Genomic DNA, 144,179 nt, shown 5'->3' on the forward strand with positions numbered 1-144,179 from the left:
TTTTATATTCTCCCATCTATCTCAAGAAGAATGATGGTCTTCATAAGTAAGATTATTGCAGTTCATTCTGTGAAATTCCACAGTTATCATATCCTCATGTGAATTTAATAAAGCTTAGCCCTAACTGCTCTTGAACAGCAGCCAAGCATTTGATTTGTTCTATTTCATTTTATTCTTCTTTATGCATCTTGCTACCATCTGGAATCATAAAAACAAACAGTTCAAGCAGTTAATGTGTTAAAAGGGGGCAATGACATAATGAAATATTTCCCTCTAATTCCCCCCAACCCCCATTAACATTTTCATATCCATTTCAGAACTTATGTTGTCATTTGCTAATTCCAAAAGGACTTTCTGTAAGAGGATTGTCAGGACAGATGTTGGAACCCTTATACAACTGAGCACGTGCTGTCTTATCCATGTTTATTGTTTCAAAGCCAGAATACAGCAACTAATAAATAATTCTTGGTAGCTGAAAGAGTATATATAAATGTGCCATCGTGTGTCTTGTACACAGAACGTATCAATAGAACATTTTCCGCTCCAATTAAGCCTTCCTTTACCAATTGGTTTTCAGATTGACAGCACTACTCTATCATTTCTATCTGCTTTTAATATCTAAGCGTCATAAGTTTCTGAAAAGGTTTGATTAATTACTTTGTGAGTAAAGCATTCATGACTATGTCCACTTATCAATGTTTTCACTAGTAGAACTAGATGGAATCTAGTTCTAGATGCTATGTTCCTTTGGGATAAATTTATGCCAGCCTGAGGTTCAAGATAGGCAAAGCTCCAAAAAAGTCAAAGAATGTTCAAGTCTCCCATGCTAAATATTTTTCTCCTGGAGGAATTAGGTTCCCAGAAATAGGGTGAATAGGAAAAAGTACTTTCTTGAAAGTAATGATTTGACAAGGAGCCAAATTCCCAATATACTCGGTTTTCAGCACTGATTTAAATTTTTATGTGTGAATACTATCTTTGCTACTATCTTTGATTTAACATGAAGTTTGAAGGAATCCTCAGTCCTAATATATTTGGAATTAGCAGGTTTGACAATTGCCCCACAATAACACCAATCTGCTCATCCCTGCTTTTGAATTACTGACATAATTTTGCTAGATTAAAATAATAAAAAAAAAAAAGTACTTCAGGCCATTCAAAAATGCATTCAGACAGGCTAGTAAACAGCAAGAAATATCTTGGAATACCTTCTGATAGAGAAATCAGGCATGTGAAAGTATTAGAAAATATCTCTTTTTGTGCGTATGTCTGCACCCTAGCTTCTACAGCCCTATAATGAGTAAAGTAAGAGTTAAACAGTAAATACTTAGCATGAAGAATAAAGATCCACATACAATTATCTTACTTCAATGTGTCTTATCAGACGTACCTCTGAGAAGTATTAGATATTTGTATTTGGTAGAGTAGCTTAGTGTATTTTGAGGGAGGAGAACAGGATTTTCTTGTAGGATTCTGGTATAACCACTGTTCCCACTGAATTCTAAAAAGATCTAGATGACTCTGCATGAACTGTAAGACAGTGAATACAACAATGCTGATTACCGCTGGTAATAACAGTATCAGAGTATCAGACATACCTTTACAAATGGCAGCAACTCTCAGCTGCAGCTCTCACTGAGTCCTGAGTTTAAAATGAATTGGAGGAGACATTTTTGTATAAATTGCAGCAGTTCTGGATGCTAACTTTGAAATCAACAGCAACCAAAATCTCAGCAGGCTGCAGAAGTCACTGCCTCCTTTCTGCTAAGATTGAGAACACAAACCAATGTTTTGCTCCCCTCTTGGGAGGAATACAATAACTGGTGAAGAGTACCTTTTTAATTTCAAACCTATTTAAAGAAATAAAATGTGACAAAGATAGAAGACATTTTATTGTTATATATTAACTATCATTTTAATACACTTACCTCAGGTAAGTTTAAAAATGGCAAAAAGGTAAATCATGCAGCAAAGTTTTTGTAATATCCTTATTAAGTAGTTTCATCCAGTTAAAATAGCAAAGAAAACTGTACCATACACTTTTAAAGTCTAAGTTGCATTTGTTTTTCACCTTCAGTTCAACATATATTAACTTCCCAAGGTAGGGAAACAAAATTTCTAACAGTCAATAAAAATCAGTCAAATAATATAATTTAGACATCTTACCTTAAAATCACCAGGCAAGCCTGATACCAAACTTTAAAATCATGTGTGAACACACATCCATGCGTTCGCATACATTATTAGGTAGAAGGCAACATTCTGCTTCTTTTATTTATAATAATAATTACACATTAAGCCAATTAAGAAAGTATGTCTGAATCGCAGAATGCGACTCAAAGCTACATCTGCAAAGTTCTCCAATGCAGAACTTCAGATACTGATAGAGCTATCTTACCACAAGAAAAAATATACACTAGCAGGATCTTTTATTTATTGATTTTTTTTTTCCCTTTCTATTCTAACACTGCCTAGGTCCTGAACGTGATCATGACCTTGTCCATGGAAGACCCTGCCAACTTTGGTTGACAGACAGTCTTGAAAGATATATAGCATTAAATAGCTGAGGCAAAAGTATTCTTCATTTAGCTGGGTGCAAGAATTAATATTAATATTGTAGTCTGTTAGTTTCTTTCAAATATTTCACAATGCTTTCACGTTTCTTAGCATAAAGATGGTACAAAGCAACTTATCAACAAATTGAGCTGAAAATTCAGAACAATTTGTGTTCACTCCCCCCAAAAATAAAACCAACGTATCACATGTATGTAAGCGAAAGGAAGGAAGGATCAGCCCATCGATAGTTTAGATAAGGATCTAGAAAAAAATATTTTTGTAAGGGAGGGTCTGTTAGTGGAGTCTTTCAGATCCATATTAGTGTCAAGGGGCCTATATGCCTACGATTTATTTGCAATTTATGTACAGGATGAAAGGGAAGTTTTTGAACTGCCAGACAATGAAAAGGAGGAAATTCTTTTGAGGAAAGGTCTTAGATTCAAATTTCATGTCAAACTCTGCTGATCAGATCACAAAGAAAGACAAATAACATCACAGCCCAGCAGTAAACAGAGAACATAAGAAGAACTCAGTTCATCCATCTAATTGCCATGGATATCTCCTAGGAGAAAAAGGATGAAAAATATACTGAGAAAAAGGACTGGAATTCAGCTGATAATTGTTAGCTGCTATTCAGTAGTGGGAAGTCAAACCTCAAATATTTGATATCACCATTTAGTTTTTATTGTAAATAAGCTGTTTGAGCTTTTATGAACACCTTCCCTAAAAAGGAAAAATATACTAAATACAAATGAAAAAAGGTTGTTTAAAAGACTGCAGAAGTCAGTTATACCCCTGAAAAACTCCTGATAACATAATTATTTAATATCCATCTATATGAACTTAAATAACTGGATTCGATTTACATATGTTTATTTATGAAATCTGCAGGGGCTCACAATTTGGAGGAGATAGAGAAACATCATTTTCATGACATTTTCAGTGGTGAGATTTAAGAGAGTACCTATACAACAAGAAAAAAATATATATTTTAGAATAGGGAGGGACGTATTTTCCAGCCGTCAGTACTGGAATGTACCATCAGAACTGAAAAGTGAAATATTCGGAGAACAGAAATTTAAACTGTATTTATCATATTGTATCCTAACCTCCAACTTATCAAGAGTCACTTTCGAATACAGAACACAGAACGTTCCCAAAAGAGAAGACCAACCTCAAAGGAATGTGTAAAGCTTGGCTATCTTTCACAGCAAAAGACATATATTGGGTATTGAGATACACATATAGCTACAGTTCTATTCTATGTAAAATATGCTGCCTGTAACCTGTGCTAATTGAATATGAGATATATGTGTGTGTACATACACCTTCATGCTCTTTTTATATACACATGCACAGAAAATACACACATACACAGATATATATATGTAGACTATATATATCTATACAAAATATATAAACACACACATACATGTAAACATTGCTAGAGGATGTGCGACTCTTGGAAAGTCCTGCTTAGACCACATTCTTTGAAGAAAATGACAATAAAAAGTACGTGCTGCTAAGGAATATGCTTACTAGTAATCCCTGTGTGGTAAATTTAATTTAATAATTATAGACTCCAATCACTGTAAGAAATATTGGCATATGTATAGATTTGACAGTGTGCATGCACTGAGCAAAGAGACCAAAGGTGTATTTAAAAACAGTGCTTCTCCAAAACATATATAAATATAATCTTTAAACAGAATTTATTTTAGAAACAGATAAATAAGACATAAAAGGAACAGTGCTTGGTAGTTCAATATGAAAGCAAAAATATATACTCAAAAAGATTTGTTAAAAAGATTTTACAAATAATACTTAACACCAGGCTATGCCATAAATATTTGTAGTATGGTAGAATAGGAAATCATTGAAAGTGTGTAATAACAACAACAAAAACAACATTACAGTTTATGTTAAAAAAAAAAAGTTATTTACACCATAAATGTGCTTTGCTTTTGACAGCACCCTATTGCCCTTTAGCAGTGCTCTATTCAAAGAAATTCAGAAGGATATAGAGATAACCTCCTGTGGTGGTTTAGTCCAATAAAAAACCACCAATAAAAAGTCCAATATATTTTCTGATACGATAGGCAGCTTTCAAGCAACCTGCAGATTGTGTGCCATAGCTTTTCCTTGGAGTGACTCACTTGACATCAGGGTGTGTTTGAGATAGAGTGGCACTGAGCTTTGGTAGACACGCATCCATATGAAATCCAGGCATTGACAATATGACACAGGATGCACGACAGCAAATCTGAGCCATCTTTGGCTGCTGGCATTGCAATGCAATGCAAGTAATTTACAGTGTAAAACTGGCAACAAATAAAGAGCTATTCTTGTTGCTGAGCCACACATAGCACTGTAGCTAACCAAAACAAACTCTAGGACTATCTATAGACAAAGATCTTTCTGCACTGGTGACAAGGGTGGCAATGTGCACAGAACAAAAGGATAAATCTCTCAAGAATTTTACTGAGATGATGGTGAATCATAGTAATAACAGTCTAAACCACAATAAAATAACACAGAAGGTGTGTTTGATATTCCAAAGAAAATATATAGTTTTCAGTTTTAAATGTGGTCAACTCAGTAACTCTTGTTCTTAATTTACTCTGACTTCCATGCAGCCAGATAGACTATTTCTGTAGGTGAAAACACTTGAGAAAAAAATATTTTTAACACTGACATATGCCTACCTTTGACTCAGGTTGCTAATATTCATTAAAAAAAAATAAAAACCTAACTATAGAATCTTTTTGACTGGCCTCCATTTATCCTTTACCTCCTTGAAAAGTGTATAAATTAATATTCAGCACACATACGCATTTGCTAAGTACACATTAGGCTTTCATGAGACTATCATGAATGCATTTAATCATCAGAAGGAAATGAGCTCTCTGAACTAGTCTTACTCCAGTCTTGTAAAAGAATCACTTTTTAGAAAGTGATATTTAGATGTAAGAAACCAGAAATGGAAACAGAGAAACACATGAAACTGAACCACTTAGGAGGTTGCTGGTTTTTTCCCTTAGTGCATTTGAAGGGTTATTGTATTTGGCTGCGCTGACTCATGAGAGAACTAGAAGAGAGATTACTGATTTGGACCAATAATCCAACCACCTGATGACCCTTTATTCCATCCATGTATCTTTTCTAAAGTTTAAAATCATCCTAGATTATTCTAGAACTATTTATTTATAGAATATAATGATCTGACCAGTGAAATACCAGGAAAAAAGATAGATCTTCAGCTAGTTTAAAAACAAAAGAAATAAAGAGTCCCATGAGGTATTTTTCTCATGAACAATTAACATTCATCTCAAGAAATGGCAAGCACAACTTATCAAAGGTTCTCTTCATACTTAGTGTAAGAAAGTAGGCACTTATAGAGGGCGTGCAGTCCTCTAGCATGCAGGTGAACCCTGTCCAGTATCTCAGATCAGTATTCCTCAAATCAAAACAAACCAAACCTCAAAAGTCTCAAAAAAAGGCTCAAAAGAAGCATTCAAATAATTTGGTGCTTTTCTTAATCAAACATGGATTTTACATACATGAGTTTTCTCATCAAGGAAATCAAACCTATTATCAAGGATATCAAACCTATCTACTACAAGGACGAAAATCTAAAGATTCAATAAAGAAAGAAAAAGCAGAAAAAGAAGTCCAGGAAATCCTACTGTCTTCCTAATGAAGAACTCTACCAGGCCAAAGGTTAATTACTCTTAACAAATAGCTTTACATGCTTCCCATCACCCAACTAAGAGGCATCTAAGCAAACAACCGTAATAGCAATAGGCAGTACCCATCTTTAGTTACACTCAATAATACGTCTTGAATAAACTCTTTACTATATCCGGAATGATGTTTCAAACCACAAGAACTGGCTGAGTTGTGGTATTGTGTCAATAAATATCATTACTGTATGTCTAACCACTGAATGTGTTGTTTAATTTCAAGCGTAAATGATGCAAGGATATGGTAACTAGAAACAGCAAAACTGTCTTACAGATACATAAACATCTTCTCAAGAAAATGATCTCATTATAGGAATTAATTTTTTTCTTTAACAGTCATAGCTATAATTATGCAATACAATATGCTAAATTACAATACATACTTCAGTATTAATAGAATTTATTTTACAGATCAAATAGCCAAATACACATTTTTGAAGGAGCCAGATAGCAAATGTGGAGGATACTATAGGCAACAGTCATGGTAGACATTCTGCAGTCTAAGAACTGAGGCAACGTGAATATTAAGTACAAGCCTATAAATATCTTTACATCAAACATACAGTAAGGTGTAATTTCATGTTGTAGTCTAATTGATCAATCATTAATAATTTTGCCTTTAAAAGAAAGTTATACATACTGTATACATCCCAGTTAAAAGTGTCATTCATTTTATTCTAGCAAACTAATATTACATGTCTTCATATAAGTGCAGAAAACAGGGTTCTTTATACTCCTTTGCTTCCTAAGAGATTTCGCATTGCGTATGAAATGCAAATATTATAGATGATACATATTAAGCATTATTTTCTAAAATGTGAAGCAATATACAAAAATTTGCAACCAGGCTGCAAACCAAGCAATGATACTCAAATTATATTTGTTAAATGAGCCATACTAAATAACAAAACAAATTTAAATTAAAAAAAAAAAAAAGGTTAACTATATAGAGAAATAATTTGGAGAGAAAAAAAAAAGCCATTTTTTTCCCCACGTGCTGGCTAACAGTGCAAGAAGTTCTAGGTTCCAACAAATGTATACTATTTCCTATTTTATCACACTAAAAAGTAAGCCACTGGATTTATGACTTTTTCTAAAATAAAAGTATTTGAAACGATTAGCTGTATAGCACCTGTTATGCATTATCTAGATTCCAGCAAGCAAAATGCAAATTAGATTTTATTTTAGGAAGTTAAGTGTATACTTTTGAGTTATTTAAAAGGTGATCATTTTTTACAAAAAATGGTGGTCAAGAAAGCAGAAAGTACTTTTTCACTACTACTATTGTGCCTATAAAATGAGAAAGCAGTGATTTGATCAGTTCTATTTATGATCCATAGCAGCAATATTATCATTAAAAATATTATGGAATAGATATAAATACCACTTAATTCTTAATATGTGTAATGGTGCTATATATGACAACAATTCATTTGCTTTTCTTTTTAATGCAGGGAGTATAAAGAACTTTACATTCTCTTTTTAAAGCATGAATAAAATTTATTGCTCCCTTTAATATACTTATATAATTAAAACTTCTAATTGTTTCAACTAAAATAAATAAGGAAAAAATCTGGGACAAGAAGATGATTACAAGCAAAATTAGAAAACAATAGATTTACCATAATTGCCAACTGTGAGGAATGATGGGTCACATTACTTTTTTCTTAGCAAAACTACGTTATAGAACACTATAGCACAATGTACTAAATTTTTTTGTCTTTTCCTTTTAAAAAATTCTTGCCCTTGATACCTTTCAGTAGGGCAGCTTGAACAGTTCATCGTCACTTCCAAACCCCTCTGGAGATCAGACGATAAATTTCTTCGGCAATCAGAGACAGGACAAGGGCTTTCTCGTGCTATTTCCTTGTTTTCATGTTTGCTGGCTTAACATCATTGTGTACACGTACGACTTCAGTATATAACATCAGATGCGATGACGTTCAGAGCTGGCAAACAGAGAAACAGCATGAGAAAAGCCCTTTCCTGCATATTTTTCCCCATATATCGTAAAGTTTCCTTCCAAATTTCTACCATGTCAATCACTATGGTTTGAGAAGTACCTAACTATTTTGTTTCAAAGTAACCAACCACTCTGGGGTGTGCGTGTGTGTGTGTGTTTACAGGTTTTCATACACACACAAAGATCTGCACACTTCTATATGCACACAACAAAAATGCTAAAACTGGAGTCACAGAAACGGCTTCTACATACGTTACCCTAGGTTTCTTTCTACTTTTTAGTTTATCAGCTTGAAACCCCGAGTGCTGTATCAAGCGTACAGATACATCAGAAGACTACCACAGTACCTAAAATAGGTTCTATAGAGTTTTGGCAGATTTCATTTAAGAGCATATTCCCTAAGAACTAAAAAGAGCATAAAATATTTTGATTTGAAGAGTTATTTTGCATCTTTAATCCATGTTTATCATCAACAGAGTTAAAGTCCACAGAATTCACTGAAATGAAGCCATTCAGATCAATTATCTCTCAGGAAAGAAAACACTACCAATAACACAGTCAACAAGACACTAGTCACTCACTGGTCAGGAAATTGCTATCAAGTGCAGATCATTGAATGCAACACCTTCTGGGAGAAAATAGGAAAAGAAAGGAGTGTGAAAATTAAACTGAAGTTAAATCAGACTTCATTGTTGACAATGGTTGGTAGATATAGGCCATTAAAATAAATAAATGAATAAATAAAATAAAAGCTTGGGTCACTAAGAGTAAAAGAGAAAACGCTTCAGCTCAGCCTTGGAAACATGAAGGTGAAATGTGCTTAATGTTCAGGAAAAATCATACATATTTATACTGCTAGTAGTCCAAGGCAAGCTGTTATTGGAGAGGGAGTGGAGCATCATTCTAGCTTGCCAAACAATCACCCAGTTGGTAACGCTGGAACTTTGTCTAACAACTTCCGTATAAAGTCAGTCAAACAGCTTCTACTGGGGAAAAAAAAAAGCCTTTGTTTTTTTCCAAGTTATTTTCTACTTAAGTGTCATATTCAAATTCTTTCACTTTCTCCTCAAAGAGAACATTAATTTCTTTTTTGTTTTCTTTCCATTTTTGCTCAATTTTTATTTTCTATTAAGAGGCAATGGAGACCATTTTCAGATATCCCTTCCCTTGTGTTTTCAGTGAAAAACATAGATTAAAAAAAAAAAAAATTCCAAATTGTTCCACAGAAGAAAAACATTTTCTTGACCAATTTTGCTTCAGTAATACTGCACATTTAAGTCACTGCTCACTAACTTAAGAGACAGCAAATTTCACTTATCCTTCAGTGAAATCTTTTTTCTTCAGATGTGAATTCCATTTCTTTCTGAAATATATATATATCACAGCATATCAGAATTACCAGCAAAATTAGCAGCCAGAAAGTTAAGAGAAAATAACAATAGTCAGAATCATAGTGATCACTTTTGAAGCAGCTTCTGGGAAGGGCTTATACCAACAAACTTATCTGATGTTTAGAAGAAAATGTTCCTGGAGCGTAACTTACTCCGCATCTGTCAGTGCAAAACACTGGTGTTACCTATACACTTTTCAAGTATCAGACACATCAGTACTGCCTACTGATGATTACAGGATAGTAGATTAAACTCACTTATTATCCAAAACAACAAATATTTCATCTAAGGATTTATATATCAGGTGAGTTTTCAGAGCTGTTTGTTTTGGGAAAAGCGCAATATTCTTTTAACTCACATTCTGAGCACACTGCTCTCATAGCAAGTGGAAAACTGTAATGACATTTCACCACATTTCAAATCAGAACCAGAAGACCAAATATACCATAACTATTAGCATGTCTAAGCAGTTGCTAGTGAGACAGTAGGCCCCCAAAAGGCAAGGTATTTTAAATGAGGTCTACTTTCCATATGGAGTTTTAAAAGAAATAGAATTTCTATCTCCAGTAAGTTTCCAACAAACAAGTTCAGCAGAAATCACTGTGCCATTTGAAATTTCCATTCATACATATGGGTACGGTCACACATGGCAGAATCCTAGCAAATAAAATCAATTAATGAAGATTTACGGCAGTAAACATGAGAAAAATCAATCTGCATGCCTGTTCATTCTCTTAACAACCTCCCAAAGATGGTATAGCATGCTAGCAGTGGAGATGTTAACATACAGACTGCGGTCCACTGCAAAGCAGGCAGGAGCACCAAGCACAAAATCATAGATTCGGAGCGTGATGATATATTACAGCTCTACCAGTTGGAGAGGTGGACTGAAACCGAACCAAGTTGTGCCACTGCTGCCTTCGTGACCAGTCACGCTTCTTCATTAACAGAAGGTCAAATAAAACTTTTCCTGGAGTCAAAGTTTAAGGTGACAATAAAACAGGCCACAGAACCCTTCTTCAGTGAGCAGGTGATTACTTTATGAGATTTTTTCTGTTCCTATAAAATGCATTATACTATTTTCAAATGAATGAATGTTGGAAATCACATTAATTAAAAGAAGGAGACATGAAGGAGGAGGATGCATGGGAAATTTTAATGAACCTTTGTGGCCATAGTTTTGTAGAGCCCAGCTGCCAGAGCTAACACTGTATAGCGTAATTAAGCAAGCTTCGATTAGACAGGTTGTTGCCTACCTAGACAGGCATTTGAATTGTCTGAATGTTGAAAGTACCTGAGCGAAACTTTCAGATTAAAAAATAGTTTCATACTGCAGGAAAACTAGACTGAAAAAAACTGTCCTTTCTTTTCATCATTCCAATGCAAATAAAAAAAAAAGATTTGTGACAGTATGGAATAGTTCATAGAGTCTGCTCTCACTAAGGTAAATGTCAAAAGCAATTAAGCTTTTACAAAGCTTGCAGACAGATAAACTGTACATGTGCTGTATGTTTTTCTACCAAAGAAATACATTCTGCTAAGAGGCTGATGACTACTGAAACAATGAAAACCTGATGACACTGAAAGTTAGCTGGATTTTACAAGCTATATATCCTACTTTGAAAAAACATATAATGGACAAGAAGCCCCTTCACAATGTATCACATGGCAAAATTTCTTTAATACAATTACATCTACATACAGCATCCCACAAGAAAGCATGCTATTCTGAAGGTTCCAATTCACTGTCACTAGTATTCACTAATTCCTACTGTGTGACTAAAATAATATTAACATCTCTTTCCATTGCCCTTCCTCACACACAACTACACAGAGAAGCTTTTTCTCTCTTCTTCCTCGTATCACCATTAGCGCCACACATTTTTCTCTTGAGCTTCCTGTAGTCGATGATCCAATGTGTCCTCAGCTGCTTCAGGAGTCTCTGATTCCTTCCCCATAAAACTTTCAGCAGTTGCTATTCCCATGTTTATTTGCCCACATGGCCAGTGAAGAGATATTTTATTTTTTCAGTATATAAACCTTTTCATCTTCTCTTGCATGTTTTTTGAGTACAATTGTTATGATTTTCTGTCATTTCAGAGATCACTTCAACAAATTTAACAGTACAGCAAAGAAATAATTGCCTTTTTTTTAGTGACCTGAATCAATACCATTCAGACATTCACAGAATTTAGAGCTTATAAAACAAAACGAAACAAAACCACATAAATTTTTATCTTTAACTCAGTTTTTCAAATATCTGAGTAGAAATTTAGGCTTGCATTGCATGGACAAAGCTAAGAACAGTTGAGATGTGAAGCCTGTTAATATCAACATCCATTAGAAAATGAAAACAAATATCTTCACAGTGAGTGTAATCTTCTTTAGTCTCCTCCTTCAGAGAGCTTCTAGCTTGTAAAAGGGATGCATCACAGTAATTGTTAAAGTAAAATATTTTTTCTCACATTAAACATATTTCTGATTTTCATTTCTCAATCTAGCACATTTGTCTTTTTAACTGAACTTATATTCTATTCTCCTGGCTGTCCTACATTTTTCTGAAAATTCAGAGAGTGCATAACATAAATGCATCATTAACCACAAACATCCTGGTAATCTCCAAGGATGGAGGATGTAGGGCAGCATGACATCTGAAGTATTGTGGTAGAAGATTACTTTTGTTTGTTTAATTTCTTTACTAGCTGACAGCAACAACGCTTAAGTTAGTCTGTCCTGAGTCACCTTCTATAGCTCCACAGCAGATAAAACTACACAGACCTCAATATACAGAAACAGGTTAGGAGTAAGAGTGACTTTTAAAAAATCCCACTGAGGTTAAAGAAATATACTTGTTCTCACTTACCATGAAATACAATTCTGTTATTGTGATCAAAGTCCAACACAAAGGGTTTAACTCAAATGGCCTCTCTTGCCTAATTTATGTAAATAAATGCATTATTTGCATTATATTTAAATAAGTAATACAAATACCAATTTATGGTTGAATGGTGAATGTTGTTTTCTAGCTAGCATAAAGGGCCATTGCCAAAGAGTAGTTATAATTTCTCCAGCAATGTGGTCACTTTCATATTGAAAATTAAACCTAAAAGAAGGATAACTGTAGATTTAACAAAATCACTATGGTATATTCTGAGCATCATACCTATATATTCTATTATATATAATACACATATATATTTTCAGGTACAGCTATATAAAGATAAGCTACTGTCAGGTAACGAGCATTGCAAAGCAAACAGTTCTATCCTGCTCTCCCCGACAGGAAACGCCTGTCATTGACCTTTAAGGTACAGATAAAAGAAAACACTTTTTTCCAACCAGCTTCTGCAGAAGAGAATTGCTTTCCATTCTACTTTAAAAGTGCCTGAAAATGGAAGAACTAGGTTAGTAAAAACCTAGAGTGTCATGAGTTTACCTTCTTTGTTAGCAGAATTACGGCATTACAAAGTGTTTTTGAGCAGACAATGGAAGAACCTTTTTGGCTCAGAGGAGCTATACTGGAGTCCCTGTTCTCAATTGAAAAATCACTTGGATCAGGCCTCCAGAGATGCTGAAAACAGCACCACCCTCCTCGGAGTTATGAGAGTTCAGCAAGATGAATAAATTAGGAAAAGGCTTTTCTAACACGCAACTGAAATTAACACATTCAAATACCTTTAATACAAAATACTCAATCTCAAAAGCTACACATTTTCCACTGCTGTCTTAGAAGTAAGAAATTCTAGTGTGTTTTCCTCAATTTATCAGTTAATGCAGCTAAGCAAAAGATGAATGTTTTAGAGCATATAGCAATATGAACTACCATACAAAACTGTGTTGTTAAGGGGAATAAAGTAAAATAACCAACCTGTTCTGTAATTTTTAGTAATATGATGCGTAGTGTGCATAAAGAGTTTTTTTAAGAACATTTCGATATCACTGTAGTGGTAATGAAAGAAAGCCCACAGGAGAAAATTCAAAACCTCAACTGGAGCAAAAAGTCTAGCAGACTTCGTCATGCTGAGGATATGTTCCCAAACAATAATATTAAAATATATTATCAATGATATAACAAACTCTTTAGAAATATTGTTTCTTTAATGATTGATTCCTTCACCAATTAAAACTTGACTACAAAACTATTTTCATTGAATACTCTGTGATATTCACAAAGAAAAAGCAGCAAACAAACAGCAAAGTTTTATTATTAATGATTTTTTTTTTCAGAACATGGATGGAAATTAGATTCAATTTCCAGTGACTTACAGCCTTCTACAGTGTCTTGTAGGTCCTCATTTTAATTTAATTTTAAATTAAGGAGTCTTTAGACATTTCCTATGCTGTACTTAATTTCTGAGAAGCTAGTATCTGGTTTATCAAGCATAGCAGCTAAAAAGCGAGAGGAATTATACTGATGCTTCCAATTTTCCCCTAGCTTTGCCTGTTGACTGCGTCATTCTACCAGATTTAAGTAGTCCAGTACTTTTCTAGTCTGAAAATGGCACTGAAGCTCTCAGAGGAAAATCCTTGCCTGCTTTTGAGGGACCTTGAAGTAAAGCTGTGCCCAAATGAAGGCTGCAATTCCAGACTCCATTAATATTAAGAACCACTTATCAGATCCTGTAAAGCTTTACTGCTTTCCACCTGGCCTAGATTACTTCAATTCTTGAGCATACAATACTACAGAGGACAGTATCGTAACCCCTCTGTCTCACAGAGCTGCACAACGTACTGTAGTAATGCAGGAAGTGCCATACTGCCATCTGCAGTCAGGAATACCCACCAGTGAAATAATTCACTGCTCCATTTCCTTACAGCCAGTAATCACTTTAATTATTTCCCGTTAACACTGATGGATCTCAAATTGTTTACATTTCAGTGCCCGGATCAAACACAACCTTTCAAACTTATAATCCTTGCAGAGAAAGTTATTACGCAGTGCTTAGAGGTAGAGCTATATGAATGGAAAAGCACGAAGTGAAGGAGAAAGAGAGAACCTTAAAATTTCCATTACCTGTCTGGTGTGAATGGGGCCTGGGGTCTTGAAGCCTCCTTGACAGCTGCATTCGGAAACACTGTAAGGGTCCGAGCTGCTTGATGAGCACTTGGAGAGTGAGTCACAGCCCACCACAAAGGTGTTATCTAGAGGCAGTTCCTGAATGACATGGTGCTTCTTGGGGGGTACAGGAGTCTCAGGTTTAATTTGAAAGGTAGGCTGTGGAGAAGCAGACTTGTAGTGCTTTGCCAAATCTGGGCTATCAGGTTTAAATGTGGTTGGTGTGGTGGCCCAGTTATATTTTCCCATAGTCTGTTCTTCTAGCTCTACAGGAATGTCTAAAGTGCCATTTATGTGCTCATGGCCAGGATCATCAGGCTTAGATTCTTCAATAGTCACAAAGTTGAGGAGGAGACTTTTTGGAGAGCGCTTCTTCTTCTTCTTCTTCTTCTTGATCTGCCTATTCTCTTGGTTTGGGGAAACCCATTCACCACTCTGCTTGTTTTTTTGGACAACTTTGTGCCTGGGCGTCTGGCGGCACCGTACTAAAGCAGTAACAAAAATTACCAGAATAACTGTCATTGTTCCTGCAATAATCGCTATTATGATCTTGACATAATCATTGGTTTGTGGGGTTATCTCACCATCCCCAATGTTCTGGCCAACTGGAGTTTCCATATTCCTGCGCACTAGCTCTTGTACATAGGAACTATTGGTGACTGTCTCATTCACAAACAAATGCACAAGAGCTATAGTATAAAGAGACTCCGGCTGTCCTAGGTCATTGACTTTTATCACCAGTCTGTGCAAGCCATGATCTGATGTAATTACCTTCTCTTTCAAAGTAATATTGCCTGTTAATTGGTCAATTGTAAACAAGCCCCTTGAGTTCCCACCTATGATGCTGTAACGGAGCTCTGCATTCATGCCTGTGTCATTGTCAACTGCAAAGACTTTAGTAACTACAGACCCTGGACTGGATGATGTTGGAACCAACTCATATGAATAATTAGATGAAGGAATAACAAAAACAGGCCTGTTGTCATTTACATCAACAACATTGATGGTCACTTTGGCAGTTGAGGAACGCTGCTGTCTTCCTCCATCCACAGCTTTCACCTGAAAAGTGTATGACCCCTGCTGTTCCCTATCAAAGGTAATGTTAGGCCTTATTACACCAGTAAGGGGATCTATAATGAAATTATCTCTACCATTTAATATAGAGAGAGTGACCGCAGCATTTTCTCCAGCGTCAGCATCTGTTACTGTGATAAGCCCTACTGTGCCATACATGGGTAAGTTTTCTGGCACATAGAAATTATATTCATTATGTGTGAAAGCAGGGCTGTTATCATTCTGGTCCAGGACTGACACTGTCACAGTAGCATTGGTCTGCAAGGGTGGCATCCCATTATCCTTAGCCAGTACAGTGAAGGAGTATCTGTCTTGCTTTTCTCTGTCCAACTTCCTGACTGCTGTCAGAATGCCTGTACGGCGGTCAAGGTTGAAAATGGGGGGTGCATCAGAACCCAGAATATAGCTGATCTCAGCATTGCGCCCACTGTCGGCATCTGTAGCACTTATCTTGGTTAGCTGAGTACCTGGAGCATTGTTTTCAGGGATGGAAAGACCTATAATAGGCTGTGTAAAAACTGGGGCATTGTCATTTTCATCTTTAATTTTGATCAGGAGCATTGCAGACTGGTTTAAGGGAGGTTTCCCTGAATCTGAAGCCACTATTTTAATAGCATATTCCCGTGTTGCTTCATAATCTAGAAATGTGGCTGTTTCCAGGAGAAACTGATTATCAAACACTGGCTTCAGCCTAAAAGGGACATCATGATCTGTAAAACAAGTAACCTTTCCATTCAGATCAGCATCCTTGTCCATTACTGTTATCAATGCAATTTTTGTATTAAGTGGAGCTTTCTCAGACAAAAGCACCGTCCCATTCACTGGATTGATGATGTATCTTGTGTCTATTGATGGGACATTGTCATTAATATCTGTGACATTAACAGTCACTGTTGCTCTTGATGGAGTTGAACTGCCATCACTTGCCAAAACAGTTAATTTGTGTACAGGAGATTCCTCTCTGTCTAGCGGTTCTCTTATGGTGATAAGACCAGTGGCATTATCAATGGCAAACAGCCTTTTGGCCAAACTGGAGATCTGATTGCTGAAATAGAAGTGGATTTGTGCATTTGAGCCCAGGTCTGCATCAGTGGCATGGAGCTGAGAAACAGAGGTGCCTACTGGAGCATTTTCTGGAATACTAACTTCAATGTCATTTTCTTTGAAGACTGGGCGATTATCATTCACATCAGTCACTGTGACTTGCAGGATGGCGGTGCTAGATCTTGGAGGGCTTCCACCATCTTCAACTTTAATTTTCATCACATAGGTATCCTTCTGCTCCCTATCCAGGATCTGCTGGACAATCAGTTGAGGCCACTTATCTCCCTCAGGTGTCTCAATTATATCAAGACCAAACACATTTTGACCCTACAAGACACAGAAAGAATATACTTTAGCACAGCAGTATAATTAAGCAGAGAATAATCTCATTAATGTTTTGAAATCATCATGAAACATATATATGGGGGGTGGAGGTATACAGGAATACACAGTTGTGTATTTACTGCTAGTTTGCAATATCCAATTATGCTTTAAGACCAGGAGCCTTAAGAAAGCTTCAGAGCAAACACATGAAGAAACCAATAATTTGGAATAACAGGGGTTTTGTGTTTGATTGTTTTGGGGGCAGGGGCACACAATATATTGCTTTTTGTTGTTGTCTTTCTTTCTTTTTTAAACCAATTGCTCTCTTTCTACAGAAAAAAATAAAATAAAATAAATTAGGATTCTTGGACAGATGTAATTTGCTTTCTGTACCGTACCAGTGAGTGTTAAGAAGAGGAATGTAGCCAAAGTTCAACCATGTCCAAAGGCAAAGTAGTATGCATACACTGGATGATCTAATCCAATCCTCAATTTCAAGGAAAACAACAAAGATAAACGGACTATTTCACAGTTCATGGAACAACTCTGGACATGATCTGAAATCCCTAGCATACAAAGCAAAAAAGCAAAAACCACCACCCACATCACCGAAGAGGGGCTCACTACACAATTCAGTCATTAGATTGTTCAGACAAAACTAAACCATAACAGCTCATTAGAAATACATAAATTCCTTAAAATTATTCCTTTCTTCATCATGATTTATTTTCTATTTGTAGTGAAAATTACAATCCAAGTGAGAAGAGAAGATATATTTTCATTTTAAAAAATATCACAGAACTATGACATTCACTTTGAAAATAATCACTTCTTTTCACGGGGATTGCTGAATACATAACACCCCTGGAATAGCAAATGCTATATATATTGCACAAACATGGCTTCCTTTAAAAACCCTTGTGTTGACAGAGTATGCTAATACAAAAATTGGAATCTAGAGCTAGATTCCTTCCTCTGCTGTGTCTTCAGATGAGCAGAGATTAAGAATATCGCAATTATCCTCTTTTCTATTCTCCCATCACTCAACCTTCAGAAGAAGAAAGGATGTAAAGGCAGTTTTGCAGCCATATTTTCCATAAGGGCAGAGCTAAAACACAGATCATTAAAGCTGAGTGTACGGGATAAACAGGAGAAGAAAGCATTGATAAAAATGCTGAGTAATTAGGATTTTCTTTGTATGTGTCATTCTTGCAAAAACTACTTCTAGCCTGGTTCCTTCTGCACTTATTGTGCTTGTCTCTCACCTTGTGCTAATTATGTGTGTTCTGAACTGATTTGAGACACTTCAGACCAAAGGGAAAGAAAATGTTCCCAATATGCAAGTTTCCTTATTTCTCATTGTTGTTAAAAGATTTGTATTCACTGCATCTTGTTACCCACCATTAAATGAATGCATTTGTAGGTCTAATTCTGTGTAAGGCTGTACTCTTTCATTGATGTGTTTTCTCCAAGCCAGAATTTGACCTTACATAAGGAATCATTTCTTTCATGGAAAAGAACAATTCATCCACATTTCAAACATTCCTGTGCCACTTGCACAGCATTTGTAACAACATTACATTGCAACTAGGGACAGTCTAAAGTGAACTGGAATACATTTTGAAACAATTAAAAAAATACAACTTTGGCTTCTTCAACAGAAGACATGAAAAGATTATTCTTACAAAAAGTGTAAGATTTACATTTTGAACCAATTAGGTTAATTTTTCGAATGGTAATTCTACACTGATCTCTTCAAGAAGGCGAAGTGTGGGTTTCCTCTTCATCTTCAATCTGGCTAGAAGTTAGTTGAAATAAATTGCAGAACTACTCAGAAATGATGAATTACATATTCTATAGTTTAACATAGATTTCCAGAAAAATATAACAGAAGCTGGAGAAAAGGAAAAAAAAAAGTCAGCTATCTTTTTCTTCTTTATTTGTACACAACTTGACAGATGGGCACTGATTATTCTGTCATTAGATCCCACAACTACAACAAACACTTCATATAGACCTTCAATACACGCAGCTATACATATGCATACACATTTCTGCTTTTCTTTTAACTATGAGAAAGATATTTTTAATTATAGCATATGACTTAATATAAAATATATAGCTTCAATTCTCCATTACCAGCACTGAGCTACTGGAGAAACAGAAAAGAATGCAAAGAGCTCTTCCAGGTCAATTATTACCACTTGATTAATTTTTCTATATGGAAAAAGATGGTATTCAAGATAATTTCTTACTATTCATTAGAGGATTATACATCTTTTTAAAGCACTGAAATAAAGAGAAAGTTACGAAAATTATGCCTTTTCCTAATTTAGGCAAATCTGCTTTATGTTGTTTAAGGGATAAGATTAGGTATGGTGTTATGCTGCATTTTAACAACTGCATTTTCTAAGAGAGAATTCTTCCACTCTAAACAGTCCTCAAAATGATGAAACATTCAGGAAACAAATTTTGAAGATTACAAATATCTAATTCTTTCCTGCATGAGCAAAAAATTGAGAGTTAAAAAGCCTGAGAGAAACGTGAAGGAAAACCTTCAGGATTAAGTTTTGATCTATCATCATCAAAACATCGGTGATGTCAATATTTCCTATAGGGATAGATTGTTATTTGGACTGAAGTATACCTCAGTCACCACATTATCCCAGTGATCTGAAGGTTTCATTCACACTAGGAAGGCTATGTGTCCTGAGAAGTAGTATAATAGGTAATTAAGATTTATATAGTACCCTTCACCATTAAATTAATTGATAAAAAAAAATCCGTCACTTTGTCTTCATAACTATAGCAAGATGGGAGTGAGAAATAAAAAAAACGTTAACTTTTTAAATCTAAAAAGACAGTTCAAGCAATGTAACCTAGCTATCTGAGGCAGAACAAAGCTATGCCCATCTCAGAGCCAAGACTAGCTTTAAGAGGCTCTGAGCCCTAATCACAAGATTCTTTATCAGAGCTATAACCAGTTCTGTTACCTTATTCAATTTTTGTAACAATCCTTTCAGAGTATTCATGCATAAAATAATCTCTAAAATAATGAAACTGGCATACTTGTTGAACTCTGCCTGCTGTATATTTACCTGGTCATTTGTAATGGATCCAAATGTCCTTTTCGGAGCTGTTTTGGGCTGCCAAGTAAATAAAAAATGAGAGAGTTTTTAAAAAAATGGAACATTTAAGTAGGTTAATAAATACATAAACAATGAAACATGGACACCTAACATAATAATCTATAGAGCTTGAAGTGTTACAGACAGGACTGCATGTAGCAAGGTGCACCTAAAGCCTACACATAAACTTGCCTTGTACACATTGAGGTATCACAGTCTCTTATCAATCACAGTCTCTTATCACAATATTTCACAAAATCCATGGGATGTTGACTACATTTGCATTGCAATGAATGTTCTTTCAGTCCAGAAATTGGAAAGTGGGCTTCATCTTCAAGAGAAATAGGAAAAAGAGCAGCTACAGTGGTATGGTCTGTTGTGTCCAAAACATCTCATACACTTACACATATAAGTTGATAGAACATAGTAATTTCTCAAACAAATAGGGAAAATGGGAGGAAGGGGAAGAATATTGTGCTATATAACCATGCAAAAACAGCTAACATAAAAGGTTTTAAAAAAAAGAAAACCAAAAAACAACCACAACCTCAGGTTCCCATTTCAATGAATTCCTGAATTACTTGAAAGCAATTACTTTAGAATAAAACCTTTGGCTGAAACACAGTCTTGCATCCAAAGGATGCTAAAATCTTTTAAGCAAGTCCAGAAATTAATGCAGTTGTTTGCCAACTGCTAATTATTTCATATGTAGCAAGACAGAAAACCTTTGCAGTTCTCCTGAAAAATTAAAAGATGGGTCTCAGCCTCTGCTTCCTTGTCTGCTTTTGTCAAGACATATGGAACTGGTATGCAACTACAGTGCTGCGTTATCAAAGAAAAGATTATAGTAGCAGAGTTTCAATTTCTAATTCATAAAACTAGACAACAGCTATACAATGGACAATATTTTTAAAAAAAGGTGAAAATTAAACTTGCATTTTCTTTCACAGCTGACACTTTGAATGTGAAAATGTGAATTCCCAAAGCCAAGCTAAAACCCTAAACACAAAATATTCTACATGATAGGCAATAACGGATACAAATTCCTGTAACTGGTGCCTATTACTACACTCAGAGCTATAATATCCTAAGTATTGAGGCTCTAATAAAGGTCCTTTGTCTGTGAATACTTCACAGTGTACAGTTAACGTGTTCATGCATTCTAGAATATTAAAGCCTGTCAGACAGCTGTTTTGTTTCAAGGGTGCTGAGTTAATACACCTATCAGCACACAGTTTACAGAAAGGTTACTTATGTGTGTGTAATTAATGCAGTTGGTTACCTTGTCAACTGAGTGACAGTACCTCAAAAGAGAAAATAAAATTGCAAAGATAAGAAAATTGTACAATGCACAAACTCTGCAGATGCAAAGTTGCTTGCACATTTGAAACACTAGCTCTTTGTCAGAACAACTACAGACTTTTAATTTGTGGGTCAAGATTCCTATGAGTTCTGTTCATGTTTTTCTATCATTATCACACTCTGTTTCAAATAAACGTAAATGACTGCTTTAGTCACGTAATTCTCTAACGCATCGCTGTGCTTTTGGTGGTAACAGGCAACAGTTCTGAACCGCTGTTCAGAACAGCTCCTAAATCACCACCTCATTTCACTCCGACAGCGAAGCAATGTATCTTAGGCTCCTAATCCCACATTTTAGAGCTCTCAGATGAATGCTGACTGGGTGTTGGAGCAGTGTGAATCCCCAATGCCCTCCTATTCACTACCTGCTCCATAACCGTGTCAGTACTCTCAGGCAGAAGGGGATTCAAAATGACAGCCACTTGTATAAAAGAAAATAGAAACAACTGAGATGTTTCTGAAAATTCCTTTACCCTCAAGCAGAGACTGTCCAGGATCCTCAGCTTCTGGTAATTTCAGTGGGAACTGAAGGTGATGGACGCATACACATTTGGCTCATGACAAATGGAGGAAAAAAAACCAAAAACAACAAAAAAAACCCTCTGATAGGTTGACTTGTTAAAAAGTACAAATGTTTTCAAACTAATGTTCATTAAATTATTTTGTTCCCTCTTATCCACCCTAAAAAATATTTCAGCTAAGAAAAACTATGATTTCTTTAAACAGATGGCATCTTCAAACCCATATCCTAACCTTTTACCGGGAAGTTACTTAGCAAGAGTATCTTACTTGATCTGAGGCCCATTTAAACTGAAGTTCAACTGCGAGTAAAACCACTGTATCTTCCTTTTATGTTAACACTTTTAGGACAAAATGTTGAGAGAAATTTTTGTCTGAATGGCATGAATATCTCACACACACACCTCTCTTCTGAAATCCAGAAACACTAAGAAAATAACTTAATAAAATAATATCTTCTCTGGATTTTCATCACGACGACATTCTTTCACATGCAGAGTCCATACTTTCATGTCTGTTATCACTGCGTTATGAACTTTGACATTAAAAAACACAATCTCAATGCAGAAAATTTACAATTAATGTGGGCAAAATGTAATAGAATGACAAATAACCTAATATAATAGAGATCTTTTCTTCCTTTTTGATTAGATTTCTCAACAGTTAGGTTCTCCCAACATTCACAAACAGTTTTTTACAGATTGTAAGCCTGGTGCAGACACTGCTAAAATGAACATGATAGTTAGCATATCTCAAGGCCTTCACCCTCTGCAGGGTTTTGTAAAACTCAGAAGAGAAAGTTTATGTGGGACATATAACTACCACAGCATCTGTTTTTTGCTTTTGAAATAAATGAAGATGTGCTTTTCCAAATCATGAAAGCTTATCCTTTTTGCACTACGAGAAAATAACAGTGGAACTACCATTTTAAACTAGCAAAGTGTGTAATATAACACAAATGCAAGACGCCCCTTCACTGCACACTGGAAGTTAATAAATAATACTGCAATTTCAGATTAATAAATCAGAAAGAGTTGCTCAGAAGATATACAGAGTGCCAGTAAGTACTAAAAATAGTTCCAGAGAGATTGAATTCTTCAATACTCCAGAAGTATCTTACGGTGTCTTCACCATACTGATCAGGAGATGCTGGGGATAAACCAAAAATGTATTTTCTGGTGTTGGATTTATCAGAAAGCCAACTCATCATCTTCCTTCTCCCATATTTCTGACTCCTATTTATGTGATTCAATAGAACAAAAGCAAAAGAAAAAAGGAAGATGCATTTTCTTACTGTACAGTAGTCATTGCACCTTGAAACCCAGTTCTGAAATCTTGTGATACCTGTGTATATTGAGGATTCCAGTATATAAACTGTCGTGACTTTCTGTTTAAGTTATATTCCTAAAAATGCCTCCCTCTTAGTTGTTTGGGATCCAAAATCTTACGACTGAAAGTGTATTTGATACACACTTTTAGAAGTAATCATATGCAATAATATATTTTTTCTTATAAAAATCAAATTCCGATTTCATTCTAATTCTTACTTCCAACGCGAATCATTACAACTATATAAGGAGAGGAGTAATTTAGTATTTTATTACAGTGATACATAGAGAGGAGTAGTTTTTAAGGTCTTCCAGGAAAGCTACACCTACAACTTATCTAATACATTTTAAACTTGTCCTCCACATACCTGTCATTAATTTGAATACACGTTATTTCTCAGACTTAAAATCAGTGACGAAGTTATTAACGCAGTAGTCTAAAGAACCAAATCCACTGCTGAATTACACATTGTAGATCTATCTACCTGCTGTCATGTTAAATTTTAGCTGATGTAATTGATTTGCAAGAAAGGTAATAATATTCAGACTGTTAAAATGGCATGTTTAAAAGGGAAACACCAAACACCTAACATGCCATTCCATTTTTGCTGCTCTGTTTTTGATCACTACTAACAGTTAAGTCTTGAATATACACTGAATGTACAACTTTTAAGCATGAAAATCAGAAGGGAACTATAATATCCACCTCCTGTTGCAAAGATCTAGATTAGTCCAACCAGGTAACATATATTCTCTAATAAATTGTAAACCATCGAAACTTCAGGGCTGAGACAAGCTCTCGCACAGTTCCTGGGTAAAGTTGCATGAAACAGTTCATCTTACAGCCTATCATTCACTTTGCTGGTGTCTCCGCAGGAAAAGTAACATGAGAATAAACCAAGCAGCTGAAGTGTTACTACTTCAATATGACAGCAATGTGACTGGCCTCAGACAGACTGTACTATTCCAGAAGAAGCAAATGAAGCGAAGATCGTTCAAGCTAATTCTGCCCAGCAACAACCTGTAATCCAAGTAAGAGAAAAGGCAAGCTTTCACTGGTCTGGGTCAGCTCAAAGTTCCTTCCTGAGCTCAATTCAGTGCCCTAAGACAGATGTTTCCAAACAACATTAGGCACACTGTTTGTGATACAGTAAAACCTTTTAACATGCACCCAGAAACTAGACCTGCTGCTCCTTCCTTAGTGGAAAATACCAGGTTTTTGGCAGCCAACACCATCGCAACCACCAGTGTGGCAGCGTGGCATTGCTAACAAGCCAGAACCGGGAGCCTTCCCTGCACTCCTCACACCTCCTCCCCTGCGATGGTAACTTCAACTTACAGAGCCATCACAGCACGAACAGGTGCTCTGAATTCTTCAAGAAGTTCAAGCTTCTATATTCTAAAAAGACGGTGGTGTAAACAACTGAATCTACCAAACCCAAACTACTAAAATAAAACAACCTAAAGTCAAGCAAAATTGTAAGTTAATGAAGTTAATCAAGTGTGCAGCTCTGACTAGACATAGACATGCACCATACTGTTCTACAGACTGACCACCAACATGGAAAAGGAAACACGCCTCAAACTCTCCTTAAACAATTTTGAGCTTTGACACAAGGACTTAGTTTAGACCTTGATTTTTACACTTGCTTAATTTCTACTTCTTTAAAATAAAGCGTTTAATGTATTGTTATGATTCTTGTACAAGCTATTAAGCTATGAAGAAGAGTTCAATTTCTCACGTTTATGTATCAGTGAGTTAAATGAACAGTCCACTGTAACTTTTGTTAGACATATTACTATTCGTAAAACACCTAGGAAATTCTACCAACTACTATGTGTCATCACGTAGACATCAAATTCAAAGATACTGAAACAAAACAAAACAAGGAAAAAAAATGGGATTGTATCAATTATTTCAATTATTGCACAGAAATCTACATGACCGCTCAGTACAACAAAACAGTTTTCAGTTGTTATATGGAATGACAGCTTAGAGCATCATAAGGTAGCACTATTTGTTACGCATCCTACCTACAGAGTTAAAATTCCACTTCTACCCTCAATTAACTTTACTGTTACTGTACAAGAGGCCTGCTGTGGGTATATGTGGATGAATCCATTGTAAAATGTAAAATTAAATGAAAACTGTTCTGAAATTCAGCATTATGGCTTCCAACAAAACAGCAAATCCTAGAGTAAATTACTGAAAGCGAGTATGATAGCTAGAAGGACAGAGCTTCCAGGAGGGCTAAGCTTTATTAAAGTTTTTCTTTATCGTGCTCTTAGGCATAACCTGATTTGTTCCAACAGCTGCCCAGAAGGAAAAGCCAACCGATCGCTCCAGAGGAATACGCGTATTTACATCTCTCTTTGCATTTAGTTTTTAGTCCATTCAGAGGCAGGCAGCACACAGCACTACAGCAAGAGCTTGTATTAAAGCTTGTAAGATTAAATGAATCTTACTTTACCCAGCAAGGCCATTCTCAGGTCAAGTGAATATCACTCATATCGCATAAGGAAACTGAGGCACGGAAAGCAGAAGTGACTCATTCAGAACTACTCTGCAAGCCGGTAACAAATCCACAATGAATCTCCCAGTTCAGTGACCCTCACAAATCAATCACATCAGAGCACAAAATATATGATTTATAGAAAATACCATGAAAGTACAAATACTGCTGTTTTAGATACCATTACAGAATGAGAACAGGATTTCAGTCTCTAAGAAAACTGCCTAGGCAACCTTAAAGAAGACACCACTATTTCTCATACAATCCTGCTCTAAATAACAAAACAAAACAAAACAAAAAACTTGATTTAAATTGCTTGTTTTATTCTCTCTGGTTAGTAAGAAAGACAGATGATAAAAATGATCATTTATGGAAGTCATGAACTTTGTAAATAAGCACTGTGCACCCATATATCACACTGCTAAAAGACAGGCCATTAGAATGGTTTGTGTCCTTTTCATTTTTCATTCAAACTCTTTCAATGTTTTTTTATTTGTTTCTTCTGTTTGTATGATTGAAGTGCACGCACCTTTGCCTTTTAGGACCCCATCCTCACAAGCAACCCTGAAAGCAAAGATCATCACGGAAACAGAAAAAAACTCTATTCCTGTCCATGCTGCCTACTGCAGTCTTATTTAGTACTTAACAAAACCAATTGTGCTGGTAGAGACAACTATTTGAGACTGAAAATGGAGAAAAGGAAAGACGAAACGAATAAAAATCCATCTAAGCTTCTGATGTGAAGGTGTACGGCAAAGGTCACAAAGCTGTAACAAGACACTTCGAAATCTGAGTAATAATACAAACAAAAGCCTCAGAAGCAGAGATCAAACATACACTAACAAGTTTATTTCTTTAACTTTGTTAAAGGCCCAGTTGGTCAGCCAACATGTTTGCCAAGAACTCTGGGTGATGCTGGAAGGTCCAGCCTTAAATTATTCAATTATTCAAATTATTATTTTTTAAGTGAGCACAAGACAACTACTGGGTTACTTCAGAGGTTAAAAATAACTAAGGATAATGTAAAATCCTACGTAAAATTAGCAATACTTCAAGGAACTGATTCATGTTCTGATATTTTACAAGCAAAGCAGGTACCTTGGATATTCAGCCTGGATGAATATCTCATTTATGTGAAACAATAAAAGGTGTGCAACACTGATAGAAAGAAGGGGAGTTCTATCACTCATTTACAGTCAATTTATATGACTGATTTTCAAATTACGGTATTCACACTTTATGTTGGCTTTCCATACGAAGGTCAATTCACCAGTGGTAAATACTAACGTAACTGGCAACATATTATTTTTGAAGTTACATGGGAGAGAGGATGGGGAATAAAATGGAAAGCACTACTTGGTTTATACCTTTAAATGTGCTACAACAAATAGGCTTGGAAAGTCCGTAATGGAAATAAGGATGAAAATTACGTGACTGGGTTTAAAATGAATAGAAGAAGTAATCTTAAAGTGAGAAACTCATATAATACTTCATCCTGAAAAGCACAGAGGAACAAGCTGACTCTTAAAAAAAAAAAAAAAAAGACAATTTTCTTGATAAGGCAAAGAAAAAAAATTACAATAATTTGACTTTGGAACATCAGCAATAACCGAAGCAATAATACACATCACATTAATAGAGCCAGTAATTATAGCACAATGTGAGAAAAATGTGTTTCAATACTGACAGCTGATGACTCAGAATTCTTTCCTTGTACCAATGTTTCTTTTTTGTTTCTTTGAAATTGTCTGAAATGCTCTTTGCTGCATGTCCCAGCTTCAAAAGCTCTACAGGACTTCAGTGTTCAGACCCATTATAGTTCTGGGCCAGGGAATATAAATTACTTTGTAATAAACCTTTCTTTCAGGAATAAAAATAACCATACTAATGCAGTCAAGTGCCACAATCCATGGCTGACAGTGGATTTAAACGTATTCTTTGACAGCTATAAGAATATAATTTTGGACCTATCTTTTTTCCTCACTGTACTTCCTCTTGAAAGGAAGAAAAACATTGCAGACTGTATATTCCAGTTAAAAATGGCAAGAATTATTTATATCTCTATCACTAACAATCCAATATTAGAGAAAGCTAAAAGTAAAATTTAAATCAATAACATCATTATTGGATAAGCTTCTTTAATATTATAATTTTATATTTCATGACAACTAAAACCAGAAAAAAATTGACAGTTTTGACTGAAAAAAATGTTTTCAAAACATACCTCAAAAAACAGAGGTGATGGGAAAGTGAGTTGGGGCAAAAGAAAAATCTAAAAGTTTGGTGAATATTATAATTCTCCTTTATTTTTTGGTTTCTTTGCTGAGCATTTTGAAAATAGTAGCAACTTTTTGGTCACCTCATACATATGTGTGGAGAAGACTAGTCATGAAATAACTTGGAATTTTTAATAATAGAATTGGAATCATATTAGGATTCATATGAAGCCTGTTGTCAATATAACCAAAGGTTTCTCACGACAGATACTGAAATATCAGTAAAATTTGTATTGCTGCATCCACAATGAGTAAAAGCAGCAGAAAGTAATCCTCACAAACTGATTGCAAAACTAGAATTACGATGGATTCTAAGAACTTCTACAACCCTTGAAGCAATACAGAGCATAATTAACTATTTCTCTCCTAAAACTTGCAATAACTACTTTTAATTTGATCAAAAAAGCAATGGTATTCAAACTAAATTGTTCATACTTGGATGGTGCTTACTTTAGTAATAAGGTTCTAATTTAGTACGAACATTTTAAGGAAGAAATCTAAAAAACAAAAAGTCTCATTGGATACAACTGTCACTCCTATCTATCTTTGCACTTTTCAACAATGCAAGGTATCAAAGAGCATCCTAATGCAAATGTTAGCAAAGCATACAGTGGCATCCTTCTTTTCACCTGAATTCCCTGGTGGCAAATTTGGAGTTTATTTCTATATAACATTTTCAAAATTGTTCTCATGTGAAAAACTTTTAAACCCATTCTGTTTTATGGGTTAAACAATCAACAGGAGCTGCTTTTATAACTGATAAAAGCACTTACTCTTCAAAAACTACTGATAAATTTACTTCCTTTATTTTATTCCATACTGTGAAAGTATCAATTTTTCAAAGCTGAATTTCAGCTGTTAGATTCTCATGAGGAAGGCTAATGATAGTAGGTAACAATTAATTTTTTTTTGACTTACGTGTTTAAATATAACCCACAGGAAGAACGTGAAATATGTTGAGACAGCATGCACATTTCTGCCGTCGTAACTCACATTAATTTTCCAAGTAGTGATATACTTGTAAGCAAGAAATCTACATGCAATTGTAACAACAGCATACTTTGTACTGATATCCGATTAAAACTGTCATTTTCCTGCTTACATCCAGTAGAAAAGAGGTCGAGTCAAACAAAAAGAACAGTTGCTTACCCTTGGTGACTGAAGAGTGGCAAGCATTTTAAAGCAAGCATGTCACAAACACAAATTAAAGACTCGGGGCAGCTTGTACTACAATCAAACGAAGTCTTGATCGCTAAGACTCAATCATGGCTTCATACTTAACTTTCAGAAAGATCTTCCTAGTGATTTTTATTGTCTGTCTGCGTATTTTATGAAACATTTAGCCACTATCTTTCACGATTAACTGTTGGAAAAACTTCTCTTCAATGACCCTTCAGCATTTTTACAAATATTTTGAGCTTTCCATATTCACATGCTTTAGAGACCCTCACAAGCCTTCAACTCTTTAACTCAAACTTATTTTGAGCTATTAACAATTTATTTCCTCAAAGTAGCTTGGAAGTTACAGCTATCTAAAACAAACAAGCACATTAAAAACACCATACACTGTTGCTTAAAACTTTCAAAGACCTTCAAAAAGTTCACTTAAAAAGCTAACTTTAAAACTTGTAACACAAATGACATTTGGAAAACACTATTTCTTCCATGTATTTTACACCTGTAGTTAATTCAGATATTTCTGATATTAGAAATTTTGGCAACCTGCAAAGATTTTAAATATTCCTAAAAAAAATAAAAAAAATAAAATAAATTAAGCCAAGTTTGGAAAAAATCAGTTGAACATGAAATATGAATTTACTGATTTTTTTTTTTATATATACATTTTCCTCAGAGGTGTGTTACTTTGCCATTGTATGTTAAACATGGCAAAATTCACTATTTGAAGGAGAACAGTTCAATATAACTGCTTAAGAGTAAGCAGCACTTCAGAAAATTTTCCTTGACACTCCTGTTTGCTATTCCAGTATCATACACATATGCAAACTTAACTATAGTTTTACTGAGATACCTGATTTTTCTTTGTTTTTGCTACTGCTTTACTGTGGATTAGTTGAGCGCATTATACATTTTTAATTGACTATTTCTGTCCATATAGATGAAACTGAAGTATTTACACATTTTTTTGGAAGAGTTTAACAGGGATGCAGTACTTATTTCTAAGTGTTCTTATACACTTGGTTTCAAGAGGACTATGTAAGCAAATCCCTAGTCTATTATGCTCAAAAAGCATCACCGTATCTGTGTTAACTAACATACTGATCTGCCTGGACATCAGCAAAAGATAATATTCATGTAAGACAGATGAACTGAAGATCTCCATTTGACAGATTTGTGCCTTCCAGCTTGAGTCTATCATCCTGCCCACACAGAGACGTGCTAAGTTATATATTATTGTTTCGTGACAGCTAGTGTGAAAATCAGAGCCTTGAATGCAAAAAGATACACCAACTTGTCCCTCACCCTAGCTCGCTGAACTTACTGTGCCTGGAAGCAAGACTTTCTCCTCCAGTCTTCAGTCAACCCCCCAAAGGGATGTCAGGACAATGAAGCCTGACAGTTTTACAGTAGTGATGCCATAAACCACCCTAAAGGAGCCTTGTATCAACCAACAAGAAGCAATTACCTTGACTCCTGACTCACTGGAATCAAACTACCACCAGTTGGTAGTACAGACTCACAGCTATAAGAATGCAAATCAGATTATTTTCCCCTTTAAAAATAAAATCCAGTGACTATTTCAAAACAATGTTCACAGGTGATCACTTAACTGTCCAGATCTCTCTAGACAAATTACTACTAGGCAATAATTTTTAATCTACTACAAAACCTTCCCATAAGGATTACACATTTTCATACTCATGTAATAATAAAAATGTGTAAATGGAGGGAGGGCTTTGTAGGAAGGTGGATGTTGAAAAACATAATAAAATAATGAAAATATTGTTTTGATGGAAAGATTAAAGATTGAAGTTAAAAGGCTTTGAGGTAAGGGAGCTAAATAAAGGGAAGAGTTTTTGGTTTTTTTTAAATAAAATTTCCTTACATACCTGAAGTTAAGTAACTGGAAAATGGTGAGAAGCAAATACATCCACTATATTTTCAAGGATAGCGACAGACTTAAGGGATAAGAATACTACTCTCAGATTCTTATAAATCAAATTCCTCCCACAGCCCACCTCCCAACTTTTCCTATGATTACCAATAAAAAATAAGATCAAAATGAAAGTCATTTGTCCCTCTATAAATTTGCAGGGGAGCATTTCAAGACACTAGGATGTCACATAGCACTCATAAGCGTCCTTCAAGTTTCTGCATCTCATTTTATAGCTTACATCAGCTCACGTCTTGTTATCCACCCACTCAAAAATTTTCACCTAAACTGAAAGCTGGATAAACTCTCTGTTCTATTCTACTCAAAATACGTCTCGTTATTTCAAAATAGGTTTTATATCTTAAGGAAACTGCTAACAGGAAAAGTCTGCACATTGTATTGTCTGCACTTGTATTACAGTGTAGCTTACAGTGGTAACTACCCATGTGAAAAAAAATGAAGCTGTGTTATAATATTAAACAAATACATTGATCCTTGGGCAGTGACAGGGAAAGAGTAAGATGTTTCAGCTCCAACGTATTCCCCATCAGCACTGTAGACTTAAAAAAAATTAATCGTCATAATTCACAGTCTGTCCTAGCAAATCTTTCTCTTCTAAAGGATAGCTAGAAGTTACCATAGAAAGACAACACATCCAACTCTCCGTATTTATTAAATTACAGGCACTAGAGGGTGACCTTAGAGCTTGGCTGGAGTGCACATCCAGGACAAAAAATTTCCTAAATCTATCTTAGAGCTAAATCTGTCTTTCTTAAGTCTATCACCCCTCTATGTGGACAGAAACTCATAACCTTAGCCTAAACTACATTTTGAAGGTGGAAGGAGGGAAAAAAAAAATCTTTTTAATCACACATATTGTTTTCATCTTGTATATAAGCACTTTCAAAACTAAGATGGAATTTTTAACAAAACCATTATTTCTCATTATTTTTCAGTTTTAAGTTCAAATACTTAAGTACTATTGGTACATGGGATATATGTATGTGTATAATTGATTTTTTTATTGTAAGCAAATCTTGAAATATTACTAACCATTTAGCTTTGACAGAAGAGAAAAAATTAAAAGTTATTGTAGTTGCTGTGTCAGGAAGTCAAGAAATTTCCTATCTAAATCAAACATTTTCTGAGTATAAAAAAGTCTGTGAAACGAAAATTCTTAGGATTTTGAACAGACATTTTTTATAATTTGGCCATAATTCCTTAGACAATGGCTAGAAAGTGTTGTTAATAAAAAAATTAATCAGAAAATGCAAAATACTTTGATACTAGTGGGTTCTACAAATTTACAAAGGATTTTTGATAACAGCAGAATAATGTAGTTGGAGCTTACCTCATCTTACTAGTCTCTAACAGCGATTTTCAGTAAGGCCTGACAATAGTAACAAAGGTCCATTTACATGGGGAAAAAGCTCCATCCCGGCAGTTTTTGCACAGAAGGCAGATGTTGATAGCAACCACCCCAGGCTTTTTGTGACCTATTTAAAGGGACAATATACCCCTCCATTGTCCTCTCATGCTGGTGAAGCCTACACAGAAGAATCATCTGCATTAATTTCAGCATGATTAGCCGTGGTGTGCTCCCTCGTTCAAACACGGTTTGAGAGCAAAGTAAGGGTTGCTGCTTCAGCTTCCATTTAAAGAGATGAAAGCATAAAAAAGGACAGAAGCCAGATGGTTTGAACAACTGATGCTTGGGTCAATGTAGAAGTTCTGGTGAGTGACCGCCTGTGTTAAGGTGTCCCAAAGCGGGGAGGTATCCACAGGTTCTGTTTGTGTCGCTGGGCACTGTGCTCGCAGGGACGTGAACTGTGATTCCCTCCCTTCTCTCCAAGGCACTCAACCGCTAGGTATTGGTATAACATTAAAAGGCAAACAGGCCACAGAGAAGTTTTGCTGCCCTCCTTCATTGTTAGTCTCTTTGTCTATCACATTTGTATCGCTGTTTACGGTATCATTTTTAACAGTGATTTCATAAATCCTACTTTCTGGTCTGAATTAAGTACAAATCTAGTCCCACTCTGTAATTTTGATTTAACTAACTTCCTGGCTTTCATTTTACATAAAATTCATCTCCTTCCATTCTCCATTTTCACAGACAAGCAGTGACATAAGTTACTTGATCCCAATCTCCCGTGAGGCTCAGAAATAACCTTGTTTCAAAAGCAGTCTAAAAATCTGATGAAGATTCGTCATCGCCATCTTCCATGGGTAATGGAATTGACAAACTGTATCAGAAACTGGGGAAAGCTTATACTAAAAGACATCACAAGAGATGATTTACAGTAGCAAGAGGTAACTCCTCATCAGAGGCAAGACTGACGTGTTGTGAGACTGAGTAAGAATCTATTTTGTCAGTTTCCAGAGGTATCAACTGACAGCTACAAAAAGATTATTATATAATTCTAGAAGGAATCCACCAGCTACATCTGATGAGAGGTAAATACAAGAATAATACTCTAACAGGGAGGAGTAATGGAGCTATAGCAGTATCACCAATCGAATTTCCCCCAAGCAGACACAGATTAAAGCAAGCAGCAACCTGATGGAACACAAGTTTAGCTCTCAGCCCTGCCCCTGTAAGTGCAGAGTTCTGCCTTCACTCTAGTCTGCCACTAACTGGGTATTCCTGCAACCATGCACCATGTCGTTTATGTGGTATAGCTGGTCAAAAAGAAACGTTCAGGAATCAATAATACAAATTTAAAATAAGCAAGCAAAGGCGACTTTCCATTACAGTGCTCCACGCTGAAATCCTGTTCGAAAACTGTTCTGAAACAGCTCCCCTTTTTAACAGCTAAGAGAATAAAGAAATGCTTCACATGAAAATTGTTATGGTCAAAGCAGAAGCTTGCGACACTTGTAAATTCTAAGTGTATTAATTGGGTTATACTAAATATTAGCTTACCTTGGACACAAACACATTCTGAAGCAGCGCCATCAATGACAGCGCCTACCTCTAACACTGCGGTGGCATTACCAGACACAATGTGTAAACATTTTAGTTACGTATGTCAGCAATGTGACGACCTGGAAGATGTGAACCAAGGCTTGTAGACCTGTCTAGTTGCACACGGGAGGAGGCCAAGTGATGCAAGAATAAAGAACCAAACATGCAGAAGGGACTGCAAACAGGCCGGGCAGCCTGCCCGATACACAGCAAGGAGGACCCTCAAAACCAAAGCAAGGTAACGAATGTCAGAGGAAACAGCCCCAGTTAGAGGGGCAGAGAGGGGAACGCAAAAGACTACAGATGATCAAGAAAAGATACAGAGGACAAAAGACAAACCTACTTCACTTCCCACTCATCATGGAAGACCTCTGAGGACTGGATCACCTTGGCATTGACAACAAAGGCCTCAGACAAAAAAAAAAAAAATCTGGAATAAACTATATTTACGTACATATCGTATTACATACCATGCATTCATAAAAGTATGTAGTGTTTGTAGATTCATCCTTAATCAGAAGTCACTACTGATTAACATTTCAAATTAAATTCTGCTCTTTCATCCTCCTATTTTAACATATTACTTCTCTTCGTGAATGTCTTTCTTTTTCCCTATTCTTCCCAGTTTATACTCAACTGAGACAAAATCGCTGCTTTCTTATCTGGCCATTTCTTTCCCTGAACTATGTCACCATCTGTCTTAGCTGCCCCTCCTATCACCTTCTCCTACTATCAGTGTTATGCCATCTTTTCTTCCTATCTAGACTTAGAGCAATTGCTCATTCTGAATGCTTTTTCTTTTATCTTTAAATCATTTCCAACTAAGTTCACTCTCCCTTGCCTTGTTCATAATAAACATTGTTTACCATTTTTCATGTGAACCCTTACAGTTATCCTGTCTGTTGTCAGCTTCGGGCACCTCAGCAGAGGATTATGATCTTGTATAATGCTGCGCACAATTTCTTTGCCTTTGTTTTCTTCTACTTAAAAGGATTTTTAGAAAGAGGCAGAAGATTCAAATAAAGTCAGTTGCAAAGTAAAAAGACCTTATAATTCGCTAACGATCTATTTTGCAAAAGAAACAGAATACAACAATTACATGAAATCTTTTTTTCATACTAGGAGGGGGGCAGTAACATAAGCACTGAGTAACAGAGTGAGGAAATACTGTAACACGTAAATGTTTTCTTCCCAACAAAATAGAGTTGCTGAAAGTGTGCTAAAGATCTCTAAACTTTTCAGATGTGTTTGTAGTTAGCAAAAACAGGTATGGCAAAAATCTCTTTCTCTTCCTGGAGAATAGGCCTGGCTCCATACAGACTGGAAGTACATTTTAGCTAAACTTTTTTAAAAGTGAAATATAACTGAAGAGCTTCCTCTTTATTGCACAGCCTGTTAATTTGATGTTAATTTCTCTAAAGTACAGCTCAACATATTCTCTCTGTTGCTGTATGCACATTAGAGCATCAGCCTGTGTGCTCCTGTGAAGTGACTTGCCTACCCGATCACCTCCCACTTCTCTGTGGCCCTCCAGGTTCACGGCCCTGCCCACCACCCCGCTATCGGGTGCTTCCCCAGCAGCCCACAACGCTGCCACATCAGCCCTGCTAGATTCACACTGTGCAGTTTCACGCACTGCAGTTTCCTCACTTTTCTGTATGCTGATTATAAAATGATGGAAAAGGTTAACATGTATCAAAGGCCAGAAGACATGCGAATCTTCACAGTGCACCCCCAAAACCAGCACGGAATAACAAACGTTCAAGCAGCATTTTGGGAGAAAAGGCAAGCAACATCATTTTTGTGTGTCTGTCACTCTCGCTCCTGGCATTCGGGTTAACCATGAAAGGATTCGCATGCACTACTCTTCCCTTCCTCTTTCATATCCTTATTCTTCCACAGTGATGAATGGATCTTTGTATATATGCTGTGTTCCCTGCCTGCTCACCAGAATCCTTCCCTCCTACCACTTTTTTCTCCTACTCATATGGTCAGTTTTGGCATTAACATCATAAAAACTACTAGGACCTGAATGGAATAATACAGTGATGTTATTATTCCAAATGGTATCTGGCTGTCATAAACTGCTTCTTGGATTCAGAGATACTTTCCAAGCTATTGCTGCCTTAAAAAGACAGTGAATCCCTAACTCAAGAATTACCTGACAAGCAGGCATGCAAGAGAAAAATGCAATTAATTCATTTAGGAGATCTGTCTGCAGGGCTGTGAATTTACAATTTTTTTTTCGTTGCAGCACATCTAGCACAAGAATTCACAACTTTCAGTGCGTGTCCTCATCCACATCACCTTTCCTTCCCTTATTATTTGTTAAAAACAGTTTTTCAGCAGAGAAACATAAATAAATGTATAACTGGTTTTATTTTATTATTATTATTATTCAAATACCAAAGTAAATGGGGGAAAAAAAAAAAAGGGTTATTTGCACCGCTCTCTTTCGCAGACCACCTCATGTTACATTTGATCTTTAGACAAGGCCTTGCACGCTAAACTATTTTTGGTAAAGAGATGTACAGAGCTGTAGGTTGTATTTTAGATGAGCTCCCACTTGTGTGATATTCTTCTGCTGATCTCTTACATTCTGTTTCTGACACAATCCAAAAATGAATAAACACACAACTCAAACACATAAAACAAGGCTGCTGTTGTGGTGACCTAAAATGTTGCTCATTCAATCCCAGGGACTCATGATTTTGCTATTTTTTGTGTTTCTTGTTTTCCTACAATAACAGCATTTTTTCCTTGGATAAATTATCTAACATTTGTCCATGTAGACAGTGTATTATTTTGCCACATTTTGTCTATACCCCTGGCTTTTTTTTTTTTTTTAGTATTTTCTACTTCTACTGTTATTTATTTAATATGCTGTTATCCATTCCCTAGATTTTCAGTTAAAATGCCAAATCAGGAAGATGATATCCTGTCAGACACTTTTGGCGCTCTATCTAAAATAATGTGTAGGTCTGTCTACTCTCATTGTAACTGAGGCTAAAAACTTTTAAGCACTGAGGTCTTTGCTTAAAAAAGTAAATTCTTTAAAAGTCTTAAATTTCTAGACTACAAAGAGAATGGACAGACCAACATGTTATTTTAAAAAGCTCACCAGAAGTGAGCAGCATGCAGTATTCTGAAAGAGTCTGTCACTACTTGGCCTCTGAACTGCCAAGATCACTTGAGACCATAAGCAATTTAAAGGAGCTAAAACAAGGCAGCATTTTATTTTTATTAAATTGCTAGTAAGTACTGGTATTAGTGAATATTTGCTGTCAAGTCAATCAAGCAATATAATGGCCTGCATATTCTGTATTCCTGCAATCAGTGATGAGGGTATCTGGTTGCTAACTACCCATTAGTTTCCTACTCCAAATCAAGGGAAGTAAAGGCATTTTCAGCTTCCCACGTAGTAACACAACCATTTTAGGATACATTTTTTCCTTGTACTCTCTACGTAAGTAAATTCAAACCTCACACCTTTTCAAACCTTTCCCAGCTGTTGGAACATGCTAACATGTTGTTCTTTTGCTCCTTAATTCCAGAGTTTTCCTGTCATTAGCTAGAAAGGGTAAAAGCTAGAATATGACATATCTGCTCTTACTAGGCCACTGGCACTCTTATCCTTGCATTTAGGCATATCTTGGAGTTTCTCCTACTCAAACACGATGTTTGACCAAACATTACAAAACTACTTTGATAACTGGATTCCCTTCCATTCTACCATAACTCGTTGGTACACAGATCAGCTATTCCAGAATAGAAGAGTCTGTCTTGCTGTTTGATGGCTTCTCTATGACAGAGAACAAACACATCGCATAATCTTCTAGTTAAGTTCTACTGCTCAAATCTAACAGTCACACAAGAGGGAGACACAAACCCACTGCAATATACTGTTCCGTTCAGGTCTGTCACATTGGTGGTGATCAGAACATATTTTTGGTGGCTCAAGGAGATTGTTAGCCAAAGTTGTACAAATACTTTGCTGGTTGAAAGTTAATGAAGATGTGCATGTTCCACACTGTTACACAGATACACATACATAAACAACTTTCTACAAAGTGAATATAAGATGCACTATAATGCTCTCAGGTTAACATTTCAAGACAGTTATCTACAGTGCACCACTGCTACAGTAAACAGCTTCATATTTCTAATGTTTTGATGACAACTGGCAGTATCTGTTGGTCAGCAGTAACACAAAGACAGACAATAACACAGAAGAAAAGAAACCCACCTTAAGAAGTTCATAATGTTGAATACCATTCACACCAATGTCGGGATCAATGGCAGATGGAACAGAATAGCGAGAATTAATTGCTGTGTTTTCAGGTATAGAGATGTTAATAACTGTTGATGGAAAGAGTGGGGCATTGTCATTTATATCCTCTATTAGAAATCTGATCTTGACCAGTCTGAAAACTTCATCAGGCAAAACAGCAACTTCCACCTCATAGAAGCAGCGATTCTCACTAAAGATGCCAGAGCACAGCTTCTCTCGGTCTATGCGGTTGGCAGTTGTGAATATCTCACCAGTGTTCTCCTCCACCCGTACTAACGGTACATCCCCAGTCTTATACACAAGCTTGAACTGTAACGGTGAGGAAAGGGGGACATCTGGGTCCAGCGTTAAGTTAAGATCCTTGAGCAAGTTGCCAATGAGGACATTTTCAGGCAGTTCTTCCCGCACTGTATAATTCTTCTCCTGTGCGCCAGATTGAAATACAATACAGGCTAATAAGACTGCCAAGAGGTAGGTTCCAGACAGCAAGTCCATTTCCAGAATGACTAATGAATATTTGTGTAGAACACCAAGAGTAGCTGGAAAAAGGAAAAGAGAAAATATTTTAAAAATTACAGAATATTGTGCTTTTCAAATGATGAAGATATGAAAGGACTACTCTTTCTACAAGAAATAAACTGAACTGATTGAAAACCGAATTAGTAAAATGAGATTTGACTTAACAATCCTTCAGAAAACATAAAATCTCTTGCACATATTTCTACTTCCATCTGCTTTCTAAATACTTGAGGTACGAATCTTAGAACTGGATCAGAGTTAATAAACAAATAAATAAAAACAAAGATAAATCATTATTTCTGTCTCCACCATTAGATTTCTCGTTTCTCCTTAAGAAAACCTCTTCCTTTGAACCCTCTGCCACTTTATCCTCAATTTCTTGTCTCCAAGGAAAAATGTAGGCAAGGAGTTTGCAAGCAACCATCTGCTGAGAACAAGATCTTTTTATACCACTTGCTTAGAGATGGGAAACCAAGAATACTTGTCTTAATTTGCCCCCAAGTTTTGCACTGACAAAATTTCATTATATTTATTCACCAGATTTCTTTGCTGTTATTTTTATTAAAGGAGCTTAAACTAGCAAGAAAACCTTATGCAGATAGTGAACTTCAGCCACCAGTTGGTGGAAGTCTTTCTAGCAAAGGGACAGTAATACAGCAGTCCTTTTCTCTAAGGAGACAAGATCCAATTTGAGCTTTGGAAATAAACAGAAATACTACCATTCAATTCATTGAAATTTGGATCAGGGGTCTAAAACCACAACAGAGGACAAATTCTGACAAAGAAGGAGCACAGCAAACACTGGAACTTTTCAACGTAGCAATAAGGCTAAAAGATTTTTCCTAGCACCAAGGGTAACCCTGTACCAGTCTCAGTTCTCCAACAGCCCACCATACCAGTAAATAATCTCTATCTTGGGTACTTGTTATAATACTTGGATAATTTCCAAGACAGTGGGATTTCTTGTGCTTTCTTTGATTAAAATAAATAAATAAATAAAAGACAGACTGCACAGGAATAATTTCCCTTCTGGTATGTGACAGTACTTAATGTATCTACTGGAGACTGAACTGAACAAAATGTTACGTAGTTGTAAATCTGGTGAAACCTGCTCCTATATGAACTAAATACTCTGAGATACCAACACATTTAAAATGAGATACAGGTTTGTTTAGGGCTGAAGAAAATAACATTTTGTACTTTTCAATCTAATTTCTGAATAACAATATATTCTCATCTCAAGATTGTTAACAACCTTAAATTCATGGAAAGACAGAAATAGAAGGGGATGACATAGGTACATACAGATAAATGCCTTCAGCTGACAACTTCTAGAGGAAAACACACCATATAGCTCCATGTATAGAACATGCTGCTTTGCCTAATCTTTACACCATTCTGCCTTTGCAGAATTTAAGATAATCTAGAACAGTATTTTTGTAAGGTAAGCATTCAAGAGTTCTTTCTAAAAATAATTTTTTAATTAGTGAAATTTCTGCTCCTACCAGCTTAGTGTCTTTTTCAAATATAGCTGTATTAGCACACCTACATTCTTTCCATTGTTCAGGTAAAAAAAAAAATAACCTTTCCCCTTCCTCTTCTGATTTTATTCTCTCCGTCATAGCACAGAGTGATTTACTCCCATGGACCAAGTTGCAGTTGTTTAAGAAATTACTGAAGCCAGTAATTGTCTTCACCCTTTACTTACTGCCTTTCAGCAGTATCACTTCCATGGTAATTTAAATTAAAACATTTGACTTTACAGTGAGACAGATTAGGAACACTAATATAGTTATTCCATTTCAACTCTGCAACCTGCTTTTCAGTGAGAGTAACTTCCTGTAACATTCCAACTAGATCTGCAAGGTGTATCTTTCCACAGCAACAGGATTTAACTGCAAAGCATTTTCTGGCTTTGTGATTATACATAAGGAACAACATGAAAGAAAAATCCAATCCTGCAAGTCTTCGTTTATGAAAAAACGCATTACTCACTGGAGTAATTCAATTAACCTGAATAAGATTACTGACAGCGGTGAGAACTGGATATGCAGTTTATGTGGCATAGGTACTGCATTACCTGCACTATTTTAGTAATTCACTGACTTACTTGCAGTACTTCAGTAGGTCAACATGATACAACATCGAACAGGTATTCAGGAGTGAAGAAACAGTGTTCTACGAACAGCCATTTTATAAACCCATTACAATATTAAACTCCATTTAAATATGTAAATAGGGAAGTCATCAGCAGATACTGATTATCATTAACAGTAACACTATGGTAGCAGCATGAGTTTAATGAAAGAACTGTGGTGATATTGTACAAATATATTAGGTTGACTAATAATATTTTTAACTGTGTGCATTTTATTTGTCAGCACATCTCTAACAATTATCACACCTGCTAAAGGAGCTGCACACATGCATTCAAACTGCAGAAAGATCTTATTTCAGAAAAGTAATTTCTGTATTGACTATAGTTTATATATATATATATATTATATTATATATTTTTTTATTTTTACATTGTTTCCAGACAAAACAGCAACAAAAATGTATGGGTTATTGTGAACACTTGATATTTAAACCTTTTCCTCAAAACTAAATTTCAGAATGGCAGCATGTCCTGCACGTACTGTTGGCACTAATTGGCACAATTATGCCAATTTTTCCTTCTCTATTAGAAGTTAAACTAAAAAAATACTAAAAAAGGATCCTGATGTCCATGGAGTAATATTTTAAGCCTACAGTTCATTTCTGTGCATTTAAATGGAACAAATTTAGAAATAAACCAAATTCCCTGCCCTATCCCAAATTATTCTGTAATAACATTGATAGAAGAGTTGTCTATAAATCATAATAATTGATTAAAAATATTGCATATACATGTACATATATCTTCCAAGTAAATTTATATAGTACATTTTTTGATTATTAACAGGGTTATTAACGTTACTGTGCTCCTCTCTCTCTAGTTTTGAGGATACAGGGAATTTTAATTGCACTAGAAACAAAAGTTTGTGTTTAATCAAGAAAGTTTTAGAAAACAATTTCAGTGTGAGTACAAGTCAAAAATTCTAAAGGGTTCATGAAAAAAGTTTTCCAAATAAATTCTCAAATTCCTAATAGTACCAGTAAATAATTTAAATTTAAAATTAACTGATAAGAACTCCATTAACTCCAGTTTTAGCCACAGTAGAGGTTCTAGGGACTACAATATAACAACAAAAAAAGACTCAAAGAGGTCAGTCAGGAAAACTGTGAGGTGGAATTTCCTCATATTACATTACTAGTATATTTTTCTCTTTTTTAAAATGAGACAAAGCCTGAACCATTCTATAAAAACTGTATTTATTTTGTATTTTTAAAAAAATAGTAAAACACGGAAATAACAGAACACCATTATTATAAATCATGTGAGATAAATACTAACATAACTTTTTGTAATGTATGTTATCCCTGTAGATTTTCCTGAAAAACTAAATGGCATAGACATGTAGCACGCACTGTTAGGAGTTTAGTAGAAAACTGTCTGGTGTTAAGATAAAGAAAACAACCAGCAATCACTTATCATCCTTGAACTTCTGGACAATAAACTGTCTTTAAATGGTCTTTACCTGCCTTTCTAAGCAGTTTTAGGAACAGCTTTGAACCTTTAAGAACTATTCTATACCTGTGGCCCTTTAATGGGGGGAGCAACATTACTCAAGTCTTCTGCTCAGACATATGATGAACATCTTATGCCATGGGAAAAGTGTTGTTCTTTAAGCAACCTATTTATGTAGTTATAGCTGTAAGTTGTCTGTCATTTGTGTCATAGCACTGATGGGAATACTATGGCAACGGCAATGCAAAGAAGAGAGGAGCAGGAGGTACTCTCTAGCAACCAAGCATCATTCTGAAAGACATTTACGAAATCTGAGCATTTCTAGAATTCTAAAATCCTAGAAGAAAATGAAAGGCTAAAGAAACCGCAAATAAGGATGACACAGTCAACGAAAATGGGACATTAAGTGAAATCGTCAAAAGAGAGCATGCGAATGGTAACAGATGGTAGAAAAAGAGATGAACTAAGAAAGACAAGCAAGATAAAAATACAAAAAGGAAAAAAGAAAGGAACTGAGTAGAAGGTCAGTCACAGTACAGTGTGTGGACAAAACCTTTCTTGATGACCGAAACATAGAAGCAAAATAAAAAATAAAAAATACACAGAAGACTAAATAGAGTGGCTCAGGTCTGAAACACCTGTCATAAGCTCCAACATTCAACAACACTTATAAAATTTAAAAAAAAGTAAAAAATAAGAACAAACAAAATTGTTTAACAGGAGGTAACAATAAGTTTGCCAAGCCATTTTCCCAGCTTTCAAAAGAATTCATTGGTGTCTGTACTGCTGACTTCTGAACTAGAAAGGCAAATGGACCAGATGGACAGAATGGAGGGTAGGAGGGGAAAAAAGCAATTACAAATTTGCTCTTTCATCTGAGCATCTATGCACTTAAATGCACCTGCTTTTTTGTCCAATATACTAAATATTAATGACAATCCCCATATTATCATCGTTCATTATTATCTTCTTTTTGTAGTTGTCAAATCATATCTACCTTCAGAAGTAGAGAGAATATAAAACCTACAAGTACCTAATGGAGTATGATGTGAAGGTAGAATCTAAATATGTTCTTTATACACAAGGCTCAATCTGGTCCCTTAATAAGGGACTGGATTTCAAGTTCTTACTTAAGAAAATCACAGAGAAGTAGCAAATGCAGTGAAGAGGCCAACTGTAGAAGCAGCACTATTTCTTGATACCTAGGTTCAGACATGATTTAGAGTATGAACAAATAACATTTGATAATATTTTGTAACTGCAACAAGTTTTGAGGAAAAAAAGGAGCATAGGCTGTTTAAATAAATTGGGAATATTGCATTGAAGTTCACAACGGCTACAGTATCTAAATATTGAAAAATTACAATAGAGAAGAAACCCTGAAAATTACTCCCATTCTTATCTTCATATTCCCGAACTACTTTAATTACATAGACTAATATAGCTAGTATACCACTACCTTTCAATATAATATCCCTTTCATTTGCTGCTAGCAACCCTTGAACCCTTAAATAGGAGTATTGAAATCACTATGTTAAAACAGTGTTCCTCAAAGCAAAAGATCCCCATGACATGGACTCTCTTTTTTCAGACAGTAGCATGGTTATAATATTATCTAACTGAAGACTGAGCTATTTTAACTATTCCAGTTCAGAAAGGCTCCCTCTGAAGTGCCCACTGACAATGAAACAGTTCTGTACTATATTTCAGAGGTTTTGAATCGCTGAATCCTGTTTGATGTTGATACAGATTTCAATTTTCTTCTGTAAATCTCAGCTGCTAGACCGTTAGGACTGTTTTCTGGTACCACAGGTTTTTGGTTTGTGGGGTTTTTTGGTTTGTTTGTTTTGTTTTTAGGTGTAAGTCACTAACATAGCTGAATACAGCAATGTCTACCCTCATCATCATACATACAATATTTTACTTCAGACTGACTGGTTTTGATGGCGGTTAACTTGTTTTTCCCTTTTTTCCCTTTAAAAATAAAAAATAAAAGTAAAGCTTTTACTGGTATTTCTTACCATTTTTGATGACAAGAAGAAACACTCTAAAGCTATAGCCTGGCAGGAATCTCCCTCTTCTTTTTAACACCAAAGAAGCAAATGATGACGAACATCCTTAACTCATTTTCACACTCTAAACTGTTTCAAAGTGAAATTATTTTGCAGCCATCAGTATTTTTCCACCTAATGCACTCCCTACATAATATACTTCATGATCATATTCAAAGAGAAAGACCTACCTCAAAGAGAAACAGACAATTTGCTATATTCTCAAGGCTTTCAAATTCATTCCCTCATATGATTTTACTCTAAATCCACTAAAGGACTGATTTATTCTTAGATCTATTTTTTATTAGCATGATGGTACTGACTTCAATGATGTTTCTTTAATATGATTTTTTTTCCAGAGATGAACAAAATGAAACTGAAAGTTCCTATCACCAGATGAAAACACCACCTAACACTCACTGAAGTCAATAAAAGAATTAAATGACCATGAAACAACTTGCTTCTGCCGTTCCATGCTCTCCTGATTCAGTCTTCACTGCTTTAGAAACAGAGTATTTTTAGGTTTATTTTTGCTTCCTTCCTCCTAACGCACCCCTTTCCCCCATGCTAAGAAATACTCTTTAGCTAAAGAAATTACAAGTTAACATGCAAAGGACAGATTTCTGCAGCCACATGAAGAAGCAGTCAAGGTGTGTAAACCAAGAAATTTGTATCTCCTTACTGAAGCTGAATTACATATTCCTGAGACTAATCTATAACTAATAGGAAGAGTGTTTATTAAAACTTGTATCGAGATGCTGGAAACAGTGAGCAAAACCACAAATACACAACAGGCAGTAATTATGCTGTACGGACAAACTGAACTCAATCACTTTGGTACCTGGCATAAACAGTAATTTCTTTTAATTGTTCCAAATTAATCCGTCAAACTGTTTTACTAAAATGGTAAGCACAATCCATGTTTGGGAAAACGCATCTACCAATCACTCAGCAAATATATTTAAAATACCCTGTAACTTATTTAAGAAAACTGTGAGAATATGCAATATAAAGTTTATTTATATAGTGTCAACTCTAGGAAATAGTAGATCCTGCTATTAGCATTGTAAAGTTTTGCACCAGAGCTGCACAGAAAGCTAAGGGTTGAGGACAGAAATATTGGGGGAAAAAAGGTGAAGATCTCCCTGATGATAAGCATGGCTATATAATTTTCTTTGACAGAAACACTGTAAACCATTTAAAAAAGCAAATAATTCTTACAACTCCAAAGCTAACACAACATTGAGTTTTAGTGAATATATATTTGAAATTGTAGAGCATGACAAACTTTCAAAAACAATGTGAATCATACTATTAGTAACTTGATTTTTTTGCAATGTCATTTTCTTATTTTACTTGTTTTTCAACACATGAACACCTTTTTGCATTAAGTGAAATTTGCTCTAGTTTTACTCCTTGAAAATCTGTTCATGCCTCAAATCTGAAAATTAAGTCTCTACCAAAGCAAAGAAATATCATCCATAAGCTAATGGCAAGAGCATGTGGTATCACAAAAAGAAATTACATGAACATATGTGATCATTGGATGTATTTCAACTTCAAATGCATTTTTATTCAAAAGAGAAAGTAAATCTGATTTTAGTCACTTGTGTCAAATCCTTTGAAGCAGTGATTGTCAAGATCACCTGTTTCATACATAATGCATTTTGCATTATTGACTTGCTGCCAGTTAATAACTTTCATTATTGAATAGAAAAAATACACTTCACAGTGCCTACTAAACGATTCAAGTATTTCTGAATAAAAATGGAAATATTGCTTACAGCTGAATGCTATATCGTCTATTACCTACTCACAGTAAATATGATTTTGACTAGAGCCCAGGCATATGCATAATGACATTTTGTCATTGTAGACTAGCAGAAATCAGCCCCCTTCTTACCTCAACCCCCTTCAGTTCAAAACATTGAGACGATGTAACTGAATTAACATAAACTTCTCAAAAGTTCCACTTTTGAATACATTGTTCCCAAAACATTTAGAAAAAAATAGTATTCTTTTCTTTCAATTAAGATTTGTACTATAAAAAGAAAAACTATTTATATTTCAAAATCCTTGTTAAACCCTGGTAATCTGCAATATTGCACTAGTTGCATCAAGTTTCTGAAAAGAAAAGAAAAAAAAAAGTTGTCCCCTGGGTATAAGGATTCATGTATTAAATTTCAATTAATACCAAAACCTTACTCTTTCTATAAATCTTCTTTTTAGTCTTAAGCTTTCATATTTCCATCAATTTCTCTCTATCTCAGCATAACACACTCCCAAAAGCCCAGGCATCCTGTGAAGTTAACTCTCAGATTTTTTTTAAAGGTCCTCGGACTACTCCTACAAGCCTGAAAGGAAAGGAGGTGCTGAACTTTACCTCTATTATCTTCTCAGTGTGCTCGCATGACATAGGCCCAGGAGATTACAGTAACAAAGCATTTATAGAACATATTTTAGGATTTGTTTATTCCAGCTTCCCCTCTGTCTGTCTAAAAATGGACAGTTCTGTTCCATTTCTAATGCTGTAAGGCTCGTGAACGAACACATTCAAACATACAAACTTCATACACTTATGCAGTCCTTAATTAATGTATTCAATTACTCACAATTATAATAACTAGCTAATAATCAAAGAACTTATATTACTGACAATGAAGAAAATAAGCATAAGAATAAAACAGTTCAGGAAATTTCACATTCACTCTGTTATTCTTGCAAAAACTTCACAGCAGCAAAATGTTTCCTATTCAACCCATTGCCTTTAAGCAAAGGTTTACAAAATACAGAAAAAAAAAAAGTTTTAAGATTCTCGTGGAATTGCTTCGAAAAGAAACTAAACATTTTTCATTCACTAGCAGTGCAGCTACCCATTTTCATATGGGATTTTTTGTCCTTTTAATAGATGGCTTAAATGTAAATGAGATTTTAACTAGAAGGTACCGATCAAAAGTTTAAAATACAAAGCATACCACAAAAGAGGTTTTCCATATTTTGGCATACAATTCTCACCAATAAACAGCCTGTTTGTCCAAAGTTGTCACATGTAACACATGGATGCAATACAAAAGAATAAATATTTATAAATAACAAATTTAAACACAACCCTGGAAGCTGTAAGAATGCCATGCACACACACACAAATTACAACAGTGGAAAAAACAGTCTCTTAAGTTGTATATAAGTCCAAAGCTAGGAAAGTAATCAGATTCTTAGCTACTTTCCCCACCTAAATACATAACACAAATAAAAAATTGCATTATGTAACACAAAAGATTCTCCTATGAGAAGATAACATCAGACAGCAAGGGCTTTTCCAAGGGTAGAACCAAATCACCTGAACAGAAGTTTTATTGGAATACGTCAGAATCACACACCTGTTACAGGTGAGGGGGAAAAAAAGAAAAAAGAAATAGAGAATAAGTAGACATCCCTCCACTAACTGTCCTGGCAGGCCAGTTTCTTCCTGAGAGGCGCGCCTGAGCTCAGCTGGCTTCAGGGCTTATCGGTCCCTCCGCAGCCCACCAGCCTCTTTTAGGAAAACCCATCCTTTTTCCTCACCTGGATGCCCAGAGAGGCAGCACCTCTACCTGTGGAAGGCCTTGTGGCATAAATTGTGGGGAGGCTGGGACAGTATCACAGCTGACGCTTCCCCCGCACCAGGCCTGAAGGCGGGACAGTGCTGTGATGGCCACCGCCTCCTTCTGGAAGGTTCCCGGGGACGCCACCAGCCTCCCTACAGCAGGAGGCTCCCCACTCAGCTGCCTTTATGCCACCATCTCCTTCCTGCGGTTCCCCTGCTGCCATCTCCCACCTGGGGTTCCCCCAGCACCACCCAGTGCAAGGCATGGGACAAGGTACTCGAGTAGCACCTATGACTACCACAAAACACTGAGGGACCTCTCACCCGTGGAACAGCAAATCTACTTGGTAAGAGCTGGCACAGCGCTGCGCGTCATCTTTTTCATTCAATATGTTGAAAGAAAGCTAGGGCAATGGCTGTAGCTTTTGTAAATTTTTACGTGAATAAGCACTTAAAAAGAGTATTGCCCTCTGCACGTTCTGGCCCAGGCTACCACAGGCTGTCGGCCTACATAAATGCCTGTGTTTCATAGGTTCAGTTGGATCAATTATTCTGTGCTCCCTTTCCCCAAGCTCCCTCAGTGCAACACTTTTGGTACAGACTTTCAGTGGTATGAGAAATAATCCCTGTATTTAGTGCTGTAAAGCACTTCAGGGATCTTCCAAAATGAAAGGTGCTGTATACACTGAAGGTGTTAGCAATAACAGCTGCAGTGCCATGTGGTTTTAGAAAACTCTACGAGGAAAAGTGAACCACCCTTTTTCCGCTACTAACTACAGAAAATAAAAGTATATAAAAGAAAAAGGAAACCTGTTTGAAATAAGATTTCTCATGATTTACTAAGTGGGACACAAATAGCATGAGTTTGATCCAAGATTGTTAGTTAATTGGCTTAAGATCAAGCCTCAAAATTCATATCTCACAACATTAACAACATGCATTTATCTCTCATGCTCTTCTATCACTCAAATTCAGTAATACCATCCAATTATTTCCTCATGACCCAACTGTCTTTAATTAACTGTTCTTCCAATGTTAAGGAGAAATTCTCTCCTTGGAATACCTCCGTAGCATAAAGTGACCTTCATTTCAATACATTGCTACCATGCAAGTAATCAAAGATAGTAGGAACAGCAATGGTTACTTTATACTGTGATTTCTGCAAATTGAGTTATTTCACATTGTTTGATGTAACTTTTAAACAGGAGATGAATAGGAAATTATGTATGAATTGCAACAAAGTTTAATGCTTTATATACTAATGGTATAGGACAGAGCTTTTAGTGACTATATCAGCATATGCACAACTAATAAAGATGCCAACATTTATCAGGAGAATTAGTCTAAATATTTTAGAATTTTCTTTCTAATTATTAAAAAGTGTCCTGCTTTATTGATATGTATAATAAACCATGTAATTCTATAGTTTGTATAGATAAGAATGTAAAATATTTTTCTCTGCTATTTAAACAGAAAAAAGTGAAGCAGAAGCACACCCCTCCCCGCTCAGCCAACCAACTCCCCCAAAAACCCTACCACCACTGCAATCCTCTAACTGTTCTGGTAAAATACTTTCTAGTGCATAGCTTCTCCCATCCTGACAGATCCCCAAACTGTTGTAGAGATTGCAAACACACGGATTGCTTCTCAAAGCACTGAAGTTCTGTGCCAGGAGCGCTACACTAAAGTGATTCTGGAAAGGGGATTGAAAACTAAATTATCCAGTGGAAATGATGGAGCATAGCTCTTTAGACTTGGAAGAAAACATACAGCAACATTCAGTTGGACTATTTGTACAAAAAATAAAAAAATAAAAAGAGTCACAGAATTGGATGGAACAGAATTATAAAGATACTATTAAATGTATTCTAGCAAATTGATGTGCAGGACCCAATTTTCTGCTTCAAATTTTGTTTTACCTGTATAGTAAATGTCTTATTAAAAGTGGAGGATCTGGGAAACAATTTCCTATTACATTGATTCAAAGCCTACTGAAATCAGATGCATCTTCTGCAGGGTTTACAAAATTTGCCAGATTTTCAATTTCCATTTTGCTTTGGAAATTCAATGCCATATCTTAAGAGTAACGTGAGAGAGCCTACATATCTCAACAACAGAACTCTATTCAGTATTTACATAGAATCTTATGTGTCAACATTGAATACTTCATTTTAGATTCTATTGCAAGTATCAGACCATATTAAAATGAGCTATACTCTTGACTATAGCCTATTGTGGTAAAGTAGATGCTTAACAGAATCTCAGAAAAAATGATTTTTAAAGTTTTACAGGAATCCACAAATTTTTTGAAGGTACTATGACTCCTCCCTATGAATTCACATTTAAATAATGGAAAATGTGCTATCTGCATTTCTTCACTACCTTCCCACTGAAACTTGTCAACAATTACAATTAAATAAAAGGGGATTTAAAAGATGTACAAAATATTTCTAGCTAGACATACACATGTCCATTGAGTAAGTGTGGTCAGCCTACTGCCAACGATCATAGAATCATGTAACGTCCAGGCACAAGTGATGTGGCATAGACTAAGGGTTGTAATCTATAACAGGCAGGTTTGGGGTCTTATTTGTCATGCGTCCTTCTACATTCTTCTGACATAGTACAAGGATGAATGACTTCTTTGAAGGTTTTTAATGAGAAAAAGAGGACACCACTATATTAATAATGAGAACAGCATACATTGGTATATCAGAGTCCTATAGGTCATTGATGTTCATGAAAAAGCTTTTAAAAATTATATTGAAGCACATTTTCTGAGAGAATATTATGGACCCATGATGCGTTTTATCATTACTGGTGCACTGCACAGAACATTTTTGAAGAAAATGGAATATTGGTTCTTGAAAGTAAGAATTAAATGAGGAAAGCCTTAAAGGAATAGTGTGAACAACTATTAAGGTTTAAAAGAGATGTGTAGTCTTCCCCTATTTTGTCTAAAAGTCATGCCAGTACTCCAGAAGCCCAAGTGAAAAAGCTAATTTTGCATATAAATGGAGTGACTTCCCCATTGAAAACAGCTTATTATTTAAATGCAAAAAAAAAAAAAGATAGGAAAAGAGCACAAAAAATATGAAAAACCACACACCAGCCTACTAGCTGAAGTAATCACAACACAGAGAATCTTTGAATAACATGGGATTGTATTAAACAGTGTATCATTTGTAAGTTTTTATGCTTCCTATTGTGATAATACTGCCTGTTTCAGTCAACTAGAAATGACCAAAGGCTTTTCAGTTATTTCTGGAGATTAGATGTTTGTATTAATGTTGTAACAGAAATGTCATGAAAACACTAGATAAGAGTATTCCTTTTCATCAGCTAATTATGCCTCCAAATCTAAGACCTACCGAGAAAATGGATGTTTTTCTTCATACACAAAAGTTGTTTTGAATGACTTAAGCAAGATCAACGCAAATGACATAACGACATAATTATATGTTGCTTGATGAGGTATAAGAACAGTGATAAGATTAACTGTTCTGTCAATTACTGGTGTAAGAATTAGAAATATTGATTTGTGATTAAGTGAATAGAGAAAATAATATTTCAAATCTTTAACCTCTGATGGTGTTTATGTAACTTATCAGTTAGAACTCCTAGTGATTTCCAGTAAAATTACAGGTGCTCAGAACTTACAAAATTCAAACCCAGAGTGTGTAGTAAAGAAAACTTGCTATTCTGTTACAAAAATCTGTCAAAATTCCAAGGTTACATCATCTGTGGTATGTATTAAGCCCTAGAGCAAATTTTCCAAAGACAGTTGTTCTGTTCTGCTATAGGGTCTGGATGTATTAAAGTATTATGGTATTGAAAAGTAGCCACTATTTCTATTAATAATTATTAATAATAATTATTAGGAAACAAATATTAGATGGCTTGACAAGATTACTGGAATACTTTACTGGAACTTAATGATAGTAGTCCCATACATATTGTAAAGTATTATGAGAGATTTTGAACTTTCTCAAACTTGACACTATTAAAAAGAGTGATATAATGTCTTATGTCTCTATGGGTTTTGCAGGCCTATTTGTCTAATACAATTCCACTGTATTTTATGAGACTTGGTACATGACACCTATTTTCTCATATCTAGAGATGATGATTTCCTAGAGGCAGTATAAAGTCTCACAGTGATGTGTCTCTATGCATCAGGAGAAGCATGCATATCATCTATTTGTTGACTACTGCCAATACCAGCATTAGTGATGTTTTTTTGTTTTGCTTTTTTTGATTGTATGCCACATATCACATTTTTTTTTTCTTTTTCTGACAGAGTTTGAGGAAGTATATTATTCCTTAGTGCACAGTGTGGATGGATGCTGCATTTTTTCAAATGGAGAATAATTCTCTGTATCTGAGGGATACTGACAAGTCTGATTTTTTTTAAATCAGTTCAAGAGGTTTATGTTCAGGCTTGTCTGGAATGTGAAGGCATACACTTTTTGATCAAATCACAAAAATACAAATACTTGTAGTTCCTCTTCTATCGTCATGCAATGTTTTCTTGTAGCAGAAAAAAATGAGACGTCTTCATGGAACTTATTGTGTCAAGAGTATTCTGCCATGTATTTGCTGGTGTATTCTACTCTTACTCGACTTAAAACACACAAATACGAGCTTGAGACATATATGTTTGTTTGTTTGTTCCTGGAAAAATATATTCAGTTATCAGAATCCATTGTTTAAATTCAGATGATTTCAGGAAGATTTCAGGAGAGAAAGGAAACAAGTAATTATGCTAGTCACACAGCATCCTTTCTTATACAATTAGACATCGGTGCAGTGGGGTTCTCTGTTGTTTGTTCATTTATTAGTTTTTACACAGAGACATTAGGGGAATCCAGTTAAAAAATATCTGCAAGATGAATTTCTAAGCTGATGACCAAAATAGTGTTGTCTGGAATGCAGATTATGTTCAGATGTATGCTTTTCACTGGTCTCTGGAGAACATTAAAAGCTTTGCACTCTCCTTGACTGCTAATATTTTAGAATTCTATCAGACACAGATAAAACAATCATTAGAAATTCAGCCATCTCATTAATCTTGCATTTGACCTGAAATTAAGAAGGTGAATAATCATATTGAAATAAACCTCTAGTTAAGTATTTAACGATATAGTTGAACAGTACAACTATTTTTAAAGAAGACTTGCTATCAAAAATTTTATTTCATTTTATTTCATTTCATAAAATTTAAAATCATGCAAATTATACAATTTTTTGTTTTATTTAAAGAAAAGAAAATGTCTAAAAGCTTAAGCTGAACATCACCTCAAGTTAGCATTTATCTCCACTAATGACAGTCACCAACAAACAACCGAAAATTTTAAAATTGCTGAAAATGATGAAGAGTTTATCATGTTTTGTTCCAGCACAGGGCTCAGGTTGCAAGACTTGAGGAGTACAGATCAATCTATCCTTCAGTTATTTTAAAAGAAAAAAAAAGATGCAAGATGCTGCTTTGTTTACTTAATTTCATTTTTTTGTTGTTGTTGTTTGTTTGTAGACTGCTGAGCGTATGTGAGCAACTCATTCCTAAAATGTTAGTTTTTACATTTGCTCCTTAGAAGCATTAAGTAATACTGACCCTTTTCATGTTTCTGAGCATAATTCAATAACCCAAATAGGTTTCTAAAACAAATGTTACTACTACCTTTTATTTGCTAGTTTTTAACTTTGCTCAAGAGAACTAAGAGCTTATGATTTGGAGAATACATAATTAGTATCCTGTCTGTCTGTGGGCACTTTTGATCTTTTATAGTAGTGGGAAGGACAAAGGTCACATATAGGTGGATATCTCAACAACACCAGCACTGGTAAGACATTGCAGAGTAAGAGAAGAATGTTTTCACTAGAAGCATGAATGAGTTCCTGGTCGTCCTTAAGCAAACGTACAGAGAACTAAATATTAATTATCTGCAAAAAAAGAGCAAAATAATTGTGTGCTAAGTTGGATTTAAGTAGGTTGTACTATCTTTAGAGTTCCTGTATATGCACATATGATTTTGCATGTGATAGTTCAAATGTATCATCCTCTGTTAAAAATGAAAGAGGCTTTATTTATTTATTTATTTATTTATTTATTTATTTATTTTTACCCAGTGCTTTTGCAAATTGTCTTTGTGTAAGTCTTCATTGTTATGTTTTAGCAAGCAGGCCACCTAGTGCCTAACAGTAACAAGTACTCTATAAGGATCTTAGAAGTTTTGCAAGAATTAACACTACCCTTGGTTGACTGGCTCTCAAAATCGTTTTACTTTGTTACGTTTCTGCAAAAATAAGAGAATTAGTATTTTTTTTCCCATAAAGTGGGATTTTGACAGTTTCCTGTAAAATTTTTGAATATGGAATAGATACACACCTTTTTCTTGTTATGAAAGATTGACTTCTTTTCTTTAAAACCTAATTTTGTGAATAATCAAGCTTCTTGTACAATTTCAACCTCTTGCTGAAAAAATAAATGCCAATCTTTTTCTGCAACTAAGATTTTCTATTATTCTTGGACACGTAATTTCTCATCTAATAGACTGAAGAACAATGTAGAATTTTAATAATGTGAATGACACATCTGGTATTACCATTGCAAGGGGAATTTCCTCCTAATTTCATTTGTGTCAGTATTTTAGAGTCCAATTCAGCTTCTTTTAAGATAGTTGGCAAGGTTTCTGTAAACATCAAGAGATACAGTGCCTATTAAGCTTTCCATTTCATCTTGGTGATATACTGCTTTCCTGTACACTCACTGGAGTGAAAATTTAATAATCTCAAGAAGCAGACAACAGTCCCTCAACATAAAAAAAAGACTTTGTTTCTACACTCAGTTATGAATTACCTTCTATGCTTTCGCTGAAATAGTGATATTTGTGGTAAGATTATGTTCCAAGTTATTAGAAGATACTGAAAATATTTTATTATTCAAATTCTATAAACTAATTTTCAAACATTCTAATTGGATACGATACGTCTCAGTGAAAGTAAGTGAAATCACAAATGGTTTAGGCAGAACCAATGTTTTAGTCCTCCTAAGCCCCAGTCGGACTTAGGTTCCCACAGCATTGGGAAATGTGTATCCAGTGCTGGGTATCTCAGCCTGTGCTCTTGAAGCTCAAGTCGAATACTATTTCTAAAACCTGTTTATTCTGGTAAGTATAACACCCTGAATCTTATCTTTCTGCTTCATTTTGTAAAGTTAGGACGTACATGTGTGTATTTATATATACATGGTTCACATGAAGAAGAAATAATAAGCATTCAGTGAAACGAAGTTCTTTTGAGTGTTGAACCAAAATTTAAGGGAACATGACCTCTATTTATAAATCTAGCTCAAGGGACTATTTAAAAAAGACTTCTTTCCCAAAGACTTCTTCTGTAGGTGACTGTGACCATATAGCTGTGCAGCTTTATCCATTTAGACTGTGCTGTATCTACTACTGATGATGGGCACTTATAACAAGAAAAAAATCACTCTGAGGTGTTATACCCATAACGCTTTTCCCAGCCTAGAACAGAAAGTAAATTCTGAATATGTTTGAAAGAAAAGACTACTTTGTGGTAAGTGAAATCTCCCATTTGCCAAATTTTAAGTGTTCGTGACCTATCTAAAATTTTTATTTAATACAATCAAATTCCCCTGTAGCATTTTGTGAAATTTTAAAGTTCCACAGTAAAAAACAATTTATCCTTTCTGAAACAGTATAGTCTTATTTTCATTCTCTTGATATACAGTAGCCAGTGTTAGAAAGGTGAAGGAAACACATCCATACCTGCTTGATTGGAAACTTCTGCTTTTGTGATTTGATCCACAATATCCCTACTCAAACGTTAAGAACAGCAAAAAATAAAAAAATAAAAAAATAGAACTACTATTTATTATCTGCCTCCCCAAATCTGGGGACTGGATGATAGAGCCACTAACGCCTGTGATAATTAAAAAGAGAGTAAATGAACCAGATCGTGACATGACCATGAATCTGTCCCATTATGGATTTTTCGTTGTATATGAATGAATGTTAAATTCCTCTACTACCATCGTGCTGTGGTGAGAGAGCATTCCCAGAACTAAGAATCAAGGGCTAAATTGGTCTCTAATGGGGCTACAGTGGACAATATCATGATACAAGGATTTTATACTTATAAACATATATATATACACTCATATACTTCATACATATATACTCATATATACTCATATACTTCATACTCAGTTTTGCTGGGCTTCCAGAAGCTGACAGAAATTTTACTTTTCTCAGTCCTGAGGAATCAACGATGAAGCTGAATCCAAGAAGTGAAAACATCAATACTGGCTGCAGGAATGGCAGCACTATCAATGCTGCCTGTCCTGTGCTGCCTAGCACTTTTCCTTTAAGAGTGATGACTGTTAAGGAACTTGCTTAATCTACGCACACGTGTCTGGAGTGGAGGACCTGTGACTGGTTGTTGTCATCAGTGTGTAACATCCCTTGGGTGACAGGTTCTCTCATTCTCCTGACTGCTCATGCACATTGACAAGGATGCTGCCTGCCAAAAATGACAATACTACACAGCGTTTCTTAGCTGTATCCAGCCTCCTAGATTGCTGTATGCCACTGAACAGTCTGCTAAGTCTACTCTTTTTCACAAGTATCTCCTGTACCAAGTGTTTTCAGATCTTTTAAGAACCGGGGTCCTTCCCTGGAAATCTCAAACTTATTTTTCTGTTAGGGAGGGAAGGGACTTCAGGAGAGTCAAGTCATGCATAACAAGCCTTGTCCTATTATGAGGCTAATCTGTAAGGCTCAATCTTTATTCTTTCTATCCTCCGCATAAAACCAGATTAGGAATAACAACAAAAGGTTTTGGTTTTCTGATGAGCTAAAGCAGGCTGGAGGGACAATGGAGTGGGCAGTTGCATTTTCAACAGTTGCATCTGTTCGAAGCTCGAGTACCATGCACTGCTGCAAGAGGAGCGTAGAAATGCCAGCATATCTATGTATCAAATCTAGTCCTGCAGTAGAAACACTAGTGTTACCTGGAAAGTGGTTAATCACTTCTAATTCTTCTATTTGAGGAAATGGCCAATAGTATTAGCCATGCAAGCCTCTGTGCACTAATGTAATTAGTCTTATGCATTTTAAGACCAGATAGAATGGTATTAGAGAGAATGGAAGACTATTTTAATTGGATGATGGCAAAATCCCTCTAAGCACTATGGCTGTCTCCTGTGTTCAAAATCCTTTAAAAAGTTAACAGATTCCAATTGTTTTCTGCAGTAACAGTATTTCTATCTAAATTATATTAAATGTGTCAGCTCATTTCCAGAGTAAAAAAATGATAAAAGCACATTCAACTTCTGCAAAGCTGATCACTTTAAAGAAAAAAAAAAGATAATTAAAAGCTGTTACAACTGACAATACAACATTGCAGCTTCAAAATTCTCCACTAATTACAGCTGCTGACTTTTAATAGTAACAGTGAGTCAGATTTGACATTACAATAGCATCCCAACCTCTTCTTTGGGAGAAAGACTCTTGGGAAAATACAATCACAAGGTGAAGACACCCAGCCACGACCACTGCAAGTTTTGAAAAGACAGTGATTGCTTTCTTTTATATTCTTGCTGAGGAATCTAGATTAGTTCTCCTTTGAATGCAGTCTTTAACCAGGTCAAATGTTACCAGGTGGAGCTGAGTCTCTGGCAAATTAAGGGGTCTTAAAGGGAATGAACACAAGTCCTTAAAAATACCTTCTTCAATAGGTAATTTCCAGGGCAAGTGTAGGGCTGATATAATAGCTTCATACTGTTCCTGCTCTTGTAAAGCATTTTCATGATGGGACAGAGGAAAGGCATTCTGAAGCATACTGTACTTCTTGATTTGGTATTAATTAACCTTTTCTCAGTTTAGTATTAATATTCCACAGAAGGCAGAGAAATTTTGAAACTGCTATAGCTTAAAAACAGTGTATGGATGTTTTTGTCCTTCAGAAATAGAGCATCTACATTGTCTTTAATAGGGATTAAAGGAGGGATGAATACAAAAATTAGAGCCAGTTGGCTTTTATTCATCTGTACAACAGGAGTTGTTGACTCCTGGTCTCCCAGTCAGCCAGACCAAAGACTGGGGCAGCACGTTTCTCCTTTAAGCTTCTGCAATTGGCATTTCTTTCTACAGAAGTAGGATACAGAAGAGGAAAGGACTGAATTCCTCATGGGAAGCTGAGAAGTTTCTCATGATGGACATTTTGTCTAGGACTTGAGAAGACTTGATAGGTCCTGTACTGTGTATGTTACTTGTAGCTTCAAAATCATAAGGCTGCATATCTCTATACTCTAAGGACACTTACTGAACCTCATGTGAATTTAGGGTTATGTACTGTATCTGACAACCTTTAAACCACAGTGGTTTTTAAACCAAATCAGTTTCACTGATTTTTAATTGTCACTGAGAATTTGCTTACATAAAGTAGTTCCATCGGATTGTATTAGTGATACAATGAACAGAAATTGCAAGGTATCTTAAGAAAACACAAAATTTAATTTTTGTCTACTACGTCTACTATTCGTCTACTGTGCTGAAATGAATATTAAGATCATTTTAAGATCAATACACTGTGAAAGAGGCACATTGTTTTCAAGGATAGTCAGCACCGTAGGTTTGTCAAATTAATGGGCAATTCTTTGCAGACTTTGTCCCTTATCCTGGCTGTTTCTCCGAGTAAGCAAGATTAATATTAAATAATCCTTACTGAGGAAATCTTTTGGCCTCAAGCTAATGCCAGTGTTCAGGTATGGAAGAACTATTTCATTAGAGTTTGACCTGCTACACTTCCAAGGAGAAAGAAGAGTAGAGAAACATAAGGCCAGGGTTTTCAGTGTCAGAAGTGTGCTCTGATTTGTGGTTTTGCATAATTCCCAAAAAGTCTATTTTGAGAAAGGGTGCAACAGAACAGTGAGAAAATATTTAGTGTTGGCTTACCATCCCTTAACAAATTTCTTTCTTAAGATCCAGCTACTTGGAAAATTCACATCTCTATTAAAACTGAGTTTCAAAAGCAACCACCATCCTGTTCCCGCAGTAGACAGCAAGACAGCAGTTAGACATCCCTTGTCACCAGGGTTCACAGCAAGGGAGATTTTTGCTTGCTTCGTAATTATCTCAAACGATGTGGCCATCATGGAGTGAATCATGTAGAGCAATTAATAGGGACCCATACATTGTTGCTCTCTGCTATGACATTTTCGGAGGACTTACATGCTAATCACGTAAAACCATTTCAAGGCTACTCTTGGTCTAACTATACCCTATATAGACCTCGCTTATCTCCCTGTCTTATCAGGCAATATTCAGCTATCCTGAACCTATGACATGGGGAGGAAAAACATTCTCAGTATTGCTTCAGGCCTCATCTGGTATTAAAAGTAATTGAAGGGTAACATTTCCTTCCATTTAAAGTATCCCAAGAGTAGAAGTTAGTGGAAAAAACTTTGAAGAGCAAATGAGGAAGGTTCTAAAAGAAAAATACCCAAGGGATTGTATCTCAGACACAAATATGTATATATATTTTTTTAAATTACAGGTGCTCATAATTACTTGTAAGGCAGAAAACTAATTATGGTAGTCTTCAGGGAATTTAAACATAGTAAATACTGAGTGAAAAAAGCCTGTTTTTTAAAGATTATTTGTATACATTGCTTATACTTTCAGTTGTCACTGGTATGTAAACATTTCTCGTTTTTTCATTTTGTTGTTACACATCAATTTATTTTTATGTTAAATAATGAATACACCTCAGTAAATAAAAAATAGACCTCAGTTCTTTCCGAAATTTCTGCTTTTGAATGTTTTTAAAACTTTTCTTCTTATAAACAGAATATTCCTGTGCTTGCTCAATGTATTGCCACTATATATAGTGTATATTTAAACCATGGCAGAAAAAACGTAATTTTCCTTGAATATGAATTAATGTGTTCTTATATTAACATAAATTATAAACAGTGAAATATTTTTCATATGTTACTACATAAAATGGCTGTTGTACTACAATATAACAACAGAAAAAAGATTTTGCTTAAAATATTAAAGTCAAACACTGAGAACAGCTTAATATTTTTGAATAAGGCTTTTGCATATATCCTAGTTACTGTTATCTTCTATACACTACATATTTAATTGTTGTTCAGATGCAAAATACCACAACCCAAGGAAAATGTGTACAAGCTGTAAACCATGTGTCCCTCTCCGCATGTCAACTACGTTGGCAAAATACAGAGCAGAGAAGAAAAACATCAGTTTTATTGTATATTCCTCAGCTAATGGATTACTATAGCGTGTCTGAACTCACCAATAAGTTGTAAAATTAATCAGAATAAATTACAATTAAGTACGCTTTTTGCTCAATAAACTATGACTTCTCAGCACTGTGGTTTATCATGTATGGTTTCCAGTTGCACATTATACAGAGAGGAAGCTATGAGCTTTAAGTATCTCCTTTTGCATTGACATTAGTAAAACAGAAAGGATGGGAGAAGTGAAAGAAAAAAGAAATATTTTTTCCATAAAAGAAAAGTAGCCCCCCCCAATTTCTTACCTGATTTTAAAAAATAAGTATTTTAAATAAAACAAACTAAAGCCTACCCCAGTGTAATCCCAGTAAAGTCAATGGCATAGAGATATAATTAATTTTAAAGAACAGTACAGCCCTGTATTTTGATTTGTATTGATGTTCCATTGATTTGGGCAAGACTCCCATTGCTCTAGTCCAATTGGAGTCAACGTTCATCTTGGCGTGGTGTGTGAGAGATTCACTGTTGCAGTATTCCTGGTCTTACTGTGGCATAAGCCATCTCTAATATTATGGCACTGCAAATCTTATCCTGAGTGCTGCATTTGATGACACCGATAAACTCCACTTACTGTAGTAAACTACATTGAAAAATGTCATATTACTAACTAGAGATTGCATGGACCTTCTCTGTGTGTTACATGGCTTTGAAATACAGCACCTGGGAAGTAAAATCCTGTGAATAAACACTTAAAGATCTTTTCAGCTATAAACTTTTTCCTTGGTACAGCTAATTAAGTGATCAGTTAGGTCTAACTCTAATATTCTTGGTTTATGTACTTTCCACTTAGATCTAGATTCATTTGAATCTATAACAAGCTGTCTCATTATCCATTCCAGGTAGGTCCCAGTGACAAAGTCTTATACGGTCAACCAGTAATTAATTAGCAGAAAATAGCTATACCTCTTTGCATTTGGCAAAAATGTGTCTAGTTCTACAAGTATGCTAATGAACAGACAGATTACCATGTACTATTAGATGAGTTATAGCAGTCTAGCAGTCTAGTTATAGATAAAAAACTAATGATAAACATGGTTATTCAGTTTCTAAAAATAATTTCAGCATATTAATTTGCATGATGATACTGTCAGGTTCTCTGAAAACCCTTTTTTTTTTTTTCCTTCTGAAGTAGGGCCACTTTGACTTTTTTTTTTTTTTTAATAGCATCTCATGAACTACTTCAGTAATGGTGATTAAAAAAAGTCACTGCAGAAAGACCATGTCTTTTTCTTCCTACAATGTGGACAACTGAACTGCTTAGAACTAGGTTCATGAAATATGTGGGTTGATCTTTGGAAAGCTGGATGTATAATCGAGCTCTGTGGTTAGCCCATGAGGAAATAATTTAAGAATTGTTTGTCCTTCTGGACCCCAAGCTGACAGAACCAGAGATGGTGGCACAGAATTACCAGTCCCACTGCTGGGTCTGCTAGGCACAAACGAACTAACCAGGGATGTGATAATCAGTGGCGACCTTTTCTGCAGTGACCATGGAAAAGTGATATTCAGTCAAGATGCCAAGGTGACAAAGGAAGACAAGTAGCGGAGCACACACCCTGGACTTCAGAATGCCACTCAGCTTAGGCAGGGACTCCATCCTGATAACGCAGGAAAAGGAGCAGACGTACCAGGAGACCTGCTTGGTTTCACGGGGAATCCATGGCTGAGCTGGGGTGCAAAAAGGACACGCAGGACGTGTGTGATTCCAGGATGGAGCCAGGCCCTTTACTGAGGTACACAGTAGAAGAACAAGAGACAGTCATAAACTGCAGGGAAGGTTCTGTCTGGTTGGTTGGGGGAAAAAAATAAAAATAAAAAAAAATCACTCAGGATAATTAAGCTTTGGAACAGGTTGCCCAGGGAGGATGTGGAATCTCTCTGTGGATGTTTTCAAGGCCTGACTGGGCAAAGCCTGAAGCAACCAGTTCTGAATTCAGCGCTGACATCTCTCTGAGCAAGAGGAGATTGGTCTCGAGACTCCCAAGGTTCCTTCCAATGTGAATTATTCTATAATTCTATAAAAATTTAATCGCAAGGATAAAATACAGGTATAAATATGAGCTTGATTTGTGGGATGCAGTACTTTCATTTCTTTAATCTTGTGCCAGGGTAAAGGTATAAAAAAATCTTCACAGGAATCACATTTGTGTCAGGTCAAAAAGTCTGTGTCAGTTTTTTTAATATCAGCCAAAGATTATCAAAGACAAAAACTTGATGAGCATTCTGCATAATTGAAAAAGCAAAAACTGCTCCTCAGAACTATTTTAAATAATTTGTAGCAGTACCAGGCTTATTGGGCATGTTTTTCCTTTCTGCTAATGAAAATGATTTGAACCATGAAAATAGGTTCATCTTTAATCCCAAATACTGATTCAAGGGGGAAAAAAAGTATTCTGTATGTATTATGGATTTGTTAAACTAGGCAGCATACCTTGAAAAATGGAAAATTTCCAAGCAAATGGAAAAAATATTTCTCACATGATGTAAATAGCACTTATTACCATAGTTAAGCACACCATTTTACGTTCAGTTCAGGAACAATGATTCACTGTTTGTTATAACAGTATGCATTTTCAGCAAGAGAAAGCATTCATCCTCATCACCAAGTTAGTTAAAATAACGTCTGTGTAAGAAAATATACTTTCCACATAATGAGAAAAAAAATAAACTTCATGTAGTATTCCAGATTTTGAAACGACTGATTCAAAGCCAGAATCTACAGAACTGTCTTAAATGGATTTCTGCTTGCTGTGGTGCCAATTTATATCACCTCCCTAGCCTGGTTACCAGTGTTTTGAGGAATATGTATATATGAACCCTCAAAGACAATGGAAATTTACAGCTGTTACAGCTATGCATCTTACACGCTGTACTGTTTGTAGACATACAGCTAGAGGAGTCTGTAATGTCCACCTGATTACTTTCACTGCTTTTTCATAATGATCATTCTAGAAAATGACATTGTGTTTTGTGTATCTGCAGACCTTAAAGAAAGTTTGGCCATTGAGAAATTACAGTCATTGTACAAATAAACTGTAACAAAGTGGAATAAGTATTCTGCCTTTACAGATGGAATTAAACGTTCAGGCACAAGTATCTGATTTCCAAAAAACCCTCTGAAATCAGGAGCAATGTTCTAAGCAGTAAATTCAGATTTGTTTTTCAATCTGTATCTGTGTAGTTGTGAACATGTTATATACAATAGCCCTTCACAAATTAATTGTGATCCCACAATTTCTCATAAACAAGAATGTTAGTTAATTTAGTTTGTTAAAAGATTAAATATAGTAGGTAACTGAAATTGATGTGTGTTTTATCTAGGTGCAATTCCAAAATAAATAAATAAATAAATTAGCAGTTCAAGTTTATGGTTACAAACTTTTTAAATGGATGTAATAAATAAAGGATGCCATGTCACTAGTCAAAAGTTAGAACTACCTCAGACATTTTCCTTAAGCCACAGAATGAAAAAAGGAGAGAGAAAATACATCTTTTCCCCTAAACTTATCTGAAATTATAGCCAGTAGGCGGTCGTGCTTTAACTTTAAAAAACATGCCTGAACTTTATGACTTTCTGCCTTTATATTCCAGCAGGGTTTATTTTTGGTTCCTTTCCAACTGAAAAGAATGGACTATGAGATTCTCTTCAGGTTTAAAATAATTAGTAAACCCTTAGAATACTCATTATAAATAGATCAAAGCTTCAACCCAACTTCAACACAAAGGCAAGCCTTTTAGATCAAACTTGAACTACCACCCATCCCACATACATCCTGCTGATATCTTACTTTGGGTTCTGTTTAATTATTAACACCAAAATACTGAATAATTCATTATTTAAAGAAAAATAATAAGAAATTTAATTTAGACAACTTTTATACCAATTACATTTTCTCATTTCTTTTTTCTTTTCTTTTTAATCTGGTGTGGTTTTTGCTGTAAAGTTAATGGCCCAATCCTTCATTTATAGGTGAAGCAAGTCTAAAGTCTAAAGGAAGTCAAAAAAAATACAAGCAGGAGGCATTATGCATTAAGCAAAAAGGTGAAAATAAAGATATTTCTAATGAACAAATTCTCTTACCCTGCCAACAAGTATCTATAATTCTTGACAACACTCCCTGACGTACAGCTGCCAGGGCAATTCAGAATTAAGGTATACTAATGTGTCCCACAAGAAAGACAAAAGCGTGCCTGGATGTTACTGACATCTACACCAGCCAGATGAATCCGGACAATAATCTAAGAAGAAGCTACATTAGGAATCTGAATTCTGGAAAGAACTAAAGAGCTTTTTATATACCAGAAAGTTCTCTTCTGTACAGAGTCTGTAGCTTGTCTGAATGGAAATAGTCAATAAAACCTGTAAAATGTTTTGCTAATTGATTTCAAAACACAGTACAAAAAATAAGAAATTTGCAAAATATTTTGATGTTTGTTCCTTTAAAATATTAAAAATACATGAAGTCAGAATTATGATACGTAATCAAAGCTAGCTTCAATTTATAAAAATAATAGCAGAAAGGTAGTTTATTAGTCAGCTGGAAACTGAAATTGATAGCACAATCCTTTCTGGCCTCTTTACCATGAGCATTTCAGTATTTGCACAGGTATACTCGCCCTGCCTTAGGTCTGGCTTGTACGCTTAGCATTTATAAATCAGAGCAAGCCTTTCGATATCAAAGTAGCAAATGCATGCATATGAAGGAAAGTGTAACACTACAAATTTAAGGGTTAGCATTTTCCATTTGGAACAGCATGTGTATCGTGTAATTTAAGAAAAAGTCCAAAACTTTAAGATCTTTATTTTCCTCTTATTCTTTTAAACTTCTACCATAACTAGAAAATTATTAATGTTTTTTAAGAACTATTAAAAAAAAAAAAAAGGAAGAAGCTTGCTGCAGCAGCCTGTTCACTGTGTAGGTAACATACTGTGTAGGTAATAAGGTCTGCAGTATCACTAAAAAGCATTTATTAGTGAAAATGAGCAACAAGTCCCTTTTAAAAGAAAATACCCTTTTACATGGCATTAGTTCAAATTATCAGTACATGTCAAAAATAGGATCACTACATAAAAAAGGAAAATATACTGTAAGCACCTCTGCATTTATCAACAAAAATACATACTATGGTGTAAAACTGGTACTAAAAGGTGGGACTTAAATTTGCACATTTTCTGAGAATTGTTTTGATTCTGTTGGGTAGGCTTCATGTAGGTTGACCTGTATATCACCAATGCAAAAGCAACCATTTAAAAATAAAATCAAAGTCAAAACCAAACTTCTATGTTTCCAATATTATCTTTGAACACCTATAGGAACAAAGGGCAAACTCTGCACTAAGAATGTAATGTCATGTTCTGTATTTTTTTTACGTTAATTTTTTCCCTTCCAACTTGCTGAGATGGAATTATGAAACTCACAGTAACTGTTCTCATGCCAGGAACAGAAGTCCATAAAGTACGTATCTATTTTCACTTCATATTGGTTATTCAGGAATAAATGTATTCATTGCACTCACTTCATATTCCTAGATTGTTGAGGCAAGCGTTGCGAGTTTATGTTTGTACCTCACCTTCAGCAGTCAATCCTGACGAGAACTTTTCAGTTCTCCATAATCTAAATTCTAAAACTCAAATTACCCTCATTTCCAAAGGATTTATTTCAAGCCAGTATTATTTGTCAGAGAGAATACTGGCGATGCTGAGAATCATTACTGTAAGAAGAAATAAACACAACAGAAGTAATTTTAAAATAAAACCCATGTTTTAGAAATCATCTAACCCAAAAAAAGAAAAGCATGTAAATATTTCTTCAAACATAACTTTCCTTCTCATTCACTGTTTTTTGTCAATCCTAAAAAAATAGTCTTTGCAGTTGCTCCACAGGACTGAAAACTCAGAAACAGTATAAAGAGGAAAACATGCAGCAAACAAGTTTCCCCTAATTCTCCCAGGTAAAATACATCCATTCAAGCTTCAGTACTGCAATCTCAATAACCGTTGCTCGGTATTCTTCCATTTTTTTTCCTTCTACACTTGCTTGAGTTCACCATATAGATTTCAACAGCTGCACAGTGTATAGTGCACAGTATATTACTGTGTAGCAGTTAAGGCTAAATAAGCAGATCTTTCTTCGGGTTTTTCATCCCCACCAGACTAAGATGTCTCTATTAATTCAAATCCTCTGGTATAATTTATCTGGCAAAATGAGGCACCAAATGTTTGCCACAGGTTAGAGAGCAATGTTGAAACGAATTAAAATATTCTGTGCTGCTACCCTAGAAGCAGAAAACGAAGTGAGGTCCTGATACATTTTGCAACTGGGTGGGTTGAAGCTGCAATGTATTTTAATTTAGATGAGATTGGAAATTTTTGTTATATCACACTAATGCGACTGAGACCATATTACGTTTAACCGACAGTTCTAAACGAAGGTGTAACTTCTTAAATTTACGATTAGCCTTAAAAACAAAACAAAAACCAAAGTAATTATCTAAATGGTTACATTTTATTTAGGATGCATGATACTAATTTTAGTTGATGTTCGTGTAATTAATCTAATTTACACACATTCATATGCGTTCACATTCTTATTAAAGCTGGTTTTCCCACAGAAAAATCAAGCAAAAATTATTCAGCAGTTGAAGCAGAAGTCAAACCAAAAAGTGTTTCTTCTGAGATGTGAATAACTCATGGACTCTTGTCCAATTATAGCTTTCACTTCAGCTTCATACAAATCTTCTGGTTGGTTTGAACATACAAGTGTGTAGTTGTGCATGCCTCCCTCAGTAGCATTAACAGACAATTGAAAAGCAAGATACAGTTTTCTTATTCCTCATGAAACTTTGGGAATTTAATCACTTTCCCAGCATGTAATTCTTTCAGTAACCTTAATCAAAATTCCATGAAAAAATAAAGAAACAAAACCCAGAAACAAACAGCACCAACAATAAAACCTGCATGAATATCAAATTCTGAGAATATAGATTTGGGTTTAAAGTTTCATCATTTTCTTTTCTGCGTACGCGCAAATCAACATGGTTAAGTACAAATTGAAAAGTAGTTTAGAGATTACTTTGTTAGTAGCAAATAAAAGGATATTCACGTGATGTACAGAATCAGGCAGCACTATAAAGTAAGAGCTTTCCTAGGTCTGTTGAACTAACAAATGTGATTTTTCTTCTCCTTGATTTGCTTTGTAAAGAATACAAGATCATAACTTAGCTTACTGGCTTCCTTGCTTACTGAAACTGAATTAGATGCTGGTTGCCAATTCTGCTACTTACGAATGGTCTGCCACGCAATCCACTTCTAGGATTTCAGGACTCAGGGCTGAGTACTCAGTAGTCTGTGATTTTCCTTACACAATTTTAAGGACAAGTATTACAATTCACTGCAGTCATGCATTTAAGGAACAGTTCACTCTAAACTTCAGGTAATTGTCTTCCGGAAGTTAATGTTACAAATTAACACTAAAAGACAATAAAATTTCATGTTTCATCAGGATGTAATTTCATGTAAGTCAGTGTAAGTGCATTGGTGTAAAAAGAGCATGCACGGAAGGTTGACTGTGTGCTCACATCAAACTAATTTCAGAGTACCAAAATGGATGTAAAATGATGTCACTTCAGAAACGTTCTCTTTGGGGTGCAAGGCAAGTCAGTATGTTGGTGGGGCACTGGCCCAGGCTGCCCAGAGAGGCTATGGATGCCCCATCCCTGGAGGTGTTCAAGGCCAGGTTGGACGAGGCCCTGGGCAGCCTGCTCTAGTGGCATCCCTGCCCATGGCAGGGGGTTGGAACCACAGGTATTTAAGGTCACTTCCAACCCGAGCCATTCTGTGATTCTATTATATGGTTCTCTATAGAAACATTTTTACTAACTTAAATAGAACATTTTGGAAATGACAGAATTTAAGTTGTAAAAACTAAAAATGAACCACTAACTGTAATGCGATTATCTTTCGAAGTTCCTTGAAGACAAGGATACTCCATATATGCACTAGCTATTCCCAAATGTTTTTGCTTTCCATAGTAATGTGTTGCAGAGAAAGCTCTAATAATTTCACTAATTTTGTAGAAAGGGTCAGATCCTCTCTGACATAAGCGAGGCTTGAAGCATTTGGAATTACGATGATATACAATACCTGAGACATTGGAGCCTTCTCACGAGTTTGGTCTCACACAGCTGTGTGTATGGGGGAAACCACGAAAGCAATCTCCCTGCAAAGGCCATTTTCCCACATGGAGTCCTAAAATACTGGATGCATAGTGGGGCTATGCTGGATGACTGAATGCTTTGGAAACAAGTTGTTAACGCTGTTTTATCTACAGCTTTCAGCCATTATCTATTTCAACTTGTAACTTAAGTCTGCACAAATTTTTGTTACTGTTTTTGTTCACTTTTACGTCTTCTCCTCTTCAATACAATCTCTGAATCAGAAATGTAACTGGAATAGAACATTCAGCTTAGGGCCCTCTATTTTGCCAGATAGTACATACCTGCCATGATATGTCTTCTAAATCAGTAATTTCTGCCTAATCGTAATGTAAATTGAACACCTAATGCAGATTTAAGTAAATGGCATATCTAATATACAAGGTATTGCAGCTCATTCATAGTGATCTCAGTTCAGTCACTCAGATTCATAGAGCTATAAATAAAATCAGCTGACTCCTAGTTTACCAGTGGTGTCTAAATTAAATGACTATTACTCGGTATGGATTCTTTTAAGATTTCTGAAAAAAAAAAGTAAATGTTAAAATCACAGTATATCTATGTGTAGAGGTGTATTCAGTTCACAGATTAATATATCTGTTCATAGTAATAATAAACATCACATCTGATTACTGAAAACTCACAGCGAGTTTTCAACATGTCAACATCTGCAGGTGCAGATTCAGACAGACAGAGGACGTCCCACTAGCCACTTCTCTTCATGGAAAGCAACCTATCACCAGTCTTCCCTGTTTAAGAAAGTCCTGTGCATTGTAATGCTTCTGCTGACTGGTGTCAGTGTTACTACACAGGAAAGAAGTTTGCCTCTTGGTTAGAATATAGTGAACCCAGACTCCAAAGATGCCTTGACAGCCAACTCAAAATAGATCTAAGCACCCAGAGAATACTCCTGCAGTTCTGTATATTGGAAAACTTTCCTGATGTGGTCAAATTCAATTAATAGGTCTTATTAATTTTTAGGGTGGATTATGTGAATGACAGGCTTCCACACCTTTGAATAGTAATTATCGGTTCACCATGGCAGCCTTCAAAGCAAGACTTTTATTTATTTGCTATCCTTTGTCTCTGTGGTATCACTGTTGCTGATTTTTTTGTTGGTTTCATGCTGGTTTTTATAGTTCAGTTACTGATACTTGTATCCTAATACTTGTAACTCGTATTTTTCTTCTAGATAGCAGCAAAAGCAATACTTTATGCAAGCCCTTGCAGATAATTTTGGATGATTTTCTTCCTCTTTTCTATTTTTGGAAACATATTCAGGTGATATGAACAAACTGAAAAAAAAAATGATAAACAGAAAATGAATGCTCGTTATACAAAAAGAATCTCTACCATTTTTTCCATCAATTTCATGTTGCAATAGCAATGAAGATTTCAATGCAGGTATTCCTGGCAATTAACAGCTAGATCAGTTCTCTTGATTACCGCAAGCTAGCAGCTTCTTTCAGTCTGTCATTAATGCTCAAGAACTTTAAGCTCAATCACTGTTGCTTAAGCAATACTCATTTTGACTGAGTGCCGTGTTGTGCCACATCGCCCATTGCCCACAAGTAACGATGCCTGACTTCAGAGTCTGGCTTTTTGCAGTTCTCTCTCCTTACCTTCCATTTCATTTTACCAATTGCTGAATTTTGTTGTTTTTCTTTTAAAAAACCTGGCTTTGTTTTGTTGTTGTTGTTGGTTTTTGTCTCTTCGTTTTGAAGTTCCTAAAGAGGGAAATTTCACTCTCACAGTTGAAAATAAATCTATTTAAATTGAAAATGGAACCTGTGAATACAGACGTTTACAACAAATTGCAGGCTCAGTTTTAACTAGAATGGGAAACATACAAGTTAATGCAGGTGCACTTGCATATAGCATCACAAACCAACAGCTACTTGGTCTGTAAGTAATTTGCATTTTCACTATTAGACTGTACACCTCACAATAAACGCATACTTAGCTAACATCAAATACCTCAGCACTACATTTTTGCATCTAATCATTTAAAGTTGATATAACAAAGTGATGCATCACTACGGAAATGAAATGGACTTTTAAAATTTATCAATTCTTTGATAGCAAGAGAAATGTTTGTTTACTTAAAAAAAGAATGCAAGTTCCCAAGCATGTGATAAAAAGGATTATTTTAAATCAAAATCTTAACTCTTTCCCACTTTCTTTATAAGACGTAAATACTCTAAGTTCATATATGAAAGGGACCACGTGATGTGGGATTTGCAGTAGCAAGGTTCAGGACTGTTAAAACCCACAAGCTCTCTTCCAGTCTTCACATACTCATTTTAGGAGTGAGAGTATATATGATAAATAATCCCATTAGTACTCTCTAAGAATGTTAACAGTCATACTAAATCTATATGTAATTTAGTGCACATCCTGGTTTTTGAAGCAGGCAGACAGGCATGTGACCAGGCTTGGAAGAAAAGTATTTGTACATGATCAGCTGAATTTTAGCAAGATGTCTGCATGTTTGATTTTGCACATTTTTACATTTATCATTAGTATTACCATTTTACATTATGTTCTAAAGCTGTTTGGAGCTTAAACTAAGACCATTGCAATTTTTGGAAATAGCAGTGTGTATCTTTCACAATAGTAAATAGTTATGGGACAAATTATAATTGTGGTCTGATTTGGTAACCTAAATCCTTAGATACTTTTAACTTTGGTAACAAATTATTGATCAAGGTTAACAAAGCTTTAATCATCAGATAAGTAGGTTTATACAGATATGTATGCAAGGTATGTAGCAAACAGTGTATTGCTGATAAGAACTGAATCCTCCAGTCCCCTATACCTACAGTACAGTAAGACAAAGAAACTCATTATCACAACAGAGAAGCTGAAACTTACATGTCATTCATATGAAAAAACAAAGCACCGTGGGTGGTGGTTTTTTTTTTTAATACCAATGATTAAGATAACTCAGCATAGAATGACAGAGTATTACACAATTTGCTTCCTCTGGATTTGTTTCCTGTTTAATCACGGTCTAACATTATATCCTACAATAAAATCAAGTTCAGCAACCTTGCAAACATTACACATAACTAACAGCATTCTTCTTAGTGTCCCACCAAATCACAGAACTGTTCATGTCAGAAGAGTCCTTGAAAGGGCTCTAAATCCCATGTCCTCCACAGGTATGTGCCAGTGCTGAGCTCCAGACAGACTGCTTCAGGCTGTGGCCAGCTGGGCCTTGAAAACCTCCAAGAACAGACATTCTACAGTGTTTCTCGGCTACCTGCTTTACTGTCTCAATGATGGAAGCGGTAAATACACATTCCAGAAATGAATAACAAATTACTTGTTATAATTTGAGTACTTTTTTTCCTTAGGAAGTCAGGCTCGTTCACTCTATTACACATACATGTTTGAGAACCATAACCTACAGTCGTTTTGGTAACTCTAGTAAGTTGAAAACAATGATCACCAAAAAAAACAAACACAAAGCAACACCAAACCAACAAATGTTAGTGATTACACATGGGTGACACTTTTGCAATCATTACTGGCCATCATGCTGAACAATAATCTGTATGCATACTTACTATGCAGACACCTTATAAATAGCTAATGAATGATTAAATGAAATTGCTGTTTTCATAATGAATTAGTACAAGATCTGTTGTACATAATATTTGGATTATCTAAATGGTTTAACATACTCCATTTATAAGTATTCTGCAGCTGGCTGTTACTACACAGATTCATCATTTAAGTATTTTTAATTGTTTATATGTCATTACAATATGCCGGAACTTGTTTAAATATTTTTTTTTAATTAATTTTAATCATCTGGGTCAAACAGAACCACACGGTATTTCTGAAAAAAAATCCTTCTTTGGTAGAATGGAACAGAGCAGAAGTAGGGGCTTGAGTTGCAGCACAACTGAATATAAACTGGATGAGTTGCTGCCTTTGGTCAAGGCAAAATTTCTTTGCCCAGATCTCATTCTGGGAAGCTAAATATTCTTTCTAAATCTCTTGTGAAGCTGAGCTTGGTTACATCATTCACATTCTTCCCAAGTTTCCAGTGTGCTATATTTGCCCAAGAGGGACTTGGACTATGTACAAATTCTGTTCTGAATCTCCAGTAATTCTCCCACAATTTCCAATGCCTATGGAGTTATAATGCATTCAGTGCTAAAGAACAACGTTGCAAAAACTTGAAGGGTAAAGATGAAATATCAGCTGCTCCAAGATCATTGTTTACCAACCTGAAGGATCCTTCCTAGTGGATCTGTGTGATTTAGCCTCTAAAGATTTTAAAAACCTTGCACCAGACGTCTCTCCTTTTATTCCATGAAAAGGACATTCTGAAAGATGGTAATCAAAATACATTTGCCATATTTCATGTTGAATCTGTGAGCAAAATGCATATATCTATGTTCTGTTGCAATCAATCTGTCAGAATCTGCACAGAACACAAGGTGTTGTGTACTCTGGAAGTGTAGGTCATTTGCTGTCAGAAGAAACAGATGAGGATAAGTGAAACAACACAGGTCTTATCAAGTGAGGTAGTATTTATGTCATACTGATAATTGACACTAATCAGAACTGAAAAAAAAAAAAACAGAGAAAAGGGAAAGAATAAACTGTCTCTTCTGGCATCATACTAAAAATCTTCATGAAGAGCTCTGCAACTACCCAAAAAGTATCGCTGGCAATCTAAGTCAGTCCCTGCATAAAGTAGTAGTTTATAGTCTATACAATTGGCAACACAGCAATTTCTAATGAAAATAAATGCATAGACAAATGGCAGATTTCCAGCTCTATGGACATCAACACGTATATAATACGTACAGTATTCCCTTTCAAGGTGCACTGAACCACAACAACTGATACAATTTCACACGTAAATTGTCATCACTGGTTCTGCAACCATTATTAGTGAGACAAGTTTACCTCAGGTTGAGCTGAGCCTCCATGAATTTATACCTATCTCCCTTGTTCTACAGTTCTGTCACATTTTGCCTGAAAATAAGCTAGAAGTGCAGTGTCTTCGGTTCTTGCAACTCATTTTCCTTCACCAGATTTCCACACCAGTTACAGGGTACCATTTATCTTATAGTCACCTTGCTACTTCTTAAATAAATACAGACAAAAAAATGTGTGAGTATTCAGTGGGTAAGGCATCAAAGAAATTCCACAGCTCTGGCATTCAGTTTGAAGCTATTGTACTGGGGTGCTTCTTCATGAGAATTTAATGTTTTGCCTTGTTTCTTGCTTTCTCCTAGCTTGGCAAAATGTATCAGGGCTCTTGGATATTTTTTCCTCAGTATTTGAATGTCTTGCTTCAGAGCTTCTCTTTATTATGAGGCTCCAATGCCATGGTTTCCTTGAACACTTTCGCTTCATCCTGGCACTCTGCCTTGGTATTGCAGCATATTCATCTCAGTTCTTTGGCTTGCTGACCATGTACATCTGCAACCATGTCTTCACGTCTATGAAGTTTTCATCTAGGGCTCTGCTCTTTTTTTTTTTTTTCCTCTCCTGCTCCATTGTAAATTTACCAGAATTAAGGTAGGGTCCAACATTATCTCAGACAATGGCATAACACAGTGCTCTTGAGTAACACAATGTACTCTTATTTTTTTTTCCTGAACTCTAATCCTTTCCCCACATGAAACGGGCATAACCTAATTAATGACTGAAAATCAGCTCCTGACACATAACATGAATGCCCAGTTTGTTTTTCTTTTCTTATTCTGACGCATCAGGAACTCCTGGAAAGAGAAGTCTCATAGGACTTTTGTCGCTCCTGGTTAGGTAGTCTGTTAGATTGGTCACTCTTGTACCATTGTTAGCACTATTATTTTGTCTACTTGGAACATTTTCACTCTTCCAAATCAAATTATATGATGTTTTTCTACATATTCATGACATCAAGCTTCAGATTTCCTAGTACACCCAAGTCTAGAGTTTCTTAATAGTCATTGTTGGTGTTTTCTTTTGGAAATAAATGAGCATGTAGAACTCATAACTTGAATACATTAACTCTTCCTGGATCAGTGTCAAATTCACACTGATTGCTTGATGACAAGAATATACCAACAAGGATTCATTTACCAGCCTTTTCCCAAAGTTGACACTTCACTGAGCAATATATCAAAGAGCTAAGACATAGGATATCCCAAAAGAACAGCAAACAGCTCTTAAGCACTGAAAATATTTTGTTTCATTAAATACTTTACATAGGTTTTCTGTTTGAAAAAAAAAAAAACACAGATACTGTAACTTTGAATGATACATGATAGATAAGACCCATTTTTTGTCAACATGTCTCAACAGACATCCATCAAGATGTGCACAGTTTTATTGCTATAAAAAGTCTTACACGAGTGCTTGTGCTACATAATGTAAATATATTCTGCTTTCTTAACACTGAATTTAATTTTGTAGAATAAAATTACTCTAAAATTAGATTTCTTCTTATAAATAGTTCTTCAAGAAACAGTGGCAGGTTTGGGGAGTAGTTCCCCCCCATCTCAGTGAACTATTTGCTGTTCTATCAGTATCATGCTGGCCAGTAAGATGAAACAATTTCATCAACACCCCACCAAAAGCCATTCAACTTTTAAAACATACTCTTCGGTGAGTGCTGGGAAAGAGAAGCATGGGAAAAAAAAAAAAGAAACAATGAACATTCTTATTAGACTCCTCAACCTGAACTGAAAGCAGCAGGGTTTTGTAATAATAGCAACATGCAGCTATTGACAACTTGTTAACCTTAACACTAGGCTCGGAGAGAAAAACTGTCTGTGCACTAGCTGGCATTTTTCCTAAATAAATAAATAAATAATAATAAACCCACATTTGCAAGCCTTTGTGAAGGAAAAAGTCACAGGGTTTCAAATAATTTTTTGATATCTACTGCTTTCATAACGAGAGATGTTGCTTTTAGGGCTCATACCAGCAGAAAAGAAGGAGTCAGTGGGAGAGAAACAGGTAGCAGATAGTGTATACATGAGAATTAGCAAAATGTTCTCCAGTCATCTAGAGAAGTGATGGTCTAAGTGCAAATTCATGCTAAAAGAACATTGTATGTGTCTTAAATATCAGTGTTGCAGCTTGTTAGATTCGATGTTCTTTACTTTTACAAAGATAATGCCACTAGAAAACACAAGACTGTTAATCATCTTTTACTAACAGTCTACATCACAAAATTGATTCTACATGAATGAGCATATTCCTTTACATTCTGTGATATTTCAGTCTTAAACTAGAAGAAACCTGATGTCCTTATTCTTGTCCTGATTTACATTCATCATCATACACATCATCATACACAGACTGGAAGTCTCCTTAAAAGTATTCTGCGCATTGGTATCTCAGCAATGAATTTTGCTGGGAATGCTTCATGAAGAAGTCTGCCCAAAACCTGTAAGCACTATGTTTAGTTCAGACCAAGGATATAAGTAATGTATAACAGTAAGACTTTTATGACAACAGCATGTCCACGCACAGATATAAGTAACATATGCATGCTTTTAACAAAAAAAGGAAAATGCACATACACATCTTAAAAAAAAAAATCAAGTACTCAATGGCAGGTAATCTTTATAAAAGTATTAGGAAGCATCAATCCTCTCATTATCACGGTGATTTTGTTTTGAACTACTGAATATTTACAGTATGACAAAAAGCCCAGACTCTCAGTCATGTACGGAAGTAGTAAAATCATACCGTGAAGGGCTGTGTCAGCTGAAATACACACTATTCATAATGATGAGGCACTGAATACAGCAGTTTGTTATGCATATTATTTGCAAAGGGTGTGACCTATTCAAAAGCTGAATGAATTCAAAACTACTGTTATGTTCAACAGATGCGGTTAGGACACAGTTCACGTTTTGTTGTTATCCAAGTTTTCAGTACATTTGTGCTCCATTGAAGAGTTACACTAACAAAACAAAACTCATGCCAAAAATTCACCCAAACTACGAACAAAGTGGCTTCTTCATGACAGTTCTAGAGCTTTCTGAAGAAGCAGGAGACAACTTCAATTAAATATTCACACATCTTAGATGACCAATTTAAAAGTTTGAAGCAACAATATTTGATGAATTCAACATATTTGCATTTTTTTTTTTATTAGCAACATATTCTAAACTGTTCCCTTCACTGCATCTGTAATACTTCAGAAGAAAAGCAAGGATTAAACAAGCTATTTCATCACAAATTATGAATTTGCACTAGTATGTTGCTGGGTCAGTCAAGCCTGGGTGAATAATCAAAGGTATGAAGTGCCTTGTGGAAAAGCAAGTCTTTCTGCAGTCCTATGCTGTCACTTTCTGATTTACAAAAAAAGTAACTCACCAGAGAATTGAACTGTTTTCACCAAATTTATTTATTTAATCTACAGATCTTTTATTAATTCTTTTTTATTTAACTTAGAAAATCTAATTTTCAACATAAGGCCGTCCAAGATGATTAACTATGCAGGAAGGATTTTTTTTTCCACTCTAATGCTTTTTCAAACTTAGAAATCAAGGCGATATTCTCAGGCTTCTTCCATAAACATTCTGATCAGTGCTGACTTACCTATAAACTTCCCCAAACGAAACAGTGAAACTGCATCTCATCTTGCTAACAAGACTTACTTTTAACCTCACTTTGTATTTCATTATATAATGCAGCAATACAGACCATTTAAAGATAAACACATTTTTGGTTTGTAAATCATCTTCAAGATTTCTGTTTCGTAAGAGAAGTACAGATAGCTCACATTCATCTTCTCTTTAATGACTACTCCCAGTAGAATGTTTACAGCTTTTTTAACCTGTAAATCTGATGATTCTCTCAAGAGATTCATTAAAATCTTGAACTTGAATTTCTTCTCTTACAACAAACAATACTCCAGTAACACCTTCTAATAATGAACATTTTCCAAGAGAAATTGAAAATCTGTGATTTCCCCATGGTTATACAGCTCATAAATATATTATCTATGATGGTAACTATACATACAAATTACACTGTCTTGCCTAGCAGTGATTGCAATGAAGTATCTTTTCAAAAAAAAAAATTGTGCTGATTCAGACAAGGGAAGGATCAGAACAGCTGCCAGGGTTCTGAGTCTGTGGATAGTAACTTATATTTGCATAACACTATTTTCTTGTAGTTGCACCAATGCAACAACAAACAGAATCTGTTCATATACACATGCCTCATTCAGAGCATTTAATATGAAGTTGCTACAACTGAATACTTGTAATATCTTTAGAGACAGTCTGGATTAGCATTATTCTAATGTTAAGTAGTTCACTTTATATCCAAAGCTGACCATGTTTCCTGATCATCAGTCAAGGAATAGCTTTTGCTGAATTACCACTAGTTCATTCTGGCTCATCAGGGCATCTCTTTCATTGAGATTTGTCTTATAAGATGGCCCATTCCTGAATACATGATGGAAGGTAACTGGGAAATGTTCCCAGTTGATGGCAAAAATAGAAAACCTAAATGATAAAGAATAATAGAAAACCAGTTCATCCCCTCCTCCACAGGGGAAAAAAAAACAGCAAAAATGATTTTCTGCTGAGATGAATAATTATATTGACATTTTTATATTCAGTACTATCAGAGTTGATCATCTTGAAGCAAGCCTAAGTCCCATGTCTAAAATACATGCTAACAAGCAGATAGTGAATGTTGCACTTTTCTTAATTTTTATTTGTAAACGGAATATACTTTTCCTATGGAACATTTGGCATATTTAGGAAGTTCTATGACATACTGTGCATTAGTGCTTTATTATTAAATTTCCTGTTGTTAGAAAAACAGTCCCACTGTAGGGTACTTCCTGAAAGTCAAGGAAACTTTGATTTAGCCTATTGGCCTTCCAAAGATTTTCCCATAAACCATCTGCTGTTATTGCCTATTTAAAATGGGGGGGGGGGGGTCGTCCTCAAAATATCAATCTGAGACAATCTATGGTATAAATGCAATGCAGTGATTAAGATAAACAAATAATTAAGACACTTTCCTCAGTGTAACAGGGAACAGTCCATCATTATGTAACAACTGTGTTTACTGACCAGGCAATTACAAATAAACTGCAGACAGCAGAGATCTATCACAGTATTTTATTAACACCTAAGTATTTTTAAAGGAAGAGAAAGGATTCTTGTTCAGAAAGCAGAAACAAAATGGATAATTAAATGGTACAGCAAGAATCATGGATAGAAAACACTAAATGAGTGCATTCAGTATTCTGCTGAGCTTTCAGTTAAAATCGGCCCAAATAAACTAACACAAACCCATGGAAGTAAATTTTAAAGGTAAATTGCAGATTTAGCATATGCACTATTATGTCCCTTTTAGACATTTAAAAAAAACATACCAATGATACCATGTAGTACAGACAGAACAGAAAACAAGTGGAAGTACCTGAAAGACAGTCTAATCTAGTTTTAACAACCAAAAAATAAAAAAGCTACTTCAGACTCAGCAGCCTTCACCACTAGTTCTCAGTGCCCAATTTTGGTTTGACTGCCTACTTTGACGAATAATTCCACGATGAAACTAAGAATAAAATGGAGGTTTTGTAAGAGTAAGGATTCTTTAAAAGGTAACTGCTTACACGGTCACATACCAAAGCATTGTTACACTAGAACTACTGCCTGGAGTAAAAGACAAGGAAGGACAAATTTAGAAAAGGCTAGCTAACAAAATTCCTTCTCTTCCCTCAGTGATACCTATTCCATTTTTGAGGTTTTAGGAAAACGCTTGCAAACATCTCTTTCACTCTCCAAACACCATAATCCTAAAATGCCATATAGCACAGCATATCTGTCTGCAGATCTGTCTCAAAAGGCATGTAAATAACAGCCTACAACATTATCATACTCAGGGAAAAAAATGGAAGGCTCTTGCACAGTCAAGGGTATCCTTAAATATATTATGAGCTAATAAGACACAGAATCACAGGATGATTCGAGTCAGAAGGGACCTCTTAAGGTGACCTAGTCCGATCTCTTTCTCTGGGTCAACCATGAAGTCTGTTTAGGTTCCTCAGGTTTTTATCCATTCTGGTCCTGAAAACCTCCCAGAATAGCGACCGCACACCCCCCCCCCCAGACTTGTTCTGGTCTTTTTTCTTACCTCAGTGAACCCAGATCATTCATTCCATTACCGTCAGTGAGTACTGTTTAGGAGCTTCAGTGCAGTGAAGTAATAATATTTAAGCAGAATGAGAACACTGAACCAAACAGGTAGCTTCTAGGATGCTTTTCAACAGAAAATGGCAGACCTTTGACCAATTTAAAAATTCAGCTTCTGATAAGAATTTTGAAGAACTTTAGCTTCATTTACAGTGGTCTTATCTTACATCTAGGGCAACTAATAAAATTTACGTCTATAAAAAACAACACCTATTCTCAACCTTACCATCTCTTCTCTTAGTACATTGTATGGATTATATGGATAAGTCCCTCTTCAGAAACTTCATTTCATGCATTTTTGCAGTGAATGTGTCAACCTCCAGACACTCTTGTAGTAAAGAGCACTAAATCATCAACATGAAGCATCAGCAGAATACTCTTCACAAATACAAACAAAATTACACTCCATCTAATGTGTCCACTCCAGAAAACCCTCAGAAAAATACAGATTAATGGGTTTGTCTTACAGCTCTGAATGTCAACTAACTTAGGTCTTGTAGGACCAAGGGAAAAGCATCAATCTCAAGTTCTCTTGCCCTCAGCTCAGATGTTTAAAGCTGAAGCTTCTGCTCTTCTACTGTTTTTCACAGAAGAATAAAATCACACAGCAAGTCTTCCTCAGAAATCAAAATAAAACTAAAAGGTGTTTCACAGATCAAAAGCAGTACTTTAAACTGTATTTAGAACAGCACTCTAGAAAGGCAGTGAACAGATGACTTGCTGAAGTGTGAGCTTGTCTTTATAACCTCAGTTCAAGGAGGCCTCCAAAATTACATCAGATAGCACACACTGAGACAGGAATAGCAAACAATGTTAAGATCCAAGTTCAAGAACAGAAATAACAGCTCTCTCCTGTTCACTAGTAGGTTCCTCTTCCTGTCCCTCACTTCTTTACTACTCCTTGAACAATGAGATCCGCAAGGATATAGCAAGCTCCTGGATTTGAGCAAAAAATCCCAATCAAGACAAAAGGAAAAGGTATGTCCTACATGGAAGAGTTAGTGGCTTTCTCATGGAATCATAGAAAAATTCAGGTTGGAAGACATGTCTGGAGATACAGTCTAGCCAAACCTGCTCAAAGTTTCTAAGTTGCACTAGGCTGCTTAGCAACCTAGTCCAGTTTCATTAGATCTGAATTTTTCCAAGGGTTCTTCTGAATATTATTATTTTATTTTTTTTTTTAGTACGCAAAAACAAAGGAGGAAGCACTTCAATACTTCTTTTGGTTTACTACCAACATTACTTTCTCTTTGAGCTTCAAATAATTCACACCTAACCAGGGATGAATTTTATTGCTAAGAAACACGGTTGAAAACACTGGCCTAGGTTCAGGAAAACAAAAAAGAAAACTGATCTAGTGCAAATTAGCATGCATAACCCAGCCTGAAATCACACTGGCATCAAGGACAGAAGGCAACTCTTCAATTTGAAAGAACTCAATAGAACTAGGGCTCCCATCATAAAGCTGAGTAACATCTCTATAATCTGAGAAAGAAACTAGATGTTGCCAACACAGAAATAACTTGACATGTTTCTCCCCCCAAAATAGTTACAGCTGAGGTTATAAGAACTACATGAGCCAAAGTTCTATTTATTAAAAGAAAGAGGAGAAAATGACAACTGTGGTCCACAAGATGATGCCATCCTTAACCTCTTCTTATAGATCACAAAATATTCTATTAAAATTTATAATTGCCTCAGCGATCAAACAAAGAAATGTCTAAGCACGTCTAACAAGTGTTCGGCTCTTCAGCAGGTATTTTACTACCACAGTAACTTTCTGATGCCATTTGCAAAAGCATTTGAAATTTTGACTTCACTAGAGGTTTCTTACCCTCTGCCTTCCCATTCAGACAAATTTGTAAGGTCATGGTGACGCATATTCCTTATATATACATATAACCACATGGACAGCATTTAAAGAGATGTTCAGATACAATTATCACTATGATCACCAAAGTGTCCTGAACTGTTCAGAAAGTAGTTTCTGTTGATTGTTTGATACATCCATCAACCACTGCCTTGCAGTTTGGTCAGCAGCAATGACTTATTACAGCAATGACTAAATCGACATAGATCCAATTCTCTGAAGTGACTGAATTTTTAGAATTTAGTTAATCTCACAATAGCTATACTACACCACCTGCCAGCTTCATCTAAATCACTTACTCTAAATTTTTTTCAATGATTTCTTTAAAGCTTTTTTAGTGTTTATAATACAATAAAACTTGAAGTACTGTACCTGCCAAAATGATTTACACATAATAAACTGAGACTGTAAATGTTTTTTTGCAGACTGATGTTGCACTATTTTTGATTCAGCCATGAATTTTAAATATTTATTTTTGTTAAGTATAGTGCAATGAAAATACCAACTTTATATATTAAGGGGACTCATAACAAAACCCAGCATTTTTAATCTTTTGTCAGACTTAACAGGAAAGCATTCTATTTGTTTATATTTTCCCAGTGATGTTAAACAACAATAACCAAAACCTGACACTTGCTTTAAGTTAGCAAGAGAAAAAGTACCTACAGCAAGCAGCTGCTGAACAAATTGTGTAATACCTTACAAGAAAATAAGCAGTCCCACATAGCAGTAATATGTCGTTAATAAAGGTTTATTGGTAATTTTAAAATAACCTACATTGTTATTCAGAAGAACACTGCTCAAACACAAAATTGGAACCAAATTCAATTCATTTTATCATAAACTTCTTAGTGAATTTGAGCTGTGTAACGCAATACAATCACAAAAACACTGTCTTATTGCAACAAATTTACAAGCACATTTACCTTTTTCTCCAACTTAAGACAATAAAAATGATTTCAGGTTTAGTCCACCCTATATAGACTATAATAAATAAAAATATACAATTTGAGCTATTGTAAATTTATACAAGTTTCTGTCAGTTCTTTCTCTTTTTACTAAATCAACCCCTCCTCCTGTGTTTTAACTTCTGTTTATTGTCTCAGTTAGACAACCTGGATTTTAAAGTTCTGACAAGCAAAAAGTAAAAGCGATCTCTCTTTTTGACTGAAATACATGCTTAGAGTGATCATCTTAAAATATAACCAGGACTTTTTCCAGTGCTGGATGTTCAACTTAGTAACAGTGAATCAGGGTGAATCTTCTGCTATCACACCTCTTTCCATCACTCATGGAGATGTTAGGAGAAGCAATACACACAAAGAAACTAAACCGAATCCAACCTCATTTCAAACGATGGTCTAATACAAATGCACTTCCATGTCCAAAACTGTGAAATAAATTGCCTAATGGATGGAAGCAGAAGAAAGAAGGTACAAAAGCGTTTGGAACTGTTTCCGTTTAGGCAGAATCACCTCAGGTACTCTATGAACTTGATTCTGAAGACTGTATCCAACTTTAACACAACTTCAAAGGCTGGTCAATGCTTAAACTTCTCTGTTTGGCGAGCCACGAAACACAGAATGTGAAAGGTAACAGGTCCCAACCTAACAAATCGCGATGCCACAGTCTTAATAAAAGAGATTCATTTCTATCACAGCTTTTCTAATTCTTCTGCTCCCCCTTCTCTTCTCTGTAGAAGTATTTTAAATCTACTTGAATAGAACAGAAAGAGTAAAAAGGACAATCATCCATTTTAAAAGTTTATTCTGTGCAACTTTGGTGAAGACTGCAAAGGTTTAACGTATGTGCATAGTTTGCTTTTAATTTTTTGGTAGAATTATTGCATTTGAGTTACACCATATTTTAAATACCTGCTGCTGACTAGTTTTAATATCCTTAATGCTGAAGAAATGCAAGAAAACATGAATGAGGTACAAGCAATGAGTGGACATCACGTAAATACAATTTTCTTTCTTTTCAGGGGCAGGAGAAGAAAGCAAGAATTTTTAAACTCTTTCATTAAAACATTCAAAAACAAACAACACCCAAACTCTTTTGAGAGTCATTTGTATTTAGTCACCAAGAACATCTCTTCCTTGAGCACACAGGGTTCAGATTGTTCGGTGATGCTCATATGCCTCAGTACTGACACAGACGTACAGATGGAAGATATTACTGGTTCATTTCTCATTGTAAGACCATGGATGCTTGACACATCATAACCTCATTCCCCAGTTAAGAAAACAACAGTTTGACTACACACTAGTAACACATTTCTTTGACAAAGACTATTAATGTCTTTGCTTTCTGACTCACGTGCACTTGCTTGAAGTGGTCATCTTTTTTCCCCGACATGCCAAACATCTTTTGTAGGTTATTTATTTTTCCCTCTCCTTTGTTTGTTGAAACACGTTGAGTTATAAACTCAGCTCAAACATACTTTGTATTATGCTTTAAGAGTACCTTCAGAGCAGTTCTTTAAAATGTTTTTCTTTGAACATGTAGATAAAGCTAAACTCTTAAAGATATAAACTGATAACTGTGCACACTGTCACACACACAAAAAAAGAAAAACTGATAGGCCATGATTCTGCAGCCTTTTTAGAGGTATTTTAAAGACAAGTTGTGTTAAGAAAGCATGGTTTACAGTGTTCTCCTAGACGTATTGTCTTTTCAAGGGGCATATATATGAAGAATGTGAGAATTCGGTAAGAGCATGCAAACACCAAGAATGTTATATATAGTTCTGTTCTAAAGTCATCAGTACTCTAGATTATATACAAATTAAATACACTTATTTCCAGTACCTAAAGACTCCTCTGTAACTTTCACTCCTCAGATTTAACTAGTAATTGTTCAACTGCGCGTGATTTTTCCTCCTCAAGTTTACAATAGAAACACAGAAGATAAAGCAGCAATACCTGATAATTCAACTTCTATTTGGCCAGAGGAAAAGGCCATTGTCAGTTGGCTTGTAAAATCATCAAAAACTAACTAGAACACAAAATGTCTGGTTTACTTTTTCTCCAGTTTTCTTTAAAAAGTCACGAAATTACACATCTCCTGAACATTAATTTTAAAAAGAATAATTCTTTTTATAATAATAATTCCTTTTTTTTTTAATAAAATGATAATTCCTTTTTAACGATAATACTTCTGCATATATACAAGCACTTAACTAACCTCCTGTAGCAGAATTCAGATAACAGAAAACTAACTTGAAGCCCTTAGTAGATGTCCATTCGTTCTGGTAAAGTCTCACATGCAGACAAGGCAGAAAGATGGACAGAAGATGAATTTTATGCATTTCATTACCAATTTTCATCCCCAGAATTATTACTTTGCTGTTGTAAATTAAGATCTGGAACACAAGGTGCATTGCAACATACATCTTCTAAGGGTCAATTAAATGAGTGACAAAATAAAGCCGTTACTCCCTTTAATGGTAGCTTTAGTTTCATGACTTACATCTTGTGTACATTTACAAATTACTTGCGGCAACTATAATTTGGACAAGCTGCTACAGCAAGCTTCAGGTTCCAAATTACTTGAGTCCAGCACTATATACGCATGTTGCGCTTCGTATTACATCATGATTTAATGGTGAAGTTCCTCTGCACTTTTTCTACTAAGATTTCGGGAATGCTATGACACATGCTTCCCCTGTTTAACATTGACAAGTGTAATACTTCTGTCGTAAACATCTTAAGTGTCTGATTAACATCTCCTTCCCATTTGTGAATCCAGCCTGCCCCATGACACATGCTTCTTATTGAAGCTACCCTCCCTTGCAGGAAGAAAAAAAACAACCAACCCTACCACATACCCAAGCAAAACCAGTTATTAAAGTGACCTGTATGCCTGCCAGGACACATGGTTTCATAATTGTTTGTCAAGAGACAGGAAGAAATGTATTTATATAATTATAGAAGTAATTACAAATCCTGCACAATTGACTAAACAAGAGTTTAAACTATGACTTCCACTAGCAGAAATAAAACTCATTTCCTTCTCAAAGTCAGGAAACCTCCCTTCTTAGGAGGAATATCAAAAGAGATGACCATCTAATGAAATCTGCTACAGACTAAAGGTAGGCAGGTGCCTTTGTTTATTTATTTATTTTGGTATTTTAAGTTTTTCCCTACTCTGCATTTTAATGGAACCTGTATTTCTGTCATCCCCCAAATAATTTCCATTTTTGTTCTGGTGGGCAACTACGCATGTTATGTGCCAGGAACTAATGCTGGAAACAAGACCGTGTGGCTTTCCAGGTATCATGATCATAGATCCAGCAGATCATAGCTTTCCATACATACACATGTTAATTTAACAAGCTAGCACAGAGCAGTAACTATGATGGTGTAAGTAGCTGGTTAAATGAAATACTCTGTGCCTAAAGCACTGCAAAGTTTTACATGGATTTTTTTCTATTTAGTATGTATTTCCTGCTACTTTGGTAGACAGCATAAAGCTCATGCAATTACTAATTAAATTCTTACAAAAATAATAAAACCATGTCCTTAAGGATGCAATGTAAACACTGCAAACTACATCACCAGTGACATCTTATTTCTAGACCAGCTCAGAGGAAGAAAATCATTCCCTAAACAGCCATGTCAAATCAAAGCAGTATTCAACACAAAACATTCCCCTGGCAGGTAACCGAAACAGGGTAAGTTTCTCAGCACAGCTCAAGTTTCTTAGGCGTATTTAACCCCAGAGTGATGGGTTTTAAATTCAGTGGCCCACCTCCGCTTACATTTTCACTACTGAAATCCGAAGTCTGCAATAATTTCAGTGTTCATTTGTCTCTCTGAGAACATATTTAGCTCTCTGCTGATCAGGTTAGTTATGTCCGCTTGCAACGAAATAATCCTTGTTGAGTACGTCATAACTTACCTGAGGGAAAACAACAGTAATTTAAAAAGAACTTCCCCTGAAAAGTTAGTAAAGCACTTGCTGCTTAACAGCCTAAATTCTGCCACCCTTGCAAGCAAGAATCCTATACAGCAACACCTTCGATACCATATTAACATTTGACTTCTAAGCAAGTGGCAGAAGTTAAAGTATGTTATGTTTTGTAATGCAAGAAGCAATTATTCAAGGCACTGTTCCAGCAGAAATGTTTTCGCAGCCTGCAAGAAGCTTTGACTCAGATTCTGTTGGATCAAGAAGACTAAGTCTTACGTTATCTATGGGAGAACATTTATTTTCTAAGTGTACCTGAAACGCAGCAATATTCAGCAGGATATTAGAAGCAATGATACAGGCAGGACTTCAAATAAAAAGAATGTTTAATTATGACACAACTTCAGAAAACCCTTTACAGTTTCTTATTTACTGTCAGAACTACCATGATTTGATTGTATCTACAGATTACATTCCATGCTCTTTTAGAGCTATATTCTGTTTTTTATATTAACTTCCACTGGACTTTCATGAAACTTCCCCTGCAAGTGGGGTAAGTTTTTTCTTTCCATTCAAATCTGAAATCTTACTGAACAATTACAGAAAAACAGTATTTGTTGCCTCGATTTAGACACAAGAGTTTTGTTCTAAAAAGTTTTTTGAAAAATTTATATATATAACCATTCACTTCCACCAGATAAAATAAACGGTATTATTATCACTCAAAAATATATTTTCCACGTATTTGACTATTGCTCACAATACAACACCTCAAAGACAATTTTAAGGACAGTTTAAACTCTTCTTACAGTGGAGCTTTTTTTTTTTTTTTTTAAATATGCAAAGCTATAGGAGTTTTTATGCTTCCTGGCAAGTCACTCCACTAATGCAGAGGCTGTAATTGAAAAAGACTGTCTTTTAAACCTATTTTCCTTATTTTACCATTGGATAATGAGAATGGGAGTCTCCCCACAGATCTTAAGGGATAATCAAATTCCCATTTCCACCCTAAATTTCCTGCTTCATATTACTTGCCTTTATATATGCAGGGAGCGTGAATTTTCACAAGAGGAAGAAAGATACGGTCACCACTACTTCACCATGCTGAAGACAAACTGCTATAAATTCCCTCTCAGTGATCTCACTGCAGAAAGAGGTAACAGGGACAGCAGACTATTAATCTCCCTTATCAATTTTTAAGTGTTAAAAATTTTTCATTCAAACAACACCATTTATTCCATCCACCCCAAAACACTAGGACTACAGCAAGCTGTATCTGGAGCCTGCCCACCGACCACGGGTACTACGCAGAACACAGGACTGTAGCACTGAATCCACGTGTATTTTCAGTCTGTCACTTCTAACCCAAAATACACATGAAGAGGTTATAAACATTCACCTACTTTGTCCGCAGAGATGAAGCAACTACTTCACTGCTGGAAGATGACCAACTAATTAAGACAGGCAATTGTAAAAGGTTTTGGGATGCTCTGGAAGAAAGGGGGCTCCATGTAAGTGTAAGCTGACCGTTAGTACCACTCCCTGCACCTGTGATGGAAGGGCATGATTTCTGCAGTGGTGATCTTAGGTGAACCACCTGGTAAGCACACTTCAGCACCAGCATCCCCCAAATCCTTTTATCACCTGTGTCACACAATCAATGTTAATCAAAACCATCTTGTCCTTTTTAGCTTATTGAAAGCGTAACTTGACAGACTAACACAAGGGGTTTGGAGTTGTGTTTTGTTCTAACTTCTCACAAGAAATAACTGGAATAACGCCAAAGACATCAGTTCTAATACAACCTCAGACTGAACCAGTAAACTGAGATCTAACTAATTCCTGTTTTGAGCCAGTGCCATCCTACTTGAAAAACCCTGCTGCCTGCTTAGTGATCGCAGACCCCTTTAAAATCCAGGTATAAACACCCACCTGGCTCTACAGGGCTTCTAGATCTGAGAGGAATTCTTTTTTTTCCTTTTCGTCTCTACCTTTTTCAGGCAGGGCATTACTTTCTACCAAGCTTTCTATAAATTCAACTGAACAGTGCTACGTTAGCAAATGCCAGTTGTTAATATACTTCATAGCTTAGGATATCTACTTTTTTTTTTTTAAAAAACTATATGAATGTGTTTAACTTGAGCTTAGAGCCTGTCTTTAAATGTTAAATTACTAAACAAATGGGTGTTTTAATGGAAAGACTGACATAATTCTTAACTATGGGAGTGTGAATGGCTCCAGTATACGATTACACAAGTCCACGTAGAATACAAATGCAATACAGGACCACAGGTTCAGATCTTTGATCTCCTTTTTTGCAGAGGCTGTGATGTATAAAGCCAATTCCACTGAGCAGACAGTACTACACTGAATATAAATTATCCTTTAACTATAGCAAGGCTCACACTTGAAGAAACGCTGCAAGGATGAACAATGCAGCCATGAAGCAGTGAAGAGTTCTTCTGTAAAAATATACAGACCCCGATCTGCATGGATAACCACGTTCTCAAAAGACATTTTTTCCTCAGCTGTAACTTGGTAAAAATTAGAGTCACATCTGGAACATTCGTACAGAAGTAAAATTAATCAATGAATTAATGAATTATTCTCATTAAGAAATGAGCTAGGAATACTTGCTTTATTTTCCAGATTAAGCATCATTCCCCTCAGCAGCCTAACAGTTGGTCTTGAAACGTAGATACCAACAGTCTCACCTGAACATGGCTTGATATTTAAGCACATCTTCTCCACGTATCTCTTTGGAAGAAGAACCTTCTGCCTATTGAGCTAACACGAAGCTCCCTGGAGTATAGCCATGAATATTCTAAACCCATCTCTTACACACCATTCACAAGTCTCCTTTTGCTAAAACAAAATGCTTAAGAGGAATTCAATACACTTAAGCTGCTCTTCTTCATTTTATTTCATTATTTTAAATAAATAAATTCTATCTCAACTTTTTTTTTTACGCTAAATATACAGCACAAGAGACACTCAACAGTGGAGCTACTAGCTCTGATTTTGCAGACAACTCAAATAGGAAAACAAATTACTTGTGAAAACCTCAGATATTTTGCTCTGTTCTACATAATTTTATCATTAACCTGCTCTTTTGCAGTTACACAGAGATACTAATGAGTATACTTACAATATCCTTATCTCTTTTGTTTAAGTTATAATTTAGGTGGTTCTAAGAAATGGTTCTTTCCCAGTTCATGATGTTTAGTTGTGCAACAACTTCCTCTGTGTGCATGAAAACAGCAGTAAATAAATAAGTAACTTTTCTCCTATCTTACCTCCTTTGACCTATGCAACCTGACAGATCAACGCTACTTCCACCGCTGACAAGAGAAAAGTCAAAATTTATCTTTGGCTTAATCTTTCTGTTCTCTTTGGGTTTCCTTGGTTTCCTTTCAATAAGGCTTGAAGAAGGTGCTCTTTGTGGCTCAGTTTTCTACGCCAGAATAAAATTCAGCAAAAAAAGAAGGCAAGGGTAAGTTGATATTATCTACTGTCCTCAGCTCTGCTTTGGTTCAGTAAACTTGAACATCTTCTCCCCTCCTTTGCCAATTGAGATAAGCAGCAACAATTACTCAAAATGCATTATCAACTCAAGCTCAGAAAGACAAGATCAGACGAGTCGAGTCCCTCTCTCTCAAGCTTACAGTTTCTTTTAATATCCGAAGGGGCAAATAAGTCCCCGTTTGCCTCCTGTCAGATAACTCGGAGCTACTTCTTAAAGGCAACTATGTCAAGGTTGCAAAAGGAAAATGAGATAAATCCTCTGCTTTCCAGATCGCCTACAAGGTTTCTGCTCATAACCAGCAGGCTGTAGGCTTTGTGCCATTATGTCAAAAGTCATAAATGAAGCATCCTTCCCCAAATGCTAAGTAATATTTTATCCTTGCCTTTCTGTGGTCTCCATAGCTGAAACCAAGTATTCATTGGACATCACTGCAGTGCCTCTCTAACCGATTCTAACTGCATCCGGAGCTCGAGTAAATTAAAATATTTCAGCTTGATCTGTGTTTTATCCCATTCCAGTACTCCACATATACAGCAACTTTAAGCTTACAGATCTCTCTCCATGGTTTAAGGAAATCCTTCAATCAGAGAACTTCATTTACAATCCAGCATAGTTTCTGCTCTCCCGTCTCCCCACAGCAGCTAGGCATTTTGATGCAATCCTCATTTAATGCAATCTCCATTACAGGATTATGATCACATCAATAAAATGCTCCATATGGTTTTTTGTTTCTTTTTTTTCCTCCTTTTCCCCATCGCTCTCCCTCTCTCATTAACACCAGGCGCTCTATCTGGGGGGAAAATAAAAAAAAAATAAAATTTAAAAAAAGCAACCGAAAAAAACCAAAAACCCGACACCCCGGCAAATCAAACAGGACGCCGGGATGCTCTGGGGAGGCGGTGGGGGGTACACATCCAACAAAACCTAACAGCCTGTGCCAGCCGCCGTCAGAGGCAGACCGCGGGTCTCCCCGTTCCTGAGCCGTGCAAGTTGGCTCCCCGTCGTCGCTGCGAGCAGAGACCGTCAGCGTTATGGTAGCGGAGCAGCAACAAACGCACATTTGCAATCGCCTGTGCGCTCCATGTGCTTTCCAGGCGAGCAGACTTGCATTTCACTTGGCCGGCTCCGTGCCATTCACGCCGCTCCGGAGGCACCGCCGATGCCCTGCTGAAGAGGGGGGGGGGGGGGGGGGGGGGCGGGGGGCGACGGACAGAAGGTACAACACAAAAGGGTGCGAAAACCCCTCTGCCGCCCCTGCTTACCTTCAGTGCCGTGCGCGCCGAGGCCGTCCCTCCAGCCGGGCTGCTGCGGAGGCTGCCCCGCCGCACGGGCTGCTCGCTCCCCAGCGCGGCGGCTCCTGCCCGGCAGCGGCCGCAGGCGGCTCCCGCATAGGGAGCGAGGCCGAAAGAGAAAGGGGAAGGAGGAGGGGGAGGAAAAAAAAAAGAAAAAAAAAGGAAAAAAAAATAAGGGGGGGGTTCCTAACTTTTAGGTAAGCCTGAGTTTGTTTTATTTCTGTTGGGTTTTGTTGCCCATTGGCTTGCGCAGCCGGCGGGAGGCAGGGACGGCGGTGGCGGCCCCGCACGGGTCCGCAGGGGTCCGGCCGCCCGCCCAAGTTGCGCGGGGAGGCTCGGCCCGGCCGCGCACACCGGCGGAGCCCCGAGGGCAGCGGGCAGCCGCCTCCCGCCCGCGGGGAAGCCGCCGGTGCCGGTGCCGCCGCCGGGCTCTCCCCTCCCTGCCGGGGCTGGCTGCGGGCGCGGCGGCCCCGGGGGGCGCGGGCAGCGCTGCCGGCGGCGCCCCGAGCCCGCCCTGTCCCGGCGGCGGCGACTCCGGCTCCTCCGGCTCCGGCTCCGCCTGGGCTCTGCCGCGGCCGCCCGCGCCCCGCGCCGCCGCTGCCGGCCGGCCCGCCCCGCCGCTGACATCACCGCCACGGGGCGGGGCGGCGCCGGGCCCGGCCGGGCGCCCCCTCCCGCAGGATGCCCCCGGAGCCGCCGCTCCGCCGCCTCGCCAGGGGGCGGCCCCTGCGGGGCCAGGGCCGGGGCACCCCCCCCCCCCCAACCACGGCCGGGCCGGGGGCCTCCGGCGGCGCCCCCGAGGCTCCGCGGGGCTCCGCAGGCGCCGCCGCGCCTCGGGGCTGGGGCCCGGCCCTGGGCCGGGGGCTGCGTGGGGCAGAGCGGCCGGTGAGGAGCGGCCGTGCGGAAACGCGCTCCGAGGGAGAGCTCGGGGTCCGCGCCGGTGTTAGTGACCGGGGGACCTCGAGTTACTGGCAGCGCTTCGCCAGATGCCTGCAGTAGGCACTTCTTAGTGAACGCGGTAATTACTGGTAAATGGCGTTTTCGCTATGCTCTGCTCTTGGGTGAGGAGGCAGTTTTAGGCGCTGTTCTGGTGAACGAGAGAACTTGCACTTAACCCCAAGAGCCTAATCTTTTGCATGTGGCCTTTAAAAATAGTTTGGAGATGGATGTGAAAGCCTTGATTTACCTTCTCCGCTATAGGAGGATGTAGGTAATGTCTCACTTTTATAGCTAAATATAGTTTAAACACCACAATCTCTCTGAAAAAGGTACGTAGGGAGAGGGTGAGAGAGTTCTAAAAACACCTTGTAAAAATCCCCGGTCATTCAGTGAACTGCCTCCATTTTTACCTGTTAACTCATATATTCAATGAGAGGCTTTGAACATGGACCAGAATGAACAATTGCATGGCCATTAACCATGCTAAAGTACCACAGACCAGATGTAATTCCTTTTCTTCTAGGTTACATTTCCACATTGTATTTCAGTTGCCCGAGTTCGACCAATCGCCCATTGTATTTTACTATGTTGGGTACTAAATTCTAGGAATTTAGTGAAATAAGTTGTCACTTCGTTTTTCCTGGTCCCATATATATCCGTGCAGCAGAGGTGCCTCATGCACAAACAGAACATTACCCACAAAGAGGGTTCGTGTCCCAGCCACAGTGCAGCACAAAGCTGAGGAGGATAAGGCCACAACGCTAATACACTTATTTATCAACATATTTTTTTTAATAAAATGTGGAATAAAGCATACATAAGCAACAAAGGGACGAAATACAAAAGCAGCATGCAGTTTGGTTTACGTCGTGTTGATGGCACACAGATTAAGACTGGCTGCCAATCCTTTTCATACCTGTTTCGCTGAGCTGTCGTGACAAGGGATTTCTACAACAGCCAAGTCCATGAGAGGCATATTCCAACAGACAACAGTTTTGCACCTAAAAAGAGGCAAATGATAGTATTTGGACACTTGTCCTCCTTGCCTTCGATTAAATTAAAATTAAGATTATTACTTGGAAAAAAAAAAAAATCCTGAAAGATATTTGAATATTACTGGGAGCCGTACAGACCTACGTGCCAGTTTGTCCTGCGTGAGAGCGATCGAGCCCACCAGCACCAGCCACTGCAGCACAGACAGCTATCAGCACGTCCTGCTCTTCAGAGTGGTGGCTAGGGATGAGCTGGGATGGATCCAGCGGTTCTGTTTGAACTATATTTGAAATGCACAGCCAAAAGTGAATATTGTCATTTCCCTTGCCAAAAAAAAAGTAAAAAAAAAAGTTTGAGAAGTTGATGGCTTATTTAACTGATCTGAGAGGCAAACTGGTGCCCTCCAAAAGGGCAAAACCCCTTCACAAATCAAACCAGGAATGTCATAAAAATGAAGGGTCAGAGTAGGATTAACTATGTTCATGTAGCAAATACATCACTTTACTAAGAAGAAAAAAAAAATATTTTTTCATATCAGAAAGTATTGCTGCTACCCTTGGTTCAGATCAAGGTCTAAATCCTGAAATTGTTTGTTACTCTAAGCACATGAAGAGGCCCCGCAGGAACTATTCACATGTGAAAAGAGCTAGGACCAGAGCCAAAGTTTTGCATACTGTGAAGGTCAAGCTTGCTTCCTTTCTAAGCCTTCCACTTTAGAGAAAAACTATCCGAAATATGGTTTCCATACAGTAACTTCAGCTGATTCTTGTCTCCCTCTTGCTGGGCTGGATGCTGCATGTGCTGTGGCTGAGTTTGAGCAATTTATGTAACACCAGGTCCCTGCTACTTTGGCGCCGGCTGCCTTGCAGGCGGCTGCCTCGCGGAAGAGGGGAGCTCTCCCCGCCTTTCCCCGATTGCTATTTCTATGGCTTCTCTTCCTCCAGACAGTGCCTTTTTGTAAACTGCTGAAAACAAAAGGAGAAAAGTCTCATAGATCTTATACAGCTACTGGCTTTAGAGTTGTTACGGAATAACCTCTTAAAAATGCACTGGCTATAGGACGAATTCTCAGCATTTTTGGAAAGGTCATACAGAATATATTGCTTGAGCAGCCTTACTTTGGTCACCCAGATAAGTCATGGAGAGGCCACTGCAGATGACAGTCTCCAAGAAAGATTGTAATTCACTTTTATGTCTCCATGCAAGAAAATAAGAGACACAAGCCTTCCCTTGGCTATTGGGAAGGGGGTGGGTGTGGAGACTGGTGTAGGGAACGAAAAGGAGCTACTTTTACATGAGTGACAGATAAGGTTGGAGGTCTTTTTCTGCTGAAGGCCTTGTGTGGTTTTGCTTTGTTTCTCTTTTTCTTGTCACACCAACAGAAGAACTCAAAAAACAAATTGTAACTACGTTTTACTACATCTTTTAATATGATTTTGCCTCAATCCCAAGTTATTCTCCATATACTTATTTGAACAATAGTTTCCTTCTCTTCTTTTTCCCTCATCCCCATTTACTGAAAATGTAAAACAAATCTCACTTGGGATCCTGGAGCACTAGCACTGTTTTTACTCCTGCTTTTCGATAATGGATATTCCCTCTCTTTTCCTTCTGTAGCAGCAATATTTATCTAGGTTGCACCATGCTTCCTAACTGCCAGCTGATACTGTATCTGGACTTCACATTGAATACAGTGGTTCTTTTAGACTCCCCTCCTTTGCAGTGATCTGTAATTTTAAATGGCTGAACAACTTTTCTAAAATATTTGTAGGAATACTTTTTTTTGCCAAGAAAATGACAAATCACCTTTATTTTCCACCCAGATTCATAAATGTCTGAAATGCAAGCTAGTTGAAAACCTAGTTTCAGAGCATATCTGCTATAAAACATTCTGCTGCAGTCGTGGTTTTACGCCACTGGAAATATTGCTAGCCGTGATCATATGCATACAGTATTAATTAGAAACAGCAGACATACAAACCTACAGCCGCAACTCTAGATGGACGATTGTCATGTGACAAAATGGTACCTGTTCCTTTCATTCCAAGAGAAGAGACATTACACCCCGATTGATAATATGCAGGAAGTTCAGACTGTATTATTTTGAGTAGGGTTACTATTTCTAAGTACATGCCTTTTTGAGCGAGAGCCAGGCACCAGAGGCGGCTGCTGTCTTGCAGGGCTGTTGCCAGAATGATTACAGTATGGACCTTTAGAAGTCCAGTCCCCAACAGCAGGAGGTAGAACATACTAACTTTATTATCTCAGTTGTCAAGTGACAATGGTTTTTAAATGTCTTGAATAATGTATAGAATACCTTGATTTTTATCCTGAACGTTTTGAGAGTTCACGCGCCCATACCAAAAGGGCATGCCTTTGGAGTGGGAGCGTGGGCCGAGAGCCTGGAAAGATTTTGAAGGAGCTGGGCACACGGCAGCGGCTCCCCACGCCTGCTGGCCAGGAGCTACGGCACTGCCAGCACAGGTGCTGTTTGAAGCTGACTTAAGACAAGAATCAGACCAAGTCTTTAGCTCAGGAATTCCCGGATATCTTTTGTATAATAAATATTTGTTTTGTGTCCTTGATAACAAGAAATTATTTTAGGAATATAATATTGCTGAAACTGATCGTTTAAATTAACTTTATAAACTTTACAAGTGTTAGTCTGTGCTGTTCTCTGCATCTTTAAGGGTGTTTGGGGATTTATGTCTTGCAAAATAGAAACAGACTAGGAAAACTGAAATATATTGTGTCTTTTGCTGTACTTTACAGCACAGCTTGTGTTTAAGAAGCAGTCTAGACATGTAAAATGCTAGAATAAACAATATTTTTTTCATTATTTTAAATTAGCTTGTACTGGAAAGCTATAAATTTCAGAATGATGCACACTAACAGGATTGCATATCTATTCATATATTCAAAACAAAAAATACTAAAAGGCTATTCTGTTACCTGCTGTTATAAATATAAGTTCCCTTAGGAGTTAATGCACTTACAAGTGATTTCCTATTAAAGAAATCAAAAACCAACCAAACCAAAAACAACAACAACAACAAAAAACTTACTTTATTTCCAAATAACTTCATGGTATTTTACTTGGGATTATGAAAAGTCACATCGTGGGTGGTTCTTTTTTCCTTATTTTAGTGGCTTGTTTAACCATTTTAACATATAAACATCATTAAATACTATTTAATATTCATTATAGGCCTTCAAATATTGGTTGGTCTTAAATAAATATTTTTTCTTTACTCTCCTTTCAGCTGAATTGTGTATGCAATTACAGAATAATCATCTGGAGTCCTGATTGAGATTTTGAATTTATGAGTTATGAGTTATGAATTTATCTGTACCACGAGTACAGAAATTAGCTGTTTATTGTGGAGAGCAGCAATGGAAGAAGCCGATGGACCTGTCTCCCTGTGGCTGCGCAGGGAACCAGTGAAGCAGGTCACACCTACCCGTAACTGCTCCTGTGGCTTCTGGACAGAGAGGCAGTTCTATGACACCAAAACCACCCATCAAGAGAGACAGTTTTACGATGCTACGGAGACAAACTTTGAACGTAACCTGAAAATTTCAGTTGCACTTTTTAGAAAGTATTCTTGATTCAGCTGTCACATCAATTATAAAACATTAATTACTTACCCTTAGCTAGTAACAAAGATGAAGAGAAGCCCCACCATCGTGACAGGAGAGTTTTGCAAGACTGTAAGGAAAGGATTGTCATGAGTGTTTCAAACGCCCTGGCCATTTTCATCCGACAAGCAATGGGATAAATGCAGCGCCTTCCTTTGCTCCTTCTAGGGGTTCTAACGCCTTTCTGCCTCACCTGTAGCTGCAGAACAAGCGTTGGGTAAATCAGGCACTAATCTGGATCTGGGAAGACCCATTTTTCCTCCAAGGTACTCTCCTCAACCTGACATTTGTCAAGTTGTTTAATTTCTGTGCCTGTCAGATCCTTATTAAATTTGAGAAGTAATAATTCTCTAATAGATATATTTTAAATGTTGCACAAATTATGTTTGAATAAAAATATCATCGGCATAATGCTTGATATAGCTCAAACTTTTCACATTCAAAAATGCCATTGATTTCATGTGTACCTTACATGCCTAGTGTGCTGGATTTATTTGTATTGTCTTGCTGAGGGAGCAAAGGCCTGTTAAAATAAAATGCTTTTAAATCTTTATCAGACCTGGATTTCTTAGTATTAAGTGCATTGTATTTCACAAAAGGGAAAAGCATTTCTTTTTAGCAAGAGGATTTTGTTAGTCCATATAATATTGAAGAGAGTTCCTTTCCAAAAATTAGATTTCTGAAATTTCCTTGAAGTACATACATTGAGGAGACTAAAGACCTCATCTAAATCAAATTGCATTCTGTACTAGGCCCAGTGTGCACTCAGATGTTCCAGTTTTTTAATGTTTTATTTATTTTTATTTTACTTTATTTTGCTGACTCAAATTAGCATGTGTGGAATACCAAGATTATGAGAATAAGCTGTCTTCTTTTCTTCAGGATAGTAAATAAAAGTGTTTTTTTTTTTTTAAGTGGTGCACTAGGAACTGCTTCAGATGGGACTCACTGCTTCTATCTTAGAGTCAGGGCAAAACTGAGAAATAAGGCTCACAGCCCTTTTTAGAATCAGAAACTACAGCAGCCTTACTGTTTCAGAAGATAGATTCTGTTCAGGTGAGTATGTTCCCACTGGATAGGTAAGGCGTGTCCAGACCACACATAAGCAATGCTATTATTTGACAATCATCGTCACGAAAGAAGTCCGGTAACACCAGCAACAATAGAATTTGGCCTCCTTTCAAATTAGTAGCCGAAGAATGAAACCTAAAGGAGACTCTTCCAGTAAGCAGAATCTTTGAGTAGTTAGAAAAAGTCTGCTAATGAGGTAGTGATTTGATGAACCCTCCCTGAAAAAAAATATTTCTGAAGTTCAGATTTCTGGAAGCAGGAGGGAGGCATAAACGCCGTATTACTTTGCTTTCTGATGCATGATTTGCAGGGAATGATGAGCCCTGGCTTTTCATGCTCTGTAACCTGAATCTCAGAAGTGTTTATCACTGTTTTTATAACAGGACTTGGGAAAGAAACAGTTGTGTCCCTTGTCTCGGTATCTTTGAACCTAACTTTGAAGCATGTAATCCTTCGTGTGTTAGGGGACAGAGGAACTGTTTTTGCAAAATAGTTTCCAAGAATGGAACACAGACCTGGAGCAAACAAAAACATTTGGTCTTGAAACGTAGTAGATAGGACTTTCTGAATAAAGAACTGATCCAGGGACACAATAATAGCAGAGAATGTGTATAAATACTTCTCACTGGGTACTGCTACCAAGTGGTTAGTAATTCCCATTCCAAAGATTTCTGTATTACAGTAGTGAGGGAGGTTGTTCATTTCGAAAATGCTTGGGATTGTTTTGGAAGAAAGAGTTATCAGAAATGCATACCACTTGGATATGGATTCCTTTCCTTCAGTTTGTAACAAAATGTTTCTTATTAAGTTTTTTATAGGATTATGTATCATACTAGGACTTGCCTTTCGAAGCAAGAGCATAAAGTGGTTTATTGACAAGAAAACTAAGGATTCAGTATAGCCTGATATGTCATTCTTGCCTGGTTTTTGCTTTGACCTCATAGGACATTATAATCTATCATTACATTCTTGGCTATTAGGTGTGGACACAAAATATACCACCTGAAAAAGTATTTTTGTTAAACAAAATCTGAATTTGCATTTTTTTTGTTTGTTTTTGTTTTTTTTATCACAACTTCACCTGTTTTTAGTATTTTACTGAAATACCCATAAAAATAAAACCACGAGATATATGCAGGCAGAAAACTCCTATCCAAAATCAAAATAATTATTGCATTATCACAAGTGATTTTTCAGTAGTAACTTCCTCCCATTTCTAAAATATTTCTATGACTAATGAACAAATGCAATCTCTCCCTTTATCTTCTTGAATACAGAGAGAAACAGGCTATCATTTCCTATTGACAGATGTACTGAGCTCTCTTTGGAGACCAGACTGGATGTAGGCCCTTATTTATAAAGAGCTGACTGGTAGTATTTCCAAACCTGACCACAAATGTGATATACAGTTATGACAAGGAGAAGTGTTAGCTTTCTCTGTGCCAAAGTTTATCTATATATAGACAAAATATATAATATTTGAGGTTAATAAAACTCACACACTATTAAAATGCTTGTGAAAATTGAAGATGTGCTTGTAAAAGCTTTTTGAGATAGTGTAAAAATGCCATCAGCTGATGGTAATGGTTAGCGAGTATTTGAAGTGGAGAGAAGACTCTAAAATTGTAATGAGAGATTGTTAATGAGAACGTAAATTCTAGGTACACCCAGTGAAGTGGCTGTACGTCGTCGTCAGATTATGACATTCAGTCTGACCGTGTTACAAACTGATGCAAAAAGTGATATACAAAATGATGCAGTAAGTGAATTAGACTGATTTTTGTGTTGAAGTTTCCCAATTATCCCACAAAGGATTCTCAGCATTTTTTGAAAATCGATTTAACAGTATCAAGCTAGGAACGCACTAGCACTATTCATTTTAAACACAGAAGCTTGTATTTCTATTGGCTTTTCAGAGTTTTCCATTAAATAGTAGGAAGACAGGCTCCTTGCATCTGAAACTATTTATTTGCTGCAAAATATCAATTTCCCCAAATAGTGTGTGTTCTAGAATATTTTATCTCACTGCTTATAAAAACAATTTAATTTATTGAGAATTCGATTGCCATTATGAAAAACTTTATTCTAGACTTGAAGAATGTATCTAGTGAAGAATTCGGGGTGACTTCATACGGCTGTTATCTGTAGATGGCTGCATTTCCCATAGCAGATTCACTAGAGGGAGTCATAGGCAATGATACTCCTTCAGGATCTCCAATAGGTTTGCAACTAAAAAATTAGAAAAGGTTTTTGGATAATATTTAGCAGAAAAAATACCAGATAATTTTAATCACTGTAATTTAATTTCACTGCCTAGTTACTGATTATTAATGAAGCTGTTTTACCCTCACAAGGCATCTATAGCAAATCATGATCTTGCTTAACAAACAGCCACAACAAAGCAGCAAGATAAATGTACCACACAAGGTTTTAAATCAACATATTTCTCAGTTAATATTAAAAACACAGACACGGTGCTGAGAATATACTCACAGGAATTTTACAAAACAAAAATCAAACATCAATACAAATCAGTTAAAAGTACATTGATGGTCGTTTTTAGCAAGACTTCTGCACCTTTGTCTAATTAAGCTTTGCCTAGGCCTCCTTTGCTTTTTGTTTAAATTTCCATGTTAGATTTCCAACCAGTAGAAGAAAATCAGTTGTATTTTAAGTTTTATATAGCATTGTTGTTGCCAAAAGAAGAAAATGCTCCTTGGAAAAAAACTGAATTTTTGCTGTCCTAGGCAATTCCCATGTTGAAGCCAAGTTGTAGGTTCACAGAATTTCTCTAAACTGAAAAACTAGGAAAAAAATGGTCTTAATCCTGGTAATTTTGAATGCAATGAAATAATATTCTGATTTACACAGTAAAAGTTGTAGATGATGCATTTGATTTATAGTAAGACAATCAACAACAAACTACTGTTTGTTTTTCTTAACACATGATTATTCTTTTTCATAACTGGTAGCTACCAACATAGCCTGAAGGTCTTAAATTAGCATTCATCCAGTGAAATTAGCATGTACTTCTTTCCGGAGTCTAATAATAAATGCAATTTAAAGAAACAAACAACTTTGTACTTATAGTACTTAATACTGAAGCACAGCTTGCTTTCAAAAGATAGCTACTTATGCCCATTATTTGAAAAGAACATGAGACAAAAAATATACAAGTGACATTTTCTTAAGTGTCTTAGGTATACAGTTTAAAAATATGTGTAATTAGCTGCACCACTATGGCATTTATGGCTGTGATTTTTTTTACAGACATAATCAGGGTAATAAAAGCCCTAGCAGTCTGGTGCAAAAAGGATTTCTCTCAACTCCTGAACTTGAACTATTTTTAAACTGATATTAATCAAAGATTTTTCGGTTTTGTCACTTCAGCTGTATCAGTATACTTTGCAAAACTTGAGCACCTAGTTTCACTCTAAGCATTTAATCACTCTAATTTCATCAAAGTTCTCTGAAAATTAACTAGGAAACAAAAATGGGACCGGCGAAGCCTGTGCTAAAACCTCTCTCAACTCCTCCATTGGTGTTCAGTGGATTAGATCAGAGTTTTAAATGTTAATCCTGTATATTATACAAGTTCAATTAATCTTTCTGCATTTAAAATACACATTCCTAGAGAAGAAGAAAAAAAAAGTTTTGCTTGTAATTTGCATTATTTGTTGCTTTGTTTTCACTCATAATCTTAGCTGTGGACCACAGACGCATTGGGGCAGGCAGGGCGCTCAGTGCCCAGCTCCCGGCCCTGCCCTGGGCACCCAGCGCCCCAGAGAGGAGGCCTCATGGCCTCTGGGCCACTGGTGCCAGGCCTCCAGCTCTTGCGCAGCACACAGGTGCCTCCTGAGGGCCGGGGGAACCTCCTGTGCTCCATTTTGTGCCCACTGCCTCTTCTCCTGGTGCTGGGCACCACGGAAAAGAGCCTGTCTCCATCCTTTTGCATCCTCCCTTCAGGTTATTTGTACACACGGATGAGATCCCCCCCTGAGCCTCCTCTTCTCCAGGCTGAGGAGTCCCAGCTCTCTCAGCCACCCCACACAGCAGAGGTGGTCCAGGCCCCTGATCAGGCTGGCAGCCCTCCGCTGGACTCTGTCCAGTGTGCCCAAGTCTCTCTTGTTCTGGGGGGGTCAGAGCTGGACACGGGACTCCCCAGGTGCGGCCTCACCTGTGCTGAACAGAGGGGAAGATTCACCTCCCCTGGCCTGCTGGCGATACTTTGCCTAATGCAGCCGAGAGTACCGTCAGCCTCCTTAGCAGCAAGGGCCCATTGCTGGCTCATGTTCAATTTGGTGTCCACCAGGACTCCCAGGGCCCTTCTCCAGAGCTGCCTTCCAGCCAGGAGTCCCCCAGTGTGTCCTGGTGCTGGGGCCGTTCCTCCCCAGGGGCAGGACTCTGCACTTCTCATTAAAGACACTTTAATTATTCTTGATGAAACGGATTTAGGAAGGAATGAGTTTTCAAGACTACATCTTTCAGGTTATTATCACAATGATGTCATTAAAACTTCTAAAGATATTTTGAATCTTCTTCTACAAAATAAGCACATGGACCAAAAAACCTTAGTGTGATACTATCAAGTTTGATAAATCTAAGAGTAAATAGCCCAGAATATTTATCATTTGAGTTATGATTATTTATGATATTGGCTATACATATATATAATGGAACACAATTTGATTAAACTTGATCTTAATAGGACCTAACAATATATATATATATATTGTGTGTATATATATATATATATATATATATACTATAAATGATCATAATTTGAGGAGAATAATAATTTAGTTCTCTGAAAGGGTATAAGATGGGCTCTGTTTCCTGCCCAGCAATGGATCTTGGGCAAAAGCTTGAAAATTTGCCACTTTTTCAGTTCCAATTTTCATATTTATGAATAAATGTTGAAAATTATCTATAAATATTTACCATCTTTTTCATTATCATTATCATGAATTCAAATACAGAACTCAACAGGACAATCTCTACCTAACTCCAGGTAGCTGGGATTTATAATTACTACTCTTAATTATTCACAGAGCTTATACTTAAGTTACTTACCTTCTGCTATCATGAACACTTCTTTTGGCTTTTCAGCAGTGGAAAATTTTGATATTTGTATTCTTTGTAGAGAAGACGGCTACTGAAAAGAATTTACTGTCATGATTTTGATGGTTTTGTTTGCATGCCTTGAAGAAATGTAAAGGCAGGACAAGGCAAACTAGGCCAAAGCTGCTCTTTCTTCATAACATTACCACAAAGTGACTTAAATTGCTTTAACTATATAAAGAGGGAACTCAGACTTGCTCACAAGTTATTGAAGCTTAAGAAGATAATTCATCAGCTGACCTTAAGTAACTGACCAAGTCAGTGCCCTCTGCCCACGGCAAAGGCCTGGTAAAATACATTAACTTAAACTTTGGAACACACTCCCATCCTGCTTTTACTGTGGTTTAGACCACACAGGTTGTAGTTGCCATGGATAAGCTGATAGTATGCTTTAATGCATTGCTGTTGTAGTCACTGGTGTGCCTGAACCCCTGCTTATAGCAATATATTTCTGCTCATAAAAATCCCTGCACAGACAAGACCAGCTTTTGCTTTTATCATTATTTCAATCGCTTTAGTGTAGATCCAATTACACAGGTATAAAAGTGTTTCTACTGGCATACCCTGGCATCAGTACAACAGCAGTTAAACAGATAACTCTAGAATCAGGATAGTTGTATGAATAGCAACAGCTGATCAACAGCTATGCTGATAAAATTTAAATGAGATCAAGCCTAAATCTTATCTAGCTCTGACAACAGGAATGTCTGTTATGCGTCAGGCTTACTGGACGTGAGAGGAGAGTAAGACCAGAAGCTGACCTCAGTAAAACATTCCTCAATTTCATGTGGTTTATCCTCCAACACAAGTCAGAGCTATCCAGGTGTCTAGCTACACTATGGACAGTCATGTCCTAATCCAAAGACACCCAGGTACGGCAGCAATAAATGCCAGATTTACGATTACCACTGGAGTATGTACATTATGGCATCGTTGAACTATATTTTGACTACATATCACTGTGTATTATAATTCCCAATGAGCTCTGCCTTCTTTCAGTATGTGAAACAGAGACACAGACTGTAGATCTCTTCAGAGAATACAATTTTCTGCTGGGTAATGGGTCAGCACACTAAAAGGCAAAGGTGAAGTACTGTAGTCCATCTCTCCTTCTGCTTCTATTCATTTGCTTGCGACCTGTCTGTCGTAAATGAAGAACAGAGACTCTGATCTGTTTTAGACCTGAACTACAAAAGGTCTCGCTTTAGTCTATGAAGGAAAAAAATCTCAACCTGTAATCTGTACTGCCATGTAATTCAGGGCATATTCAAGCTATGGTTAAACAAAACGCTTTATCTGAACTGAAAATAAAGTATGCATTGCTGTTGATGTATCTGCCAAATTTAAAACATGATATAAACTAAAGTCGACAGCATAAGCCACTCAAAAAAGGCCTCAGGGATTCCAAAATGTGCCTTAATATTTATTTTTCATATTTGATTGCAGGTTATGCACAGGTAAGTGTAGTGCTACCCTGAGGGTTTTAAGTGTAACGTAGTCAACCATGATAATACCTTCAGTATCTCAGAAGACAGTTCTCACAATGACTAATGCGAAATGAAAGCAAAGCTGAGTGTTTTTCAGACTAGTGTTAAGTTTCCTCTACAGTTATTTCAGTATCTTTCTGAAATGTTTTCAGTGTTTGCCTATGCATAAGACAAAAACAAATATTTGCCTATTTGTATCACTATATTTTCCATTGCTCAAAGCACCCTAACATTAACTTGCTTTTATAACCCTGTAATACGTGTGAAATTGCTATCCTCCTGTCTATCCACTTCCTGCAGTAATTCGGACTGGTATTTGCCCGTCATCTCCTCAAACATGAATCACCAACCACTGACACATACACGTGTAGTAGTGACAAACACAAATTAGCCAGATACAGTCTTCTTCAAGTGCTCCCATCCATTTTAAGCTCTCTCTTAGTGCTGAATGATGTAGGAGCTAGTCATAGAAATGCCATGTGCTTATAGATATTTTTCTTAACCTTAACTATTTTAAAATAAAAATGTAATATAATACATTCAAAGATGCCTGTATGTATTACACAAATATGCAAAACAGAGTTATGCCTCAGAAGGAAACAGTCCTCAGATCAGACTCACCAGCTCTAGCTGCTTTATATCGTTCAGCTGATAGAAACAGACTACATCTGGCTTAACAGAGAGCAAATTTCAAGCAGCTTTACATTGTTAGAATAGCACAGAACACCAACAAGTACTACTGAACTTAATTTTACCTCTGATAAGAGGAACAATTAAAAAGAAAAAAAGGTAAAGGGTAAAGCTAAGTGTAGGCTTCTTACACAGCCTTTTGCTGGGATTATACTTGCAGAATAGGATCAACAAAAATTAGCATGCTAAGGGAAGAAACATGGAACATAACTTATCTTGAATTTCTGCCCCTCTTCGGGGCTTAGTGTCAGTATGAGGTTTTCCCTTGTTTTGGCACTTAAGGCATGGAAACCCTTCCAGAAACACAATTTGAGAAGTGAGATGGTATGTACAAGAAAAGAGGGATGATGCCCTCATGGCCTTTTGCCATAAGCAGCTCTGTTGTTAGAGCATATTCACAAGGTACAGGAGACCATGTTCTGTTCTCACCCGCCTGCTTGTGACTAGTCCCTTTTTGTCTGGAGTGTAAGTCATTATGTGTGCTTAGAGGATGTTCTTCTATTGTCACTTTAACTTAAATGCTGGCAGCTACCAAAAAGGAGTTCTTTCTGTCTCACTTGTTTTAACACCAATGGTTCTAGAGGAAGCCAAGTTCTACTTGAAAATATGAGATAATCCTAATTCTGGTGACTAGGGTCATGATTTCTGTATTGAGGTTGTTTTCTTGGCTGTGAGAAGATGCTTTATCACAATTCAGTTTTAAATATCTGAGGTCCTGTCTTGTGAACATGGGGTATTACACCGAAGTTCCTTCCCCTTTATCATCATCATAGTTGAGTCAATGGATTAATATTTTTTGTTATTAAACTATAATAAATACAGATCGTAATTTGTGTGTAACTAACAAAGTTTTGTTACTGAATATAATTTTTTGAGCAATCCTCTGAAGTAATTTTTTAAAATACAAGATTCATATAGCAAAGCATTTTAAACACGTTACCTCCAAAATTTGGAAAGGTAAAGGTTATTATAGTATTTCAAGACTACAGTTGGATCCATTACTTATGAAAAATCTGAAATTTTACTCTTGGTTTTCTTGCTTTCTACAAGCAAAATGCATGCATGCGTAAACCGAGAATTAGTGTTGGAGGTTTCTGTGGATTATAAAGTTATTCACATCAAGGGACTCTGGTGACATTGTACTAAACTGAAAAAAAATAGGGCTAAAGTGGTTTGTTCTGTCACCAGGGCCCCTGAAATGTACTTACAACCTTTTTTTATAGTATAGTACTCCCATTTTTAATTTACATTGCACAAGGAGCAAGTTAAAATCATTCTTCCTTCACTTTTTCCTACGTTTTACTTGTCTTCTTGGTTACCAACTACCCATGGTATTTCAGTTTTCTTAGAACTACTTGCAACAATATTTTTATATGCTGTATCTTCTTTTTTTGAGCCTATGTTGTTTTATAAACTGTTGTTTAAACTGCACCCCTCTGAAAGTAAGGTTATTGAAGCGGTTATTCAGAGTTTATGGATTCTTTCTCCTCTTCAGATGCTGTTAATGAGAACCTTGGTTCTCATCATTCCTCTGTCCATTAGCTTGAAGAACCGTGTACTATTAGGTGGGCTCCTACAGAAGGGACATAAGCTTCTAGTATTTCTCATTTTATGTTTTTTCAAACCTCAAATTGTTCTAGCTTATCCCAACCTTCGACTTTAAAAAAAAAAAAAAAAGTTTTGCTTTTCTTTTGCAGCCTGTGATTTTGCTGCTAATGAGGATGATGCCATTATCCTAATCCAACTTACTTCACCTTCCTCTGACCGATCATGGATTTACTACACAGACCAGTGCAGTAGAGTGCAGAGACCCCTGAAGCACTACGGCTTCATCAAAACAATTTGCAGTTGGGCAGCTTAGTTCTGCCTTTCAAACTGGGCTAATAAAATTATATTCAGCCACACTAACCTGATTATATTGCTTTTAGGCTCTATGCCTGCATTTCTGCACACTGCTGCATTATGGCATAGAAGCCTATCTCCTTATTTGGTGACCTCTGGATTGCCTTAGTAGTCTAGGCTGTGAGAATTTACCGCATTCCGGTGTTAAATTTATAGTGACCATGTTTTGTGACAATGAGAATGCTCTGCTACTGTACAAATCCTCTTCTGCTCCCTCTCCGCTGCCACCATGGCTGAATCAAGCTTTGCACTATTTCCCCTGTATATTTTATTAAAGTTATCAAAGATGTTCTTTTTGGTCTGTAAGAAAGACAATGAAATCTGGCCTGGCAGAGAGTGGTGCACCCAAATGTTTCCCATAACAAAGCCGATAATTGCTAGCGAGTTGCAAGCCTCAGTCCAAAGCAGTAAATAACGATTCTTATTTCATGATCTAAGCAGTCAATCCCTATCAAATGTTGTCTGCATGCACCAGTGACAAATTTCTGCAAATAAATCTTGTAATAGGGCACCCTTCTACTCTGTACCAACCTCAAAACGCATTACTGCACCGGGTATTTAAACACTGGAAAGTACAAAGCATTTCACAGAATTAATTTCCTCTCTTTCATGAGAGAGATATAATGCATTAACTGATTTGAAAACAGAGCGAGTTTCTTTTATAATATGGTCACTCACTAGGCAGGCTTTCCACAGGGCACAGGAGCTAAAGTAAACAATCACTTAAACAGAAGGAAGCTCTCCAGTGCCCTGCTATGCTGATGTTTCTAGAAAAAGAAAGAAAACAAAACAACAAAACAAAACCCAAACCAAACTAACACTTCATTGCATGTTGAAAAGAAAGTGTAAGCACTCTGCTTAAAAAGCTTTAAAGCATAATTGAAATTCAACATGCAGATTTCTGTGTTATTACAATGCTGTGTGCACTAGATCATTTGCTGAGCAGCCAGCATTTTAAACAACACATTTCAAGAACTTTGTGCTGGTACAATAACAATGCAGAAAAATTAGGATGACAGCAGAAGTATGCTCAGCCCCATAAACAGTCTTCAGCTGAAAAGGGAACTACAGTGCAGTGCTAGCCTATGTACTAAGAGGAAGAAACATTTCTCCCTCCATGTGCAGATGGAACGCAGATCACTAGTATGCTGACAAGCTGAACTGAAAACAAAGAGGTAAGCTACATATGTACTGGCAGGTAAGCTCACTGATCTTTTTAACCCAATGAGCATCTGATGTGATGTGAGATTCACTAAATTATATATTGCAAATCAAGGTCAGAATGAAGGGTGACTCAGAATTTCGAAAGTCTCCCTGCTTCACTGACTCAAAACAGTCTTGAATTTCAGTGTACTTTCCTTTTTTTAATCACATTTTCAAACTGAAATCAATTTGAGCATTGGACTAAATGTATCTAAACACAAATCTGCAAGAAGAGGTAGGAAAATAATTCAAAAAAGCAATTTGATACTTGTGCTTAAACTACCATGACACTACTGCTGCTGTGCACACAGGCTGATGTCTCAATACGGAATGAAGGTACTTGGCAAGGAGGGCCAAAAGGTTGAACTTGCACCGTAACATTCTAGGCTAACCCTCCCTTTTACTGCCTACTGTCACAGCAGAGAGTTGAAGTGGTATGAAAATATGCGTGACTGAAGCCTCCTCATTGCTTTGGAAGATGGATGACGCTTGCAGAGCAATCCAAAGCCACAGTGCGCAGGAGAATTTGGTCTATTGTGCAAAGTGGTAGCTGTGCCACATAAAAATTATTAGCAAAACTATCAGACCACTAACCTAAAAATGAGATCCTGATCGATACATGTGTCTTAAATATATAATACAGAACTACATTTTTGAGACTGTAAGATATGTTTTGATTTTGTTCTCAGAATAAGTCTTATTAAAGAGAAGTATGTACAGAGGAACAGTGTGTGAAAGAGTATTTACACGCACGGATGTGTATTTACACTCATTGAGGGTTTTACCATTCATGACATCCTGCAGGATTCACTGTCACTATTAGGACTCAATGAAATGCCTGTTCTCTGAATCAGTCCTCCATTTGTCTATTAAATCCTTCTATTACATACAATATAAAGAACTATTTGCAAGAGGAAAATGTAATCTATACATTGAAAAGAAGAATACATTAACTCTCTAATAAGGCCTTGAAAAAAAATTGTGATCTTGGATTATAGCTGTATTTGCCTATAACTGTAGATCATTAGCAAGGCAGTCTGAGTGAAAATAAGATTCCCTGGCAACCCTCCCCCTCTTCAAATGCCTGCTCAAGCAGAAAAAAACAACCGCCCTGCATACATATTCCAATGAGCCACTGTGGGGCAGTAACAACAAAAACATTCCTAAGCAAAACAAGGGGCTTTCAACAGCCAGTTTGCCTTTTCTGAGCAAAGGATATAAAGAAACAGTTCTTCGAAGAAAATTTGAGCATTAGGATTTCCAGTCTTCTATTGTAAAATGTTATTAGTCTTTTTGGGAAACATTTTATAGATATGCTTAGCTTCAACTCATCCGAGAGACGAGCCTGCATACAGCTGTTTTGAAGCTCTGTTACTCATTTTTAGAGAAGTGAATAGAGGCTGCATGTGAGATACACAAGACTGTAAGACACTATCTGGATTTTCTATGTGTGCATAAACTCTTCTACCTGAGGGCTAAGTAAATAAGTTCTTTTCAAGAGATTATTCTCTGTGCAGGAATTTTTCGTTGTAAAGCATAGAAACCTCTGAAGATTAGATATTTTTGTGCAGTCTTTGTTCCTCTCAGGGCAAAATCTTGAGTGAACAGAAGTTATTACAAAAAATTCTTCTATATCTTACGGGTAAAATAATATATTTTGCTCAGTTTTGGATGTAACTTAGAACCAGAAGTACTGGGCTGCTTTGGATCTAACACTTCAGATCTATAGGTTCAAAATTAGAGTAATAGTTTGATCTTTTCTTCTATCCCAACCATTCTGTCGTTTTAACAATACCAATGAAACATGAAGAAATTTGCTGTTGTTTTTTTTTACATAGTACCTAAAAGGAAAAAAAAAACAAAACTGTTAAATGTCTCTCTCTAATTACAGTCTGAGTCATGTATAAATATAAGATTTCCTGTAATATTCATTCTCAATAGGCATTGCCCTTTAGTGCTGTTGAAAGTTTTACCAGACAAGCAGTATATGCTAAAATCCATAGTCTGTAAAAATAAGTATCATACTTTGACTGAAGTGGTAGAAAAAAAGGATCAAGACATACAGAGATCTGAATTACAGCCATGGCTCTTCAGATACTCTTTGAAGATCATTTTCATTTCCATTTTGATCTTAAATCTTACTCATAAGTAATTAACATTTGGGGATGCCTGACAGATGGTATGTACCACCTTGTCTTTTTGGGCAGTCTTTTCTTGTCTTGAATTTTCAGATACATTCCAGACATAAAGTAATTTTGGGAAAAAGAAAAAAAAAAGATAAGTGAACTTACTATGCCTTGCAGACAGCAATCAGAAGAAGCAGGAAGCAGGAAGATACTTCCAACAGTATCTTTAAATATTTCATTTATGAGAACTGTAGGTTTTCAGATCTGTAATACCAGTCCATTTTTACAAAGACGAGGCTATAAATTTCATGCAAGTAGTACCATAAGCATGATTCCAAGTACTTCTCTTCAATATATCCCAGCTAATAAATATAGCTGATGCTACTGATACTTCATTCTGTCTGCATGGAGATCCCTTACTGGTAATCCCTGAGTTTCCAGCATTCATGATTCTCATGTTTAACTCTCTTTCTACATTCATTTTTGTTTGTTTTGTTTTGCTTTACTTTTTCATCAAATAGAATCACTATGAAAAAATACGCAAGAAAGTATTTGGAAAATTTAAAGGTATCTGAAAGACTAGGCAGCCACTGAATTTTCAGTTGAAAGACCTGTCAGTCCTCATAACAGCCTTCAAAGCTGCATTAAGCATCCTCCTCAAATTTTATAATGCCCCTCAGTTCTTTAAGATGATTGTTGTTATATTCTTGATTTTTTTTCCTTAAAGTGGGAAAATTTTTGTAGCTTAGAGCCAAAATTTTGCTCCACAGAAAAAAAAGGAAACAAAGAACAAAAAAGTTAGAAAGTTGGTAATATGTAATCTTCCTGATTCACCTTGAAGAATCAAGACAGTCAGGAGAAGACATTGTATTTAACCACTATTTTAACAGGTGAATTAAATGAGTTCCAGTAGCAGAACATTTCGTCTGAGGTACATGGAAATAGTAACTACAGTCGCATTTTTAACTATGCTTCATGAGACATCTTGGCTGCTCTAGTATTAGAGATAACAAAGCATGAGGCATACCAAAAAAAGCTCAGTGTGATTTTCACATTCCAAGATCCATTTGAAGATTTGCCAGTTATAAAAACAATCTTTCTGTCTCTATGATACCTAACAATTTGTGCTCATAGGAGCATGGTTACATTACAAAAGGGAGATTCAAGCTGTAAATCGGCACTTGGAGATGAGGAAATCAGTCCATCAGCAGTCCATCAAATGAAAAATAAGAGAAAATATTAGTAGTGCCTGCAGAAATTTGATGTACATGCTGTTACTTTTAATAGATCTTTGTATTAGCCCCTTGCTAAACTCTGAGGCAGCCTTTTCTAAGACAGGCAATCCTACAACATCTCACGGCCACTGTCAAATAACCAAATCTTAGTTTAGGGTGCTAAATGTTACTAAATTAAGAGACTATGACTTCTTTTGAGTTGTGATTGGAGATCCCAGGGTTCACTTTTTCAATCTTTTGTCTCCAAACATAGATATTCCTACTCAAAACAAGACTGCAAATGTTCGCATAACTGACCACTTGCAATTTGAGAGGAAAGAGAGAGTAAATCAAGAAGAATACCCTCCTTAGAAAAACAAAACACATTAAATCTCAGTGTCAGTTGAGTTCATACACCTTGCACAGCTTTATTAGCCGCTGGGCCACGGGGTCCCATTCTCCTATGGGTCTTTACTTCATTGATAGATACCTTAGACTCTCAAAGTCCAAGTTCCCCTGTCATTTATATAGAGTTTTCTTTCTTTACCTAAACTGGCTAGACAGTGGTAGTTGAAGAGATCAGAGTGTGGATTCCATATTATTATGAGCTGCAACCTCTGTGTAGTTAGGACTCAGGGAAAATCACCTCAGTGATGATGTTTTTTCAATGTCTTTTACAGTTTCCTCCTATTTAATGATAGTGGTACCATTTTGGTTTGTGTTTTAATGGAAATTACTTAGTTACCTTGAACTAGCCAGGAACATGATTTTAAACAAGACCAGGAGAGCTTTAAAAAAGTCCAGATACTTCTACTATAAATTCACTGTTTGAGCACAATTTTTTTGTGTCTGACACCACACCCACGGGACTAGCTATAAATTGTGGTCGGAGCTGGGGGTGGTGGTGAACTGTCTTGTATTAGAACTGGCTTAAACCTCTATTTGACTGCTTTTGGTTAAATTTCCCTAGCCAGGTCATACTAGAAAATCTTGGAATTGAATCATGTAGGTAAAAGATCATCTAACTTCAGAATCTTAGTTGCTAGTTGTTAGCTTTTTTTCTAAGCAATAAATTTAGAACTAGGAGTATATATCCCAAAATGTACATTTTACAAAAATTAAAGGACCACTACAGAAATTATATGAAGTGCTGGAGAATATAATCTTTTCTGAACTGTCTGACACATTCCAGAAATAAATCTGTGTTAGAAACACTGATTTTATATACCCGCTTTAAACACAGAAGTGGCAGTTAAAACCTTGCTGAACAATGCAGTGCTACTCTATTTCTCAACTTGGAAAGGTGTTCATCCAGCCTGCTCAGCCAGGATGTTCATCCAGCCCGCTTACCATTTATGAGACATTGTGTTAGCATTGAATTAGCTTATAGATTGTTTTAATATGACTTGAAGCAGTAGGGTGTATAATTGTTTGAATGTTCCTTTCCACTGGCTGCACAGCATTACTTCTTTCTGCACCTGAGAAAGCTTTTTCCTCCACCTGAACACCTAACGAGCAAATTTCCAGACATTCGGAAGCAAATGCAAACAATTTAGAACAAACCTCGTTCCTGCGATTAGGGCCTAAAAGGAAACTCTGCCAAATAGAGCCCGCACAGCTAAGTCTTATATTATTTTCTGTTCTTTTCAGTGATTCTTGTTATTATTTTCTTCAGCAAGGCACTGCAGCACAGGACTCCTGTCCTTATCCTAATTCCTGTTTTCTGGAGAGACAAGTAGTTCACACTCAATACAGTAAAGTCTATACAAATACAAAGCATATGAAGACTCAGTAATGAAATGAGTAGATTTTGGTGCCATTTAACATTTTTCAGGCTGCTGTTACTTACTGCAACAATTTACCATGTCATGTTGTTGATACTGTGAGTTAAATTTCCCACTAATTAATAAGAGGACTTTACCAATGAAGCTCTGCCTGTGACTGAAACTATGACTGTGCTTTGAATTGCTTACACATACACAGTCTACAGAGTACTTGCATCAATCACAGTAGTGTGTGATAAATAGCATTATCTGACTTAATTAATGTCTGCGTAGCATTTTCAGATCATAAGCAGTCAAAAACACTACCATGATGGTTTTTACAGCTGCTAAAATTTTTCAAAAGCCAGAAATAAAACACTGAGTAAAGGTAGTTAGATGGGTTGGCAATTAATTGGAAAATCACCAAAGATTACATAGTGAGTAAAGCAATTACTGTAAAATGCAGAAATGAGAAAATGCAGCCATTTGGGATATCTGTTATTAAACCTTCAAAGGAATGTAAATATTTCATTTTAAAAAAATTATTTTTGTATAATGCATTAGCTTGCAATGAATGTGGAATGTAATGCATGTGGAAGTACTCCTTGGCCAGCATGCGAAAGTAGCAAAATGCCTAACACATTAAAGCTTCCATGTGAAAAGTATATGCATATTAGTTGACAAGTGAGATGAGAGCATATTTATGCTATTCTAAATATAAAATATTGTATGCTTGTATTTACATTCTCTTCTTTAGACGGTCAAGTTATTTACTAAGTCATGGATTTGAGTCAGTTACATTTAGATGTAAAAGAAGTTCCAGAAATGGAATAAATGAGTGACATTAGAAGACCAAGTAATGATACTAAGTAATGATCAACAATGATAATTACTTTTTTATTATTATTATTTTATTTGAAAGTTTATGATCTACTAAGGCTTACAATACTCTTGAAAGGGACATAACATGAAAGGTGTTTTTTGTATTGGCGATAAACATGGTTGAAGGAAGATGGTCAAGGGCTCCATGTCTGATCCTTACGCTTGGGTCATACTTCCAGATATGATACCACAATGGTAGAAGTGTACAAACCAAGCAAATCCTGTTATTTATTAAAGAATCTGTCACTATAACCTTTTTTCAAAGTTAGGAGGAAAAACTGTAACATATTCAAAAGAACATAAGGGAGATGTCCATCACTCCGGAGTTCTATGACCACTGATAATATGGGAAGTTTGCAGCAGTGACAAACGTTGACAAATGGCAATTGATAATGACAAAATGGCAGTTGGCCAACTCTAAGTTTTATTTTGTACTATTTTCTAAGTGATAAGTATATGTTGTACACGAGCGATGAATTACCTATTACTATCCACTTAGTGTACTACACAGTTCTCTAATAACGATGCCTCACAGTGGTAGGATTGTCATATAAGGGAGGGGTTAGCATCTGAAGAACTTGCAAGCAAAGCAGGTGAGGAGCAGGATGGGGAACAGGCCCAGAGTGACATGCTCGAGTCACACACAAGATGGGGAGAGCAACGACTGAGAACAGAACTCATGCCTCCAGGCTCCAACTAGTACCTCAAATACTATACCATGTTACTTACTTGAGACAGTACTGGGAGTTTCGTTACTGTAAACACACTATATAGTTACAACTGTTTATAAGTGCGTGGCAGCATTTGGGATCCATTTTGTCTAGTACTTGCCACTGAAAAACAGCCTAGGAGAGTTTTTTGCTTTTGATTTTTCAGAAACATATCAACGACACAAGGGATTAGATATCAAAAGAAGCTTGAAAATGATTTATTGAAAAATATAGTTCTTGCCAACAGAACTAGACAGCTGAATTGTAGAAGCAGCTACACTTTTATTAGACTAACATAAAATAAGAGGTGTACATAGTCCTGGAGTCCCTCAAAGGTCCCTTCATCATTATCAGCCTCCATTCTTGTGAAAGGAGCACTGAGATCTCCAAATCACGTGTGTCAGGCACATTTTCTCCTCCCCCCAATCTAATAAAGGTCTGTTTATTGCAAAAACAACACTGACTCTGTGAGAAAATTCTGCCACAACTCTGTTATGGAGAAAGATCTTAAAAGATAAATAGCACTAAGGAGATCTGTTTGTTTTTACCGGTTGTTTCTGTGAAGGAGAGGTTGACTGGTGTGTATCTCTGTAGGTACAGACTGAAAACAACAAAGGGTGATTTATAATTGCATCAGAAATGGTATTTCTATTTGATTCCTTATAGTATATGATATTTATTATATGTAATCATGAAAAAATGTGAATTATAGGACGCTAAATACACATGCCTCATTTCAGAAGAAAAATAGTTATACTCAAGAGTGATATAAACATACCTTGTGTACCTGGGGTCCAGCTCTCTTGCTGGAAAGTGCCGCTAGAGCTTAAGCAACTGCGTGTAAACAGCATGAAGAGTATGAAAATATACAGTGAGGGCAAATGGGGTAAGCAAGATAGATTGTAAATGGAATAGAGTAGGAACTAGGATAAAAGAGGGATATGTAATTTCAGGAAAGACACATGAGTGAGGTACAGAAATCAAGATGAAATAAGTACAGCCAAGAAATAAAAAGTAATAATTCGATCCTAGTTTTTTTTAGCAAAGAATAGTCTACATTTATACTGCCTACCATTACTTGGAGAAAAAAAATATGCAAGATTTGGAAAGACTTCAAAGACATGAGAGAAATTCCTTGCTCTATCGTACATGTATTTTTTGTATGACCGTTGATCTTCAGCTATATATATGTATATATATATATATATATATGAAGTAGGGAAGAGTTATCAATTAAACATGAAACGGGGCAATGCTGTATAAGCAGGTAGTGGAAAAGTACTAGGACAAAAAAAAATGCAGGTAAATACTTTAAACAGAGATTAGAAAAATAGAAAGACCTAATTATATTTGGAGGCATGACATTCAGCTTATAAAATAGAAGGACAAAAGAAATGGCTATAGTACCACATTTTCAAACTGGAAAGAGTTAATTTCTGCAATAGCAAGTAAAAAGAATAAAGAAAAATGATGTAGCTTCATGAAAGCTGATGTTGAGTTTGAGCTGGTATTAAGCTATCAAATATTTAGAATGGAATGGAATAGAATAGAGTAGGTCACTTGGAAGGGACATACAAAGATTATTGAGACCAACTCCCTGACTACTTCAGGGCTAACCAAAAGTTAAAGCACAGTACTGAGGGCATTATCCAAATATCCTCATCCATCTTGACAGGCACAGGCCATCAACACCTGTGCCAGTGCCTGACCACCCTCTCGGTAAAGAGAATTTTCCTCATGTCCGCCCTGACCCTCCCCAGGCACAGCTCCATGCCGTTCCCACACGCTGCCTACCAGGGAGCTGAGCCCGGCGCCTCCCTCCCTGCTTCCCCTGCTCAGGAGCTCAGGCTGGGGCTGTGGGCTCTGGCCTCACCTGGAAAGGGCTCCCGGGCCCTTGGGCGCAGGTGGCCCCAGAGGAGGCTGGTCAGGACCACTATGGCCTAGTAAAGCCTCAGGCTCTGACATGAAGGTCCTAGTAGCCCCGTGACTGTGTAGAAGAAAACTTAGTTCCAGTGTTGTACCAGCATTATCATGTCCTAACCACAGGTAAGCTCACACAAGATGCGCAGTGTTGCATGGAAAACAAAAAGAAGCAAAATTTGTACCGAAAGGAAAAAAAAAAAAAAAAGGAGAAAGGAGAAGAAGGTAAATATTGTAAGCTCTGAAGGTGACTTCAGAGAGGCTAGGCAGGATGCATTAAAAATGCCTAACACAACTAGATGTGTATGGATTTCTCAGAGTTTGGCTTAGATCAGCTACACAATAAACTATTAATTTTACTTTTTTGGCTTACACCCTAAAAATTCCGTGAATATGAATATTATGACTAATAGTATTAAAGAATGACAAACTAAGAGTCCTTCACAACACAGTAAATTTCCATTATCATTGGCAGTAGCTTTTTTTTTTTTCAGTTATCTTTCATTTAGTAATTGTTCTAAAAACATAAACAAAAGCATAAAAAGGGAAAACAAGAAAAGAGATTTTTATGTTTACCAAGAATTGTACTTACAATTCTGATCATACAGATATACTTGTTTCTAGCATAAGAATACATTGGTTAACACTTAAAAATGTCATTACACTAAATACTACTTCATTTTAATCATGACATATAATGTAAAAATGAGTAAAAAATTCACAATATTCTACTACTTGAAATGACAGTAAAATCTTGCTGTAAACTTTGGCTTTCCACATAAAAATATATCTGAAATCCTGTGCTTTGTATGAAATTGGAGTGGGAATGCTTTGCTTTTTGATATCATTTGAGATTTGAATCTCAGTGTATGTGGGAAACGAGAAGGCTGCAGTGGGCTGCGCAGCAGAACGACAGGTTGTGTGCTGTAAAACAAAGAGAGAATTTTGGCGCATCATATTGGTGTGAAGAAGCACTGCTGTGGGGCTGTGTAAAAGGTGTGCTGGGACTGGAAGAATAAAGAAAACAGAAACAGAGAGAGAAGCCAGCTGTGAACAGCACTGTTTGAGTTTTTTTACTAAACAACCTATTCTAGAAAATGTGAAAGAATATCATCATAATTTAAAACCATTTTTAAATGATTACTAATGCGGCTTCAATTATGTTTTCTTTGCTTGTATCCACATGTTTACAATCTCATAGAAAATGGTGAGAATGACTGCTAAAGATGCCAGATAGTGTATATTTTCCTGCAAGTATATTTTCATATTAAGCAAATGTCAATACAAACACCTGCAATTTGCATGGCTCGTAACAGCAAGAAAAAATGTTGGTTTGCCACCACTCTCTTGGAATAAGGTTATTGTTACTTTGTGGCTGTCACTGTGTGTATTTTTGCACTTCGAAATGTAAAGAAAAATATGTTGATTATTAAAAACATTGGTGTTTGTTCACAGAAGAAAAGAAGTAAATACTAATATATAGCCTTCAGAGAAGAACAGAATGAATTATAATGGATTTTGAAGGGAATTCTCTATCAAAATTCAATGTTTCTTTGGAAGTAATTTGGTTAACACTTAATTACAAGGTAAGTGCAGAAGCAAATTGAAATATGATGCTGTGAAAAAGACACTGAAATTAATTCAGAAATTATTCCAGGTACCAGGACAAAGAACAAAGCCATAACGTTTTGTACATTTCATTTCTTCTTTCTCTGTTTTACACAGCTGAGTACCCTGAGATCCGTGTGTATTAGTCAGCAAAGAACAAGATTCTGTGCTGAACTTTGACCAGAAGCATATTAAATTTGTATTTATTCCCTTCTCTGTTGGCTGAGACATTTGGGTAGGAAACAAAATCTCACATCTCTTTGCTCTATGGCTGAGAATTGAGGAAGAGACGCTAGTTGCCCAACCTTTGCTCTATCCTTTGTGTCTGCAGTGAACAACTGAAGGGACTGCACAGAGGTATGTTTCTGTCTCCTGGTATTTTCATGACAGATTGTCCCTGTAAATGAAAAACCAAATGCCATTTTTGAGCAGACAACTGGTCTGATCCTTCAGGCTTTCTGGGCCTGAATAAAAACCTACCCATACCAGTGAAAATCTGCAGAGTGGTTTCTATGGGGAAGTGATTGAGAAAACAGCCTATGGGGCACTTACAGATGCTATGCCTAACATCTGTATACAAGGTAGAATGAAATAGCAGTTGGTTAAGACCTAAAAGTTGCAATATTTAACATGGCCTTTTTTGTTATTAATTTCAGTGTTTTTCTTTTGCTTTCTTTTTAATTTTTGAATAAAAAAATAAGTAAAACATTTAAAAAGTGATTTATGTCAAAACAAAAGAAAGAATTCACATATTATTGCATTTACGTGATGGCTTGTTACTGACAATCTATTTACCCACTTGTACATTGCCTATCTTATTGCAGTAACTGGAATATAATAAAGGACGATGAATGTGTAAATTCAAGTTACAAATGTCTGAGAGAAAACAGACTATTTTAGATCCTGCTCTTGTTGTTTGAACAATTACACAGGATTCCACATATCATTGTTGTGGAAGGTACCGAGCAATTGCATCAGTCCATCAGGGAGTTCTGCTTCCTGCTATTGTAAACAGGCACATACTTTTTAAATGTGCTAGACAGAAAAATGTGTTTTAAAATGTTTACATGGTATGGCTGGATCAAAAAAAGAAATAAAAAGGGAAGGGAAGGGAAGGGAAGGGAAGGGAAGGGAAGGGAAGGGAAGGGAAGGGAAGGGAAGGGAAGGGAAGGGAAGGGAAGGGAAGGGAAGGGAAGGGAAGGGAAGGGAAGGGAAGGGAAGGGAAAAAAGAAAAGAAAAAAGAAAAGAAAAGAGAAAAGAAAAGAAAAGAAAAGAAAAGAAAAGAAAAGAAAAGAAAAGAAAAGAAAAGAAAAGAAAAGAAAAGAAAAGAAAAGACGAGAAGAGAAGAGAAAAGAGAAGAGAAGAGGAGAAGAGAAGAGAAGAGAAGAGAAGAGAAGAGAAGAGAAAAGAGAAGAGAAGAGAAGAGAAGAGAAGAGAAGAGAAGAGAAGAGAAGAGAAGAGAAGAGAAGAGAAGAGAAGAGAAGAGAAGAGAAGAGGAGAAGAGAAGAGAAAAGAGAAGAGAAGAGAAGAGAGAGAAGAGAAAAAAGAGAAGAGAAGAGAAGAGAAGAGAAGAGAAGAGAAGAGAAAAGAGAAGAGAAGAGAAGAGAAGAGAAGAGAAGAGAAGAGAAGAGAAGAGAAGAGAAGAGAAGAGAAGAGAGAAAAGAAAAGAGAAGAGAAAAGAGAAGAGAAGAGAAGAGAAGAGAAGAGAAGAGAAGAGAAGAGAAGAGAAGAGAAAAGAGAAGAAAAGACGAGAAGAGAAGAGAAGAGAAGAGAAGAGAAGAGAAGAGAAGAGAAGAGAGAAAAGAAAAGAGAAGAGAAAAGAGAAGAAAAGAGAAGAGAAGAGAAAAAAGAAAAGAAAAGAAAAGAAAAGAAAAGAAAAGAAAAGAAAAGAAAAGAAAAGAAAAGAAAAGAAAAGAAAAGAAAGAAATGACTAGTTTTCACAGCTCCCTATAAAAGAAAAATAGAAATACAGGTATTTCAATATTGGTGTAGAACAGCGTTTTCAGGAAAGCAACATTCACTCAACTATAGTTAAATTCAAAAAGTAGTTAAAAAATAGTTTATACTAGGAACAAAAACAACCAAATTATCAAGAACCCATTCCTTAATTTTGTAAGTACAGTACAAAAAATAATTATCATCCTAAAGCTTTGGGATGCTAAAGATTAAAAAATAACTGGATAGTAAGGAAGAAGTAGGGGAATCACCATGACTTAACATTTTTATTTTCTAATGCAATTTCTTAGGTCAAAGACTAAATGGTACTGTTTGTTTACAGAACAGTCCATGGCATGTGACTCATTGATAAATGATTCCCAACATGAAAGCATAGGTAAAATTTGTATCCGTACGCATTATGTGGGTTGCATGTCTTTTGCTTGAAGGTATCAGAGAGCTACTGGTCAGGTCAACTGCATGAATTGGGACAACAGCACCAGGGCTCCAGTCCCCAAGTACCTTATCCTAATCTGGAAAGAAATCTGCAGGATTCGTTTGAAAGTCAACGTCAGAGTTGCCCTTCTTAAAACACGATAATAACTATGAAATTCCAGATGAATTACCACTTTTCATTATCACTTTCTAACATAGTAAGTAAATAGAATCCATTTTTACAAAATCCATATGAAAATATATAGCCAATCGTAAACCTTATTTAATTCTCCATTATTTTTATGTGAGGCTAATTGGTGTGCTCATGATCATTACTTTTTTCTGTTTGGGATTTTCTGTGTGTTTTTTTCTACTTTTCTGTCTCTTTAAAAGATCTTGTGTTAATCGTAGCCTTTTCTATAAAAAACACTGGCAGACTCTTTCAGAGGAAGCAGAACTGCTAACTTTGAAATTACCCTTAAGCAATGAATTTAAGGATATTTTTATTCATGTACAACTTTAGGGCAAGTATCTTGTTTAGGGAAGAGCTGTGGCCCACCTTATTGTTTGGCTTCACTTAATATGCCCTTGTGTCAATAATGCAGAACTAGCTATTTGCTGAATAAAACAAACCAAATACTAACAAACAACGCCAACTAGAACAAGAAATCTTGATATTCTAGGACATGAAATATTAGGAATCTTGATATTCTAGGAAATGACGTATTAAGAAATTAAAACAATGCATTTAAGGGATTAATAACTAAGAAGTCAGAGGGAAACTGTCATCCAGTTGACATCCTTCTGATAGGGTCTTAATGTAATTGTTTTTTTGTCCTTCACTGCCTGACATTTCATCAATGAGCTAGAAGAAAACATCAAATCTTCTATGATAATTATCATGGATTACACAAACAAGAAGTAGGGCAGGTGGCTGATACAGATCTCTGAGGTGAATTCCAGCAAACACTATGTATAACTGTACAGATAAAACCTCACATATCTAGGCCCCAAAATACAGGAAGTACTTACAGGATAAAGAAAACACAAGGTCATTTGGATCACAGTAGGTAGATGGCTGAACTTGAGGCTGTGGTGCTCAGGGGCCGAGGGAGGCAGGTGAGGTGGGGCCCTGTCACTGTACCGTCCGTCCCTGTGGGACACAAGGCAGCAGCAACGCCAGGAGCAGCGGGGGGCCAGGTACAGCACGCAGAGCTGGCCTGCGGACAGCGGCCATGTCAGGCACTGTGACAAGGAGGCCAGTCTGTGGTGAAGCCAGGGCACGATGTTTGCAAGCGAGGCCAGGGTCAGCAAAGCACAAGACCAACTTTATGAGTTACCTTCACTTTTCTGTGGATGCGCTGAAGTATGTTGTGTATTCACAACCTGGCAGGTATCAGAGTTCACAAGCCCCAAATCTCATTAATATCTGGGTTAGTTAGCTCATTTCTAATAAATAATGAAAAGACATAAAGTCTACCGCTAGAAAAACTGACAATGCTTGAATTTAATTGACAGGAAACTTACTGATCCTAAACACACACATTAAATTATTCTCTGTCATCCTACCTTGCCAAGTAAGGGATTAGGAGAAGAGGAGGGCTTTGTCGAGTGATCACAGGAGGCAGAACACAGCAGCTACAAGGGACACAAGGTGGCTCGACGCACAGATGCCTACAGGTGCACCCAAGCACTGCCTTTTCCTGCTCTAGAGCATGCTTATGCTGCTCCTCACCTCTACACAAGTCCTGCACAAGTTGCTTGCAGAAGCCACGAAAACGCCTGCCAGCAGCTGGGCAGCCACAGCGCAGGGACAGCATGCAGGGCCACTGTGAGGCAAGGCCCGGCTGTGCCGCCCCCATTGCCGCCCACCTTCAGGAAGCTTCCAGAGCTGGCACTACTTGGCCGTGGGCTGCCGTGCTGTCTGCAGGGAGAGCAAGGTGAAGTGAGCAGCGGCTTGGGCTGTGCTTTCTTTTGAGGCTGACACTTCCAGAATCCGGCAGGGACTGTGGCCCCTGGTAAGGTAAGAGTGCGGCAGTGGCGCGGTGTGAGGGGCAGGGCACCATGTTGTGCCGCGAGGAGCGGCAGGGGTTGGCACCGCCATGTCATGATGTTGTTGACCTGTCAAGTTGTATGGCTTCCTCCATTGCTATCGCAGTTTAAGATGGCTAGCATAGACCTGTTCAAAAATCCTTGGAATTAATCTTCTTTGAACCATTGTTTTCAGCCTGAGTATCAAGAGGAAGTAGTCTCCCTTGATTGCCCAGGGATTTCTGAGAGAAAAGGGACACCTTGGGTTTCTGGGTGTTGTTCTTATGATATAGTTTCAGACGTTTTCTAATACATATTGTTGATCTTATTCCAGTGTTTCTGGTAAAATGTTTGTGCACGATGATACATTTTAGTTGGTATGTTTTGTCTCCAAAGTCTATCTTCTCTGCTCGATTTGTGTGCTGTGTTTGGGAGGCACCAAGATTTTTAAATAGTGATGAAACAAAGTTTTTCTTGAGAATGTTTTATCATGTTGTTAGAAATCCACATACAGCAATTTATATATATATATATATATATATATATATAAAATTAAGCTTTTAAAATGTGTGTTTAAATTGTTCATTCCTACCTAAAGCAGGGCCTTCCCCCCCACACACTAATCTTTGTTTTTCTTTTTTCATAAGTACATAGACCTCTTGATGCCATTGCTACTCCAGCCATTTGTAGAGGCCAAAGCCTTTATGGGACACCTTCTTAGCTACTGCTGGGAAGTTTCCATCGTGTTTATTTTTGGTGGTGCTCCCTCTTGTATTCTCGGCTAATGAAGCAGCAAATATTCCTGAGCATGAGGTCTTTGTAAGCAGATTTACCCTCAGTTCAGAAGATGGTGTCTCTCACCTACTTGAGCTTGCAAAGTGCAAGACTACAATATACTTGTTTCTTATTTATTGGGATTGCTTCTGTGCTGCAGGTAAATCCCTAATTTAGGGAGGGGAAGGGGCTAGCTCTGTTTAATTTATCATTCACAGCATACCAGTTGAAAGCATGACAATTTTTAAGAGGGGAAAAAAACCACACAACTGAAGATTCATGTTGTGATCACCAGCATGTTGTAGAATTATTGTCGTTTTCCCTGAATTTTAATTGAAAACTGAAATACTTGCATTTTGTAACTCCCTTACAAAATCACTACTGTAATTACAGCTTTCTCTCAAGCTTAGGTGTCATTTGTGGTTGATAGTAGTGTTTGAAAGGTTGACAAATAAAGGGATTAGATTAGTTGAAATGGGAGTTAGCAATTTTTAATTAGAATTTTTATTCTTCTTTTCTGAAACATTCCTTAGGTAATGATGGATGGTTTTTTTTACATGTTCCCCACAATCAAAATGTCTAAACTAACATCCTTTTCCATCTGTGCTGCGTGCCAAACATCAAAACGATTGCCTAAGTTTTTACGTTGTGAAGTAATGTTGCTGAAAATGCTATTGTACTTTTCACTGCATACAAAATGTACGGTTGTTTTTTTGTATGCTTGTGTATTTGTGTCTTCATTTGTTACATATTTCAATACTGTTGAATTTGGTAGAGTTTAAACAGGTGCTTGAAGATGAGCTTGCATGCTGGGCTCGTCCGAACGAAGGCCAGCGGCTCATTGAAATTTTATGATAAAGCTGAAAACCTTGGCCACTGAAGTTACAGTTGTAACAAAGAGAAACTGGAGAGAGCTTACTGACTAGTGAGCTTAAAACTTAGTTTTTCATGTTACTGGTGAATTTACGGAATCTATGGTCTTAACTATTTCTTTCTGATGGAGCTGACAATTAACGTTATTTTATGCTGAACAGGTGAGATTATTTGACACTGTGAGCAATAAGTAGTGAAGATATAAGAAAATGTGTGAAGGTAGAAAGTGAGATTGTATATGTTGGGAGACAGTTTAGGTAACAGTAAATACGCCTCCAGTTCTAAAAAGTGAAGATGTCATGTATTCATTCTGTGTGTGTATTGAAAATGTTTGTTAAATATGTAATTAAAACAGTTATTCAGAAAACTTGGGCACCTCAATGTACTGAACAACATGGGTGTAAATTCATGGCTTCGAGAAGCTGTGAATAAGAACAAAAATCCTGGCCTGAATGATCCTGTTAGTCAAACTCCTACTAAACCCAAGGTATAATGTTTGGCAGGACGTGATATTGTCCATATGTTCTATTTTTTCAGCTGTATTCATAAATAAATCACATTCCCATTAAGAATACTCTACCTTATTTCTTGTCATCTGGGAACTTTAGGTCCTCATACAAAATTGATCTACTTCCTGTTATTCTTGTATTATGCTCTCCCGAGTTTCTATTTATTATAAACAAAGAAACTAGTTATATAAATGCAGCTTCACAACTTTATCACAGAATACTCTTTCCCTTTGGTGGTAATTCTACCAAATATACAGACTGAAAGAAAAGCCTTTCTTTGTGTTGCTGAAATACAATTGTTTCTGAGAATAGGTCTTTCCTCGGCACATCTCTGTAGGATATAACTCATTAAAATGTTATGTTCCTTTTTGTTTTTCATCACTGTCCCCTTCATAGTAGCATGATCCCTTTATGCATGTGAATTGTATAACCTTCTTGCTTAATGCTGACTGCCCCTGCTTCGTACTCTAAGTGAATACTGTCACTCCAGTCCATGTGGCATTGTATAAATCTTAAGAGATAGTGAAAAGAACAGTATTCATCATAATATTGATTCTTGTGGCAGTCCTGTACTTGCTGTACTCCTTCAAAACTATTCCCACTTGCAAGTCTCCTTTGATTTGAAATCTGCTTTTATTAATCTACCCCAGTAATTCAGATATTGTAAAGTAACTCTTTAGATTTGATCTTTATACAGGAATTTCTCTAAAGCTTTGCAAAAGTGTATATAAACTATATCCTTGCGTCTTTACTGTTAAATGTCTTTTTCCCTTTAAGTGTCCAAAATGTCCTTGTGTTCCTTTACTAATGACCAAAGAAATTGGACAATTTGTGAGGAAAGGCTATTGTATTCTTACATCCTATGGTATGCTGTAAAAGGTAGGGAAACCAAACTGGTGCTGGGAAAGGCTTTGGGTAGGGAGCTGGCCTTCTGCTAAGAAGATTCTCCTGCTTCAGTAAGCTCAGAGATTGTTTTACATGAAGACAGAGCTAATGCTGATTGAACAGCAAGGATCTGAAGCAAAGGGATCTAGCTGGGAACCACAGAATCTGAGATCTGAGGTTTTTTTTGTTGTTGTTTGTTTGTTTTTATTGGCACTTGTTCTGTGACTAGGAGCCCAGTTAGTCATCAGCCTTCTCTGCTGAGAAGACATGGAAGCCAGACGTAGCTGCTAATGAACATTGTGTGCTTTCTGTTTACATCCAGTGTTGGTTATCTGTACCCAGATACCCTCTTGACAATGTTTGCTGTTGTTTTTTTTCCTTTGCTTTTTAACACCCATCTCATTCTTGTCTTAGTGTATTAAGTATGCTTTAAAATGGTCGTCATTGATTCATGTACCTTTTCTGCCTGAGGGAAGAGAGAAATTCATTGATTTACATATCTCATCGCTATTTTAACAGGACACACACCTGTGCTACTTCATTCTATTTTCATTCATTGTTGCAGATAGTTATTTAATAGAAAATGCTGTAGAAAAGCCAATACTGAATATGTGTGGCAAGCAGTATAATGGCTATTCAACTGCGGTTGATACTTTATCATTTCAAAATAGCATGTCTGTTTAGAATTTCATACAATTCTGCATTCTCACTGTTTTTTGGGGCTAAATACAAGCTTCAGATATTATCTGTGGAGAACAAATTATGTTTTCCCTTTTCACTTGGCACACGATGATGAGTATGTTGCAGATCTTTTTCAGGTTAAATTATGAAGCTTGGAATTTGTTTTCCAAGTGCTGTAATATATTTTAATTTTCTGTTTGATCAAGTGTCTGTTCTTCAAAACTATGTGAAGAATTTCCTCATGCCTTTCTGACTCCCCTTCTGAACCTCACCATGGGCTTCAAGTTAAAAACCTTCTAATAGAAACGGATACAGTCTTAAAGTAAAACAGATGTTGGCACGTGAGCCGGTGAAGTACGCAGCAGCCTCTGCTAGAACATAGACTGGTTTGTGTCAGGGCTGTGGTTGCACTGCTAGGCCTTGGTTGCTCTGGCCGCTTGCCTGAGGATTCCTCCCACCCAGGTCCCCTCTGTAGTCTGTCCATTGGTCCAAGACACCCTGGCCTTGTCTGAGGTGTATACCACAGGCACGTGTCCCAGCTGTGTCCCCTGCTGTCATGATTTACTGAATGGTTTTCCTGGATGGGCCTTAGACCTGTTCTGTGGGCAGCTTGTCCCCAGTCTCCTCTCTGGTTCTGTCTTCACGAGGGAGGTTGGATTTATCTCGTAGCCTGCTCTTTGGTCCTGCCTCTGGCCTTGTCTTCTGCTGCTGCTTGTTGGCCTCCCCAAAGGCACCAGGACCTTGCCTTGTCTGGGCCTCTCAGGGGAAGCTGTCCCTCTCCCAGCCCGACCCTTCCAGACCCTGTGGGGCTGTGTCATGTTTGGTGAAGCTGCTTCAGCCTGTGGTGGGATCGCCCTCACTTCTTGGCTTCCCTCTGCTCTTAGAGTAGCCCATCTCCTTGCTGTTCCCTGAGAATTTGTAACAGCAACTTTGCAATGTCTTGCAATATTGTTTAAAAAACATTGTAAAGGTCCTGTCATCAAGTAGAAGCTTGTATTGCATGGCTTACGCAAGGGATCTAAAAAAAAAAATCCCCCTTCTAGTTGAAGGAGAAACTTTTCCTGCCAGCAGTGTTCCCAGGTGACTTCCAAATCAGTATTTCAGAGACTTAATGGTCAAGGCAAATGGACTGTAAGGAATGTTTTCCCTAAAAGTAGCCTTATAAGCAAGGCAAAATTGACAATTGCTGTCTGTACTCTGGAACTTCTCAGGACTTCATTTGATTTCTCTAAGCTTGTGAATATAGTGTGAAGAGAAAATATGCATGGTTGACATAATATGTGTAGAGACCTGAAATACCTGGTCAAAAAAGCAAGATTGGAAAAGGATGGAAAAAAAATACTGTTCACAATGTGTTTTCTGCTCTCAAGATTACTGGTACTTGGTAAAAATCTTCAACATCATGGGGACAGATTTTCTTGCCTACCAGTTCTGGAATGTATTTAGGATCGAGAATTAGATGTTGGAATTATATGATCGTTAAGTTCCTTTCCAATACAAACTATTCTGTGATTCTGTGAATTTGCGTTAGAGGAAATTAGGCCATTGAGTGAGAACATTTCTTCTTAAATGAAAACAAATATGCATTGAACTATAATATCTGAGTCTTCTTAGCGAAGGTACCATAATTCTTTTGTCTAATTTTGATTCCTTATCATGGAATTAAATCAGTCTTAAGCTGTCTATGAAACAGACATTATTTTGTAGGGTACGAAACAGAACCCATGGTGTCTTAAGTCTTCTGCAGCATCTTTGTGTATTGGTGCTCTTGTAGTTGGATCCAGTGCACTCCCATTGTTTTCTCTTGCTTTCTGCACCAGTGTGGAGAGCAGTGCAGGGCAAAGCGCACAGCCTCAGGGGTGAGAAAAGCAGATTCTAGCAGTGCTGGTATGTCTAAGGAGGGGAAAAGGGAATGACACAAAATAGCTCAAAGTGGTATGACACCAGAAAAGAATATGCTTTTAAAAGCCCTGAAGCAACTGAATGTTTTTTTAACAAACTGGTTTGTTAAAATCTACTGCAGTGTGGAGGATGTGCAAGATGTTAAAGCTTTTCTGCAGAAGTGCATGTTTTCATTATTCTTTTATGGTAGAAGCGTACTTTCTAAAAAGTCTGAAAGACTTTTATTCAAGTAGCTGGGTCTCTGCATGGGAGGAAACAGTGTCCACTATGAGAAAGATAATGGAAGTAACACCTGATAAAATAAGTGATGTAGTAGAAATTAAGTAAGGGAAGGAGTGAGGGACAGGTAGATGTAGATTCTTCCCTGCTTGCCTTCATTTAAACTGCTACATAAGGGGTGTTCAGTATTTCAGTAAATGAGACAGAATTGTATTCACTCATCATTTAACAAAACAACAGTTCAATGCAATATTGTGAGTTTACTTGCATAAAAGATGAGCTACAGGAAAAATCCCATGGTAAATGGACAGTCTGGAAATCCTTTGAGGTTTTTGTCATGTATGCATAGCGTCTCTAACTCACACCATGTCTCATCTTTTATGTTTCTGTATCACAAAGATAACCATGGGAGCTCTCTGCAGGTGTTCAGCAGTTAGGAAAAAGTTGGGAAAGATTAGGACTTAAACAAAGAGTGTTTAGCTGATTAGGCTACAGTAGAATATTTTAGACAGCAGACACGACAGGGTGCTACTACAAAGACCGTTACAGTATCAAGCTAAGTGACATTAAAAGGAACAAGATGATTTAAATAGGGATTTTTTTCAGCTCTCCCTCAAGGCATTTTATAATGTGTTACTATGTGGTACCATAGAGTACCAAGTAAATCTAAATAGCAGAATTTCTAGCAAGTTTCTATGTTAAAGAAAAAAAACAAAGAATAAAAAAAGAATATATATGGTTCTGAATGTAGCCAGTAACAACCCTGAATTATATATATATGTATATGTTTTGACATAAGACATGCTGATTATAAACTGGTAGTCTTGAAGTTTTTATACTTTCTTTATTGGTGCTTGAATATATCTCTCTTAAGAATTTCTCAGTAGTATTCCTGCGAGGTAAGAAGACCAAATAAATGCTAAAGGCTTTTCAGTGCGTTTTAGGTAGCCTGCATTCCTTTTCTCTTTGTTCATACTAGCAAGTTTGTTCGGGAAACGAACCAAAAAAGCATTAGAAGGTTAATTTGAATAAACATGGAGCTGTCACAGTTTAGGAGCCATAGCTATGGAAATCCATTCTGTTGGATTACTGAAGGCCCTACCAAAAGAATTTAGCTTGGGACTTGATATCTTTTGGAACCTTTGAATCGTGTCTGTTTAATTTTCATGAGTATTCTGCTTCTGCACTTCTAATGCAGTTCAAAATCAGGTAATTTTCTTTATGAAGAGAGCATTAGACGAACACCTGGACCAGATGTAACCCAGTGAACAACCACTTCCTGCGCATCTGTTGAAATTTTGAATGAAGGCACATGGAGTAATAGTCTTAAATGTCACTTTGTACTTGTACTGGGTAGAGCTCGGTGTCTGGCAGTGACAGGCTTTTGCAAAAGGGAGCATCATCTGCTTTTGGTGCTTCCCAGAACTTTCAAGTTCATATGGCTGCAGCAGTCACTCCCCATTGTCTTGTTTCCCATGTCCCAGCTCTAATGTCAGAAATGGAAATGCGTTTTGCTTCTTTTACTTCTTTTGTTGAAATTTTGGGTCTTCTACATGTCAGGGCATATGTGGTCCTCTTCAAATGTTTGTGACTGTCTGTTTCTTGTATGGTAGCATGAAAAGGATTAAAGAGTACTCTCTGCACCACCTTCAGAATTACACTGAAGATCTTGGGAACTGTTATAAGACTTACTAAATGTGGAACCACTAACTTTGTAGTAACACTTTGTAGTAAGTGGTATTTTTATTGGCGATCCTGCCAACTACCCGTATTTTCTTACAAAGTCAAATCTCTCATTAACAAATCTTGTGCCTTGTTATCTGTTAGATAACAAGGTCTCTCATCTCTCTCTGATGTCAACATCATGCATGCATACTGTGTCATACTGTGTATGTAGCTTTGTTGTGTAGTTGTCTTTTTTGGGGGGGTGGGGGTGGGGAGTTCTACCCTGAGTTTTGTGCTGCAAGACTTGCTGAAACTGTTTTTTTTTGGTACTGGCTGATTACTTAAGTATGCATTATGAAAATATTTCTGGGAATGCAGATTGGACATCGCTTACTGTGATTTCTTTAAATTGGTTTAGTTTCTTAGAGGGCTTATCGAAAATCTGGCTAGATGACTTCATCACTTCTGGACTGAAGAGCTTGTGAAATTTTTCCCCTTTGACTTTAAAAGCATCTCTTCAGTGATTAGGTCCACAGTACAATTCCGATCCTTCGTGAGTTGGATACAGAAGACTGTGGCTGAAGTAATAAATAAACTATTTTATGTATTGCATGTCAGAAGGTAAAAGAAGGTCAAACTTTGGCAGACTGATTCCTGGTAGATCAAACAGCTATGCCATGGAATTCAATAACTCATTTGTTCTTGTAACATTTTTATTTTTAATGAGAGTAGAATGTTTCTCTGGGCTGTTGTCCGCTTACTAGTGGTTTGATATGAACCAGAGGCAAGTGATACAGACATTGCTCCCACTCAGGATACAATTATTGTACCCAACTATGCTTTTAAGATAATGAAGTGATGGTGTAAACGTACTTAGATTTTGCTAGGCTTATGTATTAAATGCTTTCAGTTGAAAGAAAGCTGTATACATTTGTGAAGAAAAAGGAAAATTAACATTAAATGCATGGTGTTACCAAAAGTCTGCATACAGAGTAGAGAATGGCTAATTGAACTAGTCAGGAACTGAAAACAACAACAACAACAAAAACAAAACTAAAAAAACAAATCAGAATATCACAAATGATATAAAATCAGGAAGCCCTAGTTTTATTATTTTATAAATAACGGTTGCACACTGAATAAAATCAATACCTGCCAATGTCTGCATGAAAACAGTTCCCTGCTGAAATGCAGGAGAGACTCCTTACGAATATGCATGTGCATCTTACTTGTCGTAATGCTCTGTTATGCAGTTTGATTTGATAACCATTGCGTGGGTAGTGTAGTGAATTCAAAGATAAGAGCTTGGTGCCATCAGCACCTAGTAGAACTCTGTCTGATATTTTGGTTAACTAAAGTGTCTCAAGCTTCTTTCTCCCACTTTGCCCTGAAGCACAGAATCTGCATCCTACAGTTTTTATGTCCCAAGGTATCAGTGTAATATTCCATGGCAACTGCAAACTGCAGTAATTAGCAAAAGGTATTATCATTTCTCTTCAGTGGTGGCTGTAAAATACTTCTATTATACCAGTGAAAATTTCAGAAAAGTTGAAATTTTGTCTTTTGTATCTAAATTTTCTACCTCAACAATGTCTTAATAAGACACTTAGAATAATAATGAGTATGACATTTTGGTCAGTGCCTTATTATTGATGTGAACTGTTTCTACTTGGTATCTATTAAAGGTAGCAACTGGTCTTGTATAGACAAATTAATTAGTTAATGCAGTAAGTAGATGGACAGCAGCAGTTGAAACTTTTCTTAGAATCTGCCTTAATATCATAGTAGGATTTTTTCTATCATGGTGTTTAATTTGCTGCTGAAAATGTATGTAGCTTTCTCTTGCGCTAGATGCATGTGAATATGCATGTCTTAATGGGCTTCCTCCCGGAGCTTGGAGGAGGAGTTGGTTAGCTGTCGCCACGCTTGGGTGGGAATGTGAAAACTTGTTCTCTTCGAGTTACTGCATTGCCTTTGTTGCTCTAGTAAATCACCTAATCTTTTCACCACGTTTCCTAAACTGCAGAAGACATCTAGCAATTTTTCTAGTAAAAATTCAAGTAATGTATTTACAACTGTTTATGCAGGCAGGCTGTGTATGATTCATTTTCTGTATTTTACCTGTCAGAAATATGACATGTTGGATAACAGTAGTAATATTTGTAAATTGCATGGAGATCTATATCTGGAAATTTTTGGCTATTAAAAAAAGGAGCAATTCTATCAAAATTCATGAACTTAAATGGTTATATATATGGGTCCAGTAAACGTGTGCGTTAACGACCTTGCTCTTCTGACTTTACTTTTCATAATCTGTAAGTTACACTGTTGGGAAAATATCTAGGTTATGTTTTGGTTTCTTAAGTGTTCTGCCCTTTCACGGAAAGTCAAGAGTGGTTGCCAGAGGAGGATGGGTGTCATTTTTGAAGCATGTAGCTCCATGTAATGGAGGTAACAGCACGCAGTGTCGGAGTCCAGCACGCTGTAAGTAGGCTGCCACAGCACCACATCTGTCAGTGCTCGACAGACTGTCAGAAAGCATGGCTGAGGTGCTGCACTGACACCGCCGCAGGGCTGCCAGCCTTTCCCAGGAGCGGTTCAGCTGGTGCGCTTACCTGCTTTGAGGTGGCTTGGCTGAGCATTGGCAGCAGGCAAATTAGTGAGGCCAAAGCTGGATCTGTTTTCAAGAGATTTTTTTTTCCTCACTTGAAGAGCTCTTTCATGATTTCTCGTGCAGGAGGTGCCCAAGGCGGTGGCGTTCTCCATTTCTGAATTTCAGAGGAGGAGACGGAGTCGACCCTTCAGCACGACGGGAAGTGATCCTGAGCAGGCTTCTGTCTGCTGGAACTGGTCCAGCCCCAGCAGTCGTGCTCTCTGTATTGCCAGGAGATGAGCATAGTGCATGTACCGTGATGCTGTGAGGAAACTGCAGAGTTCTCTGGGCGTGGCAATAGAGAACTAAATCCAATTGCACGTGTATATTGCTGTTGCCAAAGCATAAGGAGGAGCAGAGATCCATCGGATCACTCTCAGGGCAGATACAGGAGTGCTTGAATGCTGGCTTTGGGCACTTACCCCTTGTGTCAATCTGCCGTTACTGTGCTCCATTCAGCGACAAGATGCATTAAAGCACAATGTTCTCTCAAGTTCAGAATTCTTTCATTATTTTTAAGTGAAACTTTTGTGATTTTTGACTTGTGTATTTTAGCCATCTTATTCTTCATGTCCTCAAGCAGAAAAGCACTTCTCTTATTATCTCCTCTTTTGTATGTTGGATGCAGTTCATGCTTTAGAAATCCTGTGCTTCCATTTTTACTGATACTCCTCTCTAACTTCTACTGACTAGACACTGGATCTGATCCTTGTAGTTCTTTTATGAGGCATTGAGAGGATCCTACTTTAAATGTATCGAGTGTATAATAACAAAATGGAATCACACATATGTTTCTTTTTCTGGACATTTTCTGATTCTTCTGTTAAGTAAGGCCCTCTTCTGAACAGAGGTGGGTTCATGAGCAGTGTGTTCCTTTAGCTTTGAAGTAGGCAAAAATATCGAAGTCTGTCATCTTCACATAACATAGATTTGTTTTATGTAAAGATTTTACCTGGAGAACAGCATCCCTTAGCTGGATAGGAAAACCCACCAGTTAGACTGTGTGAATCAGCATCAAAAATGAAAGTCAAAAAAAAAAAAAAAAGCCGTATTGCATTTCTGATTATTTAAATCAAGAGAGAAAACACTTAGCTTTGCAGACTGATTTCCAGTACTCTTGAAGGAGGACTGAAGTGTTTGATGCTACAGCTTTGATGAGCTAGGGTTTTTTTTGACATTGCTGCTCACTAAACCTCATTTTTGTACAGACAGGGTAACCTTTTGGCCAATTCTGCACTTAAGACAATTAACAATAACTCCAGTCATCAGGAGCACGACTGGGGTACTTTAGGAAAGCTGCAGACAGAAAGGCTGTATTAGTGGTACACTAATACAGTGTGATGGATGTCCACTTGAAAAATGTCATGTTCATGCTGAAGAGCAGTGTATAAATTTTCCAGAGGGGTTTCTTGGCTGTACTCTCCCTTGCTTCTGTATACAGCGATGTACAGAATATTCTGTATTTGAACATTGTTATGCATGTGGTGTAGCACACAATGCCATGTCTACTTGGAGTGATCAGGAGGACATTGAAACAACAGCTTAAAATTAGTGAAGAAATAATCTCCTTTTATTTATTTTGATTTTGCCACCTGTTGGTTTACTTTGTCATTAGGTTCTTACCTGGGCAGAGTTTGTGTGTAGTCATTGCACTTGTTCTCTGTTCTACCAGTATACTAACTAAGTCTGTCTTATGTTCTTCAGTTCCCTTTTTAAGGCAGAAGGAGTCTAATGTATCAGTCAAGTTTGACAGTAAATTCAAGTATTTAATAGAGAGTATTTTAGAAAGTTCTGTTAAGAGCGTGCTGTGGTGCTCATTCATGGAAGTAACAAGACCCCTGAATCCTTTTTGGATTGCTTATGTAAAAGTAACTGGGATTATTAATGAGTTATTTGTACATCTCTGAAAAGAAATTCTGGTCCCAGTTTACCAGATCTGAGACAACAGAGAGCAGATGGTTGTGCTCTGTTTTGTCAGTATATGAGCTAGAGTTAGGCAGATCGGTTCTGGGGAAGTTAGGGAATGTAGCAAAGGTCTGGGCCATGGAACAAATAAGGTTAATGTTAATGGAAGGAGATAAGCATTTGGTAAAAATCAGATAGTACAAGCTGGGTAACAGGTAGGAAGACCATCTGCTTTTGTAGGTGGGCTGAGCTGAGGTCCTGGATAACGTTAGGACTAACCAAGGTGCAGGCCAAAGAGAGAAACTGCAGCCACGACCCACCTGTGTGGCTGCAATTCTGGGACAGAGCGTGTGTAAGCAGCCATGAAGGCCAGGAAGCACGACATCTGGGATCTCGTGTGCTGAGCACACTTTCACAGAGTTTAAAATGTAGTCATTGCCCAAAAAGCATGCTACATCTGTGCTTCGTCTATCAGTGAGAGAGCTGCAGTCCTAGAAAAAGAGTGCTGCCAGAGCCAAGGGACCAAGTTAGTGGACCAAGAGACTGAGAGCCAGCATCTCAAAAAGTCCTTTTTTTTTTAAATATAGCACAACATAGTAGCTTTTGTATTGTGGCCGGGATTTACTGATGACTAATGTCTTGACTTCCAATATAAATGAGACTGACAAGAAATAGAGCTTTGATCTAGCTTTGAGTATGAATCAGTTGAAAGATCTAGCTTTGAGTATGAATCAGTTGAAACATGGGTATGTATGCAAAATTTTAATAAAATCAGCTTGGATAGTTTCTCTTTTCATTTTCCAGTTGAGGTATTTTCATGGTAAGGTTTTTCCTTTATGCATGGCCTAACTTTCTTGGTCACTTGCTTACCCCTTTTTCAGTTCCAAGTTTATATTAATTGGATGAATCGAGCTTTTAGTCAAGAGAGAAAGGACCCAGGTACTTGAGGTTATTCCCCTCATTTTTCCATGCTCCTCTCAAAAAAAGACTATTTCTTAAATGGAACAAAAAGCATTTTTACCTCTGTAGTGGTAAAAAGAAAATTCCTTTTTGTTTCAGCAGGATAAGAGACCTTTATCATATCTTTTAAAATGGTTTAAAGTGGAGAATTTTTTGTCATCTGTCAGCTTGAAAGGTCATGGTTTAGGCAGTCATTCCTAAGCCCCTTGGATAATGTTTACAGTGCTCTCAAATGACTTAAAATGGACTAAATTGTTTTCAGCCGACAGTAGTAAAGGTCATGAAGGAAATCTGTTTAGTCAGCCTTGCTTGCTTCCTAAGTACACATAGTAAAAATGTGCCATAAACTGCAGCAAGAAAGAAGTTTTAACTTTTAAAGACACTGGAGGCTAAGGGAATGGAATGTACCTCTTGTGGCTATAAATTGCTTGGCAGAGAATTCGCCAAGCAGGGGTTGTTACGGCAAACTTTTGTCCAATAGCTACTTCTTCCTTCTGCTGCCCCCCTTTCACATTGCGGCTCATTACTTGGAGAATTTTTAGACTTAGGGCCATGTTCTGCTTTTGGTGTGGGTGCTCATAATTCCTTGAGACTCTAATGAGAGGCAGTCGTGCCCTTGGGGTGGGGGTGAGCAAAACTAAGCATTTCTCAGTCTTGAGTTTCATGAGACTCCTTTTCAGTGCTCACTTGCAACCAGAGTCTCGTGCTGCTTGTCTCCTCCTGATCCCTTGCTGTGAATGTTGTGCTGATTGCAGTGACAGCTCTTGCTGAGTAACGTATTGCCTAGTATAATGATGAGATAGTCTTACATTAAAGAAAAACAAAATAAATTACTGTCTCCTGTGGCATGTTCTTAATCAGTTTGGCATGATACCATTGTAGCAAAGAGGAAGTTCAGAAATTCCAGCTAGAAACGGACATTACTGAGCTGATTCCAGGCAGCTTCTGCTGCATTTGCCAAGTCTCTGAAAATGGGACTCTTAAATGATGTTTATAACCTGTTTATTAGTCCGTGCCTCGTGGTGTCCTTTTATGTTATCTATGGCATCTTACACCAACACAACTGAAACTTGTCCTCGGCAGATACACTTGAATAAGCAAAATGTGCATTTAACTGCTCAAATGGGTTCTCATCATAATCTGGATTTGATTTGGGCAATTGCTGGGACAGATTCTTAAAGACTGAAGTCCATTCAGTGTAGGACCAGTAAAAGAAAGGGGGAAGTGGCAGGTTGCCACATTCATGAGTCGTCTGCTCCTGAGACTGGTTAAGAGCTGCTAGATTGGCGATGCCAGGGGCTGTCTGAACACTGCAGAACCTTTGTTAGCCACGTTCCCTCCGCCCCCCCTTTTTTTCCCCTCTCCAACCGACTGTTGGTATTACACAAAGGGAATGAAGTTATATGGAATTGCAGCATTTTTCTCATGCTTTCCAAGGACTGCAATATGGTTCAAAAGCATCAAAAATAACTTACCTGTTATTCACAGCTGAAGAGAAAATCAAGGCATTTATGGGTTATTTTTTTGGCTGTTCTTTGTAATTTATTTTTTCATTTTTAATAAGTATGGTTAACTCAAAGAAGGCAAACATTTTTTTCTTTACCTTTTCTGAGGTTATTCCAGAAATGCTGATATACCATTTTGGAAGAAAATCCAAATAAATGAGGTGTGATAACACAACTTCTTAGTTCTAGTATTCTCAATGTTAGCTTACACTCAAGATCAACATTGAATTTCAGTCCTTTGAGATTACTCAGAAATACAGGTTTCCATGGAGAAAATACCAGGTGACATAATAAGGCTACTCACCAAGGGGTTCTGTACACTTACTAATTTGTTATACTTTAGACTTTTTAATCTGAAGATTTTAAATCTGGCTTTAATGAAGCTTGTTATCTATATGCAAAACTCCTAATTTCTCCAGGATATATGTTGCAGGTGTTGGGACTCTGCAGTGCTCTGGTAATATTCCTAGTTTGCACATTGAAAGTTAGTTAAATAACTAGAACCAAAATTTTGATTAAACTAAATACAATTAACCCTTTTCCATATAGCTTTGTTTTGTCTTGATTTGCAAAGGAAAACTGAAAATAGTGGACCACCTTGTCCAATATATTCAGTGTTTGTTTAATTTATATTGCATGTTGTAGGACTTTTTATATGAAGGACTTTATATAAAGTACAATAGTCTTTAAATTAGTATAAGCCATATTATAGCTTAGGGGAAATAGCTGGTTGTACGTGAAAAAATTAACTAGGCTGGACCTACATTTAAAATCCATGAATTGTAGGAAAAAAAAAAAAAAATCAAAGTATTATTTCAAGTACAGTAGCATGCAAGTAGCAGTTTGGCTTTCTTGTGAAGCTGGAACTATTCTGACCAAGGTCTGAGAAGGTATCTAATTCCTGGTTTTAATACTAACTTAGGGAATTTTGGTGGTCCTAATCTTGACATTCCCCATGGGCATCTTTCCAAGTTTTGGGCTACATATTCCCACGTCACTTCTAGCTAAAATTTCAATTAAAGGACATCTGATACCTTTTTTTGGTTCATTCCCTCTGCATCACATATACCTTGCAAACTGAGTTTTATTGTTGCACAGTGCCAAGTCACATAAAGAAATACAGATTTAAGTATTAGAGCAGGAAAGATATCTTGCATGGATTGAAAGAAAGAATAATCTGGCTATTCACTGATGAAAATAATAGTTTTGTCATTGTCTGAATCATCTGTAATCTGGATGACCAGTATGTGCTAATTTGTGTACAGGAAAAATCAAATGCCTCGCTGCAATCAACATTAACTTTCCTTTTGAAAAGGGTAAGGTCTTTATCCAGAAATGGATCCAGACTCGTTGCAGGCAACTTTGCTGGACGCCTGGAGACAGCCAGTGAACACTCAGAGGAATCCCTACCTCCTTTCTGTGCTCTGCAGTTACAAAGTGTGCCAGGGGCTGTCTGAAAGAAACCCAAGGAACACTATGCAAAGGCAAGGGTCTGCCCAGGACATTCCACAGAAATCCCAGACATTGGGTCTGCAGCATCTTTGTGCGTGCAGAAGTGGGGCCATCCTGCCATATCCAAGATAAAGCAATTTTTACTTTTTTCCACCATGAGACCTGATAGATGCATCTATTATTTTGGCTGATAAGTGGTCACTGACATGTAAAAAAGCAAGTTATTTCTAAGAATGTTAGAAAACACTTTGTTTTCTTCTTCAGTGCAAAGCAATCTTCCTTTGAATATTAATGCATGCCTCAGCAAGAAAGTTGTGATTCCCTATACTTAAATCTTTGAGTGGTTGCTCAGGGTTCTGGAGAACTGAGGTCTTTCAATTAATGTTTTTTTTTTTTTTTTTTTTTGATGTGGGCCCTTCAGCACAGCAGCTGTGGCCCCTTAGGAGGGCACTGACTTTCAACATGTGCGTCTTGTCTGCTGTCAGCACCTGGGATGCATGTTTTGCAATATAAATGAAGTGCCCTAATAGAGTAATTTGGTGGGTGTTAGGTGAGGTTGTCTGCAAGATAAAACTGAAGTGTCTTGCACTGTTCTCAGCTAGAACGTACAGTTGGTTTCTTTGGGTTTTCTTTAGGCAAGGATGATCATCACCTGAGGTAATCCTGGATTCTTACTGGTAACTTAGCTAGCCTGCATTTTTTCACCACCTCTTAAGTGACCCAGGTAACCTAAGTTGTCATAAGGTTTTTACTAAGAGTGTATATATAGCGTAATTTGAGGAAGCTAAGTGAAAGGATTGTCTTCCTTTCTCAGATGGCATCAAAAATTGTGCTGTGCTCTTTGAAGTGATGAATAGTAAGCAGCCAAGAGTGTAGTTGCTTAATGATCTCTTCTCCCACAAAGAAATGATATCAGAGTAGAAGAGCTAGAGTCTGTGCTTAAAATGTGCAAAATGCTTGCACAATATATAGCTACAGAAGGTGTTGTTCTATAAAACTGAAGTCTTGCTTTGGATGCTTGTCAGCTATATGTAAAAAGCAGTGGTGAAATGGAGAACTCTTATTTACATTTCTGTAAATAGTAAGTTAAGACTAGAAAGAAAGGAGCCTAAAGGTTAAGTAGGCCATAATAACTGCAAAGTCCCAAGACATGTACTTTGTTATTACTATTTAATACTGTTGAAATGACTGTTAATAGGTAAAATTCCTCCTACTTGCTGTAATCTGGAAAAGAAGTAAAACTAAATAAAAATGCTTTTAATTAAAGACAAGTTTAGGCAAAAACATATGTCATGAATAACAACCACTCTTTTGGGGGGAGGGGGTGGATAAAGTTTGTCAGGATTATCTTTGCTCATAGTAATACAACAGAAAAATAATCTTTGTTTAATACCTGTTCTCTGCTTCTATTCTTGATATTTCTTATTACTGATACTACGCTGAAAGATTTAATCATCATTGTGTATCAACACGCAGTCTTTATACTTGCTTTGAATCTCATTGTAGCTTTGTGTGGTAGCTTTCAAAAGAAATAATTTGTAGCTATCACATTCATGAGTGTTAAACAGGTGTGTGTGTGCGTACCAGAGTAAAAAGTTTTGAAGAAAACCTACTTTTGAACCAATCCTTTTCAGTGGTTATTATGAAAAGTGGCGAATCTACAGTAGACTTGGAATTCTAACATTCACAAGTGAGAAAGCGAATGATCAAATCCTGCCTGAAAGAGCTTGTCTGCTGCAGGTCACAGCCATTTCCTGTTTAAAACCAAACCATTCCCCAGCAAAACAAAAACACACCAGAACCAAGCAACAAAAACCAAAGCATGACAGGAGGAAGCCTGAGGAGCTGAAAGATGCAAAGTCCATTGCAAAAGGTCTATTCCTCTCTTAATGCCAGGTGATACTCTTAACTTCGCATAACTGTAGGGAATGCCTCTCTTACTTCTGTGTGTTATAGCTCATACTTAAGCTCAGCCTTAGACCTTCTAAATTCTGTATTTGGAAAAGTACATTTAATATATATGAGGTTATTTTGTTGCTCTTTACAGATCTAATTTGAAGTCCTATGGTGTCGTACCTAAGAAGAAAATGAGAATATATTTGTGTGCTTTGGCATGTTTAGGGATTTGAAGGTAAAAGTGTCTTTTCTCTGTGAAATGTAGATGTAGAAATTTTAGTTGAAATACTGCTTATTACTGTACAAAACTTCTAAGTTAATGAAAGAAAAAACCTTCTGCACTTAAATAATCACCAAAAGCAAGAAATGTAGAGAATCCAGTTGATGTTTTTTTTTCCTGTATCACTGTTCCATGGCACAGGACTGATGTTTCTGTGTTTTGATTTGTTTTTGTTTTGGTTCTTGTTTTTTCTTCTTTGATTGGAATGACTCAATATGACTTGAGCCATTTGTCGTCAATAAATAAGGCTACACTGAGTAAAGCACTTCTCCCTTCCACCACTCCTTGTCAACTTCCCGATTCCTAAACAGTTCCTTATAGCCAGGAAGAAGGTAAGTTAAAAGGGTAGTAGGACCTTACTCTTCTTTGCCGTTTTCATCCCTAGGTATTAGTTTCAGTCTGATATGTATCATTTTGCTGTATGTTATATATATCAGACAACAAAAACTTTGAGTTGTCTAAGCCTATGTAGAAAGGTAGTTTCCCACAGTCTGTATTGGCCATAGTTTTCTGATACTAATTCTTAACCAATTTGAGAGTGTTCTGACAGCAAAATCCATGTACATGTGTTGTTGAAGGCTAGTTGTGCTCCTGGCAATGGCTAATAGGTCACGCAAAGCTGGTTGCTAGTGATCAGAGCTCTGGAGTGTAGCTTCATCTGGTAGGTTTTATGCCCCAACCAACCAAAAAAAAAGTTCAATGTGAAATTGTCTGCTCTAGTCACAAGTCACACAATCTAAATTTATTACAGATGAGTGTATGGAAATGTGTAGCCCAAGCACTGTCTAGGAATTCTCTTCAGCTTCTCTTTTCAGACCAAACAACACTTGGTTCTAATTTTATTAGTTAAGGGGAATACTTTGATCTTCACGGAAGGCGCTACAGTTAAAGTTTCTAGCTGTTATTTTTCATAGGTTAAGAAAACCTGTGTGAGAGTACATGTACATGCGTATGGAGGGTACATGTACATGTGTATGGAGAGCCTTCACTGCGTGTGGGCAGCTGTGTTTTGCCGTGCCCAGGAGGTGGGAAGCTGGCGATGCAGTTGGTGGCCATGGCTGCAGCTCCCGAGGCGAAGGGCTGAACCGTGCTGTTTTACCTTGGCTTTTGCTAGTTTATGAAAACTGTAATGCGTGCTACTTCTGCTGCTTTCTATAACTGTCATTAAATGTACTTCTGTCGGTCAATTACCTTTTTTATATCTGCATCTGTGTGGACCTTTTTTTCTTAGTACTGTAAGCTTTTTTAATGCCATCTGACCCCCTCCCCCCAAGTATTTTAATGAAGAAAGAAAAATTAATACATTATTAATTGATGGCCTAATTGATCAGCATGGAACATGGCTGTAGAGATGCAAAGCAGCCTTGTTGCACTGGCCTTACATAATTCAGGTGTAATTCAACACGGAAACTATTAAATGCTGAGCTAAAAAGCAAGCTCTGCTAGCAAATTGAAAAGATAAGTATTGACTAGGTGTTGTGTCACTAGAACCAGACATTCAGGCTCCCTGAAGTTTTAATTTTTGATTTAATTTTTTGATAATACCGCACAGTTGCAGCTATGTGTCTGAGGCAAGGAAAAAAAGATGAGCAGAGCCATTAGGGAGTCTGCATCTGCCTACCGCCTGCCCCCTGCAAATCCTGGTTTTCCCCAAGTAATAAAAGTATTCGATAGAAGCGTTATCTGACAGTAGGACAGGGACTCAGACAAAATTAAATAAAAGATCACTTTAAAGCTTAATTTTTGTGACTGCTCTAATTAACAGATGCTTATAATTTTAAGGTAAAAAATATATGGCTATAGCTAGCTCTCAAATGTTCTACGTCTACCGTATTTGTGTAATTTGTTCAGGCGGGCAGACTTTAAGTAGCAAGGCTGTTGAGCAAGGGAGTCTGAATTAGAAAGTACCCTTATGATGAAAGTTATCAGGCTTAAAATGCACTGCTCCTGAACTTCCTGGTCACAGTTGTAACAGTAGTGAATTTTTGTTCTTAAAGTTACTGTTAATGGTTGGACCAGATGACCTTGGAGGTCTTTTCCAACCTTAATGATACTATGATTATTTTTCAAGTAGGTGAAGTGCAAAGCTAGCTCAGGCCACCCTTAATTTTTCCCCCCACATGTGGCCATACAGTGGAATCCTTCTTCTTGTGGGGCTTCATCTGATACTGACTGACAGAGCTCCTTTGCGTACTGATAAAGAGCTTACCCCTTCTGTTTAAGGGTTCAGATAACTGTTAAACCAATGTGCTAATCTGTAGGTTAGATTATTTCAACTAAAAAGCATGTGCTACAGCAAAAGAACCAAAAATGAAAGGTCACAGAAGGCTGTTTGCATTATCCTTAGCAATAGTAACTGGGAGGCCACAGCTATAAAGTGACAAACGTCAGTTTTATCATCTTCAATTATTAATTTATGGTTATGGTGACATTTTCATGCTGGTATAGCAACAGAATAATATGAGGAGAAATAAATAAATAAAAATACATGGGAGATAAAAGCCTGGGAGGCAAGGATGGGGGAAGAGCAGGCTCTAAGTGGGTCAGACCACCAAATGTGGTGTCAGGGTGACAGAAACTGTGTTAATCCTC

The 144,179-nt window shown here is 36.8% G+C and overlaps 1 protein-coding gene across 2 annotated transcripts; it reads right to left on the bottom strand.

The window, feature by feature from the left end:
* Positions 1–6,685: 6,685 nt before the first annotated feature.
* PCDH11X (protocadherin 11 X-linked) lies at positions 6,686–92,095 on the bottom strand. Of its 2 annotated transcripts, none has more exons than XM_035541839.2 (5): positions 91,730–92,095; positions 38,604–39,187; positions 20,250–20,297; positions 14,668–17,154; positions 6,686–8,248 (listed from the first exon to the last, which is right to left on the bottom strand). In XM_035541839.2, the coding sequence occupies exons 2-5, from the start codon at positions 39,141–39,143 to the stop codon at positions 8,243–8,245; spliced, it is 3,081 nt and encodes a 1,026-aa protein (XP_035397732.1). In that variant the 5' UTR covers positions 39,144–39,187; positions 91,730–92,095; the 3' UTR covers positions 6,686–8,242. The 2 variants fall into 2 exon arrangements, with proteins under 2 accessions (XP_035397732.1, XP_035397731.1); XM_035541838.2 differs by lacking the exon at positions 6,686–8,248 and adding an exon at positions 12,524–12,586.
* Between the last annotated feature and the right edge of the window lie 52,084 nt (positions 92,096–144,179).

This window comes from Cygnus atratus, chromosome 13, assembly GCF_013377495.2.
Source record: "Cygnus atratus isolate AKBS03 ecotype Queensland, Australia chromosome 13, CAtr_DNAZoo_HiC_assembly, whole genome shotgun sequence".
NCBI lineage: Eukaryota > Metazoa > Chordata > Aves > Anseriformes > Anatidae > Cygnus > Cygnus atratus.

What these genes read in the sequence shown, in the direction of transcription:
- PCDH11X (XM_035541838.2), bottom strand. Translation starts at nt 39,143, where the DNA reads ATGGACTTGCTGTCTGGAACCTACCTCTTGGCAGTCTTATTAGCCTGT. An exon ending in AACATTATGAACTTCTTAAG is followed by an intron (nt 20,298 to 38,603) that starts GTGGGTTTCTTT and finishes TTTACTTGGCAG; the next exon opens with CCCAAAACAGCTCCGAAAAG. An exon ending in GATCCATTACAAATGACCAG is followed by an intron (nt 17,155 to 20,249) that starts GTAAATATACAG and finishes TGTGTCTTGTAG; the next exon opens with GGTCAAAATGTGTTTGGTCT.